Genomic DNA, 121,896 nt, shown 5'->3' with positions numbered 1-121,896 from the left:
GGAGCAGAAAAAAGTGACCAGTCTTACATTTGTGTGCCCTTTATAGCCAGAATGGCAAATTTCTTGTTCAAGAGATAGTTTGTAAGGTTACACTTCCTGTTGTACAGCACTTTGTTCACTGCAGAATTCCAATACACTCCTTGAAACACCCACCATAACTTTAGGACCCACCCACATCAACTCTCAGAACTGCTAAGCTACTCCCTAAGCCTGCCCTGAAACTACAGAGGCTCAAAGCATGAATGGGACATGTAGTATCAGGACTGGTAAAGGAAGGAAATAGGAAGTCAGAACCTGGAAATTCAGCCAGGAGCAGGAGGGACATCAGGCACAGAAACCTGTTACAGCTAAAGGAGGTAAGATGCAGATAAATTGACTGAGGTTTTGACTCATTTTTATGCACAATGCTTCTGTTTTGTGGGAGGAAAAGATGTTCTACATAAGCCACAGACCATTTTGCTGGCCAAAGACCACTTTTTGCAATTGGGTACTGCGTCGCATTAACTTGCAATTGCACATTTGTGCGACTTGGCTCCCAAATTGACTTTTTTTTGACAATTTTTCTTTTTTCTCCCCACAAATAGAACTTTCTTTTCGTGGTGTTCAGTCCTGCGGTTTTTATTTTTTGCACTATAAACAAAAAAGAGCGACAATTTTGAAAACGCATTTTCTACTTTTTGCTATATCCCCCAAAAATGTGTAAACATTTTTTTTTCCCTCCAGTTTAGGCCGATGCGTAGTGTTCTACATAATTTTGGTAAAATTCGCAGTAAGCGATTGGTTTGTGCAAAAATTTGTGTTTACAAAAAGGATAGCTTTCTGGCTTTTTTTAAAAAGATAAAGGAGTGATGCGCGGTACTATGACAGGAAATTGGCCTAGGAGGCTAAAATTCTATAGGCACTAAGATTGTGAGTGATATATATATTCCCGTATAAAGTAAGAGAAGGTATATAAAAAGTTGTGCGTATTTTATGAGGGGGTGGTTGAAGACTCTCACCACTATAGCATAATGATGTTCAGAGTAAGAGACAAATGTAATAAATTAGCATAAAAAAAGGAAAGAATCACAATACTTAGAACTAGTGATCCCTAATGCGATTTGTTAAAACTGACAGAATCGCATAAAGTGCCTCTTTCTGGCTTTTTTTTTTTTTTTTTACTAGTAATGGATCAGCGATTTTTATTGTGACTGCGACATTATGGCGGACCCATTTTACATTTTTGACAGATTTGGGACCATTGTCATTTATACAGCAATCATTGCTATAAAAATGCACTGATTCCTGTGTAAATTACACTGGCAGTGTAGGTGTTAAGTGTGTCCCAGGGGTGTGTTGCTATCTGTGGGTGGCGTGGCTGTGTTTTACGCATAACTGATCTCTGCTCCAATCACAGGGAGCAGAGATCAGTGTCACTGTTGCTAGGCAGAAAAAGGAGATGCTTGTTTACTTTAGCATCTCCTGTGAGACGATCGTGGTTATCCCTGCAGTGATCGAATCTGCGGAACCCGCGATTGGACTCGAGGTTACATAGTTACATAGTTAGGTTGAAAAAAGACACAAGTCCATCCAGTTCAACCAAAAAAAAAATATATATATATATACACATACATACATACATACATATATACATATACCAGCCCATATACCCAATTCTATACCCACAGTTGATCCAGAGGAAGGCAAAAAAAACCCAGCAGAGCATGATCCAATTTGCTAAAGCAGGGGAAAAAATTCCTTCCTGATCCCCCGAGAGGCAATCGGATTTTCCCCGGATCAACTTTACCTATAAATTTATATTACCTACACTTAGGAAATAATCCAGGCCTTTCTTAAAGCAATCCACTGAGCTGGCCATAACCACCTCTGCAGGGAGTCTATTCCACATTTTTACAGCTCTTACCGTGAAGAAACCTTTCCGTATTTGGAGATGAAATCTCTTCTCCTCTAGACGTAAAGAGTGCCCCCTTGTCCTCTTTGTTGACTTTAAAGTGAATAACTCGACACCAAGTTCCCTATATGGACCCCTTATATATTTGTACATGTTGATCAAATCCCCCCCCCCTTAATCTCCTCTTATCAAGAGTGAATAAATTCAGTTCCTCTAATCTTGCCTCATAGCTGAGTTGCTCCATGCCTCTTATCAGTTTGGTTGCCCTTCTCTGCACTTTCTCCAGTTCCCTGATATCCTTTTTGAGAACTGGTGCCCAAAACTGAACGGCATATTCCAGATGAGGTCTTACTAATGATTTGAACAGGGGCAAAATGATCTCTCTCTCTCTGGAGTACATACCTCTCTTAATACAGGAAAGGACTTTGCTCGCTTTGGAAACCGCAGCTTTGCATTGCATGCTATTATTGAGCTTATGATCTACCAAAACCCCCAGATCCTTCTCCACTATGGATTCCCCCAGTTGTACTCCCCCTAGCGTGTATGATGCATGCATATTCTTAGCCCCCAAGTGCATAACCTTACATTTCTCAACATTAAACCTCATCTGCCACATAGTCGCCCAATTAGACAGAGCATTGAGGTCTGCTTGTAAATTGGCGACATCCTGTAAGGACATTATTGCACCGCATAGCTTGGTGTCATCTGCAAAGACGGAAATGTTACTCTTGATCCCAGACCCAATATCATTTATAAAGATATTAAAAAGTAAGGGTCCCAGCACTGAACCTTGGGGTACACCACTCATAACCTTAGACCATTCAGAGTAAGAATCATTAACCACTACTCTCTGAATTCTGTCTTTTAGCCAGTTTTCTATCCCGACAAGGTGGCATGGTGGCAAATTTAAAGGGATGTACCTGCACTTCTATTTGTCTATCTGTGCCATTCTGCTGACTTATATCGGCGTGCATTGGTCGGGAAGTGGTTAAAGTAATAGTAAAGCCTTGTGGTCTTCCCCTGCTCTGCAAAACCATTACACAGAGCAGCCCTAATCTTCCTCTTGTGCCCAATGCTGGTGCTCCTAGGCCCCTCCCTCCTGCTGGGTCCCCTCACAGCAAGCAGCTTGCTTTGTGGGGCTCCCAAACAGGCGCTCCGTTTTTGTTGCTGTGTCTATTCACACATGGAGGCTTGGCTCGCTGGCTGTGATTGACAGCAGTGGGGGCCAGTGGCTCCCACTGCTGGCAAAAACCAGTCGGGAGTGAGGAGTCCCCAGAGAATCAAGGATCTCATGGACATCACTGTATTGCAAGGGTGCTCGGGTAAGAATTAATGGGGGCTGCTGCACACAGTTTTTACGTTCATGCATAGCCACTTTTGCGATACTAAAGTCCTTCTATTTAAAATGGAGAGGTGCTAAACGTCTTATACTTTCCTGCTCTGTGGTTGGCTCCTTACATTGTTCTGTGATCAGCAGTTTCCAAAGGATTACCAATTGTCTGCTGCATTCCTGGGGGCACGCAGTGGGCCATGTTCTGGGTTGTCAATGGAATCCATCCAACCGTGCAAAAGCCCACGAGACAGGGCACAACTTCTAGTCGACTTGGTGCCTGAGATTTGTCGAACCCTGTACTAGCAGATTAGATACTGTCAAATTGAAACGCAGTAGGACATGTAATTATTGAAAAGTAGATTGTAGGTCAATGATTGTAAAGGCATTTCTTTTAAATTTAAAATAAGAGGATATGTTTGCCTGCTCTGTTCAATGATATTGCACAGAGGGGGCCCCTTACCTGGAGATCCTTGCTGGTGCTGTCCACTCCTCCTTTCCTCAAAAAGCCATGTGCTGAAAGGGCATCTGTGTGGGTGTGCCCTCAGTCTAGGCTTTGTGCATCCCTAGTCTCGCACATTGGGGCTTGGCCACACCTCCCGCTCCCTTTTCACAGGATTTGACTGACAGCAGCAGGAGCCTAGAGCTGATTTTTAAGAACTGCAGCATAAAGCCAAACTCTGGTTGAGGAAACAATGTATATATACAATGGATGGTGGTATGGGTTATAGTATATAGTGCGAGATTAGAGTCCATACAAATGTCCTTTGAGCTGTTAAGCTCTGTGTGAGGAAACAGTCTATACAGACAGGGCAGCCTTGCAGGGGAAGCCGAAGCAAACTCCAAACATGTAGAGAAATCAAACAGGCACCTCTTCGTTAAGACTGTGTAGTTTTAATAGACAAAATGCGTTAAAAACACTCATTGAGGTTTCATTACTAAAATGGCGACGTGTTCCTGAGCATGTGCACTAGGGGGGTGTCTGTAGTGCATGCTCCTTTCTCAAGCTTTGCACTTCCCTGTAATCAACCAGCTGCTCTCCAAGCCTCTCTTTGGACTCTGCACACATGCTGGAAGATTCCTGCTGGTCAGGATGCCGGCTATGAGAAGGATTCACAGGACATCACCCCCTCTGCTGGAAGCTGTGACGGAGATTGGTCTAACTGGACTATCCTGTGCCTGAGTAATGAAACCTAAATGTGAATGTTAATGCACTTTGTCTATTCTGTTCCCATCACTTTAACCAGTTGCCGACCGCCGCACGCCGATGTACGTCGGCAGAATGGCACGGGCAGGCATAAGGGCTTACATGTACGTCCCTTGCCTCCCGCGGGTCGGGGGCCCGATCGGGCCCCCGCCCGGTGCCTGCGGCGGTCGATTTTCGTCCGGGAGCGATCCGGGACGAGGGGGCGGCCATTCATTTATGGCCACCCCCTCGCGATCGCTCCCGACGAATAGAAATACCCCGTGACATCACTTCCTCTCCTGTAATGTAAACACGGGAGAGGAAGTGATGTATTCTCTCCTCCGTGTCGGTATTTTTCGTTCCGACACGGAGGAGAGCGGATCGGTGAGTTGCACCAACACTCTACACACACACAGTAGAACATGCCAGGCACACTCACACCCCCCCTTTACCCCCCGATCACCCCCCCAATTACCCCTGCCCCCCAGTCACAGTGACACCAATGTCATTTTTTTTTTTTTTTTTTTTTTTTTTTTTTTTGCATTGGTGTCATTTGTGACTGTAATAACTGTTAGGGCAGTTAGAGTTAGCCCCCTTTAGTTCTAATGTACCCCCCTAACCCCCCCAATAAAGGTTTAACCCCGTGATCACCCCCCGTCGCCAGTGTCACTAAGGCTGGGTTCACATTGCAGCGGTTTATGAGAACGAATGTGATTCGCACCGCACTGCAGTGCAAATCACATCCGATCTCTGTGCGATTCGAGTTCAGCCATTCGCCGCACCCGCCGCACCCGCCGCAAATTCGCACGGGACCCTTTTTTTGGCCCGCAGCAGAATCGGATCGCATGGGTGTTCACACCATGCGATCCGAGTTTGCAGATCGCACTGCGATATGCGAACTGATCTGGGGGTGTCAGTAACATTTCACTGACACTCCCAGCAGTTCGCATAGGGCAGTGTGAACTGCCGCCGGGAGGCATGCGGGAACCCGCCGCGGATTCGCGGCGTTTCCGCATCGCTCCAGTGTGAACCCAGCCTAATAAGCGATCATTTTTCTGATCGCCGTATTAGTGTCACAGGTGACGCTAGTTAGGCGGGTAGGTATTTAGGTTCGCCGCAGCTTTTTATAGCGCCAGGGACCCCCATATACTACCGCATAAAGCCCCCTGATTGCCCCCTAGTTAACCCTTTCACCAGTGATCACCATATAACTGTTACAGGTGACGCTGGTTGGTTAGTTATTTTTTTATAGTTTCAGGGCACCCGTCATTTATTACCTAATAAAGGTTTAACCCCCTGATCACCCGGCGGGTGTCATTTGTGACTAATAACTGTTAGGGCAGTTAGGGTTAGCCCCCTTTAGTTCTAAGGTACCCCCCTAACCCCCCCAATAAAGGTTTAACCCCGTGATCACCCCCCGTCGCCAGTGTCACTAAGGCTGGGTTCACATTGCAGCGGTTTATGAGAATGGATGTGATTCGCACTGCAGTGCAAATCACATCCGATCTCTGTGCGATTCGAGTTCAGCCATTCGCCACACCCGCCGCAAATTCGCACGGGACCCTTTTTTTGGCCCGCAGCAGAATCGGATCGCATGGGTGTTCACACCATGCGATCCGAGTTTGCAGATCGCACTGCGATATGCGAACTGATCTGGGGGTGTCAGTAACATTTCACTGACACTCCCAGCAGTTCGCATAGGGCAGTGTGAACTGCCGCCGGGAGGCATGCGATGCGGGAACCCGCCGCGCATTCGTGGCGTTCCCGCATCGCTCCAGTGTGAACCCAGCCTAATAAGCGATCGTTTTTCTGATCGCTGTATTAGTGTCACAGGTGACGCTAGTTAGGCAGGTAGGTATTTAGGTTCGCCGCAGCTTTTTATAGCGCCAGGGACCCCCATATACTACCGCATAAAGCCCCCTGATTGCCCCCTAGTTAACCCTTTCACCAGTGATCACCATATAACTGTTACAGGTGACGCTGGTTGGTTAGTTATTTTTTTATAGTTTCAGGGCACCCGCCATTTATTACCTAGTCTCACTAGTGTACCCCTAAATTTAGGGCTGTCTACTTTCCAAAATGGGGTCATTTGGGGGGGGTTTGTGCCATCTTGGCATTTTATGGCCTTCAAAACTGTAACGCCCTTAGAAAGCCTGAAGGCGGTGCTTGGTTTTCGGGGCCCCGTACGCGGCTAGGCTCCCAAAAAGTCCCACATATGTGATATCCCCGTACTCAGGAGAAGCAGCAGAATTTATTTTGGGGTGTCATTTCACATACGCCCATAGCATGTGTGAGCAATATATCATTTAGTGACAACTTTGTGTCATTATTCAATCGCTTGAGGCAAAAAAATAAAATATTCAATGGGCTCAACATGCCTCTTATCAATTTCCTTAGGGGGTCTACTTTCCAAAATGGGGTCATTTGGGGGGGTTTTGTACTGCCCTGCCATTTTAGCACCTCAAGAAATGAGATAGGCAGTCGTAAACTAAAAGCTGCGTAAATTCCAGAAAACGTACCTTAGTTTGTAGATGTGACAACTTTTGCGCAAACCAATAAATATACAATTATTGACTTTTTTTTTTTTACCAAAGACATGTGGCTGAATACATTTTGGCCTAAATGTATGACTAAAATTGAGTTTATTGGATTTTTCTAATAACAAAAAGTAGAAAATATCATTTTTTTTCAAAATTTGCGGTCTTTTTACGTTTATATCGCAAAAAATAAAAATCGCAGAGGCAATCAAATACCATCAAAAGAAAGCTCTATTTGTGGGAAGAAAAGGACGAAAATTTTGTTTGGGTACAACATTGCATGACCGCGCAATTACCAGTTAAAGCAGCGCAGTGCCAAAGTGTAAAAAGACCTCTGGTCATTTACCAGCAAAATGGTCCGGTCTGAAAGTGGTTAAGGTAAGTAGCGCACTTACCACACACAGAATCTCACAGGGGTATAACTTGCTCATAGGAATCTATTCTGCAGAGAGGCTGCTGCTCAGGTCACATCTGTCCATTTACCCTTTTGCCTGTTAACCACATGAACTTCCAGGAGAAACGCTGCTCCACTACTGGATGGACCACTGCCACTCCAAACAGCCAACCAGTCTCTCAAATACCATACAAATTGAGAAGATGACTTGGTGCAATATATAGGGACTTGATTATAAAAGCAGAACCAAAAGGCCAGCCAAATACTTGCATGCCTGCCACTGCTCACCAGGACACAGCAGCAAGCATTTGTGTGATGATGGGATGAAATGCGTAGAGTGGGGTGGAGTATACAGATGTCAGATGCGCGCTGCTGTCTCCTGGGGAACAGTGGTGTACATGTAGGTATATTTGGCTTGCCTTTTGAGTGGTCTTGTTTTTTGTTCTGTTTTTATATTCAAGCCCTTATATAATGCATTGCACTATCTGAGCCTTTTTCTAAATTTGCATGGTCTTTTGAGTGCTCTTGTTTTGGTCTTGTATACATGTGCAGTCACTTTTATTATGGTAAATTATTCATACTAATTGAAGTTGCTTTATTGTTCACACAGTATAATGCATGGATATAAGCCTTGGCATTTATTTTCTCAAACTGACTTAGGCTGGGCATAGATCGGTTGTTTTTATGAAGTAATGGATTTTTTTATCCACACAAGTGGTGTGTATAGAGGAATCCTCCCTTCTGGGCTATTGTATTCTGCCAGTAGGAGGACTGCACTATCAAAATACACTAGTCAGCACTGCAGCCCGCTGATTGAGTAGTGTTTTCAATAATCCTGTTCAGCTAAAGTCGATCCCTAGGTTGGCTGTAAGTGAACGACCATAAATTGTAATTCAGAAGGTTCCTGCAGTTACCTGAATTTTTGATCGGTCTATAGCAGTGATGGCAAACCTTGGCACCCCAGATGTTTTGGAATGAAATTTCCCATGATGCTCATGCACTCTGCAGTGTAGCTGAGCATCATGGGAAATGTAGTTCCAAAACATCTGGGGTGCCAAGGTTCGCCATCACTGGTCTATAGTCATACTATCTGGTTTGCTCTGCTGTTAAATCAATCTGATAAGTCCATATGTAGCTTTGGATTTTTAAAGTCCTTTTCTTAAAGGGCTTGATGTGTTTTTTTTTTTTTTTTTTTTTTTGTATAAATTGGTCAGTGTCTGTTTCACAAGGTTGTTTGCTTGTAAGCTGAATCTTGTTTGGTATAATGTATTTGGCAACAGTCTCTGCATTTCACTAGGATGACAAAGCTGCTTATGCAGAAATGCACTTGGTCAGTGTTGTCACCTTAAGGCCCCTTTCACACTGACGTCCCGTTCAGGCCCGCCTGTCAGTTTTTCCATAGAACGTCTGATGTCAGCGGTGACACGTCCGCTGACATCCGACCCGCTCCGATCCGAAAGTGTAACAGAGGAAAAAGCTATTTTTCCATCCGCCATCGGATCGGGTGACGACGGGCACTGCGGCCCTTCGTCATCCGATCTCCCATAGGGGAGAGCGGCGCTGTGACAGGTCTGTCCCTGCGCAGTGTGCAGAGACGGACCTGTCATCTCCCTGCTCAGCGGGGATCGACTGAGTGATCCCCGCTGAGCAAACGGATATCCACGGGGCGGATCAGAACTGATCCGCCCTGTGTGAAAGGACCCTTAGGATAGGAAGTTAAAGGGGTGTTCCGGCCAATATTTAAAAAAAAAGTCATCAGCTACAGACACTGTAGCTGCTGACTTTTATTAAGGACAGTTGCCTGTCCAGCGATCCCGCGATGTCGGCCACCCCGAGGCCGATCTGTCCATTGGATTAGCTGCCGGCTCCTCCATCTTAAAGGGAAACAGGCAGTGGATTCTTGCAGCTTCACTGCCAGTTTCCTACTGCGCATGCGCGAGTCGCGCGGCGCTTTGGGAATGGCCCCGTTTTCTGTGACGCATGTCCCAGAAGGCAACGAGGCCACTCACCGAAGAGGACGAAGCACTGCGGAATATGAAGAGGCAGATTAGAAAGACTGCCTAGTAACAGCAGTTTCAAGTGAAAATTTTCAGTTTGAATGGGGTGTAGGTGGCTTTACTCGTGTATGCACTCTCACTTGTGTATATTGGCTTATGTGTACTGATATCTACAAATTTTAGTCAGGAATTATTTTGGGGAATTTGTCCTGAACCCGTGGTGCACTAAGTGCAAGTACCCCTTCGTACAGTATCCAGCTGCTCTGTAGTTCAGCCGGTCATAGATTTCAGTTGGCTAGCACCAGGGCTGGAGGTGCCTGAAAGGGGTGGGATGCTATGCGGCTGACTCGAGATGCCCATGTGCAAGTAGTTTTGGAGTTTGAACTTCCTTTTCTAAAAGGGGTGTGTGTGTATGTACAGTGCTTTGCGAAAGTTTTCGGTCCCCTTGAACTTTTCAACCTTTTGCCACATTTCAGGCTCCAAACATAAAGATATAAAATTTTTATTTTTTGTGAAGAATCACCAATATGTGGGACACAATTGTGAAGTGGAACGAAATCTATATTGAATTTTTGAAACTTTTTCAACCAATAAAAAAATGAAAAGTGGGGCGTGCAAAATTATTCGGCCCCCTTGCGTTAATACTTTGTAGAGCCACCTTTTGCAGCGATTAGCTGCAAGTCGCTTGGGGTATGTCTCTATCAGTTTTGCACATCGAGAGACTGAAATTCTTGCCCATTCTAACTTGCAAAACAGCTCGAGCTCAGTGAGGTTGGATGGAGAGCGTTTGTGAACAGCAGTTTTCAGCTCTTTCCACAGATTCTCGATTGGTTTCAGGTCTGGACTTTGACTTGGCCATTCTAACACCTGGATACGTTTATTTGTGAACCATTCCTTTGTAGATTTTGCTGTATGTTTGGGATCATTGTCTTGTTGGAAGATAAATCTCCGTCCCAGTTTCAGGTCTTTTGCAGATTCCAACAGGTTTTCATCCAGAATGGTCCTGTATTTGGCTGCATCCATCTTCCCCTCAATTTTAACCATCTTCCCTGTCCCTGCTGAAGAAAAGCAGGCCCAAACCATGGTGCTGCCACCACCATGTTTGACAGTGGGGATGGTGTGTTGAGGGTGATGAGCTGTGTTGCTTTTACGCCAAACATATAGTTTTGCATTGTGGGCAAAAAGTTCGATTTTGGTTTCATCTGACCAGAGCACCTTCTTCCACATGTTTGGTGTGTCTCCCAGGTGCCTTGTGGCAAACTTTAGACTAGAGTTTTTATGGATATCTTTGAGAAATGGCTTTCTTCTTGCCACTCTTCCATAAAGGCCAGATTTGTGCAGTGTACGACTGATTGTTGTCCTATGGACAGACTCTCCCACCTCAGCTGTAGTTCTCTGCAGTTCATCCAGAGTGATCATGGGCCTCTTGGCTGCATCTCTAATCAGTCTTCTCCTCGTCTGAGCTGAAAGTTTAGAGGGACAGCCAGGTCTTGGTAGATTTGCAGTGGTCTGATACTCCCATTTTAAAATGATCGCTTGCACAGTGCTCCTTGGGATGTTTAAAGCTTGGGAAATCTTTTTGTATCCAAATACGGCTTTAAAGAGGAAGTAAACCCTGATGGGTTTACTTCCTCTTTCATTCCCTGCAAAGGCAAAGCATAATGGACTACTATGCATCGCATAGTAGCCCATTATGTGTCACTTACCTGACACAGGAGCCAGCGAAGTCGCCGCTGTCCCCTGTAGTCCGTCGCATCCATTTTGCTGGTGGCGTCTCGCAGCTCCGCCGCTGTCATTCGGCGAGGTCACTCCCGCGCATGCGCACGGGAGTCGACGCGCGCGGCAGCTCCATTCTTGGAAATGCCGCGCTCAGTGCACCTGCGCACCGCTGTCTATGGCGCATGCGCCGTAGACAGCGGTGCCCGTTTTCGGAGATATTGCTTGGACCTACAGGTAAGCCTTAATCTAGCTTGCCTGTAGGTCAAAGTGGTTTGTAAGGGTTTACAACCACTTTAAATTTCTCCACCAGTATTACGGACCTGCCTGGCGTGTTCCTTGGTCTTCATGATGCTCTCTGCGCTTTCAACAGAACCCTGAGACTATCACAGAGCAGGTGCATTTATACAGAGACTTGATTACACACAGGTGGGTTCTATTTATCACCATCAGTAATTTAGGACAACATTGGATCATTCAGAGATCCTCGCTGAACTTCTGGAGTGAGTTTGCTGCACTGAAAGTAAAGGGGCCGAATAATTTTGCACGCACCGCTTTTCAGTTTTTTTATTTGCTAAAAAAAAAGTTTAAATTATCCAATAGATTTCGTTCCACTTCACAATTTGTGTCCCACTTGTTGGTGATTTTTTCACAAAAATTTAAATTTTATATCTGTTTGAAGCCTGAAATGTGGCAAAAGGTTGAAAAGTTCAAGGGGGCCGAATACTTTTGCAAGGTTATGTGTGTGTGTATATATGTATGTGTGTGTGTGTATATATGTATGTATATATGTGTGTGTGTGTGTATATATATATATATATATATATATATTAGTGTCTTCTTGTAAGCTAAAGCCTGCTTGATATGTTAAATACTCTAACCTTTTTTTTTTTTTCTTCTCTTCCTCTCTGAAAGCTTTTTATTCAACTTTTGGCTGGCCTCTGTTGCTTTTTTGTAATAGTGTAAAGATGTTCTTGCCTAGAAGGCAATGAGTGTTGATCACATGGGGTTTTTGAAATGGCTTGTCTCGCTTGTTTTGGCAAGAGGTAAACAAAGTATTTTCATATTCTGTGGTGCTGCAGTTCACATGCCCCCCCCCCCCCCCCGTCAATAAAATCCAGCGACGGGCTTAAGTCCTACATTCTGTGTGAATGGGCACAGATGCGGGAATCAGGAGTGTGCCCACATGGGTGTCCATCAAGAGCACTTATCCAACGTTGATTCTTTATGTGGGGATGAGCCACCAGCGCCCCTGAGGGTCCCCAGAATTGGAGGACCAGGACCACCCTGTGCAAAATGAACTGCACGGTGGAATGCCCCATCATTGGTGTTCTGGGGAGTGGGGGGGGGCAAATAGTGCTCCATTGGTGTTTGGGGGGGGGGGGGGATAGTGTGCCCCGTCATTGGTGGCCCCAGGTGAAATAGACACGGCAGGATACCTGTATATGACAAGGGACTCTGTCATGCATTATATTAGTAGTCCTGTCTGAAAATCTGCAGAATAGTATTGCAGGTCGTCGTGTTTTTATTTTTTATATTTTTAATTTTTATTTGATCTGATTTAATCAAAACAATCGGCTAACTAATGAATTATGAAAATGGCCATTAGTTGCAGCCCTAAATGCAATTATGCCAGCAAACAACCAGCTAGTTCTCTGCATGGAAAAGGGCCGCCACCATCATTGATGGCATTGAGTGAAGACAAGCCATGGATGTGGCCACTGCATCTGCACCGAGACCTAAAGAAGAAATTTAGCTTTATACCTACCTGGTGTCCAGACATCATGCAGCTTCCACCGTAAATGAGAGCAAAGTCTAAATAGGTCCAGCCTGAAGCTGTGTGTCTGAAAGTTCAGCCTTAATCTACTGTTGTAGGACCCTCATCAGCCTTGCCAGAGTGGAGGGCAGGTGTTTACCACCACATTACTGGGCAACCATAGCATGAATCGGATTAACCACTTGCCGCCCGCCCTATAACAAATAGACGGTGGCAAAGTGGTTGCATAATCCTGACTGGACGTCATATGATGTGATCAGGATTATGAGCCGCTGCGCGCCCCCAGGGGCGCGCATCGCGGCGATCGTTGTTGCGGGGTGTCAGTCTGACACCCGGCAACTACGTTCTCGGTAAAGAGTCTCCGACGGAGACTCTTTACCATGTGATCAGCCGTGTCCAATCACGGCTGATCACAGTGTAAATGGGAAAAGCCAGTGATCGGCTTTTCGTCACTCGCGTCTGTGCCGCCTATCAGTGCCCATCCATGCCCACCTGTGCCGCCTACCCATGCCCACCCGTGCCGCCTACCCATGCCAATTTGTGCCACCTATCAGTGCCCATCCATGTCGCCCATTAGTACCACCTTATCAGTGCCACATATCGGTGTCCATCAATGCCACCTCATCAGTGCCACATATCGGTGCCCATCAGTGCCGCCTTATCATTGCAACCCTATCAGTGAAGGAGAAAACTTACTTATTTGCAAAGTTTTGAAACAAACAAAAAATTTTTTTTTTTAAATTTTCGGTATTTTATTTGTTTAGCAAAAATAAAAACCGCAGAGGTGATCAAATACCACCAAAAGAAAGCTCTATTTGTGGGAAAAAAATGATAAAAATTTAATTTGGGTACAGTGTAGCATGACCGCGCAATTGTCATTCAAAGTGCGACAGCGCTGAAAGCTCAAAATTGGTCTGGGCAGGAAGGTGTTTAAGTGCCTGGTATTGAAGTGGCTAAGGCAGTGCTCGACAAAACCCGGTCGCCAGGTCGCATTGGCGACTAGAATCAGCGACCTTGCGCCTGGGGCAGCATAGCTGGGGGTATCCCGTCTCCGTGGACCCCCCCCCCCCGCGCGATCGCGTCGGGCCGCGCCGCAGGCGGCCGGTAATTGAGCCCCCGGCTTTGAGGCCTTCTGTGATCCTATGGCTCCTTCTGGAATCTGGCGCCCTCTTGTGGTGGCCGTTGGAATTACAACCAACAATGTTAATGGGCCAGTCTTTCTCCATCCCTTTACTTAGAACCCCTAAACAAAACAAAAAAAATATATATATATATATATATATATATATATATATATATAAATTTTTTTTTTTTTTTAATTTATTCTAACACCCTAGAGAGTAAAATGGTGGTCGTTGCAATACTGTCTGTCACACCATATTTGTACAGCGGACTTACAAGCGCACTTTTTTTGGGGAAAAAAAATTTATTTAATAAAAAAAAAAAAGACAACAGTAAAGTTAGCCCAATTTTTTTTTTTTATATATTGTGAAAGATAATGTTACGCCGAGTAAATCGATACCCAACATGTCACGCTTCAAAATTGCGGCCGCTCATGGAATGGCGACAAGCTTTTACCCTTTAAAATCTCCATAGGCGACGTTTAAAAAATTCTTCAGGTTGCACGTTTTGAGTTACAGAGGAGGTCTGGGGCTAGAATTATTGCTCTTACTCTACCGATCGCAGCGATACCTCACATGTGTGGTTTGAACACCGCTTTCATATATGCGTTCGCTTCTGCACGCAAGCTTGGCAAGACGGGGCGCATTTAAAACCAATTTTTTTTTCTTATTTTAACTTTTATTTTTATTTTTTTCACTGTTCTTTTAAAAAAAAAAAAAAAAATGTGTGTCACTTTTATTCCTATTACAAGGAATGTAAAAATCCCTTGTAATAGAAAAAAGCATGACAGGTCCTCTTTTATATATGAGATCTGGGGTCAGAGAGACCTCACATCTCATATTTACACTAAAATGCAATTTAAAAATGTCCCTCTAAGAGCTATGGGCAATGACTTGGAGACAGGTGGGGGGCTGGGGGCGCTATCTTCCCCTCACTCGTCTCCATGTCAGGCCAGGGACAGGTCCAGATCGCCGTCACGGACCTGGCTCCTAACTTTTTTAGCTGGCTCCTAGATTCCAAGCAAATTTGTCAACCCCTGGGCTAAGGTACTCTATGCAGTTGGTCCTCTGTGGGATTCTAGAATTGGAAAACTATGGCAATACTACTTTGAAAGTGTGCAAGTACTGTACAGGCAAAATTGCTCATGTACTAGATCAAATCACTGTAGAGAGCTATTTACAATCAGTCATGTCCTTCTCTTTATTATTTTATGTTTTTGATCCTGCCAGTGAATGTTGTGGTGGTGTGCTGTCCCCCACAGGCAAGTTTATCAATGTGCCTCAGGTTTTCTTTTTCCTCATGGGACACAGTCGACAGCAGATTGATGTCTCATGGGACACTGAGGAGAAAGGATCCTTTCTCCTCAGGATCAAGCCTGCAGAAGTGCCCCTATAGCAAAAATATATCTTGCTATCAAGGCAAGAGCAAGGAATGCTGGTAGGAGACCTCGGAGGAGGTTAAGGGCTGCTCTTTGCAAAACATTGCAAGGAGCAAGGCCATTTTGACATGTTGTAAAGGTATTTAAAGAGGTTGTAAAGGTTTTTTTTTTTCTTTTTTTTTTTTTCCTAAGTAGGTTCCTTTAAGCTAGTGCATTGTTGGTTCACTTAGACTTTTTTTTTTTTTTTTTTTTTCCTTCGATTTCCCTTCTAAATGGTTTTTTCTTTGAATTTCTCACTTCCTATTCCTCCTCAGTAAGCTGTTCTGGCTGACTAAACGCCACTTGGATGATGGTGTGAAGTTTACTGAGGAGAAACGAAGTGAGAAATTCAGACAAAGAAACATTTAAAAGGGAAATCTAAGGAAAAGGTAAATGAACCAACAATGCACTAGCTTAACCACCTAAGGACCGCCGCATGGGAATGTACGTCATCAGAATGGCATGTACAGGCACAAGCACGTACATGTACGTGCTTGCCTTCCAGCGGGTGGGGGGTCCGATTGGACCCCCTCCCGCTGGATGCGGCGGTCCGTTTCGCTGAATGAGAAGCTTCCTCCCGCTGTGTATAGTAAACACAGGCAGGGAGGAAGTGATGTCATTCTCCTTGGGGCGGTCTTTTTCAACCGACTACGAGGAGAACACTGAAAGTAAATGCACCAAACACTACACTAACATATATAGGCACAAAAATCCGCCCCCCCTCCCAGTCGGTGTCGCTGATTGCAGTGATCATTTATTTACTGATCACTGCATTCAGTGTCAGTTGTGACAGTAAAAAGTGTCAGGGCAGTTAGTGTTAGGTCCAGAGTAGCCCCCTACCCCCCCCAATAAAGGTTTAACCCCCCGATTGCCCCTAGAGTTAACCCTTTCACCCCCTTTTGCCAGTGTCACTAAGCGATCATTTTTCTGATCGCTGCATTAGTGGCACTGGTGTCGCTAATTCACTAGTTATTTTTTTAGGTTCACCGCCAGGTTTTTATAGCGCTAGGTACCCAGATATACTACCCAATAATGGTTTTAACCCCCTGATTGCCCCTAGTTAACCCTTTCACCAGCAATCACCGTATAAGTGTCACTGGTGATGCTAGTTAGCCAGTTATTTAGGTTCCCCGTCAGGTTTTTATATAGCGCCAGGGACCCCCATATACTACCTAATAAAAATTTGAACCCCCTGATTGCCCCTAGTTAACCCTTTCACCAGTGATCACCGTGTAAGTGTTACGGGTGACTCTGGTTAGTTTGCTTTTTATAGCATCAGGGCACCCACCATTTATTACCCAATAAAGGTTTAACCCCCTGATCACCCGGCGGGTGATATCAATTAGGTTTTAGGGTCAGGGTCTGCGTCGCCCCAGGCAGCGCTAGGTTAGTGACAGTACCGCTAACACCCACGTGCAAAGCATACACCTCCCGTAGTGGTATAGAATCTGAACAGATCAATATCTGATCTAATCAGATCTATATTGGCGTCCCCAGCAGTTTAGGATTCCAAAAAAACGCATTAGCAGGATCAGCCCAGATACCTGCTAGCACCTGCGTTTTGCCCCTCCGCCCAGCCCACCCAAGTGCAGTATCGGTCGATCACTGTCACTTACAAAACACTAAACACATAACTGCAGCGATTGCAGAGTCAGGCCTGATCCCTGCGATCGCTAACAGTTTTTTTGATAGCGTTTTACATTTAAATCCGGAAGGCAGTGCTTGGTTTTCGGGGTCCCGTACGTGGCTAGGCTCCCAAAAAGTCCCCCACATGTGGTATCTCCGTACTCGGGAGAAGCATCAGAATTAATTTTGTGTCATTTCACTTATGCCCATAGCATGTGTGAACAATATATCATTTAGTGACAACTTTGTGCAAAAAAAAAAAAAAAAGTTTTTTTTAATATTCCTGCAACTTGTGGCAAAATATAAAATATTTCATGGACTCAGCATGCCTCTCAGTAAATAGCTTGGGGTATCTACTTTCCAAAATGGGGTCATTTGGGGGGGGTTTGTGCTATTGGCATTTTATGGCCTTCGAAACTGTGATAGGTAGTGAGGAGTGGGGGGGGGGGGGGGTTGTACTGCCATTTATGCACCTCAAGAAGTGAGATGGGCAGTCGTAAATTAAAAGTTGTGTAAATTCCAGAAAATGTACTTTAGTTTGTAGACGCTATAACTTTTGTGCAAACCAATAAATCTACGCTTATTGACATTTTTTTTTTTACTAAAGACATGTGGCTGAATAAATTTTGCCCTAAATGTATGACTAACATTTAGTTCGATTTTTCTTATAACAAAAAGTAGAAAATATATTTTTTTTTCTCAATTTTCGGTCTTTTTCCATTTATATCGCAAAAAATAAAAATCGCAGAGACAATCAAATGCCATCAAAAGAAAGCTCTATTTGTGGGAAGAAAGGGACGCAAATTTAGTTTGGGTACAACATTGCATGACGCGTAATTACCAGTTAAAGCAGTGCAGTGCGAAATTTTAAAAAGACCTCTGGTGTTTAGGCTGACTATTGGTCCGAGGCTGAAGTGGTTAAAGGAACCTATTTAGAAAATAAACAAAGCTTTACAACCCCTTTTAATTCTTTAAAGAATAAGTCTCTTTAACATGTTTACCGTATATATATTTTGTGTATGGCTAAAGTTACACCAGTTTACCACCTTGATCTAAATTACTCCTGATTTAAAAAAGCTTCATTTCTATAAATGTCCAATTTCTTTTCATTTTAGTACCATTTTTTGATCTTATTGGGTTTTAGGAGAATGCCTTTTCCTAAAGCTACTTCAGCAACACTTAAAAAATGTTTAGTACTACTTGGTTGGACTTGTGTATTACATCCTTGCTGTTTTTTTTTTTCTTTTCAGGCCAGCTGCATAGCATCACTTTTCAGAGACAAGAGGAAGATTACTTGAAACTGACTGTACGCTGCAGGCCCTGTATCTTTGTTCTGGGACATAACTGCAGTGCCCGAGGCAAGGTGGTTAATGCTCTTTTGGGTGATCCTCTTCTGCCAGTTGGAACATGTTGTGACCCAGACACCTGTAAGCGAAGGCGCATTAGTTTTAGACATGGCAAACAGACTTTGGTAAGTTTGGCACTGCCTGAGCAATATGAACTAGTTCATCAGCTGGTAGCTCATCAAGGTAAATGGGACACCATTCCTGAAGAGGATTTGGATATACCAGAAGATGAAGAGGACCCTGCACACAGATTGGCTGAGCTTGAAGTAACCTTGCCTTACCACTTGCTGCAGGTATGTGGTTTTTTTTTTTGTTGTTATATAGATATGTTCTAAAATATTGTGTATTGGTGAGTCTCCATTAAATAAAAAGTGAAGTTACAGTAATGTGTACATTCTTAGAGGTTTCTGATCACTGTGGTATTGGAGTAGATCTGAGGAAGCACAGGAGTATATCTCCTTTTTTGGGTCTAAAACTATTAGACAGGGGCCAGGGGCGGACTGACCATTGGGCCACTCGGGCACTGCCCGAGGGCCCCATGCCACCAGGGTGCCCCATCAGGGCTGCCCCACCTCTCCACTACCTTCTCAGCCAATAGAAACATGTCTGTGTATACTGTGTGTGGGTGTGTTTGTGTATACTGTGTGGCCCCATAATTTGATTGCCTGGGGGCCCCATGAGTTGTCAGTCCGCCGCTGGTCCTAGCACATGAATTGGGAGAAGGGGAAAGATGTAAGGGCATGTTGGATGAGTAAAGAATGAAGTATATAGGGAGTATAGGGCTACATGTGGTGGTGGGGTAGCGGGGTGTTGTGTGTCTGAGCAGGGGATCGGGGGCAAAGCTCCTGTTTTCTACATCTGAACTAGGTGTTTATGGGAGAAATGTTTTCAGTCATCTGGAACCTGAGAAAATTATCCAAATTTGTGCCTGTCATGGTGTTGCGCTATTAGTTGTTCTTAGCTTTTTTTTTTTTTTTTTAATTTCTTTGTGACCTGTAAATTGTACAACTCAGTTGAATAACATTTTTAGATCAAAAAGCACAAGGAGAAAAAAATGGACTTTATAGGCACCGATTATAAAAATAACAGTTTATTAAACACAAGATACAAAAGGGAATTTTCATTAAAACTTTATTTTGCAGAGTCAATACATGCAAAACTGTTGCTTTTACTCTCTAAAACAGCAAAAAAAATGCCAAACATCATAGTCCTGCAACAGTGTATGGTATGTAGTAACACGCTTGCTCTACATCTTTTGCATATGAATGCTTCATCGGGAGCTTAATAGCTGTTCTACAAAAGATGGGAGTGACATATAAGCATATGCGTAATCTAACAAAGTACATTGGTAGTGTTCCACATTTTTTAGCAGAATTCATCCCAAAGGGTAAATATGCAGCAGATACCCATAAGTGACATGCAACTGGCGATTTAAGGTTCAATGTGGGGGTGTGCCCGTTAAACAGGAAAAAGTAATATTTGTAAAAAAAAAAAAAAGCAAGGGTGAATATCCCCATATCATCAAAGTGTCCATTATTTGAGAAAAGATAGCAGATTTGAAAAAACCCAATTCCTGCATAAAAGCAGACGAGGGAAGATGGCAAATAGTATTGGCCAAAAGCCCTACCTCTGCACATAGACCATACAGGAGCGATCTCATTAGGTAGCCAGATAGTAGATGGTATTAATGTAATAGTAACCAACATAAACAGACCACAGTGACCTCAAACACAAACATATGATAACAAGGGTTTAATATCTATATATAGTACCTAGTATTCATAATACAAAGAACATTGAGGCGTTTGACACTTAGCTACTCTCACCTGTTAAATAAACTAAGGTGAACAAATCAAAGCCATCTGGTATCTTAGTTAAAGCAAGGAGACAGACTGTGTGCTGGGCTCCTGGTAGTTGGCCCTAACAGTTTTCTATCTAAAAACAATAAGGCCCCTTTCACATGGGACAGATCAGTAATGATCCACCGCTTGATGATCGGCTTGCTCAGCGGGGATTGCTCCGTTTGTCCCCGCTGAGCCGGCAGATAACAGGGCGCTCCTCGCACACTGTGCAGGTACCGCCCTGTCGGCTCACAGTTCTTCTCTATGGGGGATCGGATGAACACGGACCATCTGTCCATGTTCATCCGATCCGCTCTGCAGACGGATAGAAAAATAGTATTTTCTTCCGTCTGCAGAATCGGACAATGGCTGAGGCGGACGATATCGGGTGTCTGCGGATGTTCAACTACAGACACCCGCTATCCCATAGGAATGCATGTATGTCCGTATTTTATCCGCAAACGGATGGATGAAATATGGACATACTGTCCGCATGTGTGAAAGGGGCCTAAAACATGTATCCAATGACTGGATCTGAAAGGTAAACTGATATTGTAGCAATCTAGGAATTGGTAAGAACAAGTCCAAGAAGCAACAAAGTAGCTAAGATAGTCCTCATAGTAGATGAAGGGAATACACACCTTGATCTGCAGAAAATTTGTAAGCAGCTGAAAGCAACAGAGAGCACCAAGACAACTGACTGCCTGTGAAGGATTCCCTCTTGTAGAGCTAGACAGGGCTGCTCTATATACACACCCCAGACAGGTGTGTGGCTGACTTGGCCATCACCAAGGTGCACACCCACACCCCCTAGTGGCCAACAGCCATAACTACCACTGATGGAAAAATGCCACTTAGAGCAGATGTGACCCATCAAACACGGGGATGGTAAAAGGGGAGATAGTGGGGCAGAGGATGGTTGGCCTGTAAGATGACTAGAACAATTAGGGGGAGGAAAGAAGGGAACCACAAAGGCTCCGACCACAATGCACCCCACAATCAGATTATATAAATACTGTATTGCGGCTTTCTGGCCGCACACACAACCATCATACCAGTATGTCACAGGGATCCGAAGCACAATACCAAGAGGAAATCCACTGCCAGGCTTCTGGAACAAAAAGACATAAAATAAGTTAGATGTAGTATATTCTAATGTATAAAACGTATAATAAACTAGAAATTAGGGGAAGATACTGCGCTGTAGCCAAAGTGGGGATCAACAGCTAACACCCAAACAAACAAAGTTCAGTGAAAATGGGGGAAAGGTGGTGTAGCGCTAGTGAGTGAATTGAAAAATAACTCCAAAAATTGTATGTTGAGAAGTGATGATAATAAAACTAATACTATAACACATGCATGTGACAAAATGTGCAAAAATGCGTAAAAACACAATGCAAATATTCGCTAATATGTGTATGCGTGTGTGTATGTGTATGCGTGTGTGTGTATATGTATGCGTGTGTGTATATGTATGCGTGTGTGTATATGTATGCGTGTGTATATGTATGCGTGTGTGTGTATATGTGTGTGTGTGTGTGTGTATATATGTATGTATATGTGTGTGTATATATGTATGTATATATATATATATAATCACTACTGTAAGGGGTTCATGTTTTTACTGTAGAACTGTGAAAGTAATATTTACAGTAGCTCTGTACGATAAAGGGCTCCTCATTTTAGTTTTTTTTAACCCCATTATGTTACTGGCCGATCAATTATGAAAATAGTAATCGATTTCATAATCGATTAGTTGACGATTAAGCGATTAGTTGTTTCAGCCCTAGATTTGACACTACGGGGGTCTCGTTCATTGTCCTGGCAGTTATCTCACAGGATCGGGGTGGGGGGACTGGAGGATACTTTAGCATGAGACTAAATGGATTGAACGCCTGAGTTTGTATAAGATTTATTACTGTTGTCTTGATTTTATTTTGGTCTAGTTTAATGTTCCTAGATTTTCCTTCTTAAGTGTACTACCTCATGGGCAACTATATAAAAAATGTGTGTCCATCCTGATTCTTGAATGTACATCTCTTGCTATATATATATATATATATATATATATATATATATATATATATATATATATATATATATATATATATATATATATATATATATATATATATATATATATATATATATATACACACACACATACATATACACACACAAATCTTGGTGGATATCAGTGGCTGTAATATAAGTCCCAACAAAACAGTCCACATGGATAATGGAAAAGTGTCAGTGTTGGTATTCCCAGTAAAAAGATCAGACAGCCACACAATTCAGTTGGACTGGGAACAGCGACTTATCTGGAGTGATTTCAGAGAGAAATACTCTTACCAGAGAAAATCGACACATCTGTCGTTTGACAGTGGGTCAACTGCGCTCGTTATCTCAGGTGTTGTATGTCGGTGGTAGATTCACGTAAATCGCCGCACTGTCTCCGGATTTCAGACTCCCAATATCAGTGGCTGTAACGTGCGTCTCCCGGGTCAGCAGGGTCCAATTCACATTGGGGTGCCATCTTGTATCTCCGATGAAAAAGCTGTGCCTGTAATCTCCAAAATATATAATATAATGTATAATAAACTAGAGCTGCAACTAACGATTATTTTCATAATAGATTAATCGTCCGATTATTCGATTAATCAGATAAAAAAACTGAAAGTGTATGTATATGTGTATATATATATGTGTATACACACACACGTACGTGTCCCCCCCCCTGGTGTCTCGGGTTTTCTCACCCCTTCATTGTGACAGCGGCTCCTCCTCGGTGTGCCGGGGTGGTGTGGGGCGGAGTCTCAGTCCGGAGCCGCCACACGTGACTCGGCCAACTCCTCCAAATAGAGCGAAGGGCACCCCGAAGCTGGGAGATGGATGCACGCATGTGCAGAGCACAACCTCCAATCATGGCAGTGCTGGAAGGCTGCTGGGTAGAGGGGAGAGGGGGACCCGAAAGCAGCGCAGGCGCGTTGCTGGCGGGACGTCAGCTGGGTGGAGAATGCAAGCAGGCGTTGCTGCGTAGTCATGGACGTGGTGCATGCGTAGGACACGGGAAGATGCACATGATTCTAATGGACCGGCAGGGGGGGGAAGGTGCAGACTAGGGGTGCAACGGATCAAAAACTCACGATCGGATTGTTCCTCGCATCAGAGTCACGGATCGGATCAATTTTCGGATCATTAAAAAAAATAACACTATCCCCGCCCCCCACAGCCACATTGTTTAAATAAAAGGTATAACACTATCTCCCCCCCCCCCCCCAATAAAATGCAGCTTTTTACAAGCATAAACAGTCAGCATATCACTGATTTGCGCCAAGCTCACCACTGATCAAAGTTCCTCCAAACAGACCGCAGTGATGAGTCCCGGGATGCCTATTGGCGCAAATCGTCAGTGATATGCTGACTGTTTTTATGCTTGTCATAAGCTGCGTTTTATTGGGGGGGGGGGGGGTGGGGGGGAGATAGTGTTGTACCTTTTTTATTTAAATCAACAATGTGGCTGTGCCAAGCAAGTGGAAAGGCATAAATAGGATTAGATAATTAACTGCTATCTAATAGATAGTAATTAGGTTAGATTAGGTAATGTAGTGGTACCTGCATAAAAAGTTTTGAATGAGGGCAGGCAAGGCATCCAGCGTGACTCCTCCAGAATTCCTTCACTTGGGCTGACACAGGCTGAACGCCGTGCTGGGGTGACGTCAGCGCGCAGCTCACCGCTGCCGGGTGTACCAAGATGGCCGCCAGCTCCAGCGGATCGCATGGTGCGGACCAACTAATCGATAATGAAAATCGTTGACAACGATTTTCATTATTGATTATCGATAATATCGATTAAGCGTTTCAGCCCTATAATAAACCAGCAAGTAAATTACAAACTGCAATCAAATTGCAGGGTACAGTAACAAACTCAATATAAATCTAAACCAGGCACATATGACCGCGGTAAGGGATTGGATGACGCTTATATCACCAAAAATTTGTATAATCAAAGGTGGGGTACACCTATAACAAAAGGAAGAGAGAAAAAGGAGGGGGGGACAGGGTTAAAAAAAGGGGGGTGGGAGAGAGTGACAGGAGGCATAGCAACAGCAAGAGATGTACATTCAAGAATCAGGATGGACACACATTTTTTTATATAGTTGCCCATGAGGTAGTACACTTAAGAAGGAAAATCTAGGAACATTAAACTAGACCAAAATAAAATCAAGACAACAGTAATAAATCTTATACAAACTCAGGCGTTCAATCCATTTAGTCTCATGCTAAAGTATCCTCCAGTCCCCCCACCCCGATCCTGTGAGATAACTGCCAGGACAATGAACGAGACCCCCGTAGTGTCAAATCTAGGGCTGAAACAACTAATCGCTTAATCGTCAACTAATCGATTATGAAATCGATTACTATTTTCATAATTGATCGGCCAGTAACATAATGGGGTTAAAAAAACCTAGAATGAGCCCTTTATCGTACAGAGCTACTGTAAATATTACTTTCACAGTTCTACAGTAAAAAAATGAACCCCTTACAGTAGTGATTATCTGCTTTTTTTTTTCTACTATAAAGGGCTCATTTTAATTTTGTTAACCCCATTATGTTACTAAATGTCTTAGACCTGGTTCATATCTATGCGTTTTATGGTGCTTTTTGCAGAAATGCACTACAGTTCATTTACATGGTTTCCTATAGGACACGTTCACATCTGAAAGGGTCAGGGACTTTTAAACGCAAAATGGTGCTTTATTTGTTCACTACACTTCAATAGAGAAGCTGCAGAAAAGCATGTAATGCATTTTTTCAGCAATTTGTGTTTTTTAATTTGGCCAAAAAAATGCATATTGCAGTAAATTCACGTGCGCAAAAATCAAAACGCACTGCAGAAGCAGATCAAAAGCAAACTGTATAGGTGTACCGAGCCTTATGCTGGCCACACGGATCAATTTTCAGATGAGAATATTCAGACGAAAAATCTTTGTACATTCGCTGAAAGAATTTTGTTTGAAATTTTCACTTGTTTTTAACATTCTGTTTTTAAAATGAACTATTTCTGAATGAAAACTACATACTGTCAGAAAACTTCTTAGTCAAAGGAATTTTCAATTTCCAAATTTTCCCGTCACTGTGATTGAAAATGACCATCAATTTGACCCACTTTTTTTTTTGTTTAAAAGGCTATTAACCGATTAATCTAAACAATAATCGGCCAACTAATCGATTATGAAAATTGTTGGTTGCAGCCCTAGTCAAATCTGTGGCATAAATCCAAATGCCTACTTAGGTTTAACATAAGGGGGTAAAGTTGACGACATCAAGTCCTATGTGAAGGGCAGGAGAAAATGTTAGGGTTGTGTCCTTAATACTGTCAAATGTGGATCAAGTGTACTTTATGACGTAGAAGTCAGGGAAGGTGTAGGAGCATTGGGCATCAAGTGTGGTGCTAGCTAAAGAACATGTGAAAGCTAAATCTGTTGTGACTGGCAGAAGAAAAGGAAGTGGAACCTGACCCAGATGGGTTCTGTAGTAGGTTTAGTGCTTGTGCCGCTCCAAATCCTAGATGTGTATTAGTGCGTGAAGTTGTAGATGCATTAGGATTTGGACTCGTACGTGTCGAGTCACAATGCGATCTTAAATTGGATAGAAGCATTTAACACTCCTACAAAGTCCATTCTTTCAACTGCCAATTAGAGGATTCCTAAAGGGGGGAAAAAAAGGTGGGGAGGGGGCAAAAGAAAAAAGGGGGTTGGTACATATAGTGGTATGAGATGTACAGCGCCAATTTCCACTAGTAGTTAAAGTAGTAAATGTATGCATTTACAGGTGAATAACAAACCTGTTACATCTGAAGGAAAACTGCCCCAAAGCATGATGCTGCCACCACCATGCTTCACTGTGGATATGGTGTTCTTTTGATGATGTGGTGTTTTTGTGCCAAGCCTGTTTTTGGAAAATTTAGCCAGGCTTGGATGTTTTTCTCAAAAAAAAAAAAAAAGCTTCCGTCTTGCCACTCTACCCCATAGCCCAGACAAATGAAGAATACGGGAGAATGTTGTCACATGTACCACACAGCCAGTACATTCCAGATATTTCTACCTTTTTAATGTTGCTGTAGGCTTCTTGGCAGTCTCTCCAGTCTTTTCGTCTTTTCATAAATTATTGGAGGGACATCCAGTTATTGGTAATGTCACTGTGGTGCCATATTTTCTCCACTTGATGACTCTATTCACTGTGTTCAATGGTATATCTAATGCCTTAAATTCTTTTGTACCCTTCTGACGGATACCTCTTTAACAATGGGATCCCTCTGATGCTTTGGAAACTCTCTGTGGATCATGCTTTTGCTGAAGTATGCGACTAAGAAAATGTCAGGAAAGACTTTATAGAACTGAACTTTATTGGGGTTAATCGGAAGAATTTTAAATGATGGCACTTAGAAATAAAGTAGCGGCTAGTGTGCCAACATCCCTGAGATGGATCTCACAAAAGTGAGTATACCCCTCAGTTTTTTAAATGTTTTGTTAGCTTTTATGTGACAACACTGAAGAAATTACACTTTGCTACAATGTATAGTAGTGAGTGTATAACAGTGCAAATTCGCTGTCCCCCTCAAAATAACGCAACAGCCATTCATGTTGAAATTGACAACAAAAGTGAGTAAAACCCCTAAGTGAAACTGTGTCCGATTTGGGCCCAATTAGTCACTTTCCCCCTCTGCTGTCATGTGACTCATTAGTGCTGCAAGGTCTCAGGTGTGAATGAGAAGCAGTTGTGTTAAATTTGGGGTTATCGCTCACTTTCATACTAGTCACTGGAAATTCAGCAAGGCACCTCATGGCAAAGAACTGAGGACCTGAAAAAAAGAATTGTTGCTCTACATAAGGATAGCCTAGGATAGAATGCAGAGACCCTGAAACTGAGCTGCAGCATGGTGGCCAAGACTAACTGCATTTTAACAAGACAGGTTCCGCTCAAAATGGGCCTCACCATGGTCGACCAAACAAGTTGAGTGTGCTCAGCGCCATATCCAGAGGTTGTCTATGGGAAATGTATGAGTGCTGCCAGCTTTGTTGAATGGGTGGGGGTCAGCCATTCAGTGCTCACACCATAAGCCACACCTCAAATTGGTCTGCATGGCTGTCATCCCAGAAGGAAGCCCATTTAAAAGAAGCGCAAAGCCCGCAAACAGTTTGTAGACAAGCGGAATAAGGACATGGTCTGACCATGTCCTGTGGTCTTAGACAAATATAAACTTATTTGGTTCAGATGCTGTCAAGCGTGTGGCAGCAACCAGGTGATGAGTACAGACCAGTGTCTTGCCTACAGTCAAGCATGGTGGTGGGAGTGTCGTGGTCTGTGGCTGCATGAGTGCTGCCGGCACGGGGGCGCTGCAGTTCATTGAGGGAACCATGAATGCCAACATGTACTGTGGCATACCGAAGCAGAGTATGATCCGCTCCTTTTGAAGACTGGGCTGCAGGGCAGAATTCTAACATAACAACCCCAAACGCACCTCCAAGATGACCACTGCCTTACTAAAAAAGCTGAGGAAAGAGGACTTAAGTGGCAACCTGTGAAGCTCTGGTGAACTCCATGCCCAAGAGGGTTAAGACAGTGATGGAAACAATTGGTCCAATTTGAACATTTTCACTTGGATTTAAAAAAAATGAGGGGTGTACTCACTTTTGTGTGTGTATTTCTATATTGCCCTGTTTCCCTGAAAATAAAACCTAGTGTGATTGTCTGTGATGGCTGCAATATAAGCCCTACCCCCCAAATAAGCCCTAGTTAAATTCATTGTAGGTCTTATTTTCAGGGTAGGGCTTATTTGGAAGGTAGGCCTTATATTTTATTCACCTTCTGACACAGCTCCTCTCTTTAGCCATTGGGTTGTTAGGACACCTTTAGGAGAGGACTAGGCATAACATGTAATGAGAACTCAGAACTTCTAGTTCCACCCAAGGGGCGGTCCCTTAGGTAACAACCCCTCAGCCTGCCATGCAGCTTCAGTTTTATTTTGCCTAGTGGAGAAGGACCTAGGAACCCTGCAGGCCCATCGGTCCATTTTTTATTTTTCTGCAGAAGCTTTGCTTTTTGCGCAAGACAGCAGATCACAGCATCTGCTATCAACAGCCGGCTGGGTGACAGGCTGGATACCCTTATCCTTGTAGTCCAGCCTGGTCAGCAAGCGCGTGCAGACCAGAGCTACGCACTGGGCCAGCCACGACGTACCTCAGCTCCAGGTGGTTAATGCTCTGGAGCACACACATGACCGGGGTACTGATATCTGCGTCAGTGGGCCGGGCCAACAGCCACCCTGTACTGATCGGCGAGTGGGTTTGTGATGGAATGTCTCCCAGCTCTGCAGGACTGGTAAGTACAGCTCTACCTGCCTCGGTGGGGCTCAGCAGCTGGGAATTCCCTGGGAGGTCTATTTGGGGGTCCCTCACCACCTCTTCTCTCCCTGTCCTCATCTCCCCCCCCCCTCCCCGTGGGGATGCTACGTGAGTCTGCTGAGCCGTGTGTCAGATGCAGAGGCTTTCTGGGGGGGGGGGGGTCTGTGCTGGCTGTGCCCTGATGTGATTCTCTCCCTGGGGGGGGTGTCTGGTGGCTGTGCCTGTCGATCGCTGCAGTGCTGTTCGCCACCATTTCTCTTCCACTGTCCACTGTATACAGTGTTCGGCTATCTTGGGTGAGGGCAAGGAGCAGCATGCTTTCCTGGAGCTTGGCGGCCATTTTCCCTGTTTTGTGTGGTTTATACTTTGTATGCTCGGTGGCCATTTTTCTTGGCGCCAGAACACGTTGTGGATCAGTTCAGCGCCATAGGCAGCAACTCTAGACAGCGCAGTGTGATCTCCTATGCACCTGGGGGCTGACAAGGGACACGGGCACTACTAGCTGGACAGCGCAGAGCCAGTCAGGGTGGTGAGTCCTGCGGGAAAGAGCCTCTCAGCCAGCAGCAGTTAGGAGGGTGGGACCATCACTGTCCTAAGTCCCCATTGGGTGGCAGACAGGGGTAGGGTCAGCATTGCTTCAGAAACTGGTGTTTCTTCCCCCAAAATCCAGGCAATTGCAACCGGTTCGCCTGCAGATGGATGCTTTGTCGGTTTCCTGCCCCCCACCTTCCTCCGGGGAGAGCTCTGACAAAGACTCGGGCCCTGCTGAGGCTGGTGACCCCTGTTCTGTCGTTTTCAGATGACACTGAGTCCGGTCCATGCGCGACAAAGAGCTTGTTGTAGCACTTATCACAGCTGTGCGTGATACCCTGAAGATTCAGGAGCCAGCAGATCCCTCTGCTGATGTAGCGGTCCCTTTTGGGTCCCGTAAGCCAGCCTGTTAACCTAAGGTGTTCCCGTATCTGACTTATTTTGACAAGTTCATTTACAAGGAATGGGGTCGACCACAACAGACCTTTTCGGTCCCCAAATACATTGCAGTGCGTTACCTCCGGTCGTGGACCCCCCACTGCTTTTTCGTCTGCCTGGGGCTTCGTCCAAGTGTCCCCAGCACGACAGGACGACTTCTGAAGGACCCAAGAGTCCCTGAAACCGAAAGCCTGTGAGCAAAAGTGCTACCGCATGAAGGTTTGCCACCACCCGTGACACGGTGGGGGTTCGCCTTTGGGAGTTTGCAGCCCGGTGGACCTCTTGGCTGTCTGACCAATGGGTCTTCGATCTGATTTCCTCCTGCTACAAGATAGTTCCTCTCTTGGCCGCAAGGGACCTGCTGAGTCGTGGGGTGATAGTACCTGTTCCGTAATTGGAATGTTTCCAGGGGTTCTACTCAAACCTGTTTGAAGTCCCCAAGAAGGAAGTACCTGCACATACCCATATGCCTCCGGCATCAGAAGTTTCTGCGACTTGCAGTCAAGGAAGCCCACTACCAGTTTGTGGTGCTCCCCTTTGGTTTGGCATCAGCCCCCGAGTCTTTGCCAAGGAATTGTCTCCTGTTTTGGTGTTGCCGTGGGATCGCGATCGTGGGATACCTAGACGATCTCCTCCTGAGAGCATCTTCCGCTTCAGAGTTAGGATGTGGCGATCACCATGCAGACCCTGCAGGAATTTTGGTGGCTGTTGAAAGTAAAAAAACGTCTGTGATTGTACCAACTCAGCGTTTGGAGTACCTATGTTTACTGCTGGACTCCACGGAAGCGAGTGTTTCTCCCTTCAGACAAGCTGCAGACTCATGTTAGTAAAACTGCTAATGAACCGCAGGTAGTCGTCGCTATGTTTCTGCATGCAAGTCCTGGGGCTCATGGTGGCCTCCTTTTTGAGGCAGTACCGTATGCCCAGTTTCACACCAGAGTCCTGCAGAAGGAGATTTTGTCAAAATGGGACATATTTCCGTTGTCCCTGGATCGGCAGATTCAGTTGAGCCAATTAGTCAAGGATTCCCTGCTCTGGTGGCTGAGGTCCCTGGCACTTCCATCGAAGTTGCTCCTACCTCTGAAATGGACACTGATCACAACGGACGCCAGCCTATCAGGCTGGGGTGGAGTAATGGGAGTTCAGTTGACCCATTGTCTCTGGTTGGTGGAGGAATCCAAGTTGCTGGGCAATCTGCTCGAACGGAGAGCGATCAAGCTATACCTCTCCACATGGTCGATAAGACTGCAAGGGCGTCTGATCAGGATCCAGTTAGACAACACCACGGCTGTGGCACACGTCAATCACCCAGGAGGAACAAGAAGCTCGGCCGCTGCACGGAAGGTCGCTCCCATACTTCGGTGGGCAGAGCGACATTTATCGGCCATTTACATCCCGGGAGTGGAACTGGCAGGTGGACTAAGTCGCCAGATGCTGGACCCAGGAGAATGGGCGTGGCATCCGTAGGTGTTCACGCTACTGTGCCTGCGGTGGTCCACACCCATTCTGGATGAAAACCTGTTGGAGTGTGCAAAAGACCTGAAACTGGGACGGAGATTTATCTTTCAACAAGACAATGATCCCAAACATACAGCAAAATCTACAAAGGAATGGTTCACAAATGTATCCAGGTGTTAGAATGGCCAAGTCAAAGTCCAGACCTGAATCCAATCGAGAATCTGTGGAAAGAGCTGAAAACTGCTGTTCACAAACGCTCTCCATCCAACCTCACTGAACTTGAGCTGTTTTGCAAGGAAGAATGGGCAAGAATTTCAGTCTCTCGATGTGCAAAACTGATAGACATACCCCAAGCGACTTGCAGCTGTAATCGCAGCAAAAGGTGGCTCTACAAAGTGTTAACGCAAGGGGGCCGAATAATTTTGCACGCCCCACTTTTCAGTTTTTTATTAGTTAAAGTTTAAAATATCCAATAGATTTCGTTCCACTTCACAATTGTGTCCCACTTGTTGGTGATTCTTCGCAAAAAATTTAAATGTTATATCTTTATGTTTGAAGCCTGAAATGTGCCAAAAGGTTGAAAAGTTCAAGGGGACCGAATACTTTCGCAAGGCACTGTATTTCTCCAGCAAGGAGTTGACCAGAGATTGGCATTAAGCACCATCAAAGGACAAATTTCAGCATTGGCTGTCTTTTTTTTTTTTTTCCCCAACAACCCCTGTCATAGCACTCCTTAATGAGTACCTTTGTCCAGGGGGTTCCAATGAGCAGAAGTTCCACTGTAGGGTGTAACCCCGCTTTAAGTATGCCTGTGATGTGGCCCTGGATACGGTCCCCCTGCTCTCTAGAGAATCGGTATCGACAGTGGTGCTATGGCGCCTGTTTTAGCTGAAATGCTGGTCTGTGGACCAGGCATCTAAAAAAGCTCTGGCGGATTTGCCCTTCCAAGGTGAGAGGCTTTTTGGAGCTTCGCTGGATGACCTATTAAAAATGTTACCGGTGGGAAGAGCACGTTGCTCCCACAGTCCAGGAAGGATAAGGAGCCATGCCATAGGCAAGGGCCCTCTCTTTCCGCTCGAACTGCTTTTTCGCCCGCCTAGGTCGGCAGGTAAGTGCTCCCACTCAGACAAGGGGCCTGCTGAATGACAAAGTATTCCTGGTTTTGCAAGCCAAACAAGTCTGTGAACAAACATGTTACCGCATGAAGGTTTGCTCCTGCCCAACTCTCGGGTGGGGAATCGCCTTCAGGAATTTGCAGCCCAATGGACCTCTCTACTGTCCGACCAGTGGGTTTGTGAGCTGGTTTCATCGGGATACAAGATGGCGTTTCTTTCTTGTCCACCAAACAGATTTTTGCCCTCCAATGTACCTCTACTTCCAGCTCACCGGAAGCCCTGTTCGGGGGCCGTACAGGACCTGCTACTGCGCGGTGTGATAGTACCTGTACCGACTCTGGAAAGGTTTCAGGAATTCTACTCAAATCTGTTTGTAGTCCTCAAAAAGAAAGGGGTATGTCCAATCCTGGACCTCAAGGCCCTCAACAGCTTTGTGAAATTGCAAAGGTTCAGGATGGTATAAGCACTCCATCAGGGGGACTTCCTGGCATCCCTGGATATCCAGGATACGTGCTTACCTGTACTCATATGCTTCAGGCATCAGATTTCTGCGATTTGCATTTGGAAGAGCACTATCAGTTTGTGGCTCTCCTTTTTTGGCCTTGCGTCAGCACCCAAAGTTCTTTCAAAGTGTTAGGCCCAATTCTGCTGCTGTTAAGGCAACGTGGAGTCACAATCGTGGGTTACCTAGACAACCTCCTGAGAGCAGCTTCCGCCTCAGACTTGAGGGAGGGTGTAGTGATCACCATGCAGACTCTCCGGGAGTTTAGTTGGGTGCTGAACCTAAAGATGTTGGCGTTGGTGCTGACTCAACACCTGGAGTGCCTGGGCTTGCTGTTGGAGTCCTCCAGAAGCAAGCGGTTTTTATCCCTTCAGACAAGCTGCAGACTGTTCAAACTGCAGTGAAGTTGATAAACTGCATATGGTCGTTGCTGCGCTTCTGCATGCGCTTTCTGGACCTCAAGGTAGCCACATTCGAGGTGGGACCGTATGCTCAATTTCACACGAGTCTTGCAGAAGGAGATTTTGTCAAAATGGAACAAATGATCCCTGGATTGTCAAATTGGGGTGAACCAGTTAGTCAGGGATTCCCTTCTCTGGTGGCTGAGATCTCTGGCCAGATTGTTCCTTCCTCTCAATTGGACAGTGATCACAACGGATGCCAGCCTGACCGGTTGGGGGGGGGGGGGGAGTGCTGGGTGTACAGTCGGCCCAGGTCCTTTGGTCGCGGGAAGAATTCCATCTGCCAATCAATGTGCTAGAGCTTCGGGCAATCAGACTTTGCCTCTCCATATGGTCAATGAGGCTACAAGGGCAGGATCATCAGACTTTGCCTCTCCATATGGTCAATGAGGCTACAAGGGCAGGATCCAGTCAAACAATGCACGCAGTGGCGTACGTCAACCAAGGAGGAACAAGGAGCTCAGCTGCAGCATGTGAGGTTTCTCACATCCTCCAGTGGGCAGAGTGACATGTGCCGGCCATATATATCCCAGGTGTAGAAAACTGGCAGGCGGACTACCTAAGTCATCAGATGCTGGACCCAGGTGAATGGTCGTTGCATTTGGAGGTATTCAGGCTCCATTGCCTAAGGGGGGGGGGGGGACACCAGATGTGGACTTCTCGGCTCAATCAGAAGGTGCAGAGGTTTGTGTCCAGCACAAGAGACCCCTGGGTGGACGCGTCAAGCACTCAAGCTTCTTCCACGTCTGCTGCGCAGAGTGGAGGCCGAGGGGATTCCAGCAATTCTGATTGTCCCAGATTGGCCTCTGCGTCCTTGGTACGCCGACCTAGTACAACTGGTGGCGTATGTTCCTTGGTGGCTACCGCTGTGAGAGGACCTTCTAGCGCAAGGTCCGATGCTTCATCCTGCTTTACCATCGCTGGTTTTAACGGCATGGCTGTTGAAAGCCAGGTGCTAAAGGACCGAGGTCTGTCAGACTCAGTCATTTCCACAGAAGTCGTCTTCCCTGAAGATTTACCATCGTACATGGAAGGTTCCACGTGTGAAGAGATGGTGTGACGTCCGCACTTATTCAGTTTCCAGTATCCTTGCAGCAAGGAGTGGATCAGAAACTTGCCTTAAGCAACATCGAGGGACAGATATCTGCCTTGGCTGCCCTTTTCCAACATCCCTTGGTGACTCACTCATTGGTGAGTATCTTTGTGCAAGGGGTTCAACACATAGTCCCTGCGGTTTGACCACTGCTACCTCCGTGGGATCTGAATCTGGTGCTATCAGAAACCGGCATTTGAGAACATTGGGGAGATTCCCTTGTTAACACTCAGAAGTTTTTCTAGTAGCTATTAGCTCTGCCAGGAGGGTTTCTGAATTGGTGGCATTGTCATGCAAGTCTCCCTACCTGGTCGTCCGCAGCCCTCTTTCCTTCCAAAGGTGGTTTCGGCATTCCATCTAAATGAGGTCCTTGCGTTGCCTTCCTTAAGTCCTAAGCTGACACACCCAAAACAGGTTGCCTTACATTCCCTGGATGTGGTCTGGGCTCTACGAGCGTATCTGTCTGCTTTAGCTCCCTTCCAGAAGTCAGACTGGTTGTCTCAGGGGCTGGTCCAAACAAAAGCTCTGGCGGTCTCGTCAACCATTTCTCGGTGGATCAAACGGATTGGGGTTCATGCCTATGCCTTAAAGGGGCAGGTCCCCCTTTTCCTGTCACGGCTCATTCCACCAGAGCAATTGGGACCTCCTGGGCTTTCTGACATCATCAAGCGTCTGTCTCCCAGGTGTGTAAGGCGTCCGTTCACACTTTCACTAAATTCTACAAAGTAGACGTAAGTGGATCTCAAAAGCTTGCTTTGTCCAAGGTTTTGCAGGCGGCTGTGTAAGGTTGCAATTACACTTTAAGTTACTAGTTTGTTATGCATCTTTTGATGCATAAGTTTGCTACTGGTTTTGATGGTAGCTGTTTAAGATGGTGACTCCTCTGTTGAGGTGTTCCCTTTGTTGTGGGTGAAGTTATGTTTTGCTGTTTCCACCCCTTGTTTTTTGCTTGGGGACGTCCCTAAGGTCAAGAATTAAAGGGGCTGTGTCCGTCAATCAACGAAAGAGAAAATGGGATTTTTGTACTCACCGTAAAAACCTTTTTCTCTGAAGTTCAGACAGACACAGCACCGACCCCTCCTATTTGTACTGCTTTTTGACGTACTGAGCCGCAGGAAGCGGGGTGAGGCAGTTGTAGCCACAGGGACCGCCCCCTGGGCGGTGCTGAGCAGTCTTGCTGTTTTTACACATGTTACATGTTCTAAGTCCTCTCCTGAAGTGGTTTGATAACCCAAAGGTCAAGAATTAAAGTTGTCAATGAACTTCAGAGAAAAGCATTTTACTGTGAGTACAGAAAGCCAATTTTTTTTTTCAGCTTTCAGTGCTGTCGCACTTTGACAATTGCGCGGCCATGCTACACTGTACCCAAACAAACTTTTCTTCACACAAATAGAACTTTCTTTTGGTGGTCTTCACAACCGGGTTTATTATGTACAATAAAAACCCCAAAAATGTTGGAAAGGTTTTTTTACTCTGTGTTCGTGTTTACATGGCTTAGATTAAGGCTGTGATTGGACGCAGCCAATCACATGGTTAAAGAGCCACAGCTCTTTACACAGATCGGAGTTGCGCCGTGACCTAGCAACATAACGTGGCTGTGCGAGAGTGGCTGTTCTGGGCCGCCGTCCTATGATGCTGTATAGAACAAGAGCTGCACCGCTGTCATTTGACAGTGGTTGGGTAGCAAGCAGTTAGAGATTTAAAAGAATAGCCTTTTTATAATACAAAAACAGCTGATAATCGCTACTATAAGGGGTTAATGTATACTTTGGAACACTGAAAGTAATATAAAAAATTACATACTCACTGGCCACTTTATTAAGTACACCTGTTCAATTGCTTAGCAACACAAATTGCTAATCGGCCAATCACATGGCAGCAACTTCATTTAAGCATCTAGATGTAGGGAAAATTACTTTCTGAAGCTCAAACAGAGCAGCGGAATGGGGAAGAAAGTGACTTTGAACATGGCATGGTTGTTGGTGCCAGATGAGCTGGTCTGAGTATTTCAAAAACTGGGATCTTCAAGCACAACCATCTTTAACCACTTGCTTACTGGGCACTTAAACCCCCCTCCAGACCAATTTTCAGTTTTCAGCGCTGATGCACTTTGAATGACAATTGCGCGGCCATATAACACTGTACCCAAATGAAATTTTTATCATTTTTTTTCCCCACAAATAGAGCTTTCTTTTGGTGGTATTTAATTACAGCTGGGAGTTTATTTTTTGCTAAACAAACAAAAAAAGATGCAAAAAAAAAATCCTGTTTAATAGTTATAAAATTTTGCAAACAGGCCATTTTTCTCCTTCATTGAAATGCCCTGATGAGGCGGCAGTGGTGGGCACAGATAAGATGGCACGGATGGGTGGCACGGATATGTGGCACTGAGGTGCAGCACTGTTGAGGCAGATTGTGGGCACTGATGGGTGGCACTGTGGGCACTGATGGGTGGCATAGGCAGGGGGCAGGTGGGCACTGATGAGCTGGCCGTGACTGAAGTCCCTCTCACGGCCGCCGGTGATCGGCTTTTTTTTTTTTCCTCGTGCTGTCAGCGTGAGGACTAAAAATAGCCGATTTACCGGCTTTGTGTCACATGATCAGCTGTCATTGGCTGACAGCTGATCACGTGGTAAGGGGTCGGGATCGACCCCTTGCTCCGATCCGTGATCAGGCGAGTCTTATTGACTCGCTGATCAGAGCGCGCCGCGTGCGCCCCTCAGGGGGCGTGCAGGCTGCTCGTGCACGGGACGACGTCAATAGACATCGTCCCGGCAAAGCAGGTCCGCGCTGTAGCCGTCATTCGGCTATAGCGCGGATCGCTATTGGTTAGGGAATGGTCAGAAAGAGAATATCCAGTGAGCGGCAGTTGTGTGGATGGAAAGTAGTTTTGTCAGAAGAATGGGCAGGTTTGAGATGATAAAGGCAACAGTAACGCAAATTAACATTCTTTACAACCAAGGTATGCAGAATGCCATCTCCACTTACCACATTAAACCTTGAAGCAGATGTGCTACAGCAGCAGTAGACCACACAGAGTGCCACTCCTGTCAGCTAAGAGCAGGAAATATAGGCTACAATTCACACAGCCTCACAAAAGTTGCACAATAGATTGGAAAAATGTTGCCTGGTCTGAGTCTTTATTTCAGCTGCGACATTCAGATAGTAGGGTCAAGATTTGGCATAATCATATAAAACGACGTCTGATGAAACAAGCAAGGTGGAGATTGATGCGCAATCATGTCACTTCCGGTTTATTTATACCCGGTCTGTGGAACGCACGCTGTCCCAGACCTATGGACTACTTTGTTTTGATTTGCTCCTGGCAGGTCCTAAGTGCCCAATTTTAGATTTGATTACAAAAAATTCCCTTTTTGGATTTACACTGAGTGTTTGCTTTTCCTATTCGTTCATATGTGGATCTCCCACTATTTAATACGTCGTGAAGGAGGCTATTCCATTGGACATCAGGATCAAAGACAGATCTAAATACATGCGCTTTTTCCCCTGCAGGGGTGTAGCTATTTGAGTGTGGAACCAAAAGGGGAGCATGAGTGTTCACTATTTTTGATATAAGATGTGATCTATTCTATTCTATCCACAAGTCACATTGGAAAATCATTTATGGACATTTGCACCAGTTACATTGGAATGCCAAAGGGCAATATATTTGATTTTTGATATTTTTTATCCTGCCATACTTCACATTTTTAATTAGTGCAACATCTAATTATTGTGGTGTATATCTGGACTTTCGGTTAGCATTTTGCACTTATCAGTTTCAACAAATTCTAATGGCAATATTCGGATATTGCTCTACATCAAGTTAATATGGGTTTTACGTTATATATTAGCACCTGCACCACTTTGTCAGTTTGCACATTTATGAAGGATTATGCACTTTAGCACTTCATCGGGTTTATGATCTGACCGTGCACAGTCCTTTTTACTGTTAGCTGTTCTGGCTGTGCCATTTACCTCTTTACATACAATGCAAGCCTTGTATCAGTGGTTCAGGCTGGTAGTGTAATGGTGTGGGGGGTATTTTCTTTGTACACTTGGTATCAATTGAGCATTGTTTAACCACTTCAGCCTCTGAAGAATTTATCCCCTTCCTGACCAGAGAACTTTTTGCGATACGGCACTACGTCGCTTTAATTGCGAATTGCGTGGTTGTGCGACGTTGCACCCAAACAATGTTTTCCTCACAAATCGCTTTCTTTTGGTATTTGATCACCTCTGCAATTTTTTTTTTTTTTTTTTTTACGCTATAAACAAAAAAGCGACTGTTTTAAAGGAAAAATAAAGCTAAGCAAATATTTTTTATTTTGCTATAATGTCCCCAAAAAATATAAAAACAAATTTCTTTCTCAGTTTAGGCAGATATGTATTGTACATATTTTTGGTAAAAAATATTGCAATAAGCGTATATTGATTGGTTTGCTCAAGTTATAGCGTTTTTTACAAAATAGATTTATGACTTTTTTTCTTTTTTTTTTTTTTTTTAATTGCGACTGCGACATTGTGGCGGACGCATCAGACACTTTTGACACTATTTTGGGACCAGTGAAATTTATACAGCATCCGTGATATAAAAATGCACTGATTACTGTGTAAATTACACTGGCAGGGAAGGGGTTGAACACTAGGGGGTGATCAAGGGGTTAAGTGTGTCCTAGGGAGTGATTCTAACTGTGGGGGGTGGGCTCACTAAACATGATGGAGCAGTAGCTCCCTGTCATATTGCTGGGCAGAACAGGGTAATGTCTTGTCTTGTTTACATTAGGCATCTCCCAGTTCTGCCGCTCTGTCACGATTGCAGGCCACCGGAGGACAGAGTATGCAGGGAACCCTCAGAGTACCCGGCGCCCACTAAGCCATGTCTTAAAAGGGACGTACAGGTACGCCCATTTGACCAGCCGTGCCATTGTGCCGACTTGGATCGTGCGCTGGTCGACAAGCAGTCAAATGCCACGGCCTACCTGAGTATTGTTGCGGACCATGTCCACCCCTTCGACTACAGTGTACCCATCTTCTGACGGCTACTTCCAGCAGTATAATGCACCATGTCACAGCTCAAATCCTCTCAAACTGGTTTCTTGAACATGACATTGAGTTTACTGTATTCCAATGGCCTCCAGTCACCAGATCTCAATCCAAAAGTGCACCTTTGGGATGTGGTGGCATGGAGGATTCGCATCATGGATCTGCAGCTGACAAGTCTGCAGCAACTGCATGATATGTCAATATGGACCACATTCTCTGAGGAATGTTTCCAACACCTTGAATTTATGCCATGAAGAATTAAGGCAGTTCTGAAGGCAAAAGGGGGTCCAACCCGGTACTAGCAAGGTGTACCTAATAGTGGCCGGTGAGTGTGTATGTGCAGTGGGAAAAGAGAACAATTGGATCCCCTGCAGATTTTGTAAGTTTGCCAACTTAGAAATTAATGGTCTATAATTTTTATCATGGGTGTATTTTAAGTGTTAGAGACAGAATATCAACCAAAAATCCAGAAAACTCATAAAACAAATGCTATAAATTAAGCTGCAGTTCAGTGCGTAAAATAAGTATTTGATCCCAAAGCAAAACATGACTTGGTACTTGTAGACAAAACACTTTGAATTATAGTAAATGTACCGAAGAATTTTATTGGTACAAACACATTAAAATTGAGGGAAAAAAACCCTATTGTATACAAAATAATTTCAGATCTACAGCAGAAAATCGTAACATGTCCTCTAGTTTGACATATGCTGTTGGATTTACATATTTTCATATAATGAGTAAGTCAATTATTGACCTTGGCAAATGTGAAAAAATGTGGTGTGCATTTGTATTAGGCCTCCCTGAGAATACTTTGTAGAACTGCCTTTTCACTGCAATTACAGCTGAAAGTCTTTTTTGGGTATGTCTCTACCAGCTTTGCACAACTAGAGTGAAATTTTTGCCCATTTCTTAACTGCAAAATAGTCCAATCTCTGTCACATTCGATGGAGAGCATCTGAACAGCAGTTATTAGTCTTGCCACAGATTTGCAATTGGATTTAGGTCTAGGACTTTGACTGGGACATTATATCATATAAATATGCTTTGATCTAAAACATTCAATTGTAGCTCTGACTGTATGTTTAGGGTCATTGTCCTGGAAGGGGAACCTCTGCCCCAGTTTTTTCCCCAACAGGTCTTTGGGTGGGAGAGCAACCTGCCTCTGTAGGTCTGTAGTTGCAGCCCCTCTGTTTACCTCAGTCAATGATCCAGGTTGCTACCTTTTGGAGATCTTAGGTCAGCGATGTTGAAACTTGGCACCCTAGATGTTTTGGAACTACATTTTCATTGATGATACACAGAAGAGTGCGTGAGCCCCATTGGAAATATATTTCCAAAACATTTGGGGTGCCAAGGTCCTTCATCACTGTCCTAGGTGATTGAGGCTGCTCATTCCGTTTGTTTTAAGCTGGTGTCAGGCCTGGCACACTTTGATGGTTTGTGAAAGCCCAACCCCCCCCCCCCCCCCCAGGACAAGGTGGTCTCGCACCCATTTCTACTCTGATCTGTGAATCTGGCCTTTTGACCTGAGCTCACTCACCTATTCATATCGTTGCTCTTGCATTTGGAAGCGTGCATCTTTACCTAGTCGTGCTCCCGTTTTGACTTGGCTTGCGCTCTCACCGTTTGCTCACCAAGTAGCCGGCTCTGATCTTGGCATGGCTGAGATGGCAGGGGATTTCTGCGATAGGCTATCTGGCCAACTTCTTCCTGTAAGCATAGTCTTATTCTGCACACCCGGACAATGTGGCAATCGCCATGTGTTTTTTTCATGGCTTTAGCAAGGGAGTTTGACCTCAAGTGCTCCGCTCTGACCTCAACCAGTTATCTGAATTGACGGCGTCTTCTTTTTGACCCGGCACGGGCCAAGGCGTTCCCTTGCCGGTTAAGCGTCGCAACCGCTTTTAAAAAAAAATAAATCTTTCATTTTATTTTTTTTTGCTAGGATGCGGGTAGGCCCTTTAGCAATTCACTGGCACGTCAATTATGTTTTACGATGGCTGTCCGTGTGTGGTTTTGGTGATCTTTATGCTTTAGTTTGGTCATTAGGCTATCCGGAGACTTTTAAGTAGCACTATTATGTTTTACTTAATTAGTACTAAAATATAGACTGTATTTCTCTTACGTTCACTGTCTGACACAGCTCGTTATGCCACCTTCAGGAGAGGACTAGGCATAACATGTCATATAAAAACAACAACTTTCTAGTTCTGCCCAAGGGGGACGACCCCACAGCCTGCCTTGCAGCTTCAGTTTTTTGGGGGGTTTTTCTGCCTAGTGAAGGAGAAGGACCTAGTAACCCCGCCGGGGCCATGGGCCCATGGATTTTTTCTTTGCAGAAGCTTTGCTTTTTGCTTAACATTAAAGATCCTGTGATCTGCTATCGGCTGGGTGACAGGCTGGATACTCTTATCCTTGTCTCTCCAGCCTGGCCAGCGAGCGTGTGCAGACCAGAGCCACGACATGCCTCAGCTCCAGAGGTGGCTGGTGAGCGCAAATGCTCCGGGGCACACACGTGACCAGGCTACTCCTTTCTGCGCCTCAGTGGGACGGGCCAGCAGCCATCCCACACTGATTGGAGAGCGGGTCTGTGATGGAATGACTCCCAGCTCTTCAGAACCGGGTAAGTACAGCTCTCCCTGCCTCAGTGGGGCTGAGCAGTTGGGCAATCCCTGGGAGGTGGATCTCTGTGTGTGTGTGCGCGCGCCATATACAGGGGCTCTCTGGGGGGCTCTCACCTGGGGGAGGGATTGCGCTTGCTGGCTGTGCCCTGGCTGTGTGTGGATCTCTCCTTGAGGTGTCTGGAGGCTGTGTCTGATCGCTGTAGTGCTGTTTCACCACCATTTATCTGCCTGTTTAGTTCGCTGTCCCTCGTGGTATACAGTGCTCGGCGGCCATCTTTGGTGAGGCAAGGAGCAGCAGGCTCTCTGACCATTTTCATGTGTTTTGGCGGCCGTTTTCCCTGTGATTATGTCCTTTTTATACTGGACGCTCGGCGGCCATTTGATTTTGGTCAGTTTCAGCGCCATTCAAAACGGCTCTGCACAGCGCTGTGCGGTCTCCTATGCATCTGGGAGTTGGCACAGGACACAGGCTCTACTAGCTGGACAGCCAGCGCAGAACCAGTCAGGGTGGGGAGTTCTGTGCGGAAGAGCCCATCAGCCAGCAGCAGTTAGGAGGGTGGGACCATCGCTTTCCTAAGTCCCCAACAGGTGGCAGACAGGGTAGGGCAGTGATGGCGAACCTTGGCACCCCAGATGTTTTGGAACTACATTTCCCATGATGCACCCCTACACTGCAGAGTGCCTGAGCATGGTGGGAAATGTATTTCCAAAACATCTGGGGTGCCAAGTTTTGCCATCGCTGGGGTTGGGTCAGCATGGCTTCAGAAACTGGTGTTTCTTCCCCCGAAATCCAGGCAATTGCAACCGGTTCACCTGCAGGCAGTGCCTCTGGATGCTTTGTCGGCGGTCCTCTATTTGTTGCCAAGATGGAGGCGGTGCGTGGGCGTAAAGGTTGTAAAAACCGGCCCCCGTCCTCTGGAGGGGAGCTCTGATGCAGACTCGGGCCCTGCTGAGGCCGGTGACCCCCCCCCCCCTGCTCTGTCATTTCAGATGACGCTGACCAGGACCGAACTGACAGCGAAGATGAGTCCCCGTCTGGGTCCGTGCGCGAGAATCGCTTGTTTCGAGCACTTATCACAGCTGTGCGTGAAGAATCGGGAGGGAGCCAGAAGATCCCTTTGCTGATGTAGCGGGGTCCCTTTTGCCTTTTGGGTCCCGTAAGCCAGCCCGTTGACTTAAGCTGTTCCCGTATGTGACTTAAGTTCATTTACAAGGAACGGTGTCGACCGCAATTTGAGCTTTTCGGACCCCAAATACATGGTGGTGCGTTATCCCCTTTCTCAAAAAGCTGTCGGCTCCTCTGGTCGTGGACCCCCCCCCGGTACAAAGTAACCACCATCCCAGTAGAGGGGACTCCTGCCTTTAAGGACCCCATGGGCAGGAAGGCCGAGGCAGAGGCTCGTTCCTTGTTTACGGATGTGGGGTCAACTAGGCGACCGGTACTGGCATCCACACTCGTGTCTCAGACACTAACCGAGTGGGCAAAACTTTTGCGCCGCGAATTGGGAGAGCAACAGGCTTCTCCTGTCTAACTAGCAGACCAACTAGTGCGAGGCCCGAAGTACAATTTTGTGATGCAGCCCTGGATACCCTTCCTCTGTTATCCAGGCCTTCAGTATCAGCAGTGGTGCTGAGGCGCCCGATTTGCCTAAAATGCTGGCCTGCTCACCAGGCATCCAAAAAAGCCCTGACGGATCTTCCCTTCCTTGGCAACCGTCTCTTTGAAGCCTCATTGCATGACATTATTAAAAATGCCAGAGGTGGTAAGAGTACACTAGTCCCACAGGCCAGGAAGGCTAGGAAGGCTAAGGAGCCACGCCGTTGGCAAGGGCCCTCATTCTCCACTCACAAACGGCTTTTTCGTCCACCCAGGGCTTTGACCAAGCGTCCCCCGACAGGACGACCTTTAAAGGACCAAAGCGTGTGTGGAACCACGAGCCTGCGAGCAAAAGTGCTACCTCATGAAGGTTTTCTCCCGTCCGCAAGACGGGGGGGGGGGGTGCCTTCGGGAGTTTGCAGCCCGGTTGGCCTCTCGGCTGTCCGACCAATGGGTCTGCGATCTGATTTCCTCAGGCTACAAGATAGAGTTCCTCTCTTGGCCGCAAAAGAGATTCTTCCCCTGAAGCATACCCGTACTCCCAGCTCGCCAGGAGGCCCTGAAGGGGGCGGTAAGGGACCTGCTTAGTCGTGGGGTGATATTACCCGTTCCAGGAATTGGCATGTTTCCAAGGGTTCTACTCGAACCTGCAAAATGGAAGGGGAACGTCCAATTTTGGACCTGAAAGCCCTCAATTACTTTGCAAAAGTACAGAGGTTCAGAACGGAATCGCTGAGAAATCGCTGCACTCCATCAAGGGTACTCCCTGGTGGCCTTGAACATCCAGAATGCGTACCTGCACATACCCATATGCCTTCGGCATCAGAGATTTCTGCGATTTGCAGTCTAGGAAGCCCACTACCAGTTTGTGGCTCTGCCTTTTTGGTTTTGCCTCTGCCCTCCCCCAAGGTATTGTCTCTTGTTTTGCAACGCTGTGGGATCGCGATCGGGGGATACCTAGGCGATCTCCTTCCGAGAGCATCTTCTGCTTCAGAGTTAGGAGGAGGATGTGGCGATCACCATGCAGACCCTGCAGCAATTTTTTGTTGGCTGTTGAACCTAAAGAAGTTGGTGATTGTACCGACTCAGCGTTTGGAGTAGCTAGGCTTACTGCTGGACTCCATGGAAGCAAGAGCGTTTCTCCCTTCAGACAAGCTGCTGCAGACTCTCAGAGCTGCGGTAAAACTGTTGAGGAACCGCACAGGGGGTCGTCGCTACGCTTTGCATGCGAGTTCTGGGACTCATGGTGGCCTCCTTGAGGCATTACCCTATGCCCAGTTTCACACCAGAGTCCTGCTGAAGGAGATTTTAACAAAATGGGACAAATCTCCTTTATCCCTGGATGGGCAGATTCAGGTGAGCCAGCTGGTCAGGGATTCCCTGCTGAGGTCCCCGGCACTTTGGTCCGTGAAGTCGTTCCTACCTCTGAAATGGACAGTGATCACCACGGCCCCCAGCCCAACCGGCTGGGGTAGGGTAATGGGAGTTCAGTCGACTCAGGGCCTCTGGTCGGTGGGTGGTGCGATCCAAGTTGCCGATCAATCTGCTTGAGCCGAGAGCGATCAGGCTATGCCTCTCCACGTGGTCGATAAGACTTTGAGGGGCGTTTGATCAGGTTCCACTCTGACGTATGCCTGCCACTGCCGTGACATTCTGTCGCCAAGGAGGAACAAGAAGCTTGGCCGCTGCACGGGAGGACGCTTGCACTCACATCCTTCAGTGGGCAGAGCGACATGTACCTGCCCCCGTCGGCCGTTTACATCCCGGGAGCGGAGAACTGGCAGGCAGACTACCTAAGTCGCCAGATGCTGGACCCAGGAGAATGGGCATTGCCATTGCATCCGGAGGCGTTCTGGCTACTGTGCCCGCGATGGGGCACACCAGACGCGGCTCTTCTGGCCGCCCGTCTCAACGGGAAGGTGCCGAGGTTCGTGTCCAGGGCAACAGATCCTTGGGCAGACACGCTGGTGGTGCCATGGGGGATCAGTACCAGCTGATCTATGCACCAGCTGATCTATGCACCAGCTGATCTATGCACCAGCTGATCTATGCCTTTCCTCCGTTGAAACGGCCTCCACTCAGCGGAGCAGACGTGGTAACAGAGGGGATCCCAGTAATACCGATTGCCCCAGATCGGTCCCAGCGACCCTGGTACTCAGACCTGGTGGCGGACGCCCCGTGTCGACTGCCGTTACGAGAGGACCTTCTGTCTCGATTTCCGATTCTCCGTTCTGCTTTACCATCGCTGGTTTTAACGGCATGGCTATTGAGAGTTGGGTGTCGAGGAACCGGGGTCTTTGGGACTCGGCGATTCCAACTATGCCGAGAGCACGGAAAGCTTCTTCTCGGTAGGTCATCGTACCTGGAAGGCCTACATCTCCATGTGTGAGAAGGGATGGCGTCCACGCTCCCTTTTTTTTTTTTTTTTCCCCCATATCCAGGATTGATCCTGTTTCTACAGCAATGAGTAGTTCAGAAATTGGCTTTAAGCACCATATTTAACCACTTTCAGACCGGACCATTTTGCTGGTAAATGACCAGAGGTCTTTTTACACTTTGGCACTGCGCTGCTTTAACTGGTAATTGCGCGGTCATGCAATGTTGTACCCAAACAAAATTTGCGTCCTTTTCTTCCCACAAATAGAGCTTTCTTTTGATGGTATTTGATTGCCTCTGCGATTTTTATTTTTTGCGATATAAACGTAAAAAGACCGCAAATTTTGAAAAAAAATGATATTTTCTACTTTTTGTTATTAGAAAAATCCAATAAACTCAATTTTAGTCATACATTTAGGCCAAAATGTATTCAGCCACATGTCTTTGGTAAAAAAAAAGTCAATAATTGTATATTTATTGGTTTGCGCAAAAGTTGTCACATCTACAAACTAAGGTACGTTTTCTGGAATTTACGCAGCTTTTAGTTTACGACTGCCTATCTCATTTCTTGAGGTGTTAAAATGGCAGGGCAGTACAAAACCCCCCCAAATGACCCCATTTTGGAAAGTAGACCCCCTAAGGAAATTGATAAGAGGCATGTTGAGCCCATTGAATATTTTATTTTTTTGCCTCAAGCGATTGAATAATGACAAAAAAAAAATTTTTTTTTTTTTTTTACACAAAGTTGTCACTAAATGATATATTGCTCACACATGCTATGGGCGTATGTGAAATGACACCCCAAAATAAATTCTGCTGCTTCTCCTGAGTACGGGGATACCACATATGTGGGACTTTTTGGGAGCCTAGCCGCGTACGGGGCCCCGAAAACCAAGCACCGCCTTCAGGCTTTCTAAGGGCGTAAATTTTTGAGTTCACTTCTCACTACCTATTACAGTTTTGAAGGCCATAAAATGCCAAGATGGCACAAAACCCCCACAAATGACCCCATTTTAGAAAGTAGACACCCCAAGCTATTTGCTGAGAGGCATGTTGAGTTCATGGAATATTTTATATTTTGCCACAAGTTGCGGGAAAATTACAAACTTTTTTTTTTTTTTTTTTTTTTCACAAAGTTGTCACTAAATGATATATTGCTCACACATGCCATGGGCATATGTGAAATGACACCCCAAAATAAATTCTGCTGCTTCTCCTGAGTACGGGGATACCACATATGTGGGACTTTTTGGGAGCCTAGCCGCGTACGGGGCCCCGAAAACCAAGCACCGCCTTCAGGCTTTCTAAGGGCGTAAATATTTGACTTCACTCCTCACTACCTATTACAGTTTTGAAGGCCATAAAATGCCAAGATGGCACAAAACCCCCACAAATGACCCCATTTTAGAAAGTAGACACCCCAAGCTATTTGCTGAGAGGCATGTTGAGTCCATGGAATATTTTATATTTTGCCACAAGTTGCGGGAAAATTACAAACTTCTTTTTTTTTTTTTTTTTTTCACAAAGTTGTCACTAAATGATATATTGCTCACGCATGCCATGGGCATATGTGAAATGACACCCCAAAATAAATTCTGCTGCTTCTCCTGAGTACGGGGATACCACATATGTGGGACTTTTTGGGAGCCTAGCCGCGTACGGGGCCCCGAAAACCAAGCACCGCCTTCAGGCTTTCTAAGGGCGTTACAGTTTTGAAGGCCATAAAATGCCAAGATGGCACAAACCCCCCCCAAATGACCCCATTTTGGAAAGTAGACACCCCTAAATTTAGGGGTACACTAGTGAGACTAGGTAATAAATGGCGGGTGCCCTGAAACTATAAAAAAATAACTAACCAACCAGCGTCACCTGTAACAGTTATATGGTGATCACTGGTGAAAGGGTTAACTAGGGGGCAATCAGGGGGCTTTATGCGGTAGTATATGGGGGTCCCTGGCGCTATAAAAAGCTGCGGCGAACCTAAATACCTACCTGCCTAACTAGCGTCACCTGTGACACTAATACAGCGATCAGAAAAACGATCGCTTATTAGGCTGGGTTCACACTGGAGCGATGCGGGAACGCCACGAATGCGCGGCGGGTTCCCGCATCGCATGCCTCCCGGCGGCAGTTCACACTGCCCTATGCGAACTGCTGGGAGTGTCAGTGAAATGTTACTGACACCCCCAGATCAGTTCGCATATCGCAGTGCGATCTGCAAACTCGGATCGCATGGTGTGAACACCCATGCGATCCGATTCTGCTGCGGGCCAAAAAAAGGGTCCCGTGCGAATTTGCGGCGGGTGCGGCGGGTGTGGCGGGTGCGGCGGGTGCGGCGAATGGCTGAACTCGAATCGCACAGAGATCGGATGTGATTTGCACTGCAGTGCGGTGCGAATCACATCCGTTCTCAAACCGCTGCAATCTGAACCCAGCCTTAGTGACACTGGCGACGGGGGGTGATCACGGGGTTAAACCTTTATTGGGGGGGTTAGGGGGGTACCTTAGAACTAAAGGGGGCTAACCCTAACTGCCCTAACAGTTATTAGTCACAAATGACACCCGCCGGGTGATCAGGGGGTTAAACCTTTATTAGGTAATAAATGGCGGGTGCCCTGAAACTATAAAAAAATAACTAACCAACCAGCGTCACCTGTAACAGTTATATGGTGATCACTGGTGAAAGGGTTAACTAGGGGGCAATCAGGGGGCTTTATGCGGTAGTATATGGGGGTCCCTGGCGCTATAAAAAGCTGCGGCGAACCTAAATACCTACCTGCCTAACTAGCGTCACCTGTGACACTAATACGGCGATCAGAAAAATGATCGCTTATTAGGCTGGGTTCACACTGGAGCGATGCGGAAACGCGGCGAATCCGCGGCGGGTTCCCGCATCGCATGCCTCCCGGCGGCAGTTCACACTGCCCTATGCGAACTGCTGGGAGTGTCAGTGAAATGTTACTGACACCCCCAGATCAGTTCGCATATCGCAGTGCGATCTGCAAACTCGGATCGCATGGTGTGAACACCCATGCGATCCGATTCTGCTGCGGGCCAAAAAAAGGGTCCCGTGCGAATTTGCGGCGGGTGTGGCGGGTGCGGCGAATGGCTGAACTCGAATCGCACAGAGATCGGATGTGATTTGCACTGCAGTGCGGTGCGAATCACATTCGTTCTCATAAACCGCTGCAATGTGAACCCAGCCTTAGTGACACTGGCGACGGGGGGTGATCACGGGGTTAAACCTTTATTGGGGGGGTTAGGGGGGTACATTAGAACTAAAGGGGGCTAACTCTAACTGCCCTAACAGTTATTACAGTCACAAATGACACCAATGCAAAAAAAAAAAAAAAATGACATTGGTGTCACTGTGACTGGGGGGCAGGGGTAATTGGGGGGGTGATCGGGGGGTAAAGGGGGGGTGTGAGTGTGCCTGGCATGTTCTACTGTGTGTGTAGAGTGTTGGTGCAACTCACCGATCCGCTCTCCTCCGTGTCGGAACGGAAAATACCGACACGGAGGAGAGAATACATCACTTCCTCTCCTGTGTTTACATTACAGGAGAGGAAGTGATGTCACGGGGGATTTCCATTCGTCGAGAGCGATCGCGAGGGGGTGGCCATGAATGAATGGCCGCCCCCTCATCCCGGATCGCTCTCGAAGAAATGCCGACCGCCGCAGGCACCGGGGGGGGGCCCGATCGGGCCCCCCACCCGCGGGCAGGCAGGGACTTATATATACGCCCATATGCCTGCCCGTGCCATTCTGCCGACGTATATCGTCGTGCGGCGGTCGGCAAGTGGTTAAAGGACAAATATCAGCGTTGGCTGTCTTTTTTTTTTTTTTTTTTTTTTCCAGCGAGCACTTTTTGTTCAAGCTGTCCAAAATGTAGTTCCTCCGTGCGTGGGCCGTTACCCCCGTGGGATCTGAACCTGGCGTTATCGGTGCTTGAAAAAACCGCCATTTGAAAATATCAGAGATCCCTCTGTTGACTCTTTCCCAGAAAGTGGTCTTTCTAGCGGCCATTACTTTCGGCCAGGAGGGTTTTGTACCCGGCGGCCTGGTCTTGCAAGTCGCCCTATCTGGTGATCCACAAGGATAAGGTGATGTTGTGTCCAACAGTCTTTTCTGCCGAAGGTGGTTTTGGCAGAAAAGCATCAACGAAGACATTGTCTTACCATCTCTGTGTGCTAAGTCGACACATTCTAAGGAGGTGGCTCTTCATGCCCTGGACGTGGTTAAGGCTCTGAGGGTGTATTTGTCTGCTACACCTCCCTTTCAGAAGTCAGACTCCTTGTTTGTTTTTCGGTGGCTGTTTGAAAAAAAAAAAAAGCACGGCGGTCTCGTCGGCCACCATTTCCAGGGGGGGATCAGACAGATTGTAGTACAGGCCTATGCTTTGAAGAGGCAGGTGCCCCCCTTTCTGGTCACGGCTCACTCCACAAGGCAATCGGAACGACTTTGGCCTTCCGACATCAAGCGTCTGTGAACAGGCGACCAAGTCACCCCCTGAGCGACAGTTTCAAAATTCTACAAGGTCGACGTCGGTGCATGGGGCCGATGCCCATTTTGGCCGCAAAGTTTTGCAGGCGGCTGTACAATTGCACTTACGTTTTTTTTTCCTTGTTTTTTGGTAAAAACGCAGTACCTTTTTAAGTAATGCACTGTTGCATTTGTTACCGCAGTTCTGGTGCAGTTTGGTGGTAGTGCCTTAGTTGAGGAGCATCCTGCCTTTTTGGTGGGTAAAAAAAGTTTTGGTCACACTCACAATGTCGTTTTTTGTGGTTAAAGTTTTATACTAGTGGGTGTAGTTTTTATGCTGTTTTGCCACCCCTCATTTTGGCACTGCTTGGGGATGTCCCAGTGGTCTAAGAGCAGCTGTGTCAGGTGGTGAACTGCAGAGAAAAGGATTTTATGGTAAGTATAAAAATCATATCTTTTCTTAAAGATATATCACTGTATTTTCGTGCCTATAAAGTCCATAGGGTTCCAAAAAAGCAAATCAATGTTGTAATTCATTTTGTGATGTGGTGCTGTTTCAACCATATTCCCATCCGCACGATCACCCTGTGAGTATGCAAATAGGACAGTGACTGGGTCCATCATTTAGCCATGCCTGCTCTAGGGGATGTTACTCCCAATAATTAATGTTCACAAATCGGTAAGGCATCTTTGAACTTGCATTCACCTGTTTACTCTCTATTTCTTTTGTAAGGAATCAACTTGATGGGATGTAATTACACAAACAACAGAGGGATCTGCATGTGAGAAAATGAGAAATAGAACAAACCGCAAGAGCATCCTATGAGCGTGGTTGAAGAATACCAAGCTGAATGTCACGGGACCCATGCCTCCATCCAAAAAAAAAAAACTAAAAAGGAAATAAACCTGCATTTTTTTTTTTTTTTTTAAATAAAGGACACTGAAAGGCAAGAAGAGAGCACACCTGTTAATACAGAGTTTAATTGTATTTACATACTCTAGTTATGTGGGGAGGGAGAGGAGAGACATGGTGGGCAGGGGGAGAAAGATTACTTTTTGCACCATCTATAACATGACGTTTCTTCCATCTTGATGTATTCTGAGCTTGTAGTGTTACTTGTAATATTTACTTCCCTCTGTGTAATTTTGATTCTAAAATTCATGTGGTGAGCTTCCTTAAGCACTGATCTGAAAAACAACAAAAATAAATAAATCTTAATTAAGTTATAAAAAAAATCAATTGTTTTTATTTTATCTGTTTTAGAGATTGTAAGCTCTAATGAGCAGGCTACCCTCATGTCTCCTGTATTGAATTGTATTTCCAATATACGGTTTACTCATAAGTTCCTAAAGCTCTTTGGTAATTGCCATGCTGGACACGCAGAACACTCTCTGTGCCACAACTGAGGTATGGGATCGCAGGTAAGTACCAGACCCTGGATGTCACGATCCCCCCTTAATTTCACACTTTCCCCTGCAACATCGCTGTCCTTGAACCTTCCTTCACATCATAGCCCCAACACTCCTGGCCCTCCTTTTCCTCACAGCCTCTTTATGCTCTGGCCCCCTTCACCCAACAAACACTCATCCTACTGTATGTGTATGACATTTATTTTCCATCAAATCACACATCTTTGATCCTCCATCAATGTGTATCTTGGCATGAACCGGTTTCTCCAATGAGATTGCCTGACCTGTAAAGCACACTTGCATTGTAAAGCTAGCTCATACACGTGATCCCATGATTTATTTTTTTCTAATTACTCGTATCTCTAGCTATAGATAGAGGTTGAGCACAACCCATGTTTTTTTTTTGCAATAGCGTTGATGCGTTCCTTCAAACGATCGCATAGCGAACACGTGCTCTGTTTTAAATGTAGTGACCATTGGAGTAAACATTGTTGCGGTATTTGAAGAAAAATTAACTTTTTTTTTTTTTAATGAGATTGCCTGACGTTTAAAGCCGCAACCTCATCCATGGGATCCCATGTTTTATTTTTATTTATAAGTACTTGTAAAAATATATATGTGCATCGCATCCCAGATTTTTTTAACCTCTTCGCGCCCGCCCTATAGCCGAATGACGGCCGTAGAGCAGGCGCTTTCATTCCGGATGGCCATCCCTGGACGTCCTGTTTACTTCGGCAATGCGCGCCGCCGCGGGCGCGCATTGGAAGTTCTGTGTTTGCCGTGTCACCCGGGGACAGGCAAACACAGATCGCTGTAAACTGCCAATCACAGCGGCCGTTTACATCGCGATCGGCGTGTCCAATTGGAGATGATCTCATATGTAAACATATGAGATCTCTCAGCGCCGCTCTCCCTCCTCACACAGACAGAGTGTGAGAAGGGAGAGATGAATGGTTGCAGCGGCCGTCATTGTTAAAAAAATAAAAATAAAATTTAAAGTGCCATCCTGCCCCAGTGCCACCTGTTAGTGCTATCTGTCCCCAGTGCCACATGTTGTCAGTGCCATTTGTCCCCAGTTCCATCTGTCATCAGTGCAATCTCATCAGTGCCACGTATTAATGCCATCTGTCAGTGCCACCTGTCAGTGTCACGTGTCATCAACGCCACTTATCAGTGCCATGCGTCATCTGTGCCACATTTGTGCCATCTGTCATCGGTGCCACATTTGTGCCATCTGTCATCGGTGCCACATTTGTGCCATCTGTCATCGGTGCCACATTTGTGCCATCTGTCATCGGTGCCACATTTGTGCCATCTGTCATCGGTGCCACATTTGTGCCATCTGTCATCGGTGCCACATATTAGTGCCATCTGTCATCGGTGCCACATTTGTGCCATCTGTCATCGGTGGCACATATTAGTGCCATCTGTCATCAGTGCCACGTGTCATTGTCCTGGTGCTCCAGGGCATTCAAAAGTGTAATAAGTAGTCAACAAGTTAGATGTGTAATTTATGCTCCTAGAACACGTGATGGCGCTCCCTGCATGTTGGGCCTCTCTATCTGTGAAAAAGTCCCACACATGTGGTAATGTAATACTCAGGAGTAGCAGAATTTTTTTGGGTGTGTCATTTGTAGTATACACATGCCATGTTGGAGAAATAACCTATTACAATGACAATTTTGTGGAGTAATTTTGCAAAGAATAGTGGGAAAAAAATGACATCAAAAAGCTCACCATGCCTCTTACTAAATACCTTGGAATGTCTACTTTCCAAAAAGGGGTCATTTGGGGGGTATTTGTACTTTCCTGACCTGTTCGGGTCACAAGAAGCGAGATAGGCCACCAGTACATCAGATGTGATCAATTTTGTGTGATTCGCACCACAGCTTGTAGACTCTCTAACTTTCACAAAGACCAAATAATATCCACTAATTTGGGTTATTTTTACCAAAGATATATAGCAGTATAAATTGTGGCCAAAATTTATGAAGAAAAATTAATAATTTGTATAATTCTGTCACAGAAACAAAGAAATATGCGTTTTTTTCAAAATTTTCGGTCTTTTTTCATTTATAGCGCAAAAAATAAAAACCCCAGAGGTGATCAAATACCACCAAAAGAAAGCTCTATTCGTGGGAAAAAAAAAGGACAAAAAATTAATTTGGGTACAGTGTTGCATGACTGAGTAATTGTCATTCAAAGTGTGAGAGCACCGAAAGCTGAAAATTGGTCTGGGCAGGAAGTGTTTTTAAAGTGGTTGTAAACCCTTACAAACTACTTTGACCTACAGGTAAGCCTAGATTAAGGCTTACCTGTAGGTCCAAGAAATATCTCCCAAACCTATACGGTTTAGGAGATATTTGCCCGAAGACGGGCACCGCTATCTACGGCGCATGCGCCGTAGACAGCGGTGCACTGAGCGGGGTATCGTCGATGATGGCAATGCCGAGAGTCTCAGCTCCCGTGCACATGTGCAGCAGTGACGACATCGCTGCTCCAGCGAATCACAGTGCCGGAGCAGCGAGACCCACCAAGAAGATGGACGCTTGGAACTACAGGGGACAGCGGTGACTTTGCTGGCTCCTGTGTCAGGTAAGTGACACATAATGGACTACTATGTGATGCATAGTAGTCCATTATGCTTTGCCTTTACAGGGAATGAAAGTGGAAGTAAACTCATCAGGGTTTACTTCCTCTTTAAGTGCCCAGTAAGCAAGTGGTTAAATAGCATCAATGTGTTCCTTCAAATGGTGACATAGCAGAATACTTGCTCTGTTTTAAAGGTGCATTCCTTGGAGTAAACGTTTACATCATTTACAAAATCAGGGTCATGATGGCAAAACCATTTTCGCCAATGAGATTGCCGGACATGGCCATCACCCTTGCACTGCACAGTTATGGTTTATTTATTTGCAAGTACTTGTAAATATATGTAGATGTGACTTCAAAGGCCTGATTTTTGAAAAAGCGTCGATACATTGCTTCAAACAATTGCATAGCAGAATATGTGCTCTGTTTTAAAGGGTGTGACCATTGGCGTAAACATCGTTGCGGTATCTCCCAAATCTGGGTCGCAATGGCAAAACTGTTTTCTCCAATGAGATGGCCTGCCACGGAAAGCACCCTTGCACTGCACAGCCACCTCATACAGGGTATGCCCTGTTTTATTTATGTATTTAGAATTCCTTGTAAATGTAGATGTTCATTCAAAGGTCAGATTTTTTTAAATAGCGTTGGTACGTTGCTTTAAAGAATCGCATAGCAGAACACATGCTCTGTTTTAAAGGGTGCAACCATTGGAGTAAACATCGTTGTGTTTTTTCCCAAATCTGGGTCGCATCGGCAAAGCTGTTTTCTCCAATGAGATTGCCTGCCACGGAAAGCTGGGGTTTGCTGTGAGTGGGCCAGGTATGCCAACAGCCTACTATTCTTATTACCAAATTCAAATATGCGCTGCGCCTGGTATAAAAAAATGTTTCCGGGTCTTTTCTACTAATACAAGATCTAAGTGGCGCACCCCTTCCCTCCAACCTCTATATGTATCTGAATTGGGGTTTGCTATGTATTCCACCTCTGCATCTGTCACTTTCCTTTCTGCCTCCAGGAGTTTCTACTGCCTATCCGATCTAAGTTGTTTAATAACAACGGGCTACTGAGCCCCTAAGTGTGGCCTTAAACGCATCCCAGGTGACTCCGACAGGGGCCCCTGCCCGGTTGTCCACCCAGAAGTCACCAATAGACGACTGCGTAGACCTCTCAAAACTTTCCTCCTTGAGCCACAATGGGCTCAACCTCCACACCACGTACCCTCTCGGTCTCTCCATGTCAAAGGTGACCAGAAGTGGGGAGTGATCCGAGACAGCACGAGGCAGATATTGGGCCTCCAGCACTCTCGGCAATAATTCATTGGACACAAAACATAAATCAATCCTAGAAAGAGTATTAAACATGGTGGAGTGACAGGAGTAAGCTCTAACATGTGGGTTTTTCCACCTCCAGGCCTCCACCAGGTTATATGACCCAATACACTGAGCCAGCGGGGAGCCATGCTTAGGCGCCATTCCAAATCTGTCAGCATCAGGTGAGAGCACCACATTCATATCCCCAGCAAGAATAATGAGACCCTCTGCAACTCGGAGGGCAGCATCCATTATTATTCCCCATACTTCTATAGTAAAGGGGGGAGGAATGAAGAGGTTAGATTCATCACCACATTCAAAGAACAACATTTGCAAATTAAAGGAATCCTTCAGAGATACTGGTATCTCTTGAAGGGGGATCTCCTCTTAGCAAAACATCTCCCGGAATATCCGGGTATCACGTATAGGAGATCACGATCTTTGAAGGATTCTCTAGTACAAAGTCATTTCTCCCCTCCCCGTAAAGGTGGGTCCTAAACAAACAGGATGTACCCCGTGCCACAAATGTGGTTTTTGCAGATATTTACATGCATCGAGATCCATATGTCTGCCAAATGGTCGTTTATTTGAACCCAAATTTGCTGTGACCTGTCAATCAGTGGGGGTGGTGTACATTATGGTTTGTCAATGCAATGCTTTCTATGTTGGGAAGACAAAGCGTCCCTTCTTCCACCGCATCAGGGACCATGTGTCCCTGGTGCGGGGGAAGAAGATGGAAACTCCAATCAGCCGACATTTTGGTTTATATCATCAGTTCAACGATGGTCTCATGCACTTCTTTCCTTTGGAATATGTTCCCCCGGGAGATAGAGGGGGGGATTATAATCATACTCTTTTACAACGAGAGACTCGATGGATATTTAATTTGGAGGCTACCCGATCCCCGGGACTTAATGATGCAATCAGTTTCGAACCTTTTCTTTAAATAACTTTTTTTTTTTTTTTTTTTTTTTTTTACCCCCTGGTATATTGTAATAATAAATGATTGTATTTTGTCAAATAGGCAATATATTGGCGTGGATGTCTGATGGCTCGCGGATTGGGAGGGGGCTCCATACCTGAGGGGGACCCTCCGAGTGCTCCTTGCCCTTCCTGGGTCTGTACGGGCACCCCGGGGCGGGTCTGACCTACAACCTTTTCCAACCAGTTGGGGGTTCGATCGGCCCGCCCCGTTTCTAAATGTGAGGTCCCCTTCTCTCTTTTTTTGCTTGTCTGTTGCAAACAATTCTTTTTTCCATCTTTGAAATCAGGGATGTATGGTGATTGACATTTATGTCGGCCCATTTTCATCTCTGTGTATTTGCACTTTGATTTATCCGAGAGTAAGATCAGGGCATATTGCCCTTAGCCATCATGGCTGCCTGTCTCTGACCGAATGTCAGGTCTCTATCAGAGTACTGGCACAGATGGATCATCACTGGCAAATTTCCTGACTCTGGCCAGAATCCAACATGGCCGACGCGCTATACGGACGTAAATCACGTCCTTCGCGCATGCGCATCTGCCATCTAGACGCGCACGAAGGAGATCGCTTGTAAATCTCCTGACTTTTAGCCAGAATCCAACATGGCCGACGCGCTATATGGACGTAAATTACGTCCTTTGCGCATGCGCACTCGCCATCTAGACACGCACGGAGGAGATCCTCCCAGTAGGTGTGCCCGCAGCCCGGCGGTGATGTCAGATGCCGCCGGGCTGGAAGCACGAGTTATAATGCGGGTCCCGGTCAGTGTCATCCAAGCAAGCGATGGAAGCCGACATGTGGAGCTGCTGCACGTATGAAAAAGCACTTAAACCTTTTTGACTGTATCATACCACTATATTCAACAGGTAGGAATGGAATGGCTCTGATGGGACTAGACGGATGATCCGGAAGTCCAAGTCTAGAGTCACGCATTCTATATTCTTGAGATGTTTATACAACACTGATGGGGACATGGCTTTTCTTCTTTTCTTTCAGAAAACAGCACAGAGAGATCTCTTGTGTTCAGAATTTATACCTTGTTTAATCTCTATCTGACAACACATAGGGTTCGTAGGTACTGGGTATGCCTAACTGGTTCTAGTTCAGCCATTTCCTTGGCTCCACCAGGTATGTTCTATAGTGTTTATTGTGCCATTTTTGACACTTCATTGAAGTGGTCTACATATATTATATTATATATATGTTTCTCGTGCTTCTGCAGATCCCTGGGGGGGAGCAATTGGGGGGTCCTCGGTGGGTGCCCTCGCCACGGTCCGCATGCTTGATGACAAAAAAGTTTGTCCTCACTTAAGTACTAATAGATGCATAGAACATTTGAAAACTACGATAGACAATTTGTATTAATTTACCAGACATATTGGGTAAGATGCTTTTCTTGTTCTCATTTGTTATATATTTTTTTATTTTCATTACAATATTTTTTACTTTTATTTTTCACCTTTTTCATTGTATTTGTATTCTTCACACATTTTATTTTATTTTCATTCTTATCTTTATTTTGACCCTATCTGCAATCTCCATAGAGGAGAACTATATTTTATACCTTATGTATTCAATCTTGGGACACCATCCATATGGTATGGTCTGGTTGTTCCCTTTTGGAGAACTAATAGGTTACTGAATATTGATATGCAAACTATGCTCTGTGTTTTAATACTCTAAGGGTGGGGGCTTCATTCCTCTCCAACCAATATGCTGGACATGAATGAATCCTACCACCAGATCTACTCAATGTAGATGTGTCAGCCTATGTGGGCAAAACACCTCTTGTACCCCTCGGGGTTGTGTGTGTACAGAACTATCTATGTATTTGTATCTCTAAACAAATGATCTGTTTGTATAATTTCAGTTTTCTACTGATTGCCGTATTCTGCAATTGTCCTGAGGAAGCTCAGAAGAGCGAAACATGTAGGAAAGAGACAATGCAGTTTAAATCGTATATAAATGTGGTAACTTATGGAGCCTTGTAGGCTTATATACCAACTTTTGTATACCCGCATCTTTTATTTTATATGGAAATGGATGTAATTGTTTGATAAATGCTTTTTGTACACTAAAATAAAAACTTCAATGATTTTATTTATGGATTGAATATATTTGGTGCCGTTGTAAAAGTCCCGGGGGTTGGTTACCCTCCAGTCCCCCTTTTTTTCAATTTCCCCTTTTCTTCAAATAATATTAGCCAGAATGGTTTTTGGCCAGAAAATTAAATGAGGGGGGCAACCCCCTCATTATTCACTTAATAAGTTTCTAATTATGTGAGATCCAACGTCAAAACCACTTGATCTTACCGGATCTAACAAATATTTTTTTTCTGGCCAAAATTGCATGTGGGGGGCTAATCCGTCCATAATATCTCTATTTTGATGGGAAAGGAGATAAGGGGAGGGGGCAGCCCCTCTCATTAATCTCTTAATAAGTCTCTAATTATGTGAGATCTAACATTAAAACCACTTGATCTTAGCGGATCTAACAAATATATTTATCAGCCTGAATGATTTTTGGCCAGAAAATTTGATAAGGCGGGCTGATGACGGGTTAGCCCCCCTGCAAATAACTGTTAATATTGCTTCTTCTGTGTGAGAACTAACGCAAACAGTTGATCTAACCTGATCTAAAAAAGATCTAACAAACTGAATACGATTTTTTTTAAATATTGATATGGGGGGGGCTAACCCGGCAAAGGTACTTTTACCTACTGTGCATTGTAATAAATCACAGCAGAGGGAGGCTAGAGGTTACAGAAAGGTCACTGTGCAATACAAACAACCAAACATTGAATACCAAAAATGGTCCTCAGTGATCAAAAAAAGCCTGGCCCTTCTAGGCTAAATATTATCCTTGGAGGCCAAAAATGGGCCCCAGTGAAAAAAAACAGCACACCCAGCTGTTTTTGGTCACCGACAGGGGCGGACGGACCAGTCGGTCACTCGGGTGCCGCCCGAGGTCATTAGGGGCCCGGCCCGGTCTCGGCCACATGAGAGGCCACTTGAAGTGGCTGTGCCGTATCACATGCCGTGATCATGCCGATTACAGTACTGCTAACGGTACTTCTAACGGTGCGCTGCTCCCCGCCGCCCCCCTCCTTCCCTCCCGTCCGTCCCAGGTGATGTCACAACGCATACCGTACAAGCACCTGGGACGGACGGGAGGGGAGGAGGGGCCAGCGGGGAGCAGTGCGCCGTTAGCAGTATTGTAATTGGCATGATCGCGGCATGTGATACGGGCACAGCAGAAGAGTGGAGGGGCCGGCGGGGAGCTGCGCCGTTATTATCGGCATTCGGTAAGTGAAGCCTGGGCCTGCCACAAGTGATGGGAGGCGGCGGTACAGAATGCATGGGGCCCCGGATCCCCCCCAACCCACAGTGTCCCCCGTGTGTGTGTGTCCCCCTGTGTTTGTGTCCCCGTGTGTGTGTGTCCCTGTCCACCTGTGTGTGTCTCCCCCTGTGTGAGTGTGCGTGTCCCCCTGTGTGTGTGTGAGTGTATCCCCCCTCTGTGTGTGTGTGTGTGTGTCCCTGTGTGTGGTGTGTGTGTGTGTCCCCGTGTGTGTGTCCCCCTGTTTGAGAGAATGTGTCCCCCTGTGTGTGTGTGTGTGCCTCCCCTTGTGTGTCTCCCCCTGTGTGTGTGTGTGTGAGAGAGTCTTCCCCCCTGTGTGTGTGTTTCCCCCTGTATAAATGTGTGTGTCTGTGTGAGTGATTGTGTGTCCCACCATGTGATTGTGTGTCCCCCCCGTGTGAGTGTGCGTGCCCCCCGTGTGAGTGTGTGGTGTGTGTGTGTCCCTGTGTGTGTCCCCCTGTGTGTGTGTGTGTGTGTGTGTGTGTGTGTGTGTTTCTTGCCCTGTGTCTCTCCCCCTGTGTGCGAGTGTCTCCCCCTGTGTGTGTGTGTCTTCCCCTGTGTGTGTCCCCGTGTGTGTGTAAGTGGTTCCCCCTGTGTGTGTGTGTGTCCCTGTGTGAGCGTGTGCATTCTTCCTCCAGTTTCCCCCCTGTGTGCTCCCCCCGTGTCTGCCTGTGCAGGTGTGGCGCCCAAGGGGGCCCCATGAGCTTCTATTGCCTGGGGGCCCCATTAGTTGTCAGTCCGCCCCTGGTCACCTGACCTTTGAATGCCAAAAAGGTCCTCGGAGTGTGCCTTTTTTAGTCACCAAGGACCATTTTGGGCATTTAATCACTTCAGCGCCGGACCATTTGGCTGGCCAAAGACCAGAGCACTTTTTGCAATTCGGCACTGCTTCGCTTTAACCACTTGCCGACCATTGCATTCTGATGTACGTCCCTACTTTGGGGACAAACAGAGGCGTCTTTAGGGGGTGGCCATAGTCTGGGACCAATAGCCCAGAGTCTTGAGTCTCGGTCCAGAATGCAGGGAACAGGGGCAGACTGAGCCATGGTTGGCTCCAGCTTTAGCTCTGCCCCGCTTCCACCCGACTTTACTCTTGGTCACTGATTGCTATAGCCGCCTGGCGGCTAGCAACCATTAACATCACTGCCCACTGTGCCCACACTGCCCAACATTCAAAGCAGAGGAGGATTGCACTTCCTCCTCCTCCGCGCTAGTGCTCATGGGGCCTGGCCTACGACTTCTGGTCTGGATTGTCCCGCAGCTGTTATGGTAGCGTGGAGTGTAGAGCCCAGGAGGGAGAGAAAGGGATGACGTCGCCACCCTGAGCAGCATTCGCAGCGGCTCCCTTAGCCTACACTCCTCCAATCTTAGTCCTCTCCCAGCTCGCTGTCCTGGAGCAGGAAGAAGGCAGCAGAAATGACAATGCGGCGGCCGCACCACATCAATACCCACTTGGGTGGGCGGCTCTCCTCTGGCTGCCTTGCACACCAGCACCACGGATGAGCTGCTGCTGTAGTACCTGAACAAATGAAGTCTATCTCCTCCTGGTCAGGTAGGTCAATCAAGTTTGTATGTCAGGTACCAGGTCAGTGTGTGTCAGGTAGGTCAGTGTATGTCAGTGTGTGTCGTGTAGGTCAGTATATGTATGTCAGGTAGGTCAGAGTGTGTCGTGTGGGTCAGGTAGGTCAGTGTATGTATGTCGGGTAGGTCAGTGTGGGTCACGTAGGTCAGTGTATGTATGTCAGGTAGGTCAGTGTATGTATGTCAGGTAGGTCAGCGTGTGTCGGGTAGGTCAGTGTGGGTCACGTAGGTCATCCTTTTTTCCCACAAATAGAGCTTTATTTTGAAGGTATTTGATTGCCTCTGCAATTTTTTATTTTTTTTGCGATATAAACGGAAAAATCTAAAATATTGAAAGAAATTTATATTTTCTGCTTTTTGTTAAAAGAAAAATCCAATAAACTCAATTTTATTCATACTTTAAGGTCAAAATTTATTCAGCCACATGTCTTTGGTAATGTTAATAAGCGTATATTTATTGGTTTGCGCAAATGTTATAGCATCTGAAAACGATGGTACATTTTCTGGAATTTACGCATCTTTTAGTTTATGACTGCCTATCTCATTTCTTTAGGTGCTAATATGGCATAGTTGACTTCTTTTTTTCCCTTGTTTCCCAAGGTGACCATCTTGGTGTTAAGAGGGTTGAGGGTGCCAAAAGTGAGTGCCTATGGCAACATCACCCTGAAAGCATCTGATACTAAGCAGGGACGGGCCTGATTAGTACCTAGATGGGAGACCGCCTGGGAATACCCTCTTGAGAAATGCCAAGATGGTCACCTTGGGGAACCACAAAAAAAGGCGGTCTCCCATCTAGGTACTAAACAGGCCCATCTCTGCTTAGCCTTCAAGGCCAGGTGAGCTTGGGTGCTTTCAGAGTGGAATGGCCAGAGGCAATCTCTTCTGGCACCCAAAACCCTCTTGAGAAATGCCAAGAAGGTCATCTTGGGAAACCAGAAATAAAAAACAGGTCAACTCTAAAAAAAAAAAAAAAGCCTACAGCACCTTGTATTCCCAGACGGTCTCCCATCCAGGTACTAACCAGGCCCGACCCTGCTTAGCCTCTGAGATTAAACGAGATTGGTTGCTTTCAGGGTGTCGTGGCCATAAGCAATACCTTTGGGCACTCTCAACCCTCTTGACAAGCACCAAGATGGTCACCTAGGGAAAGTAGGGGAAAAAACAAGTCAACGCCCAAAAAAAAAAAGAAGCAAATGGGACTGGTTATTGCCAGGATGTCTCACATTTGTTACTAACTAGTAGACATGTGCGCTTCGTTTCGTACGAATCGCAAATTCGTACGAATTTCTCAAAATTTGTACGTTCGGGAGGATCCGAAATACAAATTGCCGTGCGTCCGAATTCTGTACGGAATACGAACTTTTGTTTACGAATTCCGGATCTCAATCATTATGCTTATCATGACTTGCAGAAGACTTCTGTGATAGAAGTCAATGTAAATTGCCTGAAGACATCAGTGAAGGACTTTCAACCTCTCTGGGCAGGCTGCCAAGAAAAGAACAAAATGATACAATGTTTCTTCTTCAATGGGCTGAACTCCGTGTGTAGAAGTTTTCAGTTTAACCATTTAAAGACTAAATCTTTTCTGACACTTGTTGCTTACAAGTAAAAATCCAGTATTTTCTGCTAGAAAATCACTCAGAAGCCCCAAAAATTATATATTTTTTTTTTAGCAGAGACCCTAGGTAATAAAATAGCGGTTGTTGCAATATTTTGTGACGTGGTATTTGTGCAGAGGTCTTTCAAATGCAAATTAGCCCTTTATCATGGTGCAGGTGTCATTGCTGTATGTCACACTGCTGTCAGTGCTCTCTATCACGGTGCAGGTGTCATTGCTGTATGTCACGCTGCTGATGTCAGTGCTCTCTATCACGGTGCTGTTGTCAGATCACTCTATCACGGTGCAGGTGTCATTGCTGTATGTCACGCTACTAATGTCACTGCTCCCTAGAGGTCGACTGAAAAAAAAAAAGGGCTAACTTGCGTTTGAAAGACCTACTGGATTTTTACTTGTAAGCAACAAGTGTCAGAAAAGATTTAGTCTTTAAATGGTTAAACTGAGAACTTCTACACATGGAGTTCAGCCCATTGAAGAAGAAACATTGTATCATTTTGTTCTTTTCTTGGCAGCCTGCCCAGAGAGGATGAACGTCCTTCACTGATGTCTTCAGGCAACTTACATTGACTTCTATCACAGAAGTCTTCTGCAAGTCATAATAAGCATAATGAGCAATGTTTTTGCCTTTAAATTTATCGTAAAGAACGTTCGTACACGTTAACGACAATTCGTATTTCGTACGAAACAGAACGGAATTTCGGGCACGAAATACGAAGTACGAATTAATTTTATTACGAATCAAAATGGAACAGAACGAAATGAATTTATCGACGGCGTCCATGTCTACTAACCAGGGCAGACGCTGCTCAGCCTCCGAGATCAGACAAGATCAGGCACTTTCAGGGTGATGTGGCCGTATTAAATCTCTTTCGGCACCCTCAACCCTCTTGAGAAACTCCAAGATGGTCACCTTGGGAAACAAGTGAAAAAAACTAATCGTCGCCAAAGAAAAAAAAAAAAAGAAACCTACGGCACTTGATAATCCCAGGGGGTCTCCCCATCCAGGTTCTAGCCAAGCCCGACCCTGCTAAGCCTCCGAGATCAGGCGCTTTCAGGGTCATGTTCCCATAGGCAATGTCTTTCGGCACCCTCAACCCTCTTGACAAACGCCAAGATGGTCACCTTAGGAAACAAGGGAAAAAAACAAGTCAACAACAAAAAAAAAGAAACCTACAGCACTTGGTATTCCTAGGGGGTCTCCCATCCAGGTTCTAACCAGGCCCAACCCTGCTAAGCATCCGAGATCAGATGAGATTAGTTGCTTTCAGGGAGATGTGGCCATGGGCAATCGCTTTGGGCACCCTGAACCCTCTTGAAAAAAAAAGCCAAAAAAAGAAAAAAAAGAGAAGCCTATGGCACCTGGTATTCCCAGGCAGTCTCTCATCCGGGTACTAACCAGGCCTGACCATGCTTAGCCTCCGAGATTAGTCACTTTGAGGGTGATGTGGCCATAGTCAATTTCTTCAGACACCCTCAACCATCTTGACAAACGCCAATATAGTCACCTTGGGAAACAAGGGAAAAAAACAAGTAAACGCAAAAAAAAATAAGCCTACGGCACCTGGTATTCCCAGGCGGTCTGCCATCCAGGTATTAACCAGGCTCAGCCCCTGCTTAGCCTCTGAGGTGAGACAAGATGGGGCGCTTTCAAGGTGATGTGGCCGTAGCCAATCTTTTTGGGCACCGTCAACCCCCTTGACAAATGCCAAAATGCACTTTGGGGAAACAAGGGAAAAAACAAGTCAACGCCCAAATGAAAAAAAAAGGAAGCCTACAGCACCTTGTATTCCTAGGTGATCTCCCATCCAGGTACTTACCAGGCCCGACCCTACCCATGGGCAATCTCTATAGGCAACCTCATCCCTCTTGACAAACGCAAAGATGATCACTAGGCTCGACCATGCTTAGCCTCCGAGATCAGATGAGATTGGGCGCTTTCACAGTGATATGGCTGTATGCAATCTCTTTGGGTATCCTCAACCCTTTTTGACAAACGCCAAGCTGGTCACCTTGAGAAACAAGGGAAAAAAACAAGTCAATGCCAAAAAGAAAAAAAAAAGAAGCCTATAGCACCTGATATTCCCAGGCGGTCTCCCATCCAAGTACTAACCAGGCCCACCACTGCTTAGTCTCCGAGATCAGATGAGATGGTGCGCTTTCAGGGTGATGTGGCCGTAGGCAATCTTTGTGCAACTTCAACCCTCTTGACAAATGCCAAGATGGTATCCATGGGTAAAAAGAGAAAAAAAGAAAAGAAACCTACATCACCTAGTATTCCCAGGCGCTCTCCCATCTGCGTACTAACCCGGCCCGCCCCTACTTCTCCTCAGATATGCGGTGAGATGGGGCGCTTTTAGGGTGATGTGCCCGTAGACAATCTCTTTGGGCACCCTCAACCCTCTTGACAAATGCCAAGATTGTCACCTTGGGAAACAAGGGAAAAAAACAAGTCAACACCAAAAAAATAAACCTACGGCACCTGGTATTCCCAGGCGGTCTCCCATCCAGGTACTAACCAGGCTCGACCCTGCATAACCTCCGAGATCGGATGAGATGGGGTGTTTTCAGGGTGATGTGCCCATAGGCAATTGCTTTGGGCACCCTCAACCCTCTTGACAAACACCAACATTGTCACCTTGGGAAACGAGAGAAAAAAACAAGTCAACACCAAAAAAAAATAATAATAATATTTACGGCACCTGGTATTCCCAGGCGGTCTCCCAACTAGGTATAAATCAGGCCCGATGCTGCTTAGCCTCTGAGATAAGACGAGATTTGTCGCTTTCAGGGTGATGTGGTCTTAGGCAACCACTTTGCGCATGCTCAACCCTCTTGACAAAATGCCAAGATGGTCACCTTGGGAAACAAGGGAAATAACAAGTCAACGCCAAAAAAAAGAAAAAAAAAAAGAAGCATGTGGCAATGGGTATTCCCAGGCAGTCTCCCATCCAGCTACTAACCAGGCCCAACCCTGCTTAGCCTTTGAGATCAGGTTCTTTCAGGGTCATGTGCCCATAGGCAATCTTTTTGGACAGCCTCAGCCCTCTTGACAAACGCTACAGTGGTCACCTTGGGAAACCAGGGAAAAAAACAAGTTGATGCCAAACCTACGGCACATGGTATTCCTGGGGGTCTCCTATCCAGATCTAACCAGGCCCGACCCTGCTTAGCCTCTGAGATCAAACAAGATCGGTTGATTTCAGGGTGTCGTGGCCATAGGCAATCTCTTTGGGCACCCTCAACCCTCTTGACAAGCGCCAAGATGGTCACCTCAACGCCAAGTCAACGCCAAAAAAAAAACAAAAAACAAAAAGAAGCCCGTGGCACTGGGTATTCCCAGGAGGTCTCCCGTTTGTTACTAACCATTTCAGACGCTGCTCAGCCTCCGAGATCAGACAAGATCGAGCACTTTCAGGGTGATGTGGCTGTAAGAAATCTCTTTCTGCACCCTCAACCCTCTTGACAAACGCCAAGATGGTCACCTTGGGAAACAAAGGAAAAAAACAAGTCAACGCCAAAAAAAAAAAGAAACCTACTGCACATGGTATTCCTGGGGGTCTCCCACCCAGGTTCTAACCAGGCCTGACCCTGCTAAGCCTCCGAGATCAGACAAGATCGGTTGCTTTAAGGGAGATGTGGCCTTAGGCAATAGCTTTGGGCACCCTGAACTCTCTTGAAAAACGTCAAGATGGTCACCTTGGTAAACAAGGGAAAAAAACAAACTAATGCCAAAAAAAAAAAGAAGCATATGGCACCTGGTATTCCCAGGCGGTCTGCCATCCAGGTACTAACAAGTCCTGAATCTGCTTAGCCTCTGAGATCAGACGCTTTCAGGGTGATGAGTCCATAGACAATCTCTTTGGGCACCCTCAACCCTCTTGACAAACGCCAAGACTGCCACCATGGAAAACAAAGTAAAAACAAGTCAACGGCAAAAAAAAAAAAAAAATTCCTAGAGCACCTGGTATTCCCAGGTGGTCTCCCATCCAAGTACTAACCAGGACCGCCACTGCTTAGTCTCCGAGATCAGATGACATGGTGCGCTTTCAGGGTGATGTGGCCATAGGCAATCTCTTTGGGCACCTTCAACCCTCTTTTTTTTTTTTCAGTTTAGTTTTTATTAGAAATATTTTCAGAACATAACAGAAGTATAAATTTCCATACATATTTGTTACAAGAGGTCGTTATAGGTGTATAAAATTCCATAATGTCATGATAGTATCAATAATCAGCAGTAAATCTTGAGCCAGTATACATATATCACACATGGAACATTTGGATCAATAGTCAACAGCATTGATTAAAATTTTTTACAGGTGATTAATGTAGTACTTAACAGTTGCAGACTTTCCTTTACACGTAAAAGGATATATACGCCTCTAAGTTAGGAAAGCAGATATATAGAAAAGGTGAAAGAAAAAGAAGACCATAGAAAAAGAAAAAGAGAACTGAGAAAAACCAAGACCGGGATTTAAGTGGTCTGGCAATAAATCCTCTAACAAAATATAATCTGAAGAGTATTATATTACCAATTTGGACCTCCAGTATGGACCTATAGGTATATATCCGCTATGGTACAGCATAAATAACTTCCTGCCTTATCTCTTGAAAGTAATGGACTCACCCTTTTGGGCAAACTTCAGTATTTACTAGTATAATCTCACGACTACTGTGGAAATTTTTCCAGCCAGCATTTCCACCTACCATCAATCTGTCTCTTGGAACCTGATTTTACAGCCCATAAGGCTTCCCCATTTGTAGTGTGTTTGTATGATAGGATATATGTCCGAAATGTTTTTGGGAACATCACTTTTCCACTTCCTAGTAATAAGTAATCTAGCCGCAATCAGTATATGTGTAACCACCGTGCGAAAATCTGGCGGAAATACCTCAATTCCCAGATTAAATAGAGCCAAGCTGTTCTTTGGATATGTAATCAACCCGGTAATAGAGGAAATTAATCGAAACACAGCATTCCAAAAACTAGTTATATGTTTACAGGTCCACATGATGTGCATAACGTTACTCACCTCTCCACATCCCCTCCAGCATAAAGAGGAATGACCTGGAAAAAACGTATGAAGACGGTATGGAGTCAAGTACCATCTCAATGTGATTTTGTGAGTCAATTCCCAGTGATTCACACACTTTGATGATTTATACACAGTGTTTAGGGCTTTTTGCCATTGTTGAGATGTGAATGTGGTCTGCATTTCTGTCTCCCATTTCTGAAATGGTACTGATTTAATAAAGGTGGTTTTGCGTTGAAAAAGCGTGTAAAAAAATGGAGATCCCTTTTGGGGTAGCAGCAGAGACTGTGAAAAATTTCCAAGCAGCTTCTTGAATATATAAATGATGAACCCCTAACGGTTTTAAGAGATGGGAGATCTGATCATATGTGTAACGTTTCATTACTTGGAAGACCGTATTGTTCTTGCCGCTGTGGGAATGTTTTTAGGAAGTCGTTATGGAACATATCACTTAACTGGGTAATCCCCCTGGACGTCCAATTAATAAGTCTGTTTGGAATAGCACCTTCAATTGTAACCAGGGGTATTGGTATTTCTATTTGTTTATCCGACGGGGTTAAGGCACCACATAGATCCCTCCAAGCTTTTCATGAGGCCCGGAGGGTCATGGGTAAGTTTTGTAAAGGAACATGGCTCCAACTATCAAGTAAAAGAAGGTGAGAAAGATCTCTGGTGGGGCTTAGGGTCTGTTCTAGTTTGCACCACGGAATGTCCGCTCCACATAGGAACCATGTTCTAAGTTGAGTGAGCAGAGATGCACGGTAGTAGTCCAGCAGGACTGGGAACCCCATACCCCCTGCCCCTCTTTGTTTAGCTAATATGACTGTGGTACATCTCAGTTTTTTTTTTAGTTAGATATATTTTGTCAGTATGGAATCTAGTGCTTTTAAATGGGTGGTCTTGAGGGGTATTGGGAGGGTGCGGAAGATGTATAAGATTTGGGGAAGAAGTAACATCTTAAAAGACGCTAGGCGTCCAGACCATGTTAATTCGGATTTGGCAAGTCGAGCGGTTTGTAAGGTTAATTTCTTTATAAGGGCATGATAGTTAGTATCTGCTAATTTAGAGGGGTCTTTGGTAATTTGGAGGCCAAGATAAGTTATTTGTTCTGCAGTCCATGAGTAGGGGAATTGGAGTTGTAGTCGATTTTGAAGAGCAGGTGGGACATGTATAGGGAGAGTTAGTGATTTGGTGAAATTAACTTTATAATAGGAGATTTTACGAAATTCGTTAAGGACTATGTGGGCATTGATTAAGGAATGTGACGGGGAGGTTAGGAATAAAATAACATCGTCGGCAAATACGTTTATTTTATGAGTATGATTGGGGAAAGAGAAACCTGTGATATTTGGGTGGGATCTAATTTTTTCCGCTAGGGGCTCCATAAGAAGGTTGGAAATAAAAGGGGAGAGGGGGCACCCCTGTCTAGTCCCGTTGGAGATTGTAAAGGATCGCGATAGTGTATTGGATGTGTATACTTGTGCGGAAGGTGAGGAGTATAAGGCTAATATGGCTGACAATATAGGTCCCCCAAGGCCAAACTTTTTAAGGGTATGGACCATGTATTCCCAGTGTATCCTGTCAAACGCCTTCTCCACATCCAAAGATAGGAGCAGAGAAGGCGTCCGACAGGAATTTTTACAGTGGAGGATATCCACCACCCTGCGAGTTGCGTCCGATGGCTGCCTACCAGGTGTGAAACCCGATTGGTCAGGATTAAATTTTAAAAGAGGAATAAGCTGGGCTAGTCTCTGGGCAATTATTTTAGCGTATAATTTAACATCTGTATTTAAAAGAGAAATCGGACGGAAATTGGTGGGTTCATCAGGGCTTTTCCCCGGTTTGGGTATAGTGACAATGTATGCTTTAAGCATTTCAGGGGGGGAACGAAAATGTCTGTATTGCATGAGTAAATGTATCTTTTAGAGGAGACACTAGAGTGGAGGCAAATGTTTTGTAATAATCATTGGGTAGCCCATCTGGGCCTGGGGATTTGCCAATCGGTTGAGAGTGGATTGCTTTCTGTATTTCTAGTGGTGAGATTGGTGCATTTAAAGATTGTAGTTGTTCCCGGGAAAGGGCCGGGAGAGCTATCTCCTCCAAAAAACCTTATATGTCTGATTCTGAGGGTTGATAGGTGTTTCCATCCTGCTGGAGGTTGTACAGGGTAGAATAATAATTAGCGAAGGCATCAGCAATACCCTTAGGATCAATGATCCTGCCGTTGCCCACAGAGCATTTAATATAAGGGATTCTGGTACGGGCTCTGTGTTCTTTTAAAATATAGGCCAGTAATTTACTTGCTCTATTGCCCAGAGCATAATGATTAAACCTTAATAGCTGCGATATATTTATCATAGCGTTCTAAAAGCATACATCTAAGATCACAACGAAGTTTGGTCAATTTATCTGCCAGAGAAACCATGGGTGCGACCTTATTCTGGATTTCAAGTGATTTAATCTCTTGTAATAGGAGATCTAGTTGTTTATTTTTTTGTTTATTAATTCTCGAATTTAGTTGTATCATTATGCCCCTTATGTATGCCTTATGGGCACACCACAGAACTGACGGGTCAGAGACTGAGGATGAATTAATTTCAAAATATTCCTTTAATTTGTTTGATATGAAGGTCGCATGTTCGGGTACACTGAGCAGATTAGAATTGGCCCTCCACACAAAATCTCCCAAATAAGCGTTCCCCCTCCGCCACCGCGACTGACACTGTAGCATGGTCAGACCATGAGATGTCGTGGATGGTGGAGGAGGACAGCTGTTGCAATAAAACTCTATCTACTAAAATCATGTCAATACGAGAGTAGGAATTATGTCTGGCATTATGTGGAATGAAAAGTCCCTTTCTCCTGGGTGCTGACACCTCCAGGCGTCGTAGAGCTCTTCCGAATGAAAGAGCGTTTGTAGGGAAGACAAAGGGCGTCTGGACTTAGTGGTAGTGTCGATTGCATAGTCTGCGGTAAGATTGAAATCTCCAAAAACCACCAAGGGCCCTTTCTTAACAGTGGATATGCTCTTTAATAGCCATTTTAGGAAACACATCTGGTGGGAGTTTGGAGCATAGAGACAAACGATCGTGTAGGTTTTGTTATTTATATCTCCTATTAAGATCAAATACCTCCCTTCCTACCAAATACCTCCCTACCTCCCTTCCTTATCCGGGATTGTCTCCAGTTCTTTAAAAGAAACAGTATCTCTAATGGCGATGGCAACTCCTCTGGTTTTTTGTGCAGCAGAAGCAAAAAAGATTTGGGGATATCTGGGATGTTTTAATCGAAACTGATCAGATGGTAGCAGATGGGACTCCTGGATGCATAAAATATCAGCCTGCAGTTTCAGAGCTTCCTTCCATAGAGCAGTTCTTTCCACAGGGTGATTTAAGCCGTAAGTGTTAAAAGAGATTATGTTCAACATTTTACCTTACTATCGGATGATAGGTAGTTGCGTTCGTATTGGACGTGACTGGACTGTCACATCATGGGGACTGGTAATACATCATCGCCTCCCGGAAGCGATTCGATGTGCCGATGCCATTCAATGTGCTGATGCGATTCGATATGCTGGGGTGATGCAATGTGCTTTGGGAGATGCGATGTGCTTTGGGAGTTGCGATGGGGAGATGCGATTCTATGTCCTGGGAGCAAAGTGATGCAATGTGCTGGGGCGATGTGATTCGATGTGTTGCGGGTGATGCAATGTACTTTGGGAGATGCGATGCGCTGGGGGTGATTCGATGTGCTGGGGAGATGTGATTCGATGTGCTGGGGGAGATGCGATTCGATATGCTGGGGGAGATGCAATTCGATGTGATGCCATGTGCTGGGGGGCGATGCGATGTGCTGGGGTGATGCGATTCGATGTGATGTGCTGGGGGCGATTCTATGTTCTGGGGAGATGTGATGCGATTGGGCGAAGGGATTCGAGGTGTTGGGGTGAAGCGATTCGATGTGCTGATACGATTCGATGTGTTGGGGGTGATGCAATGTGCTTTGGGCGATGCAATGTGCTTTGGGCAATGCGTTGTGCTGGGGGTGATTTAATGTGCTGGGGGAGTTGCGATTCGATGTGCCGGGGGAGATGCGATTCTATGTGCTGGGGGAGATGCGATTCTATGTGCTGGGGGCAATGTGATGTGATATGCTGGGGGCCCTGCGATGTGCTGGGACGATGTGATTCAATGTGATGTGCTGTGGGCGATGCGATGTGCTTTGGGGAGAGTTGATGTTCTGGGGAGATGCGATGCGATTGGGCGATGGGATTCGATGTGCTGATGCGATTCGATGTTTTGGGGGTGATGCAATGTTCTTTGGGCGATGCGATGTGCTGGGGAGATGCGATTCGATGTGCTGGGGCCAATGTGATGTGCTGGGGCGATTCGATGTGCTGGGGTGATGCAATGTGCTGGGGTGATGCAATGTGCTGGGGGTTATGCGATTCGATGTTCTGGGGAGATGCGATTCGATGTGCTGGGGCGATGCGATGTGCTTGGGTGATGCGTTTCGATGCGTTGCGTGGAGGAACGTGACTGGAATGCAGAGTCCTGACCTCAACCCAATAGAACACCTTTGGGGTGAAATAGAGTGAAGGCTGCGAGATGGGCCTTTCTCGTCCAACATCAGTGCCTGACCTCACAAATGTACTATTGGAAGAATGGTCAAATATTCCCATAGACACACTCCTAAACCTTGTAGACAGCCTTCCCAGAATAGTTGAAGCTGTTATAACTGCAAAGAGTGTGGCAACTAAATATTGAACCCTATGGATGAAGACTGATATTCCATTAAAGTTTATGTGTGTTCGTGTGTAAAGGCAGGTGTCCCAATACTTTTGACAATATAGTGTATGTGGAAGGGGGCACTCTGCCACACTCTGATGCAAGGGGGCGATACTCTGCTATAAAGTGGGACTCTGATGTAAGGTGTTGTGGGTGATGCAATGGGCTTTGGGGCGATTCGATGTTCTGGGGAGATGTGATTGGGCGATGGGATTCAATGTGTTGGGGCGAAGCGATTCGATGTGCTGATGCGATTCGATGTGATGCGATGTGCTGCGATGTGCTGGGGGCGATGCGATGTGATGTGCTGGGGGCGATTCGATGTTCTGGGGATATGTGATGCGATTGGGCGATGGGATTCTAGGTGTTGGGGTGAAGCGATTCGATGTGCTGATGCAATTCGATGTGTTGGGGGTGATGCAATGTGCTATGGGCGTTGCGATGTGCTGGGGGTGATTCGATGTGCTGGGGAGATGTGATTCGATGTGCTGGGGGAGATGCAATTCGATGTGCTGGGGGTGAAGCGATTCGATGTGCTGGGGGAGATGCGATTCTATGTGCTGGGAGCAATGTGATGTGCTGGGGCGATGCGATTCGATTTGATGTGCTGGGGGCGATGCGATTCGATGTGTTGCGGGTGATGCAATGTACTTTGGGAGATGCGATGCGCTGGGGGTGATTCGATGTGCTGGGGAGATGCGATTCGATGTGCTGGGGGGAGATGCAATTCGATGTGATGACATGTGCTGGGGGCGATGCGATGTGCTGGGGTGATGCGATTCGATGTGATGTGCTGGGGGCGATTCGATGTTCTGCGTTTGGGCGATGGGATTCGAGGTGTTGGGGTGAAGCGATTCGATGTGCTGATGCGATTCGATGTGTTGGGGGTGATGCAATGTGCTTTGGGCGATGCAATGTGCTTTGGGCGATGCGTTGTGCTGGGGGTGATTCAATGTGCTGGGGGAGTTGCGATTCGATTTGCTGGGGGAGATGTGATTCTATGTGCTGGGGAGATGCAATTCTATGTGCTGGGGGCAATGTGATGTGATATGCTGGGGGCGATGCGATGTGCTGGGGCGATGTGATTCAATGTGATGTGCTGTGGGGGCGATGCGATTTGATGTGTTGCGGGTGATGCAATGTGTTTTGGGGAGATGCGATGTGCTGGGGGTTATGCGTTTCGAAGTTCTGGGGAGATGCGATTCGATGTGCTGGGGCGATGCGATGTGCTGGGGTGATGCGTTTCAATGCGATGTGGTGTGGCAAGGCAATTCGATGTGCTGATGTGATTCGATGTGTTGGGGGTGATGCAATGTGCTTAGGGCGAATTGATGTGCTGGGGCGATTCGATGTGCTGGGAAAGATGCAATGTGCTGGGGGAGATGCGATTCGATTTGCTGGGGAGATGTGATGTGCTGGGGGCGATGAGATGTGCTGGGGCTATGCGATTCGATGTGCTGATGCAATTCGAAGTGTTGGGGGTGATGCAATGTGCTGGGGTGATGCGATTCGATGTTTTGGGGGAGATGCGATTCGATGTGCTGGGGCGATTCAATGCGATGTGCTTGGGTGATGCGATTCGATGCGATGGGTGATGCGATTTGATGTGCTGGGGCGATGCGATGTGCTTGGGCAATGCGTTTTGATGCTATGTGGTGGGGCCAACCGATTTGATGTGCTGATGTGATTCGATGTTTTGGGGGTAATGCAATGTGCTTTGGGCGATTCGAATGTGCTGGGGCGATTCGATGTGCTGGGAGATGCAATGTGCTGGGGGAGATGCGTTTCGATTTGCTGGGGCAATGCAATTCGATGTGATGATGCAATTCGAAGTGTTGGGGGTGATACAATGTGCTGGGGTGATGTGATTCGATGTTCTGGGGAGATGCAATTTGATGTGCTGGGGCGATTCAATGCGATGTGCTTGGGTGATGTGATTTGATACGATGTGTTGGGGGCGGCGCGATTCGATGTTCTGATGCGATTTGATGTGTTGGGGTGATGCAATGTGCTGGGGGCGATTCGATGTGCTGGGGGAGATGCGATTCGATGTTCTGGGGAGATGCGATTCGATGTGCTGAGGCGATGCGATGTGCTGAGGCGATGCGATGTGCTTGGGCTATGCATTTCTATGCGATATGGTGGGGCGAAGCGATTCGATGTGCTGATGCGATTCGATGTGTTGTAGGTGATGCAATGTGCTTTGGGCATTTCGATGCGCTGGGGGTGATGCAATGTGCTGGGGGAGATGCAATGTGATGGGGGTGATGCGATTCGATTTGCTGGGGTGATGAGATGTGCTGGGGCGATGCGATTCGATGTGCTGATGCAATTCGAAGTGTTGGGGGTGATGCAATGTGCTGGGGGTGATGCGATTCGATGTTCTGGGGGAGATGCGATTCAATGTGCTGGGGCGATTCAATGCGATGTGCTTGGGTGATGCGATTGGATGCGATCTGTTGGGGGCGACGCGTTTCGATGTTCTGATCCGATTTGATGTGTCGGGGGTGATGCAATGTGCTTTGGGCGACGCGATGAGAAGTGTTGGGGGAGATGCGATTCGATGTGCTGGGGGCGTTGTGATGCAATGTGCTGGGGCGATGCGATTTTACGGGGAGGGGGATCGATGTGCTGGGGGAATATTTTCTTATTTTTAACCCGATTATCTATGTAACATAGAGAAAGTTGTTTGTGCAAATAGTTGTAAATAAGCAGTTTTTTTTTTTTAAATACTCCCACCATCCCATCTAAGGCCCCATTCACACATGCGGACATTATGTGCGTATTTCATCCATCCGTTTACGGATGAAGTACGGACATACATGCATTCCTATGGGATAGCGGGTGTCGGCGGATGAACATCCGCAAACACCCGATATCGTCCGCCTCCGCAATTGTCCGATTCTGCAGACGGAGGAAAATCCTATTTTTCTATCCGTCTGCAGAGCGGATCGGATGAACACGGACAGACGGTCCGTTCTCATCCGATCCCCCGTAGAGGAGAGCGGAGAGCTGACAGGGCGGTCCCTGCACAGTGTGCTGGGACCGCCCTGTTATCCTCCGGCTCAGCGGGGACAACAGAGCGATCCCCGCAGAGCAAGCGGATCATCACGGGGCGGATCATTACTGATCCATCCCGTGTGAAAGGGGCCTAACACCAAAACACAAGCACCATTTTTCAAAATTAATATGCACAGTTTGAACTTCATAAAGTCGTCTTCAATACGTCTAGATGCATAAATGAATTGTGTTTCTGAGATTATTATTTTTTTAATTATTTTTTTTTCTTTTTAAATGAAAAGCTGTACAGAAAAATGTATCAACTGAGTGTAGATATGTGTGTGTATATATGTACAGAACACGATGTATATATAGTGTGTGTTTCTTGAATAATATTCCTTGTACATGCAGTATATTTACTGGTTCCTGGAGGGAGGAGGGGTTTGCATAGATATGGGTGGCAACTTCCTCTAACACTGCCGTTGCCATGGAAACCTGACCTGAAACTTATTACACCGCTTGTGCAGCATTGAGCATGTGCGAGATCTGCAAGGCTGAAATCCAAGAAGAAATACAGTCTGGCTTCAGATGCCCACACTAAAGATGGCCACAGTCTGCTGCTAGTTTATAAACTTTCAAAATGCTGTATTAACCTAACAAAACGGACCTTAGTTTACAGACCAACTTTACTGAATACATTATTAAGCTTGTGTATTATAGGGTTATTTTTATTTAAAAAGTGTAATTTTGGCCGGAGCACCACTTTAACCACTTGCTTACTAGGCACTTAAACCCCCCTCCTGCCCAGACCAATTTTCAAGCTTTCAGCGCTGATGCACGTTGAATGACAATTGCGCGGTCATACAACACGCTGAGGTTCACTGCCCAAGGGAAACACGGCCTCTTCGGCCAGTACGGCAGAATAGCGATCACTCTGACTGGCTCCATCGATAATCTGATTAAAAACTTTGCGATCAAGGGTCTGGGGGGAAACGCATACGCGGTCTCGCATCGCCACGGACTCGAGAGGGCATCTACTGCTTCTGCACGGGGATGAGGCAGACGGGATGGAAATCTCGGCAGCTTCGCATTCATTGGAGAAGCAAAGAGATCTATTTCTGGTGGCTTCTGCAGACTCATGATCCAACTGAACTCTGATGGGTGCACTGCCCACTCGTTGCTGTCTGGAAAACAACTTGATAGGCGATCCGCCTGCTGATTCAAACGGCCCGGAAGGTAAACTGCCTTTAAATCCAACAAATTTCTTTCTGCCCATAACATAATGGGCTCTACTTCCTTTAATAATGTGATGCTGTGCGTTCACCCCTGCCGTTATATATATGAAACTGCTGCTCTGTTGTCTAGCCGCAATAGCACTTGTTTCTGCCGTAGATGTTCTTTTAGACTCAGCAGAGCCAAGTACACTGCTCGCAGCTCTAAGACGTTGGAGACTACCCCCGCCACAGGGACGTCCCATTTCCCTTGCACTGCCAGGTGATCTCAGGCGATTCGATGTTCTGATGTGATTTGATGTGTCGGGGGTGATGCAATGTGCTTTGGGCGATGCGATGAGAAGTGTTGGGGGAGATGCGATTCGATGTGCTGGGGGCGTTGTGATGCAATGTGCTGGGGGGATGCGATTTTACCGGGAGGGGGGCGATGCGATGTGCTGGGGGAATATTTTCTTATTTTTAACCCGATTATCTATGTAACATAGAGAAAGTTGTTTGTGCAAATAGTTGTAAATAAGCAGTTTTTTTAAATACTCCCACCATCCCATCTAAGGCCCCATTCACACATGCGGACATTATGTGCGTATTTCATCCATCCGTTTGCGGATGAAGTACGGACATACATGCATTCCTATAGGATAGCGGGTGTCGGCAGATAAACATCCGCAAACACCCGATATCGTCCGCCTCCGCAATTGTCCGATTCTGCAGACGGAGGAAAATCCTATTTTTCTATTTGTCTGCAGAGCGGTTTGGATGAACACGGACAGACGATCCCCCATAGAGGAGAGCGGAGAGCTGACAGGGCGGTCCATGCACAGTGTGCTGGGACCGCCCTGTTATCCTCCGGCTCAGCAGGGACAACAGAGCGATCCCCGCTGAGTAAGCGGATCATCACGGGGCGGATCATTACTGATCCATCCCGTGTGAAAGTGGCCTAACACCAAAACACAAGCACAATTTTTCAAAATTAATATGCACAGTTTGAACTTCATAAAGTCGTCTTCAATACGTCTAGATGCATAAATGAATTGTGTTGCTGAGATTATTATTTTTTTAATTATTTTTTTTTTCTTTTTAAATGAAAAGCTGTACAGAAAAAAGTATCAGCTGAGTGTAGATATGTGTGTGTATATATGTACAGAACATGATATATATATAGTGTGTGTGTGTGTGTTTCTTGAATAATATTCCTTGTACATGCAGTATATTTACTGGTTCCTGGAGGGAGGAGGGGTTTGCATAGATATGTGTGGCAACTTCCTCTAACACTGCCGTTGCCATGGAAACCTGACCTGAAACTTATTACACTGCTTGTGCAGCATTGAGCATGTGCGAGATCTGCAAGGCTGAAATCCAGGAAGAAATACAGTCTGGCTTCAGATGCCCACACTTCAGATGGTCACAGTCTGCTGCTAGTTTATAAACTTTCAAAATGCTGTAATAACCTAACAAAACAGACCTTAGTTTACAGACCAACTTTACTGAATACATTAAGCTTGTGTATTATAGGGGTATTTTTATTTAAAAAGTGTAATTTTGGCCTGAGCACCACTTTAACCACTTGCTTACTGGGCACTTAAACCCCCCTCCTGCCCAGACCAATTTTCAGCTTTCAGCGCTGATGCACTTTGAATGACAATTGCGCGGTCATACAACACCATACCCAAATGAAATTTTTATCATTTTTTTCCCACAAATAGAGCTTTCTTTTGGTGGTATTTAATTACAGCTGGGAGTTTTATTTTTTACTAAACAAACCAAAAAAAGATGCAAAAAAAAATAATCATGTTTAATAGTTTGTTATAAAATTTTGCAAACAGGTCATTTTTCTCCTTCATTGAAGTGCACTGATGAGGCGGCACTGGTGGGCACTGATAGGCTGCACTGGTGGGCACTGATAGGCATAGTTAAGGCGGCACTAATAGGCACAGATAAAGTGGCACCGATAGGCACAGATAAGGCAGTACTGATGGGCACAGATAAGGCGGCACTGATGGGCAAAGATGGGCACAGATCTGTGGCACTAATAGGTACCACTGATATATGGGACTGATGGGCACTGATAAGTGGCACTGATAGGTGGCACTGATGGGTGACACTGATGGGCACGGATATGTGGCACTGAAGTGCAGCACCGTTGTTGAGGCAGATTGTGGGCACTGATGGGTGGCACTGTGGGCACTGATGTGTGGCACTGTGGGCACTACTGGGTGGCACTATGGGCACTGCTGGGTGGCACTATGGGCACTGATGGGGGGCACTTTTTTATTACAGAGGTGGCACTGGCAGGGGGCAGGTGGGTACTGGTAAGCTGGCCGTGATCGGGACTGATGTCCCGATCGCGGCCGCCGGTGATCGGCTCTTTTTTTTCTCCTCGCGCTGTCAGCGCGAGGAGGAAAGATAGCCGATTACCGGCTTCGTTGTATCACATGATCAGCTGTCATTGGCTGACAGCTGATCACGTGGTAAGAGGTCGGGATCGACCCCTTGCTCGGATCCGTGATCAGACGAGTCTCGTAGACTCGCCGATCACAGAGCGCGCCACGCGTGCCCCTCAGGGGGCGCGCAGGCCGCTCGTGCATGGGACGACGTCAATAGACATCGTCCTGGCAAAGGAGGTCCGCGCTGTTGCCGTCATTTGGCTATAGCGCGGGTCTCTACTGGTTAAACTGAGCCGCAGATCTAAACCATTGTGCAGAAACTCCAAAACTACTGAGGTGGACGGAGTGGTGGGGTCACACTGCTTACTTTCTGCAAATGTTTTAAATGTATTCCATATTTTAGAATAGATAAAGTTCGTGGAAGGTTTCCTAGCCTTTAGGAGAGTAGAAATCACCACCACTGAGAATCCTAATGAAATTCTGCCGCTCAAGATCCAAAGATGTAGATTCAGTTGGTGAGGAGCTGGGTGCACCAATTTCCCCTGTGAGAGAAGCTGCGGGAACACTGGGATCTTGACCGGCGGGGACTACGCTGAGGTTCACTGCCCAAGGGAACCACGGCCTCTTCGGCCAGTACGGCAGAATAGCTATCACTCTGACTGGCTCCATCGATAATCTGATTAAAAACTTTGCGATCAAGGGTCTGGGGGGAAACGCATATGCGGTCTCGCATCGCCACGGACTCGAGAGGGCATCTACTGCTTCTGCACGGGGATGAGGCAGACGGGATGGAAATCTCGGCAGCTTCACATTCATTGGAGAAGCAAAGAGATCTATTTCTAGTGGCTTCTGCAGACTCATGATCCAACTAAACTCTGATGGGTGCACTGCCCACTCGTTGCTGTCTGGAAAACAACGTGATAGGCGATCCGCCTGCTGGTTCAAACGGCCCGGAAGGTAAACTGCCTTTAAATCCAACAAATTTCTTTCCGCCCATAACATAATGGGCTCTACTTCCTTTAATAATGTGATGCTGTGCGTTCACCCCTGCCGTTATATATATGAAACTGCTGCTCTGTTGTCTAGCCGCAATAGCACTTGTTTCTGCCATAGATGTTATTTTAGACTCAGCAGAGCTAAGTACACTGCTCGCAGCTCTAAGACATTGGAGACTACTCCCGCCACAGGGACGTCCCATTTCCCTTGCACTACCAGGTGATCTCAGGCGATTCGATGTTCTGATGTGATTTGATGTGTCGGGGGTGATGCAATGTGCTTTGGGCGATGCGATGAGAAGTGTTGGGGGAGATGCGATTTGATGTGCTGGGGGCGTTGTGATGCAATGTGCTGGGGCGATGCGATTTTACTGGGAGGGGGGCGATGCGATGTGCTGGGGGAATATTTTCTTATTTTTAACCCGATTATCTATGTAACATAGAGAAAGTTGTTTGTGCAAATAGTTGTAAATAAGCAGTTTTTTTAAATACTCCCACCATCCCATCTAAGGCCCCATTCACACATGCGGACATTATGTGCGTATTTCATCCATCCGTTTGCGGATGAAGTACGGACATACATGCATTCCTATGGGATAGCGGGTGTCGGCGGATGAACATCCGCAAACACCCGATATCTTTCGCCTCCGCAATTGTCCGATTCTGCAGACGGAGGAAAATCCTATTTTTCTATCCGTCTGCAGAGCGGATCGGATGAACACGGACAGACGGTCCGTGCTCATCCGATCCCCCGTAGAGGAGAGCGGAGAGCTGACAGGGCGGTCCCTGCACAGTGTGCTGGGACCGCCCTGTTATCCTCCGGCTCAGCGGGGACAACAGAGCGATCCCCGCAGAGCAAGCGGATCATCACGGGGTGGATCATTACTGATCCATCCCGTGTGAAAGGGGCCTAACACCAAAACACAAGCACCATTTTTCAAAATTAATATGCACAGTTTGAACTTCATAAAGTCGTCTTCAATACGTCTAGATGCATAAATGAATTGTGTTGCTGAGATTATTATTTTTTTAATTATTTTTTTTTCTTTTTAAATGAAAAGCAGTACAGAAAAAAGTATCAACTGAGTGTAGATATGTGTGTGTATATATGTACAGAACACGATGTATATATATTGTGTGTTTCCTGAATAATATTCCTTGTACATGCAGTATATTTACTGGTTCCTGGAGGGAGGAGGGGTTTGCATAGATATGGGTGGCAACTTCCTCTAACACTGCCGTTGCCATGGAAACCTGACCTGAAACTTATTACACTGCTTGTGCAGCATTGAGCATGTGCGAGATCTGCAAGGCTGAAATCCAGGAAGAAATACGGTCTGGCTTCAGATGCCCACACTTAAGATGGCCACAGTCTGCTGCTAGTTTATAAACTTTCAAAATGCTGTATTAACCATTAAACTTTACTGAATACATTAAGCTTGTGTATTATAGGGGTATTTTTATTTAAAAAGTGTAATTTTGGCCTGAGCACCACTTTAACCACTTGCTTACTGGGCACTTAAACCCCCCTCCTGCCCAGACCAATTTTCAGCTTTCAGCGCTGATGCACTTTGAATGACAATTGTGCGGTCATACAACACCGTACCCAAATGAAATTTTTATCATTTTTTTCCCACAAAAAGAGCTTTCTCTTGGTGGTATTTAATTACAGCTGGGAGTTTTATTTTTTGCTAAACAAACAAAAAAAGATGCAAAAAAAAATAAAAATCATGTTTAATAGTTTGTTATAAAATTTTGCAAACAGGTAATTTTTCTCCTTCATTGAAGTGCACTGATGAGGCAGCACTGGTGGGCACTGATAGGCTGCACTGGTGGGCACTGATATGCATAGTTAAGGCGGCACTAATAGGCACAGATAAAGTGGCACCGATAGGCACAGATAAGGCAGTACTGATGGGCACAGATAAGGAGGCACTGATGGGCAAAGATGGGCACAGATAAGATGGCACGGATGGGTGGCACGGATATAGGTTTGAGGCACTGCTATTCAAGTCATTGTTGCTGCAGATTGTCTTTTGTCAGGGCTGAGAGAGGGACAGGACGCTGTGTGCAGCAGGGACAGTCAGTTTAATCATTAGCTGTTACTATTAGGTCCACAAAAGTCCTTTTCAGGACTGGTATGGTAAAGTAGTAAAGGATATAGTTTTGAGTGCTATTCAAGTTATTGTTGCAGGAGCCTGTGTTTTGTCAGTTTAAATAGGGACAGGCAGGAAGCTGTGTGTGGCAGTGAGGAACAGTCAGTTTAATCAGTAGCTGTTACTATTAGGTCCACAAAGGATCTTTTCAGGACTGGTATGGTAATAGGCTTATACACGTATAATATTTTTTCTTCCAAATATAGAAAGAATATTATACTTGACTGCTGCCCTTCTGCTGCAGTAGTCCTTTATGAGTATAGGGACTGAGGTACAGTCTGCTAATCACAACCTACTATTTGCACAAAGGTCCTTCTAAGGACTGGTAAGGTATAGCGTAATACAGTATATAAGGTTGAGTGAGGTACAGTCTGCTAATCCTTAAGGACTGGTATAGGTCCACAATATATAGGGTTGAGGTGCACTACTGCTGACTGCTGCCCTATTCTTCAGCAGTCCTTTATGAGTATAGGGACTGAGGTACAGTCTACTAATCACAACCTACTAGTTCCACAAAGGTCCTTATAAGGACTGGTATGGTATAGTGTACTACAGTATATAGGGTTCAGTAAGGTACAGTCTGCTAATCACAACCTAAAAAGCACACCGTACTATATGCCCGTACCCTCCTGTTTGAAGAGGTTGAGCGGTGTCCTATTTTTGGGGCCCAGCAGCAAGTTGCTGGTATCAGTGCTGCTGTTAGTGCTCTCTATCTCGGTGCTGGTGTCAGTGCTCTATATCACGGTGCTGGTGATCATCTCCTGCACCTCTTCTTTGCCTACCCTGACCTTCCCTCGCCTCCATTGTCTCAAGAGTCCTGAATTGTCAGAATTTCACATATAACACATGTATGAGGTGAATCTGGGATCGACAACTACAAGCATTCTTTTTTTATATGTGAAATTCTGACAATTCAGGACTCTTGAGACAATGGAGGCGAGGGAAGGTCAGGGTAGGCAAAGAAGAGGGTGCAGGAGATGATCACCAGCACCGTGATATAGAGCACTGACACCTGCACCGTGATAGAGCGATATGACACCAGCACCGTGACATAACACATGTATGAGGTGAATCTGGGATCGACAACTACAAGCATTCTTTTTTTATGTCACGGTGCTGGTGTCATATCGCTCTATCACGGTGCAGGTGTCAGTGCTCTATATCACGGTGCTGGTGATCATCTCCTGCACCCTCTTCTTTGCCTACCCTGACCTTCCCTCGCCTCCATTGTCTCAAGAGTCCTGAATTGTCAGATTTTCACATATAAAAAAAGAATGCTTGTAGTTATCGATCCCAGATTCACTGCACAAAGGTCCTTCTAAGGACTGGTAAGGTATAGCGTACTACAGTATATAGGGTTGAGTGAGGTACAGTCTGCTAATCCTTAAGGACTGGTATAGGTCCACAATATATAGGGTTGAGGTGCACTACTGCTGACTGCTGCCCTATTCTGCAGCAGTCCTTTATATGAGTATAGGGACTGAAGTACAGTCTGCTAATCACAACCTACTAGTTCCACAAAGGTCCTTCTAAGGACTGGTAAGGTATAGCGTACTACAATATATAGGGTTGAGTGAGGTACAGTCTGCTAATCCTTAAGGACTGGTATAGGTCCACAATATATAGGGTTGAGGTGCACTACTGGGTGGGACTTTAGAGACATGGATGTAAAGGAGAACCCTGTTGTGAATGTGGCAGTTATCCTTACTGCTGTACTCTGTTTTGTTTATTGCTTGCTCTTAATCCCTGTACTCTATACAATATGCATAGATATACTGTACATAGACCTGACCAAGGTGTTTATTGTCTAAACTGTTGCTGGTTTTAATTAAGTTCTTCTTTCATGTAAGCTCAGTCCATACATCAGAATGTTTCTTTGTGCTCAACCAGTGGGTTGAACAAAAATGGCTTGATTTTTTTTCCCCCCATTACCATGTAGCACTAACCCCTGAAGGAGCTGCTGGTTTTATTTGCACCTGCACTTTGCTAATGAACCCCCCTTGACTTGACTCAGTCCCCTTGACACAGCTGTGGTGCAATATGAATGTGTAATGAAATGGTGAGAGGTAACGCCACAATACAATATAATATACCTGTATTATTACCAGGACACCCGATGGCTCCACCTGCTGAGAGAAAACAATACTCCACACAATTGAAGTACTTAACCATAAATATACTTTACTGTAATTATGATAAACAGGTGGTTAGAATAATTGTACTGTCATCCTAACGTAAAATGACAGAACAATGAATGCAAAACAACAATTTTACAAGGTGAAACCACAAGGGAGCTCCCCCTACTTTAATAGCTAGTTGCAAGATCTTGTTAATAGTAAACATTCTTTAATCTTCTTTTCTTCTGCTAGCTATGATGGTCCTTTATAATTTGTAATCCAAAGGATAAGGAAGTTAGGCTGATCTTAAAAGTACATTGCACCCCATACTCATTCACATAGGGTGGGGGGACGCTATCCGGGGGCCCCCTTATTAAAGGGGGCTCCCAGATTCCGATAAGCCCCCCGCCCGCAGACCCCGACAACCAACGGCCAGGGTTGTCGGGAAGAGGCCCTTGTCCTCATCAACATGGGTACAAGGTGCTTTGGGGTGCGGGGGCCGCGCCGTGCCGCCCCCCCTTCCCCAAGGCACCCCCCATGTTGAGCCTGGTATGGTTCAGGAGGGGGGGGGGGGGGCGCTCGTTCGTCCCCACCCCCTTTCCTGACCGGCCGGGCTGCGTGCTCGGATAGGGGTCTGGTATGGATTTTGAGGGGGACCCCATGCCTTTTTTTGGCGTAGGGGATTCCCCTTAAAATTCCTACCGGACCTAAGGGCCTGGTATGCCCCCGAGACATTATCGCCGCTCTCTCGCTCCTATAGGAAAATGGCGGCACCTACTATATATATATATATATATATATATATATATATATATATATATATATATATATATATATATATATATATATATATATATATATATATATATATATATATATATTTTTTTTTTTTTTAGCATAGACCCTAGCGAATAAATTGGTGATCGTTGAAATCATTTTTTTTGTCTCATGATATTTGCGCAGTGCTCTTTCAAACACATTTTTGGGGGGAAAAATACACTTTTATGAAAAAAAAACCCCATAAAGTTAGCCAAATTTTTTTCTATAATGTAAAAGATGATGTTATGCCAAGTAAATAGATAGTTAATGTCAATGTCATGCTTGTGAACATTACTGGAATGACGACAAACTAAGGAACTTAATAAATCTCCATAGACAGCGCTTTTAAAAATAATGTAACGGTTACCAGGTTAAAGTTACAGAGGAGATCTAGTTTGTGGCAATACCTTATGTGTGATTTGAACACCATTTATATATGAGGTGTGACTTACGTAAGCGTTTTCTTTGCTGCGCAAGCATGCGAAGATGGGAGGGGGGTGCTTTAAAAAAAAATCTTTTTTTTTCTTTTTTTGCATTGTCCCTTTAAAAAAAAAAAATCTGATCACTTTTGTCCACTCTCAACCCTCTTGACAAACGTCAAGATGATCACCTCAGCAAACAAGCAGAAAAATTAAATCTGGTCGTCTACACAAACAACATATTACAAAAAAGCCTATGGCACCTGTTATTCCCAGGCGGTCTCCCATCCAGGTACTAACCAAGCCCGACCCTGCTTTGCATCCGAGATCAGACAAGATCAAGAGCATTCAGGGTGATGTGGCTGCAGGCGACCTTGCTGGCCACTCTCAACCCTCTTGACAAACGCCAAGATGGTCATTTCTGCAAATCAGTAGAAAAATATAACAGGTTGTCGACACCAACAACATATTAAAAAAAAAGCCTACGGCACCTGGTATTCCCAAGCGGTCTTCCATCCAGGTACTAACCAGGCCCGACACTGCTTAGCATTCGAGATCAGACGAGATAAGATAAGATCGGGAGCATTCAGGGTGATGTAGCCATAGGCGATCTTGCTGGCCACTCTCAACCCTCTTGACAAACGTCAAGATGATCAACCTTGGCAAACAAGCAGAAAAATAAAACAGGTCGTCTACACTAACAACATATTTAAAAAAAGCCTACGGCACCTGGTATTCCCAGGAGGTCTCCCATCCAAGCACTAAGCAGGCCCGACCCTGCTTAGCATCCGAGATCAGACGAGATCGTGCGCATTCAGGGTGATATTGAACCTAGAAGAAAATTCGATCGATTGATTGTGAAAGACCGGAGAATTTCAGATATACAGAAGTTGAAAGACGGTGGACAGCGGGAAAACTGACGAGTTTTATATTTGGTGAGTAGAAAAGTAATATGGAATTTGTAGATGTTTTAGCTGATGAAAGTACATTAGAATTTAAAGGTTTAGCGAAACAGGTTTCTGATGCTGTCATCAGTTGCTGTCAGTTTATCTGTTCATCACTCCCTACATTCCCTCTTTACCATCTTTACCTGCCTGGGAGGGCTAGCTGACCGATGCCTTTTGGATCTTGCTCTTTCCTTAGAATGCACATCGCATCGCCCAAAGCACATTGCATCACCCCAACACATCAAATCGCATCAGAACATCGAATCACATCACCCAAGCACATCGCATTGAATCGCCCCAGCACATCGATCCGCATCTCCCCCAGAACATCGAATCACATCACCCCAGCACATTGCATCACCCCCAACACTTCGAATTGCATCATCACATCGAATCGCATCGCCCCAGCAAATCGAATCGCATCTCCCCCAGCACATTGCATCTCCCAGCACATCTAATCGCCCCAGCACATCAAATCGCCCAAAGCACATTGCATCACCCCCAAAACATCGAATCACATCAGCACATCAAATCGCTTTGCCCCACCACATAGCATCAAAACGAATTGCCCAAGCACATCGCATCGCCCCAGCACATCGCATCGCCCCAGCACATCGCATCGCCCCAGCACATCGCATCGAATCGCATCACCCAAGCACATCGCATTGAATCGCTCCCAGCACATCAAATCGGATCTCCCCCAGAAAATCAAATCGCATCACCCCAGCACATTGCATCACCCCCAGCACTTCAAATTGCATCAGCACATCGAATCGCATAGCCCCAGCACATCTCATCGCCCCCAGCACATCACATCTCCCCAGCAAATCGAATCGCATCTCCCCCGCGCATTGCATCCCCCCCAGCACATCAAATCGCCCCAGCGCATCAAATCGCCCAAAGCACATTGCATCACCCCCAACACATCGAATCACATCAGCACATCAAATCGCTTTGCCCCACCACATTGCATCGAAACGCATTACCCAAGCACATCGCATCGCCCCAGCACATCGAATCGCATCTCCCTAGAACATCGAATTGCATAACCCCCAGCACATTGCATCACCCCTGCACATCGAATCGCCCCCAGCACATCACATTGGCCCCAGCACATCACATTGGCCCCAGCACATCGAATCGCATCTCCCCAGCACATCGCATCGCCCAAAGCACATTGCATCACCCCCAAAACATCGAATCGCATCAGCACATCGAATCGCTTCGCTCCAAAACACATCGAATCCCATCGCCCAATCGCATCTCCCCAGAACATCGACTCTCCCCAAAGCACATTGCATCACCCGCAACACATCAAATCGCATCGCCCACAGCACATCACATCGCCCCAGCACATCGCATTGCCCCCAGCACATAGAATCGCATCTCCCCCAGCACATAGAATCGCATCTCCCCCAGCACATCGAATCGCAACTCCCCCAGCACATTGAATCACCCCCAGCACAACGCATCCCCCAAAGCACATTGCATCGCCCAAAGCACATTGCATCACCCCCAACACATCTAATCGCATCAGCACATTGAATCGCTTCATCCCAACACCTCGAATCCCATCGCCCAATCGCATCACATCTCCCCAGAACATCGAATCGCCCCCAGCACATCACATAGAATCGCATCACCCCAGCACATCGCATCGCCCCCCAGCACATGGCATCACATCGAATTGCATCTCCCCCAGCACATCGAATCACATCTCCCCAGCACATCGAATCACATCTCCCCAGCACATTGAATCACCCCCAGCGCATCGCATCTCCCAAAGTACATTGCATCACCCGCAACACATCAAATCGCATCACCCCCAGCACATCACATCGAATCGCATCGCCCCAGCACATCGCATCGCCCCCAGCACATCGCATCACATTGCTCCCAGCACACAGAATCGCATCTCCACCAGCACATCGAATCGCATCACCCCCAGCACATCGAATTGCATCTCCCCCAGCACATCGAATCGCATCTCCCCAGCACATTGAATCACCCCCAGCACATTGCATCGCCCAAAGCACATTGCATTACCCCCAACACATCGAATTGCATCAGCACATCGAATCGCTTCACCCCAACACCTAGAATCCCATCGCCCAATCGCATCACATATCCCCAGAACATCAAATCGCCCTCAGCACATCACATCGCCCCCAGCACATCGAATCGCTTCGCCCCCAACACATCGAATCCCATCGCCCAATCGCATCTCCCCAGAACATCGAATTGCCCCAAAGCCCATTGCATCACCCACAACACCTTACATCAGAGTCCCACTTTATAGCAGAGTATCTCCCCCTTGCATCAGAGTGTGGCAGAGTGCCCCCTTCCGCATACACAATATTGTCAAAAGTATTGGGACACCTGCCTTTACACACGAACTTTAATGGAATATCAGTCTTCGTCCATAGGGTTCAATATTTAGTTGCCACACTCTTTGCAGTTATAACAGCTTCAACTATTCTGGGAAGGCTGTCTACAAGGTTTAGGAGTGTGTCTATGGGAATATTTGACCATTCTTCCAATAGTACATTTGTGAGGTCAGGCACTGATGTTGGACGAGAAAGGCCCATCTCGCAGCCTTCACTCTATTTCACCCCAAAGGTGTTCTATTGGGTTGAGGTCAGGACTCTGCATTCCAGTCACGTTCCTCCACCCCAAACACGCTCATCCATGTCTTTATGGATCTTGCTTTGTGCACTGGTCCAAATCACTTGGTGGAGGGGGATTATGGTGTGGTGTTGTTTTTCAGGGGTTGGGCTTGGCCCCTAAATTCCAGTGAAGGCAACACTTAAGGTGTCAGCATACCAAGAAATGTTGGACAATTTCATGCTCTCAACTTTGTGGGAAGTTTGAGGAAGGCCCCTTTCTGTTCCAACATGACTGTGCACCAGTGTACAAAGCATAATCCATAAAAGACATGGATGAGCGAGTTTGGGGTGGAGGAGCTTTACTGGGCTGGACAGATTCTTGACCTCAACCCAATAGAACACCTTTGGGATGAATTAGAGCAGAGAATCCTGAGCCAAGCCTACTCGTCCACATCAGTGCCTGACTTCACAAATGCTCTTCCTGGAAGAATGCTCAAACATTCCCAAAGACACACACCTAAACCTTGTGGTCAGCCTGCCCAGAAGAATTGAAGCTGTTGTAGCTGCAAAAGGGTGGGCCAACTCAATAGTGAATCCTCATTGACCACCAAGGGGAGACGTGCTGCCCATCATTGAGCACCAAGGGGAGACGTGCTGCCCATCATTGACCACCAAGGGGAGATGTGCTGCCCATCATTGACCACCAAGGGGAGACGTGCTGCCCATCATTGACCAAAGGGAGACATGCTGCCCATCATTGACCACCAAGGGGAGACATGCTGCCCATCATTGACCACCCAGGGGAGACATGCTGCCCATTGACCACCAATGGGATTAACGTGCCCTGGAGTTAAAAGCTAAATGCATCTTTAACCACTTGGGATCCGCGCTATTGCCAAATGACGGCATTAGCGCGGATCTACTTTTCCGGGACTACGTCTATTGACGTCGTCCCGGGTACGAGCGGCTCTCGGCTCCGTGAGACTCGCCTGATCACCGATCCGTGTAAGGGGTCGATCCCGACCCCTTATCACGTGATCAGCTGTCAGCCAATGACAGCTGATCATGTGATAGAACGGAGCCGGTAATCGGCTATTATTCCTCCTCGCGCTGACAGCGCGAGGAGAGAAAAAAAAAGCCGATCACCGGCGGCCATGATCGGGACATTAGTCCCGATCACGGCCAGCAATACAGCTGACCACCTGCCCCCTGCCAGTGCCCACCTGCCCACCGCAGTGCCATCCTGAATAAAAGTGCCCCCCAGCAGTGCCACCCAGCAGTACCCATAGTGCCCACAGTGCCACCCGCAGTGCCATCCAGCAGTGCCACCAACAGTGCCACCCACAGTGCCCACAATGTGCCCACAATGTGCCTCAAAGGTGCTGCACCCCAGTGCCGCCCATCAGTGCCACCTATCAGAGCCACCTATCAGTGCCACCTATCAGTGCCCATCAGTCCCATCTATCAGTGGTACCTATCAGTGCCCATCCGTGCCACCCATCCGTGCCACTTATCCGTGCCACCCATCCATGCCATCTTATCTGTGCCCATCTTTGCCCATCAGTGCCGCCTTATCTGTGCCCATCGGTGCCGCCTTATCTGTGCCTATTAGTGCCGCCTTAACTATGCCTATCAGTGCCCACCAGTGCAGCCTATCAGTGCCCACCAATGCATCCTATCAGTGCCCACCAATGCATCCTATCAATGCCCACCAATGCAGCCCATCAGTGCCCACCAATGCAGCCCATCAGTGCCCACCAATGCAGCCATCAGTGCCGCCTAATCAGCGCACTTCAATGAAGGAGAAAAATTACCCGTTTGCAAAATTTTATAACAAACTATTAAAACATGATTTTTTTATTTTTTTTTTGCATCTTTTTTTGTTTGTTTAGCAAAAAGTAAAACTCCGAGCTGTAACTAAATACCACCAAAAGAAAGCTCTATTTGTGGGAAAAAAATGATAAAAATTTCATTTGGGTACAGTGTTGTATGCCTGCGCAATTGTCATTCAAAGTGCATCAGCGCTGAAAGCTGAAAATTGGTCTGGGACTGAGGGGGGTTTAAGTGCCCAGTAAGCAAGTGGTTAAAGAAAAATAAATGTATAAAATTAAGAAAAAATGTGTACCCTTCACTTACTTTAGACGATGATTTAATTTTTTTTTACTGGTTATATGTTTTGAGTTACAGAGGAGGTCTAGGGCTAGAATTATTGCTCTCGCTCTAACGTTCGCAGCGATACCTCACATGTGTGGTTTGAACACCGTTTTCATATGTGGGCGGGACTTATGTATGCGTTCGCTTCTGCATGCGAGCACATGGGGACAGGGGCGCTTTAAAAAAAAAAAAAATGTTATTGTTCATTTTACTTTATTTATTTTAGTTTGACTTTTTTTCCCCAAAAAAAAATTTTTTGATCACTTTTATTCCTATTACAAGGAATGTAAACATCCCTTGTAATAGGAATATGGCATGACAGGTCCTCTTTACAGTGAGATATGGGGTCAATAAGACCCCGCATCTCACCTCTAGGCTGGGAAGCCTGAAAAAAAAAAAAGATTCTGGCTTTGATCGTATTGGCGAGTCGGTAGAAGCACCAGAGGGCGGCGGGAGGGGGGGTGTCTATGGGTATCACCGACTATGGCTGGGTATCTCTGAGTATGGCTGGGTATCTCTGAGTATGGCTGGGTATCTCTGAGTATGGCTGGGTATCTCTGAGTATGGCTGGGTATCTCAGAGTATGACTGGATATCTCAGAGTATGACTGGATATCTCAGAGTATGGCGTTGCAGAGTATTGCATTGCAGAGCATTGCAGGGTATTGGTGGGTGTTGCAGAGCATTGCAGAATGTTGTAGGGTATTGGCGGGTGTTGCAGAGTATTGCCGAGTGTTGCAGGGTATTGGCGGGTGTTGCAGAACATTGCAGAGTGTTGTAGGGTATTGGCGGGTGTTGCAGAGTATTGCAGAGTGTTGCAGGGTATTGGCGGGTGTTGCAGAACATTGCAGAGTGTTGCAGGGTATTGGCGGGTGTTGCAGAACATTGCAGAGTGTTGCAGGGTATTGCAGAGTGTTGCAGGGTATTGCAGAGTGTTGCAGGGTATTGGCGGGTGTTGCAGGGTATTGGCGGGTGTTGCAGGGTATTGGCGGGTGTTGCAGAGCATTGCAGAGTGTTGCAGAGCATTGCAGAGTGTTGCAGGGTATTGGCGGGTGTTGCAGGGTATTGCAGAGTGTTGCAGGATATTGGCGGGTGTTGCAGGGTATTGGCCGGTGTTGCAGAGCATTGCAGAGTGTTGTTGCAGGGTATTGCAGAGTGTTGTTGCAGGGTGTTGCAGGGTATTGCAGGGTGTTGCAGAGTGTTGCAGGGTATTGGCGGGTGTTGCAGAGCATTGCAGAGTGTTGCAGAGTATTGGCGGGTGTTGCAGAGCATTGCAGATCATTGCAGGGTGTTGCAGAGCATTGCAGGGTGTTGCAGGGTATTGGCGGGTGTTGCAGGGTATTGGCGGGTGTCGCAGAGCATTGCAGAGTGTTGTTGCAGGGTATTGCAGAGTATTGCAGCAGAGTATTGTAGAGTATTGAAGCAGAGTATTGCAGAGTAATGGCAGGGTATGATGGGGTTAATTTTCGATGAGCAGCGATGTGGGCACTGCAGATGCAGCCCACAGCGCTGCTGACACCGATCTCTTCCCCCTCCGCTGTACCGATCGGTTTGTTTACAAGTGATCACTCCGTCATTTGATGGAGCGATCACGTGGACCCGGCAGTCAAGGATGCTCTCGAGTGCGCGCCCCAGAGCGGAATTCTGGGAGGACGTCATATGACGGCCTCCCAGAGTTAATCAACCGCCCTGTAGCCGTCATTCGGTTATGGGCTGGTTGTTAAGTGGTTAAAGACTCATTAGCAGAGCTAATTCATACACCTCCCTCCCTGCAAGACACGCTTAGGGGTCAAACGTCAGAAATGACTAACCAGGGTCAATCATCCGCGGACCCAGCAGGCACTTCTTCAACCCCGCCTCCCTTATCTGCTGGGAACAGTGCCGAGTCGGAGGATTCCTCAGATGAATCAGAACCCTCGGGGTTTAATTTTTCATTAGTACAACCTTTTGTCTTGGCGGTTAAACCAGCTATCTGCTGGGAAGAGGTGGAAGAGCCTCCTAAAAAGACAAAAACCTTTTTTCCATTTCTGAAAATGAAATTAATTTTTTTCCCTTTCTAGAAGAATTAAAGGATTTAATAGAAGGGGAATGGAAGAGGACGGATAAACGCTTCTCCCTAAATAGACTCCAGAAGTTGTACCCGCTGGCCAAGTCAGATACAGCCTTCCTGGATACACCTCCAGTAGTTGATGCAGCAGTGGTGCGTTTAACCAAGAACATCACCCTACCTATGGAGGATTCGGCCTCCTTTTAAAGATCCTCTGGACAGGCGTATAGATGGATTTGAAAAAAGCCTATCAGTTGGCTGGAGGAGCATGTAGACTGGCTGTGGCTTTAGCCTTGGTGTCTAATGCCATTAAAGTTTGGACAGAAAACATTGAAGTAGTTATCCGAGAAGATGTACCAAAGGACAACATTATAAAAGCCATGGGCAGCCGACGCAGCATCAAAACAAAACTGGTGCAAAATCCCTTTTGATGGGAAGGCACTCTTTGGAGAAAGACTGGAAAAGGCAATCGAGAGTGACAGGAGGGAAGTTGGGGCTACTTCCCCAGGATAGAAGGGTGAGGCATTCACACGTGGTATCAACAAAATTCCAAGCTTCCAGGAATAGGAATTTCTCCAACTTTAGACAAGGCAGAGACCCCAAAAAGAATTGGAGGAGTACTCAGGCCACGTTTTTAAAGGCAAATAGAGAAGCCTCTCCAATACTCAGGAGGGGACAAAATCCTTTTGACAAAAGGCCACTGCAGCCAGGTTGAAGAGGTTTGCGGAGGTATCGGGCAGTCGTTGCGAAGATCCGTGGGTGGTCTCTACAGTCCGTTTTACCCATTTTTGGACCTTCCAAGATGTGCCCCCACAAGACTCGTTAGTTCTAACAAAAAGTCCAACTTCACAGCAGAAAGCGGAATCTCTGCAGAAATATCTTCACCTTCTTGTAGTACAACAGGCAGTTTTACCGGTCCCTCCCTCCGAGAGATTCATGGGATTCTATTCTCCTCTCTTCCTCATCCCCAAGAAGAGTGGAGAGTGGAGACCAGTGGTGGATCTGAAGAGGTTAAATCGTTTCATACAGCTCGACTCGTTCAAGATGGAATCCTTGCAGACGATCATCCAGATGGTCCAACCAGGAGACTGCTTGCTATCGGTAGACTTGCAAGATGCTTATTTCCATGTTCCCGTGTTACCAGCGTTCCAAAGATTTTTGAGAGTGGCAATAGGCTCAACACATCTCCAGTTTCAATGCCTGCCTTTTGGCCTATGCACATCACCAAGGATATTCTCAAAAGTTCTAATTTCAGCCCTGGCACCTTCGAGTCTTTCACTTTTTGGATGACATTCTACTGCTAGCGTCTGATCAAGCCCAGCTACGGGACTACAAGGAGATTCTTCTGAGGACTCTGAGAGAGTTTGGATGGTTAGTAAATACAGAGAAGAGCCTCCTAACCCCAACTCAGGTGATGATTTACCTGGGTGCTCTATTCAATACCAAGGCTGGTACAGTGCGCCTCCCTCCCCAGAAGGTGAAGGCGATTGTTCAGAAGATGGTCCACGTCAGATCTCTCTCCCACCTGTCAGCCTCGAATTGCTTGAGTTTAATCGGGACCATGGCGGCTTGCCTTTCCAATGTTACCTTGGGCTCATTGGTAGTGATGGACGAACTTCCGACGGGACGTTTCGCGAACGCGAAATGCGAACGGACCCAAACGTTCGCGAAACCGACCGTTCGCCGCGGGCCCCATTGACTTCAATGGGAGGCGAACTTTGCAAACCTTCATGTCGAATTTGCGGCCACGTGGTAATTATTAGGGGGTAAAACGTAGTCCCACCATCTGGACAATGACATAATACATGTATGAGGTGAATTTGGGATCGATAACTACAAGCATTTTTATTTTATTTGGGAAATTGTTCTAACAATTCAGGACTATGGAGTTAATGAAGGCAATGGAGGAGAGGGAAGGTCAGGGACCAGGGTAGGCAAAGAAGAGGGTGCAGGAGATGATCACCAGCAGCGTGACATACCGGAATGACACATGCACCGTGATAGAGGCATCTGACAGCAGCACCGTAATACAGAGCACTGACAGCAGCACCGTGACATACAGCGCTGACAGCAGCACCGTGACATACAGCGCTGACAGCAGCACCGTGACATACAGCGCTGACAGCAGCACCGTGACATACAGCGCTGACAGCAGCACCGTGACATACAGCGCTGACAGCAGCACCGTGACATACAGCGCTGACAGCAGCACCGTGACATACAGCGCTGACAGCAGCACCGTGACATACAGCGCTGACAGCAGCACCGTGACATACAGCGCTGACAGCAGCACCGTGACATACAGCGCTGACAGCAGCACCGTGACATACAGCGCTGACAGCAGCACCGTGACATACAGCACTGACAGCAGCACCGTAAGCAGCCCCAGGAGGAAGTCAGCACAGCACAGGGATGGTGTGATCCCCTCATAATAAGAACCCCCAGGAGGAAGTCAGCACAGCACAGGGATAGTGTGATCCCTTCATAATAAGAACCCCCAGGAGGAAGTCAGCACAGCACAGGGATATCATAAGCAGCCCCAGTAGAAATATGACACCGCTCAACCTCTTCAAAGAGGAGGGTAGGGGCATATAGTACGGTGTGCTTTTTTGGGTCAAGGAAGTGAGCCAAATGAATTAAGAAGGTCTGTGTGCTTGATTAAAAAAATAGTTTATAGACATATACATGGTCTACTGGTCACATGTGTTGAATTCCTCCGAGATCCATGCCTCATTCATTTTTAGAAATGTGAGGTAGTTAACACTGTGGTGAGCTAGGCGAGTACGCTCATCGGTCACAATCCCCCCTGCTGCGCTGAACGTCCTTTCGGACAGGACACTGGATGAGGGGCAAGCCAACAGTTCGATTGCAAATTGGGCAAGCTCTGGCCAGAGGTCAAGCCTGCCCACCCAGTAGTCTAGGGGTTCATCACTCCTCAGAGCGTCCACATCGGCCGTTAACCCAATGTAGTCGGACACCTGACGGTCTAGGCGTTCCCTGATGCTGGATCCGGATGACACCTGTCGATGGGTCGGCTGAAAGAATGACCTCATATCCGAAGTCACCAACACATCTTCAAACCGGCCTCTTCTTGCAGGCGCTGTTGGATTGGTACCCGCAAATCCTTCTCTGGGAGTGGGAATTGCTCCTCTGCCAGCGCACGCAAAAGCAGAATGCAGCATTTCTCGAAGCAAGGCCTGGAAGTGCTGCATTCTGACAGCCCTCTGCGACGGCGGTAACATTTCCGCCATTTTGTGTTTGTACCGGGGGTCTAAGTACGTTGCCACCCAGTACTGGTCCTTGACCCTCATGCTTTTTATACGGGGGTCCCTATTAAAACACTGGAGCATGAAGGCCCCCATTTGCACTAAAGTGGAAGCGGTGTGGTGGCCTGGCTCCTGCTCATCATCCAGGATAATGTCGTCCTCTTCATTCTCCTCTCCCCATCCTCGCACAACAGGGATCCCAGAAAGGTTTAAAGCATGCTCTTCTTGCTCCTGCTCATCCGCCCCGGCACCATCCTCCTCTGACTCCTCATCAGACTCCTGTTGTTGACTTGTCTCAGATAGAGTAGCCCCCCCTGGGAATTCATCCAGCATTGCGACTTCCTCATCTTCCCGCTCCTGCTCCTCCACAGCCTGATCAATGACACGACGCAATGCACGCTCCAGAAAGAAGGCATAAGGTACCATGTCACTGATGGCGCCATGGCTGCGACTGACCAGTTTGGTGATCTCCTCAAATGGCCGCAGAAGTCTGCATGTGTCGCGCATGAGCAGCCACTGGCGCGGTGAAAAAAAACCCAGCTCCCCAGAACCGTTTCTTTCGCAGAGTTCATACAGGTAGACGTTAACTGCACGTTTCTGCTGGAGCAGCCTATCAAGCATATAGAAGGTTGAGTTCCATCGCGTCGGGCAATCGCAAATAAGACGTCTGACCGGCAGATGGTGTCGCCGCTGAATGTCAGCAAGGCGAGCCATGGCCGTGTAAGATCTTCTGAAATGGGCCGAGATTTTCCTTGCCTGCCGCAAGATGTCCTGGACCCCAGGGTATTTGACAAGGAATCGCTGCACGACCAAGTTTAAGACGTGTGCCATGCACGGCACGTGCGTGATTTTGCCCTGTTTCAATGCGCTAAGCAGATTGGCACCGTTGTCACACACCACTTTACCAACTGTCAAATTGAGCGGTGTTAGCCACTCATCTGCCTGTGAACGCAAAGCTGAAAGGAGTGCCGGGCCAGTGTGGCTCTTTGCTTCCAGGCACAACAGACGCAGCACGGCATGGCAACGTCTCACCTGGCATGTGGAATAGGTTCTGGGGAGCTTGGGCGGTGCAGTGGAAGAGACGCTAGCAGCGGAAAAGGAGGAGGCAGCTGAGGAGGAGAGGGAGGAGGATGGAGTAGGAGGAGGAGAAGAAGAGTCAGGCCTGCATGCAATCCGTGGCGGTAAAACCAAATCTACACGGGTGCCACGGGTTACATGCTTGACGGCCGTCAGAAGGTTCACCCAGTGGGCAGTAAAACTGATATACCTTCCCTGCCCGTGTTTGCTAGACCACGTGTCTGTGGTCAGATGTATCTTGGCACCGACACTGTGTGCCAGAGATACATTCACTTGCCGCTGAACATGGCCATATAGCTCTGGGATGCCCTTCTCTGAGAAATACTTCCTTCCTGGGACCTTCCATTGTGGTGTTCCAATGGCCACAAATTTGCGAAAGGCCTCCGAGTCCACCAGTTTATATGGCAGTAGTTGGCGGGCTATGAGTTCTGACAAGCCAGCCGCCAACCGTTGGGCAAGAGGGTTATCCGGCATCATCATTTTTTTACGCTCAAACATTAGGCCCACGGAAGCCTGCCTTTTTGCAGAAAAATGTGAGCTTGGCGTGATGGAAGGTGGAGTGGAGGACAATTGTGAGGAGAGAGGAGAAGGAGAAGTAGAAGACGAGGCTGGACGGTGAGAGCCTGCAGTGTGGCTTTGTGTGTTCCGTTGCTCCCACTGGGCTCGGTGATGGCTGCTCATGTGCCTTCTTAAGGCGGTCGTCCCTAGGTGAGTATTGGGCTTACCGCGACTAACGCGTTGACTGCAAAGATTGCAGATGGCAACGCTATTGTCAGCAGCGGACACGTTAAAAAAAGCCCACACTGCGGAGCCATGTGCCGGTGTCCTGGGAGCGCCAGATGTGACCGTACATGGTCGATGACTCGCTCCTGATACATTTGCAGTCTGCTTTGTCCCTGCTGTGCAATGTAAGTCATTGCTGCTTCTCCTCCCTATCTGCTGGTCCATATCTCCCTCTGAACTCCCCTCCTCTTCCTCTCTTGTGGGCACCCACGTGACATCACTAGACACGTCATCATCAACGTCACCTTCCCCACCGCTATAAGTAGAGATCTCGGAGTAGGCAGCAACACCGGGGACCAACCTCCTCCTTGGGCTGATCTGGGTACTGGCGTCAGACTGCTGAGTAGCGCTTGTTGCTACCTCCTCTTCCTGATCCAATACCAAGAGTGGCTGCGCATCAGAAATGTCCTCTTGATATGGATCGGAATATAATTCCAGTGACTCAAGCGGAAGGTATGTGGTGGTGGTGGTGGTGGTCGTGTTGTTGGTGGTAGTGTCTTTGGGGGTGCACATAGCAGAGAGTGAAGAAGAGGGTGCAGATCGAGAGGATGAGGAGGGTGCAGAAGAGTAAGGCTGAGCGAGCCACTCAACCAAGTCTGGTGCATCCTTTAAAGTAATTGAACGCACCTTCTGCAACTTCCCACTTTGGCTCAAGCCTGTTGCTCCTGCCCTACCCCTACCACCCCTGCGGAAGGGCCTGCCTCTTCCTCTGCATGTCATTTTTTAAATGACCCTGTGACAAAACTCTTAGTCCCTATACCGCTGAAGGACTGCTGCAGTATAGGTGAGCGGTCAGCAGTGGTGCACGTCAACCCTATCTATTGTGGACCTATAGCGGTCCTTACAGAACAGCAGACTGTACCGCACTCAAGCCTATGTACCGTAGCACCCTATACCAAGTTACCAGTCCTTATAAGAACTTTTGTGGACCAAGCAGGTTGTGTATTAGTGTTTAGCAGACTGTACGTCAGTCCCTATACCGCTGAAGGACTGCTGCAGTATAGGTGAGCGGTCAGCAGTGGTGCACGTCAACCCTATCTATTGTGGACCGATAGCGGTCCTTACAGAACAGCAGACTGTATCGCACTCAAGCCTATGTACCGTAGCACCCTATACCAAGTTACCAGTCCTTATAAGAACTTTTGTGGACCAAGCAGGTTGTGTATTAGTGTTTAGCAGACTGTACGTCAGTCCCTATACCGCTGAAGGACTGCTGCAGTATAGGGCAGCGGTCAGCAGTGGTGCACGTCAACCCTATCTATTGTGGACCGATAGCGGTCCTTACAGAACAGCAGACTGTACCGCACTCAAGCCTATGTACCGTAGCACCCTATACCAAGTTACCAGTCCTTATAAGAACTTTTGTGGACCAAGCAGGTTGTGTATTAGTGTTTAGCAGACTGTACGTCAGTCCCTATACCGCTGAAGGACTGCTGCAGTATAGGGCAGCGGTCAGCAGTGGTGCACGTCAACCCTATCTATTGTGGACCGATAGCGGTCCTTACAGAACAGCAGACTGTACCGCACTCAAGCCTATGTACCGTAGCACCCTATACCAAGTTACCAGTCCTTATAAGAACTTTTGTGGAACAAGCAGGTTGTGTGTTAGTGATTAGCAGACTGTACGTCAGTCCCTATACCGCTGAAGGACTGCTGCAGTATAGGTGAGCGGTCAGCAGTGGTGCACGTCAACCCTATCTATTGTGGACCGATAGCGGTCCTTACAGAACAGCAGACTGTACCGCACTCAAGCCTATGTACCGTAGCACCCTATACCAAGTTACTAGTCCTTATAAGAACTTTTGTGGACCAAGCAGGTTGTGTATTAGTGTTTAGCAGACTGTACGTCAGTCCCTATACCGCTGAAGGACTGCTGCAGTATAGGGCAGCGGTCAGCAGTGGTGCACGTCAACCCTATCTATTGTGGACCGATAGCGGTCCTTACAGAACAGCAGACTGTACCGCACTCAAGCCTATGTACCGTAGCACCCTATACCAAGTTACCAGTCCTTATAAGAACTTTTGTGGACCAAGCAGGTTGTGTATTAGTGTTTAGCAGACTGTACGTCAGTCCCTATACCGCTGAAGGACTGCTGCAGTATAGGGCAGCGGTCAGCAGTGGTGCACGTCAACCCTATCTATTGTGGACCGATAGCGGTCCTTACAGAACAGCAGACTGTACCGCACTCAAGCCTATGTACCGTAGCACCCTATACCAAGTTACCAGTCCTTATAAGAACTTTTGTGGAACAAGCAGGTTGTGTGTTAGTGATTAGCAGACTGTACGTCAGTCCCTATACCGCTGAAGGACTGCTGCAGTATAGGGCAGCGGTCAGCAGTGGTGCACGTCAACCCTATCTATTGTGGACCGATAGCGGTCCTTACAGAACAGCAGACTGTACCGCACTCAAGCCTATGTACCGTAGCACCCTATACCAAGTTACCAGTCCTTATAAGAACTTTTGTGGAACAAGTGAGTTGTGAATGTTTAGCAGACTGCAGCAGAAGGGCAGCAGTCAAGTATAATATCCTTTCTATATTTGGAAGAAAGAATATTATACATGTACAAGCCTATTACTGTACCACTGATACCAGTCCTGAAAAGAACCTTTGTGGAACTAATAATAACAGCAAGTCTTTAAAATTACCCTCACTGCCTGACAACACTGCTTCCTTCCTGTCCCTATACAAATTGGCAAAAAAAGAGAACGATTAGTGGTTACTGGAACAGCTCTTTTGTGGACCTTGATAGTAACAGCTAATGATGATGATGATGATGATGATGATGAAAGACTAATCTGGCTGTCCCTGTAGCATACACCGTCCTTTCCCTTTCTCTAAACTAACAAAAGACACTCAGGCTGCTGCAAGAATCAGCAGCACAGCAAACCTATCAACACCTAACACCTATACCAGTCCTGAAAAGAACTTTTGTGTACCAAATAGCTAGTGGTTTATCTCTCCCTACTCCACACAGGAACCTGTCCCTATCTTAACAGAAGAAAGAATGTAAAATGGCCACCGGATCGGGTGTATTTATAGGTTAGGGGGAATGTACAAGTGTCCATGTGCTGTCATGTCTCAATTGGCTGTCCTGTATCACATGATAAACGTGTCACCAAAGGTTAAAGCTCTTGTATACATTAAACACGTAAGTCCGCCGCGGCGAACGACGGAAAAAGGCGTTCGAACGTGCGGACCGCGAATGTCGGAAATTCGCCGCGAAACGACCGCCGGGCGAACCGTTCGGCCATCACTACTCATTGGCATCTGAGGACTTTTCAATGGGGCTTTTTGACGCAGTGGAGGAAGAAGTCCCTATGTCAGAGAATATCAATTTCAGCTTCTATGAAGAGAAGTCTCCTCTGGGGGTCGAAGGAAGACCTAATTTCAAAGCCTCGGCTCCTGCAATGCCCTTCCTGGACCATTCTTACCACCGACGCAAGTTCGAAAGGGTGGGGAGCACACTGAGATCACCTGGCAGTGCAAGGGAAATGGGACGTCCCTGTGGCGGGGGTAGTCTCCAACGTCTTAGAGCTGCGAGCAGTGTATTTAGCTCTGCTGAGTCTAAAAGAACATCTACATCTAAGAACATCTCAGCGTATGCCCCGCCGGTCAAGATCCCAGTGTTCCCGCAGCTTCTCTCACAGGAGAAATTGGTGCACCCAGCTCCTCACAAACTGAATCTACATCTTTGGATCTTGAGCGGCAGAATTTCCAGTCATTAGGATTCTCAGTGGGGGTGATTTCTACTCTCCTAAAGGCTAGGAAACCTTCCACAAACTTTATCTATTCTAAAATATGGAATACATTTAAAACATTTGCAGAAAGTAAGCAGTGGGACCCCACCACTCCGTCCACCTCAGTAGTTTTGGAGTTTCTGCAGAATGGTTTAGATCTGCGGCTCAGTTTAACCAGTAGAGACCCGCGCTATAGCCAAATGACGGCTACAGCGCGGACCTCCTTTGCCGGGACGACGTCTATCGACATCGTCCCGTGCACTAGCGCCCTGCCCGTTTATGAGACTCGCCTGATCACAGATCCAAGCAAGGGGTCGATCCCGACCCCTTACCATGTGATCAGCTGTCAGCCAATGACAGCTGATCATGTGATACAACGAAGCCGGTAATCGGCTATCTTTCCTCCTCGCGCTGACAGCGTGAGGAGAAAAAAAAAAAGAGCCGATCACCGGCGGCCGTGATCGGGACATCAGTCCCGATCACGACCAGCTTACCAGTACCCACCTGCCCCCTGCCAGTGCCACCTCTGTAATAAAAAAGTGCCCCCAATCAGTGCCACCCAGCAGTGCCCATAGTGCCACCCAGCAGTGCCCACAGTGCCACACATCAGTGCCCACAGTGCCACACATCAGTGCCCACAATCTGCCTCAACAACGGAGCTGCACCCCAGTGCCACATATCCGTGCCCATCAGTGTCATCTACCAGTGCCCATCAGCGCCGCCCATCAGTGCCCAGCAGTGCCACCTATCAGTGCCACCTATCAGTGCCCATCAGTCCCATCTATCAGTGGTACCTATTAGTGCCACCCATCCTGAACTACACCTATACCATACCAGTTCTTAAAATAACTTTTGTGGACCTAATAGCTAGCGATTTGGGTCACTGCAGTCTCTCCCTGCTCCAAAGGAAGACTTATGAACTGAAAGCTTCTGTCGAAAGGCTTCATCATAAGAGAACCAAGCTAAACCTGGAACATTTTTATAAGCTTCTAAAATTATTTCAACATGATGAAACATACCGCTACATAATTCAGGATGACATTCGCCCATTACACTAGCATAAATACAAAAAGATTGTAACCAATTATTAAAATTGCGTGTGCCTAAACGTCTCCTGTCATCATCAGATTTCTCACCATATTTTTTATCAAACCTATATTCTTTAAATGACGGCAATAAGGAAAGCAATTCAATATAATCCCCTTTCCAAATCTTTTCTTTAACTGAAATAGGTAAGTGAAAACCTAATGGAGACAATTCACACGTAAGTACTTCTTTAATGTAAGGTTCAAGAACATTAGAAACAGTAGCACAAGAGGGAACTAATGATAAACCAGAGGAAGTCAAATCAACATTAAGTAAAACAGAAGAATTTGAAGCAGTATGAACACTATCTTTTGAAACTGACATAAGAGCAGCGTCATCAGCAGAGCGAGAAGAAGCAGTTTTAGGCAATAAATTCGATAAAAGTTGTGACATTAATCATAAAGTTTTGCAGAATAGAGGCATCAATCGACTCACCTCCATTTAAACGTGAAACTTCTTGAGCAGTAGGAACAGCTGCCTGCTGAAATCCTTCAGAAATGGAGCAATCTGCAGCCATTACAGGAGCTCTGTCATTCACCCAGGGGCGGATCCAGAGTCTAATCTCGGGAGGGGCACTGCTATAAAATATGTTTTTTTGGGGGCAATTTATATGGGAAATGGCTGGTATTTGTGCTTCAATCATTACGGCACCATGGTTGTTATGGTGTCAGGATGATTGAAGTGCATTATTTCTATTAATACATTGTAATATAAAATTAAATGGTTCAACTCACCATAATGCAGAATCAGTGGGAGCCCTGAGGATGTCACTTGCCATGTCGCCTGCCACCAAATGTGGATTGTCACTTGCCACGTCACTTGTCACCAAATGCGGATTGTTACTTGCCACGTCACCTGCCACACATTGCGGATTGTCACTTGCCACGTTGCCTGCCACACATTGCGGATTGTCACTTGCCACGTTGCCTGCCACACATTGCGGATTGCCACATCACCTGCCACACATTGCGGATTGTCACTTGCCACGTTGCCTGCCACACATTGCGGATTGCCACTTGCCACGTAGCCTGCCACACATTGCGGATTGTCACTTGCCACATTGCCTGCCACACATTGCGGATTGCCACTTGCCACGTCACCTGCCACACATTGCGGATTGTCACTTGCCACGTTGCCTGCCACACATTGCGGATTGTCACTTGCCACGTCACCTGCCACAGATTGCGGATTGCCACTTGCCACGTAGTCTGCCACACATTGCGGATTGCCACGTAGCCTGCCACACATTGCGGATTGTCACCTACTGTGTCACTTTTCTGCAATCTCTCTGCTGCACACAGCTTCCTACACAGTGAGGGCGGAACTGGAGGGATGCAGGACAGTGAGAGATGATGTCATCTCCTTGCTCCCCTGCCTGCTGGCTTCCTGATTGGCCAGGAGCCCTCCTAAGCCGCCCAGCTGCCCCCCCCCTCACCGTCCACTCAGCGCGGGTACCCGCGGAACCGACCGCGATTGGACCCGCGGAACCGGCCGTGCGGGTACCCGCGGAACCGGCCGCGATTGGACCCGCGGAACCGGCCCGCTGGTACCCGCGGAACCGGGCCGCTGGTAACCGCGGAACCGGCCGCGATTGGACCCGCGGAAACCAGCCTGCCAGTATTCTTGGGGGGGGCAATTGACCCGTTGCCCCCCCCCCCTGGATCCGCCCCTGCATTCACCATGGCAATGTTATCAAGCACCAGTGAAGCATTATCAACTGTAGCAGCCACCGCATCAGATACATGTAAAGCACTATAGACATTGTCCCTAGCAGTGACAGTATGCCCAGTAACATTCAAATGATTTGATTTTTTCTTTCTTCAAACAAGCAGACCCAGTACCTTTTTTGTTTTGCAGGGGTGAATCCACCAATTCAAATCTTCGCGGTCTCCTTCTCGTTTTTTTCCGGGCAGCCCGATGGTCCACTGCACCTGCGCCGTCCTCGGAGATCGGAGAATAGGCCGAACAGCTGCGGACATCTCCGAAAGGTTCTTGCGTCACCGTGTCAAGAGGAGGGACCGACCGGGAGGAAGAGGAAGCCGCCGAAACCGGAAGATCCTGGGGTACCCGAGAGAATGCACTGAGGAAATCAAACTGCTCCACCAGAGGGACATCCACAGACGGAACACTACCAGAACCAGCCACCGGATAAGCCGACAGACAGGAACGAAGCCACCGCTCTCCATCCACGGCACCAGCCTGTTCGATCCACCTGTCGCAGTAAGGACTCCATAACGAAACAGCAGGGATGTGTTCTGATCTTCTTTGTCCGTTATACTGCGGCAACTGACACACTTTTTTCTCTTTTATAGGGTCTTCTGTTTGTGGCAACCGTTACTAAGCCTCTGGACCAAAGGTAAGTACTCTAACAACATTTAACTGTAAATTAATTAATTCCCTTCTACCAGCGATGCGATGTGCTTGGGTGATGTGTTTCGATGCGATGTGGTGGGGCAATGCGATTTGATGTGCTGATGTGATTCGATGTTTTGGGGGTGATGCAATGTGCTTTGGGCGATTTGATGTGCTGGGGCGATTAGATGTGCTGGGAGATGCAATGTGCTGGGGGAGATGCGATTCGATTTGCTGGGGCGATGCGATTCGATGTGATGATGCAATTCGAAGTGTTGGGGGTGATGCAATGTGCTGGGGTGATGTGATTCGATGTTCTGGGGGAGATGCGATTCGATGTGCTGGGGCCATTCAATGCAATGTGCTTGGGTGATGTGATTCGATGCGATGTGTAGAGGGCAGCGCGATTCGATTTTCTGATTCGATTTGATGTGTTGGCGTGATGCAATGTGCTTTGGGCGATTCGATGTGCTGGGGGAGATGTGATTCGATGTTCTGGGGAGATGCGATTCGATGTGCTGAGGCGATGCGATGTGCTTGGGTGATGCCTTTTGATGCGATAAGGTGGGGGGAAGCAATTCGATGTGCTGATGCGATTCGATGTGTTGTAGGTGATGCAATGTGCTTTGGGCATTTCGATGCGCTGGGGGTGATGCAATGTGCTGGGGCAGATGCAATGGGATGGGGGAGATGCAATTAGATTTGCTGGGGCGATGAGATGTGTTGGGGCGATACGATTCGATGTGCTGATGCAATTCGAAGTGTTGGGGGTGATGCAATGTGCTGGGGGTGATGCGATTCGATGTTCTGGGGGAGATGTGATGCGATGTGCTTGGGTGTTGAGATTTGATGTTCTGGGAGAGATGCGATTCAATGTGCTGGGGCGATTTAATGCGATGTGCTTGGGTGATGCGATTTGATGCGATCTGTTGAGGGCGATGCGATTCGATGTTCTGATGTGATTTGATGTGTCGGGGGTGATGCAATGTGCTTTGGGCAATGCGATGAGAAGTGTTGGGGGAGATGCGATTTGATGTGCTGGGGGCGTTGTGATGCGTTTTTACGGGGAGGGGGGCGATGCGATGTGCTGGGGGAATATTTTCTTATTTTTAACCCGATTATCTATGTAACATAGAGAAAGTTGTTTGTGCAAATAGTTGTAAATAAGCAGTTTTTTTAAATACTCCCACCATCCCATCTAAGGCCCCATTCACACATGCGGACATTATGTGCGTATTTCATCCATCCGTTTGCGGATGAAGTACGGACATACATGCATTCCTATGGGATAGCGGGTGTCGGCGGATGAACATCCGCAAACACCCGATATCGTCCGCCTCCGCAATTGTCGGATTCTGCAGACGGAGGAAAATCCTATTTTTCAATCCGTCTGCAGAGCGGATCGGATGAACACGGACAGACGATCCCCCATAGAGGAGAGCGGAGAGCTGACAGGGCGGTCCATGCACAGTGTGCTGGGACCGCCCTGTTATCCTCCGGCTCAGCGGGGACAACAGAGCGATCCCCGCTGAGCAAGCGGATTATCACGGGGCGGATCATTACTGATCCATCCCGTGTGAAAGGGGCCTAACACCAAAACACAAGCACAATTTTTCAAAATTAATATGCACAGTTTGAACTTCATAAAGTCGTCTTCAATACGTCTAGATGCATAAATGAATTGTGTTGCTGAGATTATTATTTTTTTAATTATTATTTTTTTCTTTTTAAATGAAAAGCTGTACAGAAAAAAGTATCAGCTGAGTGTAGATATAGTGTGTGTGTGTGTTTCTTGAATAATATTCCTTGTACATGCAGTATATTTACTGGTTCCTGGAGGGAGGAGGGGTTTGCATAGATATGGGTGGCAACTTCCTCTAACACTGCCGTTGCCATGGAAACCTGACCTGAAACTTATTACACTGCTTGTGCAGCATTGAGCATGTGCGAGATCTGCAAGGCTGAAATCCAGGAAGAAATACAGTCTGGCTTCAGATGCCCACACTTCAGATGGTCACAGTCTGCTGCTAGTTTATAAACTTTCAAAATGCTGTAATAACCTAACAAAACAGACCTTAGTTTACAGACCAACTTTACTGAATACATTAAGCTTGTGTATTATAGGGGTATTTTTATTTAAAAAGTGTAATTTTGGCCGGAGCACCACTTTAACCACTTGCTTACTGGGCACTTAAACCCCCCTCCTGCCCAGACCAATTTTCAGCTTTCAGCGCTGATGCACTAATTCTAGCACTAGACCTCCTCTGAAACTCTAACCTGGTAACCGTAAAAAAATGTTTAAAGCGTCGCCTACTGAGGTTTTTACTTTGTCGTCAATCCACAAGTGCATGCAATTATAAAGTGTGGCATGTTTGGTATCTATTTACTTGGCGTAACATTATCTTTCACATTATGCAAAAAAAAAAAATGGGATAATTTTACTGTTTTTTTTTTTTATTCATGAAAGTGTCCCTTTTCCCAAAAAGTTGCATTTAAAACACCGCTGAGCAAATACCGTGTGACATAAAATATTGCAACAATCGCCGTTTTATTCTCTAGAGTCTCTGTTAAAAAATATATATATATATATAATGTTTGGGGGTTCCAAGTAATTTTCTAGCAAAAAATATGGATTTTAACTTGTAAACACCAAATGCCAAAAATAGGCTTAGTCATGAATGGGTTAAGCCAGGTTTAACCATGAAGTAAGCATTTTAGGTTAACAGTAAAAAAAATGTATATCGTGCCATGGTTTCGATTTTGTATTTTTAACCCAAACCTCAGATTTCATTATCTCTGGATAAGTAAGCATAATTCCATTGTAAATTTTCTCTTTTTCATGACTGTTTGATAAGCCATGAAATCTTCAAGCAAGATGGGAAGCTATGATCTCTCAAAGCAAGATGGGAAGCCAGGCACACTCCAAGCAAGACGGAATCCCTTTTCTGCTTCTGCAGCATTAGCAGATGGTGGGTACCTACATAAAAATCATGGATGATGATAAAATAAATATTCTAAATGTACCATTTCAGAATGTATTCCCAGGGGGTCTTCCATCCAGGCTCTAACCAGGCCCGACCCTGGTTAGTATCCGAGATCAGACGAGATCAGGCGCATTCAGGGTGATGTGGCCGTAGGCGATCTTTTTGGCCACTCTCAACCCTCTTGAAAAACACCAAGATGGTCACCTCGGCAAAAAAGCAGAAAAATAAAAGAGGTTGTCGACATCAACAACATATTAAAAAAAAGCCTACAGCTCCTGGTATTCCCATGCGGTGTACTATCCAGGTACTAACCAGGTTCGACCCTGCTTAGCATCCGAGATCAGATGAGATCGGGCGCATTCAGGGTGATGTACAGTAAGCGATCTTTCTGGCCACTCTCAACCCTCTTGACAAACGCCAACATATTCACCTTGGCAAACAACCAGCAAAATAAAACAGGTCGTCGACGCCAACAACATATTAAGAAAAAGTCTACGGCACCTGGAATTCCCAGGCGGAATCCCACCCAGGTACTAAACAGGCCCGACCCTGCTTAGCATCCAAAATCAAATGAGATCTGGCAAATTCAGGCTGATTTGGTCGTAGGCGATCTTTCTGGCCACTCTCAACCCTCTTGACAAATGCCAAGATGGTCACCTCGGCAAACAAGCAGAAAAATAAAACAGGTCATCGACGCCAACAACATATTAAAAAAAAGAATACGGCACCTGGTATTCCCTGGCGGTTTCCCATCCAGGTGCTAACCATGTCACCCTGAATGTCCCTAGACCTAAGTGCAGCGTAAACCATTATTGGGCAGTATATCGGGGTACCTAGCTCTATAAAAACCTGGCGGTGAACCTAAAAAAAATAAAAGTGCAGTGCTTGGCCTCTTAAATATAAATGTGTATTAATGTGACTTAATAGGAAAAATGTGTGTGTATGGAAAATGTGAAAAACCTAAATAATGTGAAAAATCATTAGTGAAAAATACTTTGAAAACCCAAATGTCCAATGAAGTCAAAAGAAATGAATCTGTAACTCAAATGTCCATTAAAGTGAAAAACCAAATAATCATAAAAAATAATGTGACACAATATAAAGTCCCATGTGAAATATAAGACAAAAAATGATGATTGATCTTGTATGTTCAAAACAACAATAATAATGCTTGACCACGTGGACCCTTCACCTCTGTAAACCAATAATGAATGCACCTGGGGTGATTAGGGTGTGCCCAGGCACGCAGCGTGCCTGGGCACACCCTAATCACCCCAGGTGCATTAGCATTATCCAGGAGCAGCACCAGTGATATGACGTTTTGAGGCCTAAGAGAGGATCCGAGCGTATTTGGAGACTACGTGATATCCGAAGGATTGGGTCGTTTCCCGGCTTCTTGCACCGAAACGATTGGGTCGGCTTTCGGCTTCCTTATCGAAACGTCTATGTGATCGTATCTGCGCAGACTGACCTCCCTTAACAGGGGGTCACTGGAGATCTGGTAAGCCTCCATTCATTATTGGTTTACAGAGGTGAAGGGTCCACGTGGTCAAGCATTATTATTGTTGTTTTGAACATACAAGATCAATCATCATTTTTTGTCTTATATTTCACATGGGACTTTATATTGTGTCACATTATTTTTTATGATTATTTGGTTTTTCATTTTAATGGACATTTGAGTTACAGATTAATTTCTTTTGACTTCATTGGAAATTTGGGTTTTCAAAGTATTTTTCACTAATGATTTTTCACATTATTTAGGTTTTTCACATTTTCCATACACACACATTTTCCCTATTAAGTCACATTTATATTTAAGAGGCCAAGCAAAGCACTTTTACTTTTTTCTGCTTTTGTGTGCCCAGTATCCAGGTTATAGTGTTCAGCTGCTGTTTTTATATCATTTTATTTTATTTTATTTTACTAAGCGCAGATTTCTAATTTCTTTTGTAACCTAAAAAAAATAACTAGCTACTTAGCGGCACCAGTGACACTAATGGAGCGATCAGAAAAACGATCGCTTAGTGACACTGGCAAAAGGGGGTGAAAGGGTTAACTCTAGGGGCAATCAGGGGGTTAAACCTTTATTGGGGGGGTAGGGGGCTACCCTGGACCTAACATTAACTGCCCTGACAGTATTTACTGTCACAACTGACACTAAATGCAGTGATCAATAAATAAATGATCACTGCAATCAGTGACACTGTGACTGGGAGGGGGGGAGATGGGGGGGGGGGGGGGTTGTGTACCTACATGTCAGTGTAGTGTTGGTGCACACTTACTTTCACTGTTCTCCTCGTAGTCCGGTCAATAAGACCGCCCCGAGGAGAATGACATCACTTCCTCCCTGCCTGTGTTTACTATACACAGCGGGGGAAGCTTCTCATTCGCCAGGAGCGATCGAGAGGGGATGGCCAGAAACCAACGGCCATCCCCTCATCCCGGATCGCTCCTGAAGCGAAACGGACCGCCGCATCCAGCGGGAGGGGGGTCCGATCGGACCCCCCACCCACTGGAAGGCAAGCACGTACATGTACGTGCTTTCATAGTTTCATAGTTAGTTAGGTTGAAAAAAGACACCAGTCCATCCAGTTCAACCTAAGTGAGTGTCTACAATTGTCCCTATTCCTGTACATTGCACACTCACATTGGTCCCTACCCTCAAGGAGCCCACAATCCAAGGTCCCCATGCATATACTAGGGCCAACTTTGGACAGAGGCCAATTAACCTACCTGCATGTCTTTGGATTGTGGGAGGAAACCGGAGTACCCGGAGAAAACCCACGCAGACACAGGGAGAACATGCAAACTCCAAGCAGGTAGTGTTGTGGTTGGGATTTGAACCAGTGACCCTTCTTATTCCTAGGTGAGAGTGCCAACCACTACACCACTGTGCTGCCCTTGTGCCTGTCGGTGCCATTGCACCGACGTACATTGCCATGCGGCGGTCCTTAAGTGGTTAAGGATGATAAAATAAATTGTCTAACATGCTATAGAAGCAGTGTCAGAGTTATGAGCTTTAATCATAACTCATTGCTTGGGTTCATCACTGAATTTTGTGGACCCAAAAATATTGCTTGACTGCGTTAGGAATGAAAAAGTATATAGCTCAATTAACTGCCTGAGTTATGAGCTTTAATCAGAACTCATTGCTTGGGTTTACCCACTGAATTTTGTGGACCCAAAAATATTGCTGGATGGAGTTAGGAATAAGAAAGAGAGCAGGGATTTCAGTCTGATCCCTCTTGGGAAAGTCTACAGAGAGCCCCCGCTCTCTGGAAGTAAAGGGCGGCTGTTGGAAGACCATCTTACATTTCAATTGTAAGCTATAATTAAGCCTCTAGTCTGGTTGCTAGGTTGTTCTGAAGTAGAAGGCTGAGGGACTGGGTCAATCTCAGTTCGTGCTGGACTTGCGGAAGAGTGCTCATTCCTCTGAGAAGGCCGGGCTAGATCTGATTCAGTCTCTCTTCCAACTGCTTCTAGGGCAACATGGCAGGCAGTCCAAATGTTTGGTTATGGCCTATGAAGTGAATGGCAGATCCTATTCTAACTATTCATCCTTTCTTCCTGGGAATTCGGTGTTTTGATCTTGGAATGGTTCTTAGCTTTTCTTGGTTAGAGTATGAGGGCACCATACTACAGCCAACAAACTTTGGCCAGGCCAAAATCAATGTGCCCTATTCTTGGTTCAGACTTTAGGGACTGGGTCAAGATGTCTTCTCCCCATAGGGGAAAAGGTATGACACATGCCATTCCCACACAAATGGGTTTAAACGTCCATAATTTAAACCATATGAAAGTTTTCAATGAAAACTATTCATTAATGTCCATGTATAGTGTAGCCAGTAGCAAGCAAAAACAGAGTAGGGTTCAGTTTCAATGCACATAGATATCACTTGCTGCCCATTTGCTAGAGCGGGATTTAGACAGGACCCCCTCCCAAGCCCACTGTAGCATTGTTTGTATATAATGCTGTTAACTACCCGTTTGCTGCTCATTAGTATGCCCACCTTGGAGCAGTGTAGAATGCATTGCCAGTGATTTCCCCTTGCACATATGCTCTGTGGTCCCAACAGAGCAGATTTCATAGGCAATGTAAATAGTAAATGGCTGCTCTACTAGAGCCGGCCTTTGGTTTATATGAAATTCAAATGATGTGTTGTGCAATCAAGCCCACTGAAGCATTGTTTGTTTACAATGCCATTATTTCCCCTCCACTACTCATTTATATGCCCAACTTGGAGCAGTGTAGAATGCATTGCAAATGATTTCACCTTGCGCATATGCTTTTTGTGGTCCCAACAAAGCAGCATTCATAAGCAATGCAGATAGTGATTGGCTGCTCTAGGGGAGCCAGTTATATGAAATGCAAATGATGTGTTGCACAATCAAGCCCACTGTAGCATTGGTTTTATACAATGCCATTAATTCGCCCTTTGCTGCTGATTCATACCCAGTCTGGCGCAGCATAGAATGTATTGCGCCTGATTTCCCTTTTCAGGCTCTCTGTGGTCCCAACAGAGCAGTGTTCAGATGCAATGCACATAGATTTCTTGCTGCCCATTTGTTGCAGCTAGGCTTTCGACAGGACCCCCTCCCAAGCCCATGGTAGCATTGTTTGTATACAATGCCATTAATTTGCCCTTTGCTGCTGATTCATGCCCAGCCTGGCGCAGCATAGAATGCATTGCGATTGATTTCCCATTGGTTTCCAGCTCTTTGTGGTCCCAACAGAGGAGTATTCAGACACAATGCACATAATTGATTTATTTTTATTTTTTTGTTAGGCTTTAGTACGGTTATTAGTTAGCATTAGAACCATATTGTTTAATGTGAAAATGATGTATATTTTTACTGCTGAATGCTTTATTTTTTTAGAAACCAGGAAAGCATTTTATTGTTTTAAAATGCCTAGCTTGTCAATATTACAATTGAGTGCAGTGTGTTTTAAAGGTTGTTAATGCAATAATTGGGGCCCAAAGCCCCATATCATCCTCCTTGTGTTTTTTAATGTTACCAATATCTCGTTGCAGATGACTGGAATGAGCACAAGATGTATGTGTGAAATGCGTCCACATGACCATAGTTTGGTGTCTTTGGTGTTATCTTTGTGAAACAATATAAAAGGCAATCGGAAGTTCTGGATCTGTGGTCATTTCTTTCTTCCTTTTGACTGGAATGATCCAGTATGGCTGGGCTGCTGTTCGATCTAAAGTAAGTGAAGGGTACACATTCTTTTTTCATTTTATACATTTATTTTTCTTTAAAGATGCATTTAGCCTTTAACTCCAGGGCACGTTCATCCCATTGGTGGTCAATGGGCAGCATGTCTCCCCTTGGTGGTCAATGGGCAGCATGTCTCCCCTTGGTGGTCAATGATGGGCAGCATGTCTCCCCTTGGTGGTCAATGATGGGCAGCATGTCTCCCCTTGGTGGTCAATGATGGGCAGCACGTCTCCCCTTGGTGGTCAATGATAGGCAGCACGTCTCCCCTTGGTGGTCAATGATGGGCAGCATGTCTCCCCTTGATGCTCAATGATGGGCAGCACGTCTCCCCTTGGTGGTCAATGAGGATTCACTATTGAGTTGGCCCACCCTTTTGCAGCTACAACAGCTTCAATTCTTCTGGACAGGCTGACCACAAGGTGTAGGTGTGTGTCTTTGGGAATGTTTGACCATTCTTCCAGGGAGAGCATTTGTGAAGTCAGGCACTGATGTGGACGAGTAGGCTTGGCTCGGGATTCTCTGCTCTAATTCATCCCAAAGGTGTTCTATTGGGTTGAGGTCAAGAATCTGTCCAGCCCAGTAAAGCTCCTCCATCCCAAACTCGCTCATCCATGTCTTTTATGGATTAGTGACAGGAGGGAAGTTGGGGCTACTTCCCCAGGATAGAAGGGTGAGGCATTCACATGTAGTATCAACAAAATTCCAAGCTTCCAGGAATAGGAATTTCTCCAACTTTAGACAAGGCAGAGACCCCAAAAAGAATTGGAGGAGTACTCAGGCCACGTTTCTAAAGGCAAATAGAGAAGCCTCTCCAATAATCAGGAGGGGACAAAGTCCATTTGACAAAAGGCCACTGCAGCCAGGTTGAAGAGGTTTGCGGAGGTATCAAGCAGTCGTTGCGAAGATCCGTGGGTGGTTTCTACAGTCCGTTTTACCCATTTTTGGACCTTCCAAGATGTGCCCCCATAGGACTCGTTAGTTCTAACAAAAAGTCCAACTTCACAGCAGAAAGCGGAAGCTCGAGGGTGGAGCTTGGAGATGGTGGAGGAGTGAGACACACGCTCTGGGAGCCCTGACCCTCCACCTGGTCATTAGACGGTGATTGATTACCTGGAGTGCTAAGCCATGAGGCTGTAGCCTACATGCAGTAACCTGCACAGGGATGAATAGAAGAGAGAGGCAGAGGAGACAGACAGCACAGCCTGAGATTGAATTGTTTTTCCCCCGTACACGAGCCTCACGGAGACAAGCAGAGCCTGATACAGAGAACGCTGAGGGACGAGTGGTGCACGTGACACACCAGGAAGTGAGAGCCGGTGTGGTCTTCCTCCACTGTATCAGCAGAGTGTGACATGGAGGAACAACATGCTGAGCACAAGGGACAGAAAGGAGGGAGAGTGGGAGAGCTGGACCTGAGAACATTACTACAAGCTCTCCCTACCCGTGCAGACCTGCTGGCATTACCAACTCGAACGGACATGGAGGCGATGGTGGCCCGTTTGGAGGAGATGCACTGCAGAGAGCTCAAGGCAGTACAGGCAGAAGTTCAGCAGCTGACAGAGAGACTGGTGAGTGGGGAGACCGCATGGTCCTCCCTGGAAAACCGAGTTTACCATCTAGAACAGGTACAGAATGTACAATCCTCCCAGGTCTCTGCTATGCAATTACGGCTGGAAGAGTTAGAAGACCGCAGTAGACGTCAGAACTTACGGTTTAGGGGGGTCCCGGAGGCTATAGGACGGGATATGCTGCAGGCTACAATTTCTTCAATATGTGAAAAATTAGCTGGTCCCCTCTCCCAACCTTTGGAATTTGAAAGAGTGCATAGAGCCCCGGGTCCCCCGGTGACAAACACAAATAGACCAAGGGATGTGATATGTCGTTTTTTCCGTTTTGCACAGAAGGAGTTAATAAGCCGTAAGGCTTGGGAAAGTGGAGATTTAGAACAGAACGGGGCCTTGGTGAAAATACTGCCTGATCTCTCACGGGCCACCCTGCAGCGCAGGGCAATGTTGCACCCACTTTTGGATAAAATCAAGATGATGGGGGGGTCCTATAGGTGGGGTTACCCCATCGCGTTAATTATAAAAAAAAATTCAAAGACATTTACCTTGCGATACCCGTCGGAACTCCCGGAATTATTTGCCTTCCTTGAAGCGGAGACGTTTGGGATACAGAACTGGCTGCAGCCAATAGTAAACACTTTAAGAAATAAGGTCGCTAGTAGAGAAAGAAGACCATGTATTCCAGAAAAAGATGGACTGACAAGAGAAAGGACAATCTCACTTTAAATAGAAGGGAAGATATGGGATTCGGACGGGATGCCTCTCTATTATGGTCCCCTTTTTTTTTTAGCTAAAAGGGGTTGCTCCCTCCGGACCCCACCCTTTTTTTATTTTTTTTTACTTCCCCTTTCCCCGGTTTTTTTTTCCCCTTGGGGAGGGCTGGGTGGAGCGGGTGTCTCGGGGGGGGGTTAAGGGGGGGATTTTTTCTCTCCTTTGTCCCCCCCCCGGGGGGCACTCGGGGTGTTCACCCGGGCTCTCCCTGAATTCAGATATCACCCCTTTATATACCCGAGATGAAGGAAGGAACCCGCTTTTTTTTTATTTATTTTTTTTATTATTGATGTCAGTGGGTACGCACACACAGATGTGTGTTTATAGGAATGAATAGGTTGGTTTATATACACGGGGAAAAGAAAAAATTCCAGAGTGTAATGGAAAATATAAGAGGAGTGGTATTATTGTTTCTATTGTAAATATATTATTAGATTGTAATTATGTTATGAAATAAGGAAACTAGCATTGTATTCCCTTTTTTTTTGGGGGGGGGGGGGTTGGTTTTTTGGTGTGTTGTGTGTTTTTTTTTTTTTTTTTGGTATGGGGGGTTTGGTTCATTTGGGGCAGGAAAATGGAGGTAGTAGGCGCACAGAGAGTTTTTTAAGAGGGAGAGGTGGGAGGTGGTTACACTGGAAGGGGGAGTATATAGGGTATTTGGGGAAGATATAACAGGGACACATTTGAGGAATGTTTTTTTTTTTTTTTTGTGTTTGTTTGCCGTGAAAATTAATATTATATTACTGTGGTATCACTGTACAATTCGATGGTGTCTAATAGAAATGGCACCCCTATTTAAAAAACACATGTTTTTTTTTGGGGGGGGGTTTAGGAGGTGGGGGGGGGGGGAGAAGGCAATGGGTAAAGAGGGGTGGTGGGTTTTTTTTTTTTTTATGTCAATGAGTGCGCACACACAGATGTGTGTTTATAGGAACGGATAGGTTGGTTTATATACACGGGGAAAGAAAAAATTACAGAGTGCAATGGAAAAATATAAGAGGAGTGATATTATTGTTTCTATTGTAATTATATTATTAGATTGTAATTATGTTATGAAATAAGGAAACTAGCACTGTATTTTATTTTATTTTTTGCATAATTTAGGTGGCACTATACAACTTGGTATGTGTATATGGAATATTAGGGGGGAATATTCTGATAAAGTTTTGAAATATATGGAATAAACGGGAAAAACAGGAAAATCTGGAGGGAAGATATAAATAATAAATAAGAGGGGAGAACATACCAGATCTGTTCATACCGACAGCTTAAACAAGATGGGAACTTTAGGGAATCTAAGATGGAACACACGGTAACGGTAATTAGGAGGAAGCAAGAGAGAGTTAGAAAGGGGAAAGGGTAAGAATGAGGAATGTGGGAGAAGATTATCACTACCCCTTGGGGGATGGTGGGATGGAAGATGCAATGGGAGGAGGGGAAGGAAGGCAGGCATGTAGGTATAGGTAAAAAGGCGAGGTAACATGGAAAGGTAGCCCTAGATGGGGGCTATAGGACTGGGTGGAGGGGACTGGGAACAGAGCTCTCGGTTCTGTGCCAAATCCAGGCCGAACCCCAAATTAGGTTTACACCCACCTGAGCCAGACGGTCGGAGGCTCAGAGGGGGGTGTCTCTCTTAGGGGTATTTGGGTTTCCCCTTTTTTTTTTTTTTTTTTTTTGTGTGTTTTTGTTTTTCTGTGGGGTTTTTTTTTTTTTTTTTTTTTTTTTTTTTTTTTTCTTCTCTCCCTCTCTCTCTCCTCCCCTCCCCCAGGATGGAGGGGATAAGGGTGACCTCTATGAATGTTAAGGGACTTAATGTCCCTGAAAAAAGAAGGATGTTATTAAATGATTTGAAACGTCATCGTACAGATGTAGCATTTGTACAGGAAACGCATTTTAGGACGGGTGGACTCCCCTTACTTCAGAACAGATTTTTTCCCTGTGTTTATCACGCACACAATCAAGAAGCAAAATCTAAGGGGGTGTCCATTCTCATATCTAATCGGATATCTTGGTCCCTTTTGGACAAACAAGTGGATGGGAATGGACGCTTCCTATTTCTTAAAGGCCATATTGATGGAGTAAAAGTAACTTTGGCTACGATATATGCACCAAACATACAACAAGATGCTTTCTTAAATAAAATTTTGAGAAAACTAGCAGAATTTGTAGAAGGAAAGTTGATTCTGGGAGGAGACTTTAATGTCTCCTTGGACCCCGGAATGGATACCTCTATGGGCTCATCCTCAACCCCAGACGGTGTTAGGAAGAGGGTCAAACGGGAGATGCAGGAGATGCAGTTGGTAGATGTATGGCGGATTTTCCATGCAGGAGAAAAGGATTATACTTTTTTTTCCAACCCGCATCAACAATACTCCCGTATTGATCCATTTCTTGTGCCACACTATCTACTCACGTCGGTAATAGAGGTGACGATAGGAAATATAACCTGGTCAGACCATGCACCGGTTACATTGCAGATCTCCCTGTCTAGCCCGGCTCGCTCCTCGGGACGTAGTTGGCGTTTGAATGAAAGTCTGCTACAGAAAGCAGATATACAGGAGGATATTATAAAGGAAATGATGGCATACTTTCAGACCAACGACACCCCGGGGAGCGACCCGGGCATGATATGGGAGGCACATAAGGTGGTCATGCGGGGGATTTTGATTAAACATGGCTCCCAAATGAAAAAAGCACGAGAAGCGCAGATAATAAAAATATCGGAAGAAATTCAAAAACTTGAAACGCAACATAAGAAAGTACAGACACCACTCCTAGGGAAAGATTTGGCACATTTGAGGAGGCAGATGACAGACCTTCACCGCTATAAGGCGAAAGCGGTGATACAGGCAGGGAAGAGAACAGGGTATGAACTAGGAGATAAGTGTGGTAGAGTGTTAGCGGGGAAGCTTAAGGAGAAGGAGAGGACAATCTATGTACCCAATATAAAGGGAAGAAATGGACAGCTAATTACAATGCCCAAAGATATAGCGCAGAGGTTCAAAGAATACTATGCGGCCCTCTATAATCTGACATCCCCTTCCTTCCCCATGGCCAAAGTGGAGGACTATTTAGCCTCAGCAGGTCTTCATAGATTGCCCTCTCCGGTCCGTAACAGCTTAGAAATCCCAATAACTGTTGAAGAACTAAGTGTAGCAATAAAATCAGTCAAAAAAGGGAAGACACCAGGTCCGGACGGATATACAATACAATATTATAGGAACTTCTTTTCAATATTAGGCCCACATATGGTAAAGGTTTTCAATGCGCTTGGCCGGACTGCCGCACCCCCTCCGGATATGCTTAGGGCACATATTTCGGTTATTCCAAAGGAAGGGAAGGACCCGGCGGAGTGCGGCAGTTACCGGCCGATCTCATTGCTAAACGTGGATTTAAAACTTTTCACTAAAATATTGGCCTCCCGTCTACAATCGCACTTACATCAGCTGGTACATTTGGACCAAGTAGGGTTTATCCCCTCACGTGAAGCGAGAGATAACGTAATCAAAGTATTAAACTTGGTACATTTTTCCAACCTAACAAAAACCCTGAGTGTCTTTTTAAGTACGGATGCAGAAAAGGCATTTGACCGAGTCAATTGGAGATTTATGTTTGCGGTATTAAGACACATGGGGGTGGGAGAGGTTATGCTACGGTGGATTGCTGGGATATATGCCTCCCCACAGGCTTTAGTGAAGGTAAATGGAGTTTTTTCAGAACCATTTAAGATCTCAAATGGAACCCGCCAGGGCTGCCCTCTCTCACCCCTATTGTTTGTCCTTTCATTAGAACCACTATTGAATAAAATCCGACAAAACCCAGATATCCAGGGACTCCAAATAGGGGGGCATAACTACAAAATATCAGCATATGCGGATGACCTTTTGTTTTCCCTATCCAGACCACACATCTCCTTACCAAACCTTATGGAGGAAATCGTAAGATATGGGGAGATATCAAATCTAAAAATAAATTATACAAAATCGGAGGCAATGGGGGTAGCTCTGCCTATAGGGGTACAACAGACTATACGGCCTAATTATAGCTTTAAATGGGTGAATGTAGCACTTAAGTATTTAGGTACATATATACCAGATAAGATGGAAAAGACTTTTAAAGTAAATTTCCCCCCGTTACTACAGGAAATTCGGGTACTATTAGACAAATGGAAACAGGGATTACACTCGTGGTTCGCCAGATGTAATATTATAAAAATGAACATACTGCCAAAACTGTTATATCTATTTCAGACCTTACCTATAGATATTCCAACACCTTTTTTCCGCCAGATAGATACTCTTTTCACTAAATTTATATGGGCAAACAAACGTCCAAGGATCAATAGAAACATCATGAGAGCTCCTAAAGGCTACGGCGGCCTGGCAGTACCAGATATGTTTAAATATTACCAGGCAGTACACATTGGCAGAGCGATAGACTGGTGTAGACATACAGAATCTAAATTATGGACAGAAATAGAACAAAAATGCAGTTCAATACCCCTACGCAGAGCAATCTGGTGTTATACAACATTACCAGAATCGCTTAAAAAACACCCACTTATAGGTCCAACGTTGCGGATAGGGGCTAAGATCTGTCGAAATCCTCAATTCTCTACAACAAATTCACCACTATTTCCCATTCTGGGTAACCCTAGTTTTTTACCGGGAATGGAACCAGGAGCATTTCAGGGGCTTATAGAAAGGGGCTATACACAAGCATCGCACTTTCTACAATTGGAAACATGGCCTTCGATCGCCACATTGACGCAACAAGGAGGTCGATATGAAATACATTTTTGGGAGGCATTACAGTTGCGACATTTTCTTCAAACACTAGGACCGGCGACGAACTATCAAAGACAACTGACAAAGTTTGAGATATATTTTGAGGAGAAAGAGCCCCTTTCACGGGTAATCTCTAAGATATATGAATTGCTGAATGCCCCTCCAGAAGGTTTTAAAATGCCTGGAATTGAGAAATGGGAGAAAGACCTGGGAAAGACTTTTTCACCCACACAACGGCAGAAGATTATATATCTGGCATTGAACTCATCGATCTGTTCGCGGACTCAGGAATCTAATTATAAGATATTGACGCAGTGGTATTATACCCCGTCAAAACTCTGTAAGTTCTTTCCAGAGGCTTCTGACTGTTGTTGGCGGTGTAAAAAGGAACGGGGGA

The 121,896-nt window shown here is 46.2% G+C and overlaps 1 long non-coding RNA gene and 8 pseudogenes across 1 annotated transcript; 1 reads left to right on the top strand and 8 right to left on the bottom strand.

Moving 5' to 3' along the window:
* Window positions 1-246: 246 nt before the first annotated feature.
* Window positions 247-51,537, top strand: LOC143959121 (uncharacterized). Its single transcript, XR_013270184.1, has 3 exons — window positions 247-356; window positions 18,244-18,632; window positions 51,048-51,537. It is a non-coding gene; the product is annotated as an uncharacterized LOC143959121 (long non-coding RNA).
* Window positions 51,538-62,521: 10,984 nt separating this feature from the next.
* Window positions 62,522-62,640, bottom strand: LOC143959204 (5S ribosomal RNA; annotated as a pseudogene).
* A 1,694-nt stretch (window positions 62,641-64,334) lies between these two features.
* On the bottom strand, window positions 64,335-64,453 carry LOC143959221 (5S ribosomal RNA; annotated as a pseudogene).
* Window positions 64,454-65,228: 775 nt separating this feature from the next.
* Window positions 65,229-65,347, bottom strand: LOC143959130 (5S ribosomal RNA; annotated as a pseudogene).
* A 287-nt stretch (window positions 65,348-65,634) lies between these two features.
* On the bottom strand, window positions 65,635-65,753 carry LOC143959189 (5S ribosomal RNA; annotated as a pseudogene).
* A 20,604-nt stretch (window positions 65,754-86,357) lies between these two features.
* Window positions 86,358-86,476, bottom strand: LOC143959148 (5S ribosomal RNA; annotated as a pseudogene).
* A 109-nt stretch (window positions 86,477-86,585) lies between these two features.
* On the bottom strand, window positions 86,586-86,714 carry LOC143959137 (5S ribosomal RNA; annotated as a pseudogene).
* Window positions 86,715-86,823: 109 nt separating this feature from the next.
* On the bottom strand, window positions 86,824-86,943 carry LOC143959158 (5S ribosomal RNA; annotated as a pseudogene).
* Window positions 86,944-109,410: 22,467 nt separating this feature from the next.
* Window positions 109,411-109,528, bottom strand: LOC143959142 (5S ribosomal RNA; annotated as a pseudogene).
* Between the last annotated feature and the right edge of the window lie 12,368 nt (window positions 109,529-121,896).

Source organism: Lithobates pipiens, unplaced genomic scaffold (assembly GCF_037356315.1).
Source record: "Lithobates pipiens isolate NorthernLeopardFrog02 unplaced genomic scaffold, aLitPip1_a1.2 Scaffold_67, whole genome shotgun sequence".
Taxonomy (NCBI): domain Eukaryota; kingdom Metazoa; phylum Chordata; class Amphibia; order Anura; family Ranidae; genus Lithobates; species Lithobates pipiens.
The sequence above is the reverse complement of the archived record's forward strand: the minus strand, read 5'-3'. Positions and strand labels throughout refer to the sequence as shown.